Source organism: Emys orbicularis, chromosome 16 (genome assembly GCF_028017835.1).
Source record: "Emys orbicularis isolate rEmyOrb1 chromosome 16, rEmyOrb1.hap1, whole genome shotgun sequence".
In the NCBI taxonomy this organism is placed as follows: Eukaryota; Metazoa; Chordata; order Testudines; family Emydidae; genus Emys; species Emys orbicularis.
This window is the reverse complement of record NC_088698.1, coordinates 24,301,708-24,445,886: the sequence shown is the minus strand read 5'-3', so window position 1 is coordinate 24,445,886 and position 144,179 is coordinate 24,301,708. Positions and strand designations below refer to the sequence as shown.

Below are 144,179 nucleotides of genomic sequence, written 5' to 3'. Positions count from 1 at the left end.
ACCACCCGCCGAATTACCGCCGCAGATCGAGATCGCAGCTTTTTGTTTGTTTGTTTTTCTTGTTTGGCTGCTTGGGGCAGCCAAAAGCCTGGAGCCGGCCCTGCTGAGCACCTTCCAAGATGAAGAACCAGCACTCCCTTTCACCTTACACTAAGGGAAGCATTCTTTCCTCAGTGTGCACATACAATCCCCATTAGCCACACTTAAGGAACTGAGGATAGACCTCTTATTCAGTGGTATTCACAAGGGTTACCATATTTCCACAATCAAAAAAGAGGACCGGGGGGGGGAGGAGCCCTGCTCTAGCCCCGCCCCGCCCCACCCCCATCCACTCCCTCCCACTTCCCACCCCCTGACTGCCCTCCTCAGAACCCCAAACCCCCCCCGCTCCTTGTCCCCTGACCGCCCCTTCCTGAGACCCCTGCCACTAACTGCCCCCTAGGACCCCACCCCCTATCTAAGCCTCCCTGCTTCTTGTCCCCTGACTGCCCCCTCCTGAGAACCCCCCACCCTAACTGCCCCCCAGGACCCTACCTGTTCCCTGACTGCCCCGACCCTTATCCACACCCCCACCCCATATTCACATCCCCGCCCCCAGACAGACCCCCGGGACTCCCATGCCCTATCCAATTGCTCCCCGCCCCCTGACAGGACCCCCAGAACTCCCGACCCATCCAACCCCCCTCCCCCTGTCCCCTGACCAGGGCCGGCTTTAACAAATGCCCAGGAATTGGGCTGCGCTCCGGCCGGAGCTCCTGCCGGGGTCACAGGGCTTGGGGCTGGGCCGGAGCCGCTGGGGCCGGGGCCAGCACGCTTGGCTGGAACCAGGGCCGCCGCCCTGGGGCCCGAGCTGGGGCCGGAGCCACTGGGGCCGGGGCCGGAGCTGCTGGGGCCAGGCCTGGGGTGCTCGGCCGGCGCCGCTCGCCCAGGGCCGGGCCGGTGCTCTCGGCTGGTGCCCCGGGGCCCGAGCTGAGCCGGGCCGGAGCCGCTGGGGCCGGCCGGGGCCGGAGGGAGGCGCGCCGCGCCTCCCCGAAGCCCTCCTCCGCGCGTCCTCGCCCCAGCTTACCTGCTGCTGCCCGCCTGCCCCTGCTTCTTTTCAGGCTTCCCGCGAACATCTGATTCGCGGGAAGCAGGGGAGGGGGAGGAGCAGGGGGGCGGAGCGTTCAGGGGAGGGGAGGAGGGGGAAGACAGCTGCCGGGCCGGATGGCGTGCTAAGGCTGCAGGGGATGGGGGGGAGCCGGGAAGGGGCTTTGGCTGCCGAGCGGCGCTTGGCCGCCGCTTTTCGATCTATAAATAGCCGACCGGGGGAAATCCCGGACATTTTTAGATTTTTAGCAATCCCCCCCGGACGGCTATTTATAGATCGAAAAGCCGGACATGTCCGGGGAAATCCAGACATATGGTAGCCCTATATTCACCCTTGTGCAGAGGCCTCTTGCGGCCTTTGCAGAGACTTGCCAGGCACCTGTGGTAACGGTCATGCTGCCCATAGACCACCATAATGGCCACAAAAGCCTTTTTAAGTTCTGTTTTGGACTGTGAGGAGTTATTTGTTTTCCTTTCTCCCCAGGTGTTTGATCGGTATTCTGCAAGAAAAAGCAAACCTCTGCCCTCATGGATGTAGACTTGCTAGAACTGCATATGCTGGGGACACTTAGCTACCCCAGCACAAAACACAAAAGAGGTACTGTTCTGCAAAGCAGCGAGGGTCACACGAACTGCATTGTCATGTGAATCACGCCAGCGCCAGAGACCTTGGCTGCCGCACTCGAAGAGAAGAGAAGAAGGGTTGGAGAGCTTGTTCCATTCCTTGTTTTTGCAAAACAAAAGCGGCCAACTAGGTCACGTTATCTTGGAGAGCCAGCCAAGACGGACAAGGCTCAGACAGGTTAGCCAAACTCTACATCTACAGCAGCTCCTCCTCCACTGAAGCTTGGCCCTCTTCGCCGTTTCACAATGGGTAACTCCACAGGCCACTTTGTCTTGTTTTAGAGAATGGTGCTTATGAAGACACATTACCGCAGACCTGCCACTTTTTTTAGTTACTTATTTCTAACAATCATTTAAAAAAAAACCCACCTAGTTCTAGGTCACTAAGCAGGGGAGGTGGAAGATAAGAGAGAGACTGAGTTTCCCTGACCCCTCTTGCTGCTTTTTTAGAGAGAAATGCTCTGCTTAACTGTGTTATTTAAAAAGACGGCTGAGGTATAAATGAGGACTCGTTTACAGCCAAGACTGCTGTGCTTTAGCTAGCCAGTTTTATTAGCATCAAGGTCTTATTGGTAATCAAAAGGAAGTAGTGACCTAATACAGTAGCATAAGAGGAAAATTTTTGCTTACTAGAGTAGCCAAACACATGAAGATCAGCAATAATCATCCTAAGAGATTGGTCAGTTGTTAGTAGATTCCCAGAAGAAATAGCTGTAACTAGGGTTGTCAAGCGATTAAAAAAAATAATCATGATTAATTGAATACCATTTATTTAAATATTTTTTGATGTTTTATACATTTTCAAATATATTGATTTCAATTACAAGAGAATACAAAGTGCACAGTGCTCACTTTATATTTATCACACATTTTTGTACTGTAAAATAGCAAAAGAAATTGTATTTTTCAATTAACCTAATACAAGTACTATAGGGCAATCTCTTTATTATGAAAGTTTAACTTACAAATGTAGAATTATGTACAAAAAAATAACTGCACTAAAAAATAAAACAATGTAAAACTGTAGAGTCTACAAGTCCACTCAGTCCTATTTCTTGTTCAGCCACTCTCTCAGATAAACAAGTTTGTTTACATTTTCAGGAGATAATGCTGCCTGCTTCTTGTTTACAATGTCACCAGAAAGTGAGAACAGGAATTTTCATGGCACTGTTGTAGGTGGCATCACAATATATTTACATGCCAGATACGGTAAAGATTCTTCTGCACAGTCATGCTTCGCCCACCATTCCAGAGGACATGCGTCCATGCTGATGACAGTTTCTGCTTGATAACGATCCGACTGACGGATGTTCATTTTCATTATCTGAGTCAGATTTCACCAACAAAAGGTTGATTTTCTTTTTTGGTGGTTCAGGTTCTGTAGTTTTCGCATTGGACTGTTGCTCTTTTAAGACTTCTGAAAGCATGTGCCACATCTTGTCCCTCTCAGATTTTGGAAGGTACCTCATATTCTTAAACCTCAGGTCAAGCGCTGTAGCTATCTTTAGAAATCTCACATTGCTACCTTCTTTGCATTTTGTCAAATCTGCAGTGAAAGTGTTCTTAAATCAAACATGTGCAGGGTCGTCATCCGAGACTGCCATAACACGAAATATAGGAGACATACAATTCTCCCCCAAGGAGTTCAGTCACAAATTTAATTAGTGCATTTTTTTTTTAAACAAGTGTCATCGGCATGGAAGCATGTCCTCTGGAATGGTGGCCGAAGCATGAAGGTACATACAAATGTTTAGAATACCTGGCACGTAAATACCTAGCAATTCTGGCTACCACAGTGCCATGCGAACACCTGTTCTCATTTTCACGTGACATTGTAAATAAGAAGCAGGCAGCATTATCTCCCATAAATGTAAACAAGTTTGTTTGTATTAGCGATTGGCTGAACAAGAAGTAGGACTGAGTGGTCTTGTAGGTGCTAAAGTTTTACGCTGTTTTGTTTTTGAGTGCAGTTATGTAAGAAAAAAAAAGCTACATTTGTAAGTTGCACTTTCACAATAAAGAGATTGCACTACAGTACTTGTATGAAGTGAATTGAAAAATACTATTTCTTTTATCATTTTTACAGTACAAATATTTGTAATATAAAGTGAGCACTGTACACTTTGTATTCAGTGTTGTAAATTGAAATCAAATATTTGAAAACAGAAAAAATATCCAAAATATTTAATAAATTTCAATCGATATTCTATAGTTTAACAGTACAATTAAAACTGTGATTAATTGCAATTAATTTCTTTAATCGTGATTACTTTTTTTGAGTTAATCGCATGAGTTAATTGGGATTAATCGACAGCCCTAGCTGTAACAGAAGGACCCCATCACATCGCTCTTGGAAGAGAGGGTCTCAGCCTACAAAGTATGGAGTCATATGAATATGTAGTTATAAAAAAGAATGCATGACCACACTCAAGATAAAGTCATAGCGCCAGATTTTCAAGTGCTCAGCATCTGCAATTGAGGCCATATTTGCAGAAGGACTCAGCTCCCGCTTAGGCACCTAATAAGGCCTAGATATTATTTTTTTTTAAAACTTCAGCACCCAGCGTGCTGAGCTCTTCTGAAATTATAGTCACTTATTTAGGGGATTAAAGGGAGCTGAAAATATGACCCCGGTTATGGGTGCTGAGCCCTTCCTGAAAATTACAGCAACAGTTCCTATTCTATTTGAAGCAGACATCTGGTTTCCATTACTGCAGGATCTGAGCTTCCCACAATCCTAAATAAAGCTATGCTCACAGCCTTTCTTATGGGGTAGGGAAGTGCTATTATCCCCACTTAGAGATGGGGAAGATGAGACATGGTGACTTGCATAGGTGCTGACTCTGTGGGTGTGCTACAGCTGGAGTACCCCTGGGGAAAAAAAATAGTGAGTGCATAGCACCCACCGGCAGCCCCGCCCCTCGCCCCCAGTGCCTCCCGCCTGCAGCCCCCCGATCAGCTCCTCCCCCTCCCTCCCACCCGCCACGGATCAGCTGTTCAGTGGCATGCAAGAGGTGCTGGGGGAGGGGGCGGAAGGGGTGGAGTGGGGGCTGGGCCAGGGCACCCCTGGGGAAATTAGAAGAAGGCAGCGCCACTGGTGATTTGCCCAAGTTCACACAGGAAGCTCATGGAGGAACAAGGAATCGAACACAGGTCCCCTGGGTCACAAACTAGCACCCTTGACCATCCTTCCTCTCCTGTGGCAGGGATGGAGGTGGCAACAGAACTGACTTTTGGTCCCAAACAAAGCTTCCTTGAAGAGTAAAATTCTAACCCAAGAACACCACAGGTGTGACTGCACGTGGCATCTCACATCATGCACTGGAGGAAACGAAGCTTATTATTTTTTAGTGGAATTGAGCTTGATTAATGATTATTTGTATTGCAGTAGCACCCTACAGTCTATCAGGGGATGCGGATCTGTTGGGCTAGGTGCTAGAGCAACACATAAGAACAGGACGGTACTTGTCCCAAAGAGCTCACAGTCCAAGAATGTAATGGATGTCTTGGGAAATGTCCGTTGACCCTTTACAAATGCTGAAGCCCGAGCTGTTACAATAACAATCAGGTCACTTGAGAAGGAAGAATCTTTGCTAGCAGTTCCCCCTTCTCTCCTCCCATCTTTCGGGCAGAGTTCTCACACAGTCCTAACCATCAGCCATCTGCCTCGGGATCTCTGTGTAAACAAGCTCCTGCAGAGCAGTGCTTCATTTTCCCTTGCCAGGCAGGTTAGGCGTAGGCATAGCAGGGAAGTACTCTCATTTGACATGGCATGGAGAGGAAACTAGGGCACAAAACCCCAAAACTAACACCCCTATCCCACGCATGAGAGCTTGGGTCGGTCTGGTTCCAGGCCTAGATCCTGGTAGGCTAAAGAATTTAGTCATTATCTATTTAGCACCAGTGTTCACAAGCCATATCCAGTCAAGGGAGCTGGCACCATTTCACAGGATGGATCAATGTTCTCCACTGATCTGATTACCCAAGGGTGCCACTTTCAGGGGAGATAGTTTAAGATAGAATCCTGTGCAGGACTCCAGCACTCGCAAATCTGGATACAACATATGCATGCTGAATACTCCACATCTAAACACTGGTGTCCGCATCTGACACCAGTATTGAGATGGGCCTTCTGGTGGGAATCCATCCAGCCCAGTTGTACTGTACTGGAAGACCCCGCCCAGCTCCTTAATCTAGGGAAACGAAATAGGGAGCAGATCCCCCAAAACATCAGCTCTCCCTAGATGAGATTCCCCCTCTGGGTTCCTTTTAATCTTTCCTCAGTCAGTTTCTCTGTCACCTCACTCATTTTTAGTGCTCTTGTCTGAATTTCCTCTAATCTGTCGACATGTTTCTGGTATTAAGAGGCTATAACTGCAGACAGTAATTCATGTGTGGTTTTATGACTGCTACTAGCCAACACAGTCTGTGCAAGTCTAGCCATACAGAGTGAGTGGGAGCTAGTGATATTGTCCCACTTTTTAGATGGGGGAGGGGAAGGGTGGTCCTGTGGTTTAAGTGCTAACTTGAAAGTCAGATGATTGAACCTGGGTCACCTGCTCTGCCAGAGACTTCCTGTGACCTTGGGCAAGTTACTTCGGGTCAGATTCTCAAAGGTATTTAGGCACGTAAAGATGCAGGTAGGATTTTCAGAAACATGTAAGTGGGTCAGCTGCCTAACTCCCAATGACTGAGCTCCTAGGAGTTAGGAGCCTAACATGCTTAGGAGCTTTTATAAATATGACTGGGCTGCATCTTTCATCTCTCTGTGTCTTAGTTCCCCTGTGTCTAACACAGGGAGGATAGCGCTGCCCTACCTCACAGGATAAATACGTTGAAGATTGTGAAGTGCTCAGATAGTACACCAATGGGAGTCATATAAAATATCTTAGAGGCATAGATGGAATGGTCACCATTTCCTTGGGTCGGACTTGCTAGGAAATAGACAAGGGAAAGTTTAAAAACGGTTTATGTCAGTAAAAGGATGGGAAGAAATTAAAAAAAAAAAATCTGGGTTTTCTATTGCCCACCTCATTTGCAGTTCTAGTAAGAGACGCCACACCTGCAAACATCCCTGGGTCATGGAACAGTCCATTTCAGCCCTCCAGTTCTGTTCTAACCAAACATATATCCCTCTGAACGTGACACAGATCGCTTGTACGAGTGTCAGCCGCCGCAGTTCAGTCTTGATTTAAGCCTTCATTAATGGTTAAGTACAGGGATATATTGCAAGAAGTCAGCTTGCTTTGTCACAAATCGCAATGTTATTATGGAAATAAACACCGTATGGGGGGACGGGGGGGAAGGGAGGCAGAAGTGGGATTCCCATGGGGATTTGTCTGGATTAACCAGAATATGAATTTAAACTACTAGACGTGTATATACTCCTACAGCCATATCCTATAAACCTTTATGCATATTGATTTATATAAGGACAATTTGTTTTTTCTTTATTCCACATTATGAACCAATCAGCAAGTCAAACCCAAGTCATTACTTGAGAGCATGCTGTCATGCAGGCCTTACAGAAGGTGGTCTGTCTAGTGGCTTGATAGCCATAACAAAAAATGATTAATAATCTGCTGCAGACACTTATAATTGCCATAGCTTCCTCTGGTGAATTTAAATAGCTTTCTTGAATTACTGCCTTTGACATAATCAATAAAGTTGAGTTATTGCTTTATCAGGCGATTCTATAAAGCCTGCGGGAACTAGAAAACTAGCCTTGGCACGACACAAAAGACCCGTAATCACCTTGTCTGCATTGCGATGCCACACTAAGTGGTCGAAGGCTGCAGAGAACACAAGGTTTAGACTCGCCGATTGATTTCCCGCTCTTGGGAGGAAGAAAAGGCAACTGCTGGGAGCCCCGAGACCGGGATACTATTCAAGAGGAAAGCAAGTTAGCAATAGGAACGGGAGGCTGAGAAACCATTGGAGAAGAAGGTCATTCCAGGGCTGGCTCCAGGCACCAGCGAAGGAAGCAGGCGCCTGGGACGGCCAATAGAAAGGGGCGGCACAGCCGGGTCTTCGGCGGCATTTCGGCGGCAGGTCCTTCACTCTGAGCTGCCGCCGAAGCGGCAGAGACGATCAGTTTTTTTTTATTCTCCCCCCCCCTTTGCTGCTTTGGGTGGCAAAAAAGCTGGAGCCGGCCCTGGGTAATTCACATGGAATTAAGAATGGCCCAAGTAGGCATGGCTTGGAACAAGTACCTTTGAAATTATCACTGATACCAACTCGTTTTTCTGTACAATGCTCAGGTAAAAACTAGATGTTGCCATGTGGTTGATCCTGGCCAGAAAGTCATTCCTAAGAGGATTTCTTTTCTGAAGCATTAAGTTTTCTTAATGCTGGGAAGGGTGAAGAGAATGATTCAATATCTCGGGATATCTGCAGGCAAATTCCTGGGCTTTGGATCATGGGTGCCCTGTGAACTTCCAGTTCATTTCCTCCATATGCATGAAGTTGGCTCTGCAGAGCCTTTATCTACAGACCAGACACCACGTGGGCAGCATCACAGCAAGCTTCTCTGCACTGCCCCTCAAAGTCCCTCAGCTCTGAAGTGGAGGGACCACTCCTAGGGAGGGGAGGGGAGTTCAGTTTGGTTTAGGGGGTGCGTACTTGTTCAGTGTGCTCTGCAGAATCACTGGGTGGTAGATGCCCAGTTCTCACTGAACAGCTGTTGGCCAACACTGAGCAAGCCTAGATTTGCAGAGGCCCTCACCCAGGAAAGAGCTCTTTAGTGCATTCCTGGTCCCTGGAGATACCCAGTCCACATCACCTTTATAGCACATATTACCAGTAACCCCAAGGCATCCAGTCCCCCTGCGATAAATGAGTGGGGGGGAGGGGAGCTCCCTTTTATGGACACCCAGCCAGACACTTAGCTATAAAATCCCTGTTAGTAGCTGTTCTCTACTTGTTCTTTACCTGTAAAGGGTTAAAAGAGTCCATAGGTAAAAGGAAGGGAGTGGGCACCTGACCAAAAGAGCCAATGGGAAGGCTAGAACTTTTTAAAATTGGGAAAAGAACTTGCCCCTTTGTCTGTGTGTTGTTGTTCTCCGGAGAGAGGGGACAAAGCAGACACAGGGCTGGAGCTATGCTGTAAAAAGCTTTGGGCCAGGTATGAAAACCACCAGATCATACCTAGAAACTACTCATTTGAAACCCCAGCTATGTAAATAGATCAGGAAATGTCTAGAAAGATGCAATTAGATTAATCTCTTTTGTTTCCTTATGGCTTGTGGATTCCTCTGTGCTAACCCCAGGTGCTTCTGTTTTGCTTGTAACCTTTAAGCTGGACCTCAAGAAGCTCTCTTGATGCTTAATCCTTGTAATTTTTTTTTTTAAACCTAGCAAAAGCCTAAGTTCCAGATGTATTTTCTTTCTTTTTGTTTTTAATAAAATTTACCTTTTTTTAAAAACAGGATTGGATTTGTGTGTCCCTAAGAGGGTTGTGCATACATTGTTTAAATTAGCTGGTGGCAACAGCTGATTTCCTTTGTTTTCTTTCTCAGCTCTTCCTCGGAGGGGTGTGTGTGAAAGGGTTTGAGGGTACCCCACAGGAAGGAATTCTCAAGTGCGCCTTCCCAGGTTCCAAAAGGGGTTTTTTGCACTTGAGTGGTGGCAGCATCTACACATCCAAGGTCAGAGAAAAGCTGTAACCTTGGGAGTTTAATACAAGCCTGGAGTGGCCAGTATTAATTTTTAGGATCCTTGCGGGCCCCCACCTTCTGCACTCAATGTGCCAGAGTGGGGAATCAGCCTTGACACCCCCTCATCCTGTTTAATTCAAAACAGCAAGGCCACAGAGTAATAAACACCACATTTTCATTTCAGTAAGAGCAGTAGAAAGCTATGCCACTGATGCAAAGTAAAGCCTCTGCTATTATTTATATTGCTTTAAACAAACTTGACAGCAGCACACAGACAGACTGGAAAGCCATCAGATCTTGCAACAAATATTTAATGACTACTTGTAAACTCAGCCAATGCATTTAACTTTTCCCATTCCCTATAAAAGAGCTCTTATTTAGCTTAACAGGACAGAGGAGCTAAATACATGGTATTATGGCAAACCAGGATCTCTGGGGGACAGATATGGAATTTTTCAACCAGGATTTCCACATTTCCAGCATCTGATTCCGGGTAACATTATAATTACCGCAAGGGTAGCCATTTTGGAACCATGGGGCACCAGAGGTTGTACCAACAATGGGCCAGTTTCACTTCAGAGGCCTGGGAGGTTTAGATCTGACCCCCTGCATCTGACCCCATCACTACCATTTTGGGTCAGAGTCAAATTGACAATAGGAAGGGGCCTTTTCTCTAGATCAGACGTGGGCAAAGTATGGCCCACGGGCCACATCCGGCCCGCGGGACCGTCCTGCCTGGCCCCTGAGCTCCTGGCTGGGGAGCCTAGTCCCTGGCCCCGCCCCCACTGTCCTCCCTCCCCCACAGCCATGTGGGCCGTGCTCTGGCCCGCCGCTCCCGCTGGGCAGCACAGCCGGCTCTGGCCGGGTGTCACGGCTGCGAGCTCCTGCTGCTGGTAAGGGGGCGGGGAGTGAGGGGCTTGGGTAAGGGGGCAGGGAGTCCTGGAGGACAGTCAGGGAGGAGGGGGTGGTTGGATGGGTGGAGGTTCTGGGTGGGCGGTCAGGGGATGGGGAACAGGGAGGGTTGGGAGTGGGAGTCCCGTGGGGCCAGTCAGGGGGTGGGGATGTGGATAGGGGTTGGGAGGGCAGTCAGGGGACAGGGAGGGTTGGATAAGGGGGTGGGAGTGGTCAGGGGATGAGGAGCAGAGGGCGGTTGGATAGGGGGTGGGAATCTCGGGGGGGCTGTCAGGGGGCGGAGGTGTGGATAGGGGTCAGGGCAGTCAGGAGACAGGGAGCAGGGGGGTTAGATGGGGGCGGGGGTCCCAGGAGGGGGGCAGTTAGGGGACAAGGAGCGGGGGGGTTGGAGGTTATGAGGGGGGCAGTCAGGGGGCAGGAAGTGGGAGGGGGCGGAGGCCAGGCTGTTTGCGGAGGCACAGCCTTCCTTACCCAGCCCTCCATATTAGTTGCGCAACCCCGATGTGGCCCCCGGGTCAAAAAGTTGGCCCACCCCTGCTCCAGATCCGGTTCAGGTGTGACCCAATATAGCAGAATCACCACACAGACACCTATCATTTCAAGCTAAAAATCTCACGAGAAAGCCTACAAGCATGTAATGTCCTAGAATCTGAACATGAACCCTGGCTTGGCCTCCACCTTGAACTCCCAGACCCTGGTGTCTGTACCTAATCTAGGCTAAAGACATCTTCTTAGTCCATCCACAATTGGCATACAAACCCTATGGATGTTGTGTGTTATAATTTAGAAAGCCTGGATAATTACCAGAAAGATGGATTTAAAAGTCAGCAGGCAGTGCAGCATGGCGGGGCAATCAGCATTTGAGTAACCTTCCTAGTTAGACTCCTACTGGTAAATGACTCTTGCATGAAGACAAGAGTTTGGTCACAAACACTTTCTAGCCGCAGGGTTTTATTGTGAACATTTTCAAATAGATAATGTCTCCACTCTGCTTGCTTCCCGGCCTCCTCCTTGTCAAACCCTGAACTAAGTCTTATCCAGATCCAGACATCACCACCTCCCGCGACCTCCGCGCACAGCCCCCAGGGAGGTAGGCAGGATTGGTAAAGTGACACACGGAAGTTACTTGTGTTTGAGGTACAAGACTCAGAATATCGGAGTTCAATTGCAGGCCCTATCATAAGCCTTATGTGTGACCTTGGGCAAGTAATTTGCTCTCTCTGCCTCAGTTCCTCATCTGTAAAATGGGGCTAATAATTCCTCCCTACCTCACATAGATATTGTGAGGCTAAATCCATAAACACCTGGCAGAAGCCGAGAGTCTCTATGCTACCAGCACTGTGGTAAGAGAAGGAACTTGCCTGCTCACAGTAACGGGACCAGGAATGGAAACCCAGAGTCCTGTCTCCTGTCCCCTTAGTTCTCTCCTCCGAGAAATTAATCAGGATTGCAATCACTTCCCCAAAAGGCCCGCACCATCATACAGCAAAGCACCCCAAAGGAATGGAAGATTATAAATAGAAGAATGAGGATTATGGAGTATGAGGTGACCTAGTCTGAAACCCATGCGGCCGTCAATAAGATTGCCTGGGAAGATGGTGTTTTCTGTGACGGAAGACAGACAGCCATCAGCTAGACCAGTGGTACTCAGACCTCATAGACTCATAGACTTTAAGGTCAGAAGGGACCATTATGATCATCTAGTCTGACCTCCCGCATGATGCAGGCCACAAAAGCTGACCCACCCACTCCTGGAATAATTCTCTCCCTTGACTCAGCTGTTGAAGTCCCCAAATCATGATTTAAAGACTTCAAGTCGCAGAGAATCCTCCAGCAAGCGACCCCTGCCCCATGCTGCGGAGGAAGGCGAAAAACCTCCAGGGCCTCTGCCAATCTACCCTGGAGGAAAATTCCTTCCCGACCCCAAATATGGTGATCAGCAGAACCCCGAGCATGCGGGCAAGATTCTCCAGCCAGACCCACATTGACCATTGATACTAATTACCAGCGATGGCACGTTATTGACCTATTGACTAAAATCACGTTATCCCATCAAACCGTCCCCTCCATAAACTTATCAAGCTTAATCTTAAAGCCAGAGAGGACTTTCGCCCCCACTGTTTCCCTCGGAAGGCTGTTCCAGAACTTCACCCCTCTGACGGTTAAAAACCGTCGTCTAATTTCAAGCCTAAACTTCCCGACGGCCAGTTTATATCCATTTGTTCTCGTGTCCACATTAGTACTGAGCTGAAATAATTCCTCTCCCTCCCTGGTATTTATCCCTCTGATATATTTAAAGAGAGCAATCATATCCCCCCTCAGCCTTCTTTTGGTTAGGGTAAACAAACCAAGCTCCTCGAGTCTCCTTTCATACGACAGGTTTTCCATTCCTCGGATCATCCTAGTGTCCCTTCTCTGTACCCGTTCCAGTTTGAGTTCATCCTTTTTAAACATGGGAGACCAGAACTGCACACAGTACTCCAAATGAGGTCTCACCAGAGCCTTGTATAACGGAAGCAGCACCTCCTTATCCCTACTAGAAATACCTCGCCTAATGCATCCCAAGACCGCATTAGCTTTTTTCACGGCCACGTCACATTGCCGACTCATAGTCATCCTGCGATCAACCAGGACTCCGAGGTCCTTCTCCTCCTCCGTTACTTCCAACCGATGCGTCCCCAGCTTATAACTAAAATTCTTGTTAGTCATCCCTAAATGCATCACCTTACACTTCTCACTATTAAATCTCATCCTATTACTATTACTCCAGTTTACAAGGTCATCCAAGTCTCCCTGCAGGATATCCCGATCCTTCTCCGAATTGGCAATACCTCCCAACTTTGTGTCATCCGCAAACTTTATCAGCCCACTTCTACATTTGGTTCCGAGGTCAGTAATAAATAGATTAAATAAAATCGGACCCAAAACCGAACCTTGAGGAACTCCACTGGTAACCTCCCTCCAACCTGACAGTTCACCTTTCAGTACGACCCGCTGCAGTCTCCCCTTTAACCAGTTCTTTATCCACCTCTGGATTTTCATATCGATCCCCATCTTTTCCAATTTAACCAATAATTCCTCATGCGGTACCGTATCAATGATTCAGGAGCCAAACTAGCGATCAACCTTACCCAAAAGAGCCACAGTAGTGTGAATTCATGGTTTCGTTTACTATACTGTAGTACTATTCATATTTAAACAGTATGATGGGAAATATTTAGTTTATATGTTATTCTCACAGCAAGTAAGTTAATAACTTCGTGCAAGTTGATAACTTAGTTGGTTAATAACATAGTAAAAGCATCCTGGTCAGTGTTTTAACACCATGTGCTGCAAGGAGCCGCAGACGATGAATTAAAGAGCCCCTTGTGGCTCGAGAGCTATAGTCTGAGTATCACTGACAAGCCAACTACTAATTTCACAGCCTGCACAAGTGGCAAATGGTAATGACCAAAGCTGTTACAGATCTGGATTCACATTCATAGATTGTGGCTGTATCCCAGGGGCAGGCAAACTTTTTGGCCTGAGGGCCGCATCGGGTTTCGGAAATTGTATGGAGGGCCGGTTAGGGGAGGCTGTGCCTCCCCAAACAGCCAGGCATGGCCCGGCCCCCTATCTCCCCCGCCCCCCCCCGCTTCTCGCCCCCACCCCGGGACTCCGGCCCCATCCAACCCCCCTTGTTCCCTGATGCCCCCCCCCGGGACCCCTGCCCCATCCAACCACCCCTTCTCCCTGTCCCCTGACCACCCCCGGAACCTCTGCCCCCCGCTGCCCCATCCAACCCCCCCTCCTTCCTGACCGCCCCCCAGGACCCCTGCACCCATTCAACCCCCCTGTTCTCTGCCCCCTGACAGCCCCAACCCCTATCCACACCCCCGCCCCATCCAACCACCCCAAACTCCCCTGCCCTCTATCCAATCCCCCTGCTCCCTGACCGCGCTGCGTGGAGCACCGGTGGTTGGCGGTGCTACAGCCGCGCTGCCCGGCTGGAGCTGGGCCATGCCACTGCTGCCACCATGCAGCACAGAGCACCGGGTCAGGCCGCGGCTCTGCAGCTGCGCTGCCCGGCCACCCAGAGCGTTGTGCCGGCAGCGCGGCGTGCTGAGGATGCGGGGGAGGGAGAACAGCAGGGGAGGGGCCGGGGGCGAGCCTCCCGGGCCAGGAGCTCAGAGGCCGGACAGGAGGGTCCCACGGACCAGATGTGGCCTGCGGGCCATAGTTTGCCCACCTCTGCTGTATCCCCATTAAGGCCTTCAGAATCATCTTGTTTCCCAACAGGTGACCTACCCGGATACATCCCCTCCCTTGCAAATGAGCCTTCATTTAAATTGATACTTCATTTGAAAGGAGTTGGAGGAGAACCTTATTTGACACAGAAGGCAGCGTACAGGGTAAATTAAAATAAATGATCTTGCTGAAAATAAAGAGATTAATGAGATTCTCTGCTTGAAAATAAAATCTTGTTAAATTTAAGACCTGAGAACAGTATGATGTAGGATTTCCATATCCTGGAAAGGAGCTTACTTTTTCTTGACTAAACAAACAGCATAATATTTCCTTACATCTCCAAAGCCTTCATCTCAAGTGTTTGCTAAAACCACACATAGTAGAGGAACATGGTATGGACTCAGAAGCTCACTTATTGTAAAGTGCATTTTCTTTGACAAGGGGTGTGTGTGTGTGTGTGTGTGTGTGTGTGTGTGTGTGATTAACACAAATCAAATCTTAGCTTCAGTGGAAACCACTCTTTAATCAATACAAAAGATATTACACTAGCAACATATTAAGCTAATAGAAAAGGACTCAGTTGCTTAAGAATGAAGGATTTAAGCCTGAAAATGATTTAGAAACAGGAGTACAACTGGATGAACGGGGGATTTACTCAAGATGTTCCACATTAAATCCTTTTGGCCCATTGTTAGATATACATATTAACTCACCCCAGAACCTGCAGAAAACAAAAAGTACCAACTGGTCTATTGCCCTGTTTTTTAACAGCAAAAAAATAATCCAATTGCACAAAGATAACCTAGAGACTTATTGAATGTGTCTGGTTTTGTTTGTTTAATAAAGATCTATGAATGATGGTTTATTTTCAGTGAAAATTTAGAACAGTCCCCGTCTTTTGAAAGTTACCCTGGTCAGCAGATCAGATAATTATAATACAGTACAGAGTAGCAACATGCGTCATGCATCATGCTAACAAGATGCCATGTGCAACAAGCTCTTTGCAAATGGCTGCTTTCAGGAGACTGCTTCTTAGCAATCTTGGGGTGGGGGTGGGGGGAGAAAAAAAATTACCCTGCCTTGTAATTGGTTCAGTCCAGAGGCCTTCCTTGTGCAAAAGCCCCATTGTCAGGTGTTGATGTAACCCACTGGGGTAAGTGTGCATTACAGGGCCACCTCTGTCCGGATCTGGCGAGGAGAGGAGTTGTTACAGCCCCCACCTGCGGAAGTCTGGCTCTTTAGCTCAAGCTGAACCTACTGATGCTTTTAGCTCTGGCGGGCCTGGGTTCAACCCCTGGTGGGCTGGCCACCTGGGTGGCATTGTACTTACTCTGGCAGCTTTGGGTTCGATGTAAATATTAAACATTGACGTTCGCTTTGTTTTCATAGAAGCATAGAAACGTAAGGCTGAACGGGACGTCGAGTGTAAATGAAATTATGAAGTCACATGACTGTGGCTCTTTTGGATAATGTTGATCTCTAATTTGGCTTCTGAACCACTGAGGTCTGAGTATCACTCGTGTAGGGAATAGAATAGACAAACTGTTAGCGTGGAGTAGGGTTGCCAGGCGTCCGATTTTCAACTGGCCATTAAAAGTCCGGTTAGCAGCGCAGCGGTGGCCCGGGGCTAAGGCAGGCTCTCTGCCTGGACTGACTCTGCACGGCTCGCAGAAGCAGCCACCAGGTCCCTGTGGCCCCTAAGCACATGGGCGGCCAGAGAGGCTCCACGCGCTGCCCCCACCCCAAATGCTGGCTCCACAGCTCCCATTGGCTGGGAAGCAAGACCAATGGGAGCTGCAGGGGCGGTGCCTGCAGCGCACAAAGCCTCCCTGGCAACCCATGCACCTAGGGGCCGCAGGGACCTGGCGACCGCTTCCTGGGAGCCGTGGAAAGTGCCGCCGGGACCCTGCACCCATTCCCACGCCCCAACCCCAGCCCAGATTCCCCTCCTGCACCCAAACTCCCTCCCTGATCCTGCACCCACTCCCACACCCCAACCTCCTGCCCCAGCCTGAAACCCTCATTTCTGGCCCCACCTAAGCCCGCACCCCCAGGCCAGAGTCCATTACTCCCACCCCCACCAATCCCCTACCCTAGCCCAGAGCCCTCTCCCACACTCCAAATCCCTCATCCCCGGCGAATCAGACCATACGCGTCTAGTCTAGACTATTCTCGCTTCATGTCCCAAATCAGGATTTATGTTTATCAGCAGCACTTAGTTCTGCATCAGAAAGTCATGTTTAAACCGTTTCATGATTATGTCGACCAAGTACAGTTTTGCTACAACTACAAGTTCTGGCAACAGGAATACAGTGTTCCAAAGTTAATTTTACAAACGATTACATCTTATAGCAGGACAGAGTCCAGATAAAAATGCCTGTCAGTAACAGAAATGATTAAAGATTTAAAGGAAAGGGGGAGTGAAAACTGACACTGCCAATAGCTCACAAGAAAGCCACACTACATTGCTTGAGCCAGCATCTGGAAAGAATTTGGGCAAGGCACTTTTCACCATGTAGAAACAAGTCTATACCTAGCTATCTACCCCGGTATTTCCAATGCACCCAGCCAGGGCGGGTGCAAGGATGTTTCGTGCCCTAGGCGAAACTTCCACCTTGCGCCCCCCCACGAGCCCTGTGGCAGCTCTCCGCCCCCCCCCCCCTCCGCCCTAAGGCGCCCCCCCGCGGCAGCTCCCCCCCCCTGCTCTGAGGCGGCCCCCCCCACGGCCGCTCCCCCCAGCCCAGCTCACCTCTGCTCCGCCTCCTCCCCGAGCACACCGTCGCCGCTCCACTTCTCCCGCCTCCCAGCTGATTGGCGCCGCAAGCCTGTTTGGCGCCGCAAGCCTGGGAGGGAGAGAAGCAGAGCAGGGCGGCGTGCTCAGGGGAGGAGGCGGAGCAGAGGTGAGCTAGGGCGGGAAGTTCCCCTGCGTGCCGCCCCCCCCCCTTACTTGCTGCAGGCAGCCTTCCCAGCGCCCCACTGCCCCAGCTCCCTCTGCCTAAATGCCGATGATGACCGGGGCGGCCGAAGATCCGGCTGCCGCAGTCGCCGCCGAAGGACCCGAAATACCGCCCCCCAAATGCTAGCGCCCTAGGCAACCGCCTAGGTCGCCTAATGGGTTGCACCGGCCCTGCAACCAGCACGGGTGCATCGGTTGAATTGAGTTACGGAGAACTATTTGAGCTCTTAGCTGGTGTTGACCATATTGCTGAAAGTTACATGGAACAGCCCCGATTCTGGAGGCTCCCTAAGATGAGTCTGTAAAGTCCATTCCCGACACAGATGTCACAATCACAGATTTCCACACAAAACATCTTTCCTTCATTATAATTTTGAGCCAGAGGTTGTGTTACTTATCTGCATTACAGATGTGTGGAAAGGCCTTGCTATGGAGCCAGCATCCTGTGGAATTTACAGGACACAGTATATTTTGGGTTCCCACATTACAAAATCATTGTAAGGCAGCATGGGGCATTGGCCTGGGCTATATAGCTCCTCATACAAGAGGGCCCCAATCTTGGTTGGAGCCTTCAGGGACTATCCATTTTTAAGCCACTCTCTTGTCATGAAGACATTGCGCCAAATTCTGTTCTCAGTTACCTGGGGGCAATGTCTATTGAGTTCTATGGTGTGTTTCCCTCCATCCATATACCAGAGCAGAAATTGAAGCTATCTTTACCTTCTAGTGCTTTTAGAATCATAGAATATCAGGGTTAGAAGGGACCTCAGGTGGGTCATCTTGTCCAACCCCCTGCTCAAAGCAGGACCAATCCCCAATTAAATCATCCCAGCCAGGGCTTTGTCAAGCCTGACCTTAAAAACCTCTAAGGAAGGACATTCCATCACCCACATTCCAGCGCTTCACCATTCTCCTAGTGAAAAAGTTTTTCCTAATATCCAACCTAAACCTCCCCCACTGCAACCTGAGGCCATTACTCCTTGTTCTGTCATCTGGTACCACTGAGAACAGTCTAGATCCATCCTCTTTAGAACCCCTTTTCAGGTAGTTGAAAGCAGCTATCAAATCCCCCCTCATTCTTCTCTTCTGCAGACTAAATAATCCCAGTTCCCTCAGCCTCGCCTCATAAGTCATGTGCTCCAGCCCCCTAATCATTTTTGTTGCCCTCCGCTGGATTCTTTCCAATTTTCCACATCCTTCTTGTAGTGTGGGGCCCAAAACTGGACACAGTACTCCAGATGAGGCCTCACCAATGCCAAATAGAGGGGAACGATCACGTCCCTTGATCTGCTGGCAATGCTCCTACTTATACAGCCCAAAACGCTGTTAGCCTTCCTGGCAACAAGGGCACACTGTTGATTCATATCCAGCTTCTCATCCATTGTAACCCCTAGGTTCTTTTCTGCAGAACTGCTGCCTAGCCACTTGGTCCCTAGTCTGTAGCAGTGCATGGGATTCTTCCATCCTAAGTGCAGGACTCTGCACTTGTCCTTGTTGAACCTCATCAGATTTCTTTTGGCCCAATCCTCAAATTTGTCTAGGTCCCTCTGTATCCTATCCCTACCCTCCAGCGTATCTACCACTCCTCCCAGTTTAGTGTGATCTGCAAACTTGCTGAGGGTGCAATACACGCCATCCTCCAGAACATTAATGAAGATATTGAACAAAACTGGCCCCAGGACCAACCCTTGGGGCGCTCTGCTTGATACCAGCTGCCAACTAGACATGGAGCCATTGATTTCTACCCGTTGAGCCGGACGATCTAGCCAGCTTTCTATCCACCTTATAGTCCATTCATCCAGCCCATACTTCTTTAACTTGCCGGCAAGAATACTGTGGGAGACCGTATCAAAAGCTTTGCTAAAGTCAAGGAATAACACGTCCACGGCTTTTCCCTCACCCACAGAGCCAGTTATCTCATCATAGAAGGCAATTAGGTTAGTCAGGCATGACTTGCCCTTGGTGAATCCATGCTGACTGTTCCTAATCACTTTCCTCTCCTCTAAGTGCTTCAGAATTGATTCCTTGAGAACCTGCTCCATGATTTTTCCAGGGACTGAGGTGAGGCTGACTGGCCTGTAGTTCCCCAGATCCGCCTCCTTTCCTTTTTTAAAGATGGACACTACATTAGCCTTTTTCCAGTCATCCGGGACCTCCCCCCAATCGCCATGAGTTTTCAAAGATAATGGCTAATGGCTCTGCAATCACATCCGCCAACTCCTTTAGCACCCTCGGATGCAGTGCTCACCCCCCCCCCCATTTAAAGACTACTTCAACCAGCAGGACCAGGGTATGCTTCATAACCCCCTTTCTTCAGGCTAACCAAAATCTATTAACACTGAAAATAAAACAAGTCTGTTTAAAGACTGCAAATGCTCTCCCATTGCACCTCTATAAACCCTCAGCACACTGAAGGAATAGCAAATAGATCTTTCCTTTGGGAAAGAGTCCTCTGAGTCCTTGAAGATGCTGGTCAGGCCAAGAATCATAATCCTAGTGCTCAACGAGTCCCTGGCTTTCAAGAACGTAGACATGGAAGACAGGCGGGAGCGACTGGAGCCTTAAGCATACATCAGCCCTTGTAGGACCGGCTTTGTCAGGGCTGCTCCAGAACGGCGCTCGCGGTGACGTCAAAGCAAAAATCTATGGCGCATGTTAAAAATATTGGTGGGCAAGTAAACACGTAACAGCAGAGGATATCGAGAGTCCCAAGAGAAGGTGTAAGTGGCATCTGCGACTGACGGGCGGGAGCTAGTTATACAGATCTATGGGGATGGAGGGCTATGGCACAGCACTGTTTTAATTAGGGTTGGGGGCAGGGTATTCAAACTCCGTATTTTGGTTCTTCAAAGAGAGTTTTTTTAAAATCATAAGCTAAGACATTTGGTGTTATGCCCCCATCTCAGAAAGGGCAAATGAAATAACCATGGACTCCCCCTTGCATTGGATTTAGTGGACTGCGGAGCACAGACAGTTCTCAATGCCAGCAGCAACAGCCACGCCAGTCCTGATCCTTGGAAGCTCTTGAACGCCTGTGGGGGAAAGAGCCCCCTGTTCCATAGGATGTCTGCTTAAAATACAGCTACATCGGCAGAGGCTTTCCTATATCAAACCTGCTTTACACAGAGCGTGGGAGTGGAAGGTCAGGCTGGAGCGTTCCAAGATTGACTCTGTGGATTCCTGGTTTGTTATTTTCCCCTGTCTTGTAAGAGATGACAGCTGTCCTTATTGGAAATAATTCAATCTGAAATCTGCTCAAGCAACTTTTCCCTTTCTTGGTTTCTATTCCAGCAGTGATGGCTTTATTTCCTAGCAATGGTTACAGCACCAAAAATGTCTCTTCCCATCCCCACATCTCTTTATTCTAAAAGAGAAGGTTTGAAAACCTTCCACAGACCATCTGCACCAAGTCACCTGGGCATTCCAAGTAACTAGATGAAGGACTGCAAATTCCTTAAGGGAGGATTCTTCAAAAGAGGTTTGTCTCTGATGAGTATCCCAGAAGTTCATATTCTTCTCTTGATGGCTTGGGATGGAACTGCCCTCAAGGAATTTGCAGTACTGTCCTGGTTTTATCCAGAATGGAAATGACCTAAATCTAACTATCCAAAGTACTCCTATAGCCCTTATGACTACAGTATGCACGTGCCTCAATGTAATGTATTTAGCCCTGTGCGGCAAGGCAGTGCTGTTATCCCCAGGGAACAGGGGCACAGAGACAGATGGATTTGTCCAAAGTCTCCCAGGAAATCCATGGCAGAGCTGAACCCAGGTCTCCTGAGTCACTGTCCAGTGTTCTATCCACTATGCCGCATACCGCTCTGTAAGAGAGCCTCTGCCCTGAAGACCTTGCATCCTAAATACACATGACAAGCGGGGGGGGAGGAGGGGGGATCATCCCCATTTTACAGATGCAGAATTGGAGCACGGACAGATTAAGAACCCAATTCAAGAAAACATCTCTGCTTAAGGGACTTTCCTAAATCCAGGCCTAAGCAACTTGCAAGAGTTCAAAACAGGAACCGGTGGCAGAGCCAGGAACCGAATTCAGAACTCCTGCTCTCTTAACGCCATCCTTCCTCTCCCTGAGCGAGGATTGGTTAAGTCCTAAATACACCAACTGCTTAGGATGGAAACAACTATGGAAAAGATAGAAGGGCAAGGTTAGATTGTATAAATTTCCCTTGGTGCTTTATATACATTATGCCCTGATGTGGGGAGGTCAGAATCTTTCAAATACATTTACATTTCTGTAACGTCCATTTGGGCCAAGTATTAAAGCCACCACGAGTACTTTAAGAATTACTGGCCCACAGCCCACTTGTCTATGGGAAGGTGATGGCGGGGAATACGTTGAAATTGTGATATATGAGGAGTTTAACAACCCCGGATGCCAAAAATATTTCAAGCAGTTCTAAGGTGGCCACAGGAATGTAGTTTCCACAGTAAATAGTTATCCACAAAAGGAGTGAAGAATGAACAAAGTTTGATAGATTGGGCATTAGCAAAACAGACCAGGCAGAATTTATCAGGTCAGAGTGTTCCCTGATTGAACAATCAGCTGCAGAATTGACTTGTTGGAAGATTAGCTATGGAAAAGCATGTCTATGTTTATGAAGCCACAAACATTGTGGTGAAGCTTTTATGACTACTTTTATTATTAAAGAATCCAAGCTGGATTTGAAGATAGGCAGGCAGCGTTCTCAAACATCAGACCTGCCTTAAAGTGGTTATAATCTTGTGAGTGGGAGAGAGCCGTTTGGATTATTGTTGTTTATATATAATTTTATCACTGCATCAAAACGTGTCTTTTTTTTTTTTAAGCCATCAAGCTTAGTGCACCCGCCCACCCAGAGCGTTTACTGCTCTTGCAAAAAGAAAGTGAGAAAGACCATTCTTTCCGGAGCGCTGGTGAGTTCACCACGAGCCGTACACTATGGAAGCAAGCAAACCATTATGGACAACTGCACGTGCTCATGCAGAAGAATCCCAAGAAGGGAATTTTACCTGCCATTTTAACGAAGATGTTTGACCCACAGAACTAGCCCATTTGCTCATCCTGCTTTAGCACCCGATCCAAAGCTCAAAGAAGTCAGTGGGAGTTTGTAACAGGGCAGGGCAGACAGTCCCCCTTAGGGGTAGTTATGGCTGGGGACCAGTCAGCCCTGTTCTAAGGCCTGGCCCCTTAAGAACTGGTGTTCTGGATCTTGTCGTTCATCTGGACAGATCGCAAGACCAGAAATGGACCTAGTCTAAGCCAAAGTCATGTGACGGAGGCAGAAAACAAAAGGGCAGGGACTATTCCTCAGTCAAGGGTCAAGTCTTTCAACAGAGGCCTATGGTCCCACAGAGCTCCTGTCCAGAGAGAAGCTGGGGTAGGAGCCCAGGAAGGGGCTGGATGTGGAGCAGAGGAAGCTGGTGTCTGAAGCCATGGGGAAAGAACCCAATGGATTAAAGGACCCCTTACATAAGGTAATTGGGAAGGACTAGGAGACTAGAGGAGAAGTCTTAATGCAAGAAGGAAATGCATTTTTTGTGGTGTTCCAATAAACAGCCAGTAGGCCTAACTGCGCCCTTATGTGAGCTGTATGGATGTGGCAGAGGGGAAGGGAAGGCCAGAGTGATGGCACTGCTATGCCTTGGTATGTGTGTGGGGGGGTCCTGTGCCATACTGCACCCTGCGACCTAGTCGTTCCATTGATTTTAGCTGGTTTTGGATCATGCTCCTTGTGCTTCCAGCAGCTATTGCAGAGCTCGTGGGGGGAGGGGGGAAATGGTTCAGAAGCAAACTAGCAGAATGCACTAGTCCAACACTTCATCCTCTCTTCTGCCCAAGGTTCGTAAATCCCAGTCTTACAGAAAGGGCTCTTACTGAAGCCACAGATCACACACCGTCGGCTACAGACACAGGTCTCGTTGGTGCAGCATGTCTCGACCTTGCCAAGGCATTTGATACGGTTAGTCATGGTTTATTGCTTGAAAGATTTCAGGCAGTGGGAGACTTGTGAAGAGTGAGGGAAGGGGCTTGGTTTAGAGATTAGCTGGCATGTTGAAAGCAGCAGCTTTGGATGGAAGGAGAAAGAACAGGCCTTCATCCAACAGTTCTGGATGCATCCCCGAGTTGCATCTCTCGTCCTCATTCTTTGTAAAATAATCAGTCGTCGATCACGAACCCTTTGCAACTGCTGGAAATTTTGCAGGCTCCTGTTTCTTATGTGATTTCCAGCCCAATTCTGCAGAGTAGAGAGATCTGGTGAAGGCCTGAATTAGAACAACTATCTGAATTTTGGGCTGCTTTTCCAAACAAAAAGCCATTGACATACACCTGCTGCTAGTCAGTCAAACAGCTGGAAGAAAGGATTTAAAAAACAAAGGATGGAAACTTGCAGCGAGGCTAGTCAGTCTGATACTCAATAGCCTGGACTGATCAGGTCTCCAATTCCAGCACTCCAATTTTCACTGGGTAAAATTCCCATCGTTTTACAGAAGTCAGAATTAGTAGAGATCCATCTCCTGGCCAATGCAGAATTGTTCCCTATTTTACAATTTTTAAAGTTCCAAGTGATGGGGTTTCCATCATCTCCTTAGGGAAACTATTTCACAGGCTAGACTATCTCCCGGTCAGGAAGGTTAGATTGTTTTATCCAGTGATTTCCTAGACATGGTTAGCAATTAGAGTAACTCACACCATCTTGCCAGTCAGTTTAAAGGAGAGAGACTGGGGAACATTTTCAGCATGACCTGTCGAGTTTTAAGTGTCAACTTCTTTGATGGCTAATGGCAGTTAGGCACACTTGGAAACAAAACTCACTTCTCATAGATGAACGACAAACGCATCTAAAATCAGTGCGCCGCTGGAAGTAGACAGACAGATAACCAGGGCTAGACATGAACAACAGCTGGAGTTTATTTTTTAAACATCCAGTTGTTCCTAGACAGTGAGCACCTGGGGGCATGCCCTTATTTGCGTGAAGCACAGCTGTAAGGAGTGTCAACACCTCAGCCAGGAATTGCTGTAATAACCCCTTGACTGGGGCTAGTTTCCTTCCTGCACTCCCCTTTGGAGGGATCACAGAATCATAGAACCATAGGGATAGAAGGGATCTCAAGGGTGATCTATAGACAGGGGCGGCTCTATGTATTTTCAAAAATAACAGGAGTACTTGTGGCACCTTAGAGACTAACAAATTTATTAGAGCATAAGCTTTCGTGGGCTACAACCCACTTCTTCGGATGTGGGTTGTAGCCCACGAAAGCTTATGCTCTAATAAATTTGTTAGTCTCTAAGGTGCCACAAGTACTCCTGTTATTTTTGAGGATACAGACTAACACGGCTGCTACTCTGAAACCTGTCTCTATGTATTTTGCCGCCCCAAGCACAGCAGTCAGGCAGCCTTCGGCGGCATGCCTGCGGGAGGTCCGCTGGTAACACGGATTCGGTGGCATGCCTGCGGGAGGTCCGCCGGTCCCGCGCCTTCGGCGTACCCGCCGCCGAATTGCCGAATCCACGGGACCGATGGACCTCCCGCAGGCACGCCGCCTAAGTCAGCCTGACTGCCGCCCTCATGGCGACCGGCATGCTGCCCCCAGCGGCTTGCCGCCCCAGGCACGCGCTTGGAGCGCTGGTGCCTGGAGCCGCACCTGTCTATAGACAGTGTATAAAATGGGGAAAAGTTTGTTCCAAAGGTAGCAGAGACTGGTTTTAACTAGATAACTGCTCCTGTGCTGCTTCTATAGCTTGAAATAGGCTCCCCGAGCAATTATGCTACTGGAAGTAAAGTTACTTTGGTAATCCAAACACCAGTAGCTGGACAGTTGGTAAATTACGTTTGAATATATTTTATTAGCTGGGGGAATGCCCTATGCTAATTATTTCTAGAGTCTCTTGTGTTCCAGTCGATTCTATGTAAGTTTTTACATCTTGTGTGGAATCCAAGCTCCTTCCAGAGTTCAATATTAAAGAGTCTAACAACTGTCCAGTGGGATTTCCTCTCCATTCCTCTGCTTTATTGCAGCATATCAGGACTCCACATAATACACCCCCTTATTGTCTCTGACACAGAGTCCCATACCTGTTCTAACCCCCAAAGACTTTAAACCACCTCCGTATCCTACATACTGGTGCATACTGAGCCTCTAAAGGGATCATTCTGGGGGTGGGGGGAGGAGGACTTTCAGCAAGAGGCCTACAGATTGATTTGTCGTCTTTTGTTGATTTATTCACTAATGCTTCAGTTTCCATTTCACACTCATCTTTCAAGTGGCAACTAAATCCTTTTATTGCAGTTTAACAAAGTTCTGCAAACAAACAAAAAAAGACTAGGAGCCAGCAGTCCCCTCTTTGGGATACGCATGCCGAGAGCAACTAGAGAAACTAGGAAAGCTGACTTACTGAGTGTTCCCCCTGGTTTTTTTTTTTAATTGAATAGGTAGGTTTCTCTTACTTGGCCTTGCATACCAGGGAGGGGGCAGGAGCATAGCAGGGAAGGCAATCAACAAAAAGTATTTAAATTGTATATTTTGCATATGCACCATATGCCAAATTGGTGCGAGTCACCCTACTTTGCCACTAGCATCCCCAAGTAATTGACACCAAGACTTAAGGCAGTGCGGTGCAATATATGGCGTACTCAAAAGAAATACAACAATTAAAAAAAGCAACGTGTCTCATGTCTGACTCATTTCTTAACCAAATTTTTTTTTTTAAAGGGCGTGTGACCGGCCCTTGGACAAGCCCCTGCAAAAAACAAACAATCCCCCTCCCCCCTGCACGTGCGCACACAGAGTGCTGTCACCACATTTAAATTAATACAGTTAAATATAGTAATCTAGTCATAGTAAGTTGGTCTCGACATGAACCAGTTCCTCCGCTGTTTTTGGCTCCGTGCTGGACTTGTGGGCAGGTTTAAGATGTCAGCTGCTATATTAAGCATGATATGTGGCATAATGGCCAAGAGGACTCAGATTTGGCCTTTTGCCATCTCTCCCACCCACAACCCCAGCTCTTAAATAATCTACGCCCTGCTTTTAAGGCACAGAAAAAAATCCACTACCAGCATCAAATAAAAGAATTTATTTAAGTCCACGAAAGCCTCATTTGCGATTCAGAATTAACAGGCACCGTGTAAATGTAAAGCAGTATCAAATCTGTACGCTGCCTAGGACGTCACAGCTGCAATGATGCTGCACACCCTGGCTAGCTGGAAGCTCACAATCATCAGGGATAGTACTGTGACTCTCTTATCCCTAAAGCACAGGTCAAGAAATGTCAAAAGCACAGGTGCTCGGCACTTTCTGAAAATCAGGCTCCTTTGCGGTATCTCTGAAGTTGGGGGCTCCCTTCTCCCCCACCCACCAAAAAAGGCACCCAAACCCACTTGTCTCACTTTTGAAAATCTTGGCCCAAATCCCTAACACGTGACCTAAAGAACAATCTTTAGCTTTTAGCAGTATGGGGCATAGGATGCTTCTAAGCAGTTTCAATTCTATCCAGTAGGAGGCAGTGGCACACACACATTCTTGCCAGTTCATGAAATATTAATAAAATATCACACGTCTATAGGGGAGGTCATTGTGAGAAAATCAGAATTAAAGCTTGTCCAAAAATGGCTTTATTGTTAAGGCTGTTTTTCAACAGCAAAGCAAAACCAAAAACACAATTAGAGGGTCCTGTGGCACCTTTAAGACTAACAGAAGTATTGGGAGCATAAGCTTTCATGGGTAAGAACCTCACTTCTTCAGATGCAAGAAGTGAGGTTCTTACCCACGAAAGCTTATGCTCCCAATACTTCTGTTAGTCTTAAAGGTGCCACAGGACCCTCTGTTGCTTTTTACAGATTCAGACTAACACGGCTACCCCTCTGATACTAAACACAATTAGGTTTATTGAAAACCAAAATCTAATTTAAACAAACAAACAAACAAACAAACAAAAAACCCCAAACTGAATAAAAAAAATTCACTTTTTCCATCAGAAAAAACAACAAACAACAAACAACAACAACAAAAAAGAATCTGGCTATCAAGAGGCAATAGGCCCCACATACCAACAAACAACAATCCACCAAGTTTCTCCAAGAAAATTTCCATTTTACTCAAAAAACCATTTTTTGTTGGAAAAAAAGTGATTCAGCTCTGATTAGGATTCCATTTCTCTTATCAACCTAATGCTAGTGTAAACCAGCCGTCTATGGAAGTTTCCAGTTTATAAGAAGAGTCGTCCAGGAAATTCGGGAAGCCAACGTGCTCGCCAATAGAACTAGGTAGGAGACATAGCAGAGCTACACTTTCGTGGGAGGCGTCAAAAGAAAGTCATTTTATGTCTTTCTAGCATTAGCTAATATTAAGCAAGTTCTTTCAAGGATACATATTAAGCTGGTTCTCTTCCAGAGAGAATCCGACAGTTGCTGAGCTTGTGCTAGCCAATTAATAGGTAGTTTAAATACAAAATGCTTAAACATCAGTCCCAGAAGTGCTGGCTACCTAGGAGACCTCAGTCCACCTCCTCCCGGATACCCCAAGGACATCCTGCTGACAGCAAATATAATTAAGGTTTTTGTTTTCCCTCTTTGGGGAGGGGAGGGGAGAGGAGAGGAATGGGAGAAGCCTCCAGACATTCAATTAAACTCAGTCCCCTAAAGGTACCATCCCCAATGAAAGATTTAAATTATTTATACGGCTCTAGAGTCAATAGAATCCCCACCCCTCTAAAAAGCCTCTTCATTAAGATAATATTTGGAATTCTTTGCGTGAAAGCCTAACGAGCTTCTTGTTCAACACTAGACCTGAGGCGCTCAGCAGAAAGGGGGTCGAAGGGGACATCATGTGATTCAGAGGGTTTGGTTAAGGAAATGAACCATCCTGCATTTCACTCTAGGGGATAGACACATGCAGCGCAGCAAGTCTTGCTACAGGCCATAAATCCACAGGACTCGCCCCACTGAAGATGGTGGATTTCATTGCTCATCACTGTAGTAAAACAATGGATTGTACTGCAGAGGAGCTCATGCATGGTATGCATCTGACTTTCTGGAAATTGTGGCCCGATGATTTCCACTGTGGGACAGGAAGGGAAGGCTGTTGGATCCAGCCACGAAACAAACCCAGTATCCAAATTTATTTTGTAGATGATTGTGCCTGAGGACAAACCTCTGCTCTGAGCAAACAGCAGCCCAGAAGCCCTTGTCGCCTGAGACCTGACTTGACTAAGCCTGCTGAGGAGAGACTGATGACTCTTTGGGAAGGCCAGAAACTGGATTTTCACTTCACTTCTTTCATTTACCCTGGGGAGGGGGTATTTGGGTAAGAATGATCCAGGGAGGCAGCTATTTAGCACCTCAAGGTGCAGAACTTAGCTGCCTTCCATTGGGCCCTGGACAGGATGGGCCTGGGCTCCCCTACCAACACCTGAAGGTGGGACAGCAAGAGGAGTCTACCCCTCAACGGGGAATCCAGCTGGGGAAGACCCTGAATACACAAGTCCCAGAGTGAAGGAGAAAGTCCTGAAGCCCTCACAGGCATCAAAAGACTTCTCCGTTATTGGACTTTTCTTTCTGTCTACCCCAAAAGGAGTGGACTACAATGGGTGACCAAGAACAAGAGGATAGGAAGGACCACTGGTCCCACCCCTACCTGACCACTAGGATGCCCTGCCAATGAGGGTCACATTTCACAAGCTCCATTTGCTATTGACCCAGCCAGGGCTTGATAGCTAGAGGAGACAGGCCCCACCTGTCATTAACAATCCACCAAGCCAAACCCCCAGGAGGCACAGCTTTAAAGCCAATATTACAACCGCCTTTGACTTCATGGCTGCCTCAGAGCCAGGGACTAGGGTGACTGGACAGCAAGTGTGAAAAAGTGGGTTGGGGGAGTGTAAATAGGACCCTATATAAGAAAAAGACTAAAAAATCAGGACTGTCCCTATAAAAATCAGGACATCTGGTCACCCTACCAGGGACAGACACACCATGCTGAAGAAGGCCCTAAAACAGAGCCAGCCGAGGTGTGCAGCTGAATCCTTTACTGTAACAAATGCCATGACATCAGGATAGAATGAATCAACTGCCTAGCAAGTCCCACTCGAACAGATGAGAAACACATTTTCACATAAGGAAACGGCAAAAGCAAATAAATAAAAAGGGAAAGTAACGAATTAGCCTGTGTGAGATACATTAATGATTTAACGGGGGAAGGAGAGTGCTGCAAATAAACCTTAATGATGTAAACACATCCTATAATTAACAGTTACCATGCAGAGAGGATAACCCTCAGCTGGAGTCTTTGCTACCAAGGAGAAATGTGGTCATTTATATTCCATGCGGGTCTGTGTGCAAGTTAGAGGGGCCACCCGTCCAAGCAATTTGGGGTGTTAAAAATAGCTCTTTAAAAAAAAAAAGTGGGGGGGAAATGATCTATAGCAGAACAATTGTGCGCACTCACTCAAGTATTTTATATTTAAATCATGTGAAATAAGTGATGCGTTGCCATTTCGGCACTACTCACTGCCAGAGTCCCAGTGTTCAGTTATGGATATTAATCGATTGAGCGATCAGCTGCCCTACGAAAGGTTTGGGTTTTGTTTTTTTTGTTTTTTTAAATTAAACATAGCGTTATCCCTCCTGTGTGCTTTTACTGGGACATTCAAATGTGGGGACCAATTTTACAACCCCTGTGCCCTTCGCAGGGCTCCTGCTATTAGATACAGTGGTCGCCACTGTTTCGGCAAGGGCTCCTCTGGTTTAATGTCTTAGCATGGTGCCCAATGGGAGAAAAAGCCATGCTGGAAAGAGGTGCACGACATGTGAAGTCACCCAGGCTTTCTTTAAGACACATGGGGGGAGGGGTCATGGTTGAGGGGAGGAGCCTGGTTCTTGCTATCAAAACTCTCCTTTCAGTAAAGTGTTTACCTGCAAAACTCAACTGGTGGGAGAAGCCAATTCTGCGTGCAGCTGCAGTGACCGTGGGAGGGAGCGCAGCTTAGCACGTGCACAAGAGCTTAGAGGTACCCATCTGTCCATTCTGAACAGGTCAATTACGTTTGCCGAAAGTGCTCCATGCCCTGCTTGACAGATCAAGGGAGTGCCAATTCAATCAGATCAAGTAATAAGGCTTGTGCATTTCCTAGTGTAGCAAATAGGACCACTAATCTGCTGTGCATTGTAGATACTGGAATACCAAAAAATTTTAAGTGTGCAACGAGAGCTTCGGGGCCTTTTCAAAAGAGATTAAAAATATTGCCGAAAAAGACTTTTCTTACTGCAGATGGAATATGATGATTGTGGTAGAAATATAGATCGTGCAATGGTTTATGGCATTAGAATATCAAAAAGATTAATCTGCACATACATTTATTACATATAAATACAGATGCTTAGAACTTTAAGTCAAAACTCAACTTTGCCTTCATTGGGGAACCACGACCAGTGCTACTATAATGTATGCACCTCACTCGTCACGTTTGGCAAAGAGCAGGGCTTTATAACTGACTTTGTGTAACTTTAGTAGTTAACTCTATTTTGATACAGGCTACAGTTTTACTGGTCAGAATCTTTTCACCGGCTCTGACTGGGAAGATTTCCCAAATGGCCTAATACAGCATAATGGGTAGGATGACCAGACACCAAGTGTGAAAAATTGGGACAGGGGGTGGGGGGGTAATAGAAGCCTATATAAGAAAAAGACCCAAAAATCGGGACTGTCCCTATAAAATCGGGACATCTGGTCACCCCAATAATGGGCCATGCAATTTATCATCATTTTAGTTCTGGCTTCTGGTATAGACCACAGAGAGACAAGACACCCAAGTACTCAGACAAATGGATTGTCCCAAGATGGCAATTCTTATCTGTTAAGAGAAGATATAGTACTTTTCAGAGAATATAAATTGCAAATATACTTTAAAGAGCTTATTGGGAATATTAATGCACATAATTTGCAGTCATCAAATGCATTTCTTTTATGTTTCCCTGAGGCTAGAACAAACCTTTCTTTCAGTTTATTCACAAAAAAGGTCTCCAAAGACTATAATATACCTGTTGCCATCATCATAAATCTTTAAAATTAGTTGACTATTTGCTAATGACCATAAATGTGTTAGCTTATGGAGATACTTTTTAATTAGCTTGCAATAATAGATTTGCATGTGGAGGAATATTTTGATTTTTTTTAATTGCAAGTCAATATTTGCATAAGATACTTGAGATAGCTCAAATTAAATATCCTAGTTCCCCCTCTTCAACACTTTACCAACAACAAGACTGTCCAGGTTTAACTAATTACACTTCATTGTAGAGGAAAACACATGCAGTGTGTGAACCGTTCTTGTCCTTCTGGGGAGCCATTCCAAATGCAAATACCCCAAAGCAAACCCCAACATTTTCTTGTGATGTATGAACCGATATTTTGAGTGACCAAAGCATGTGCGCGCTCAGGTACCACTCTTATGAGTCTGCACTCAATCTAGTGCTGAGGTCAAGTTGCGAATTCGCAAGAAGTCAGATAAAAAGGGAAAATGTCTACGTTTGCAGTTTAATTAGCAATCAGATAGCTTTGGCAAACTCGTGCAAAAATTCTACTGCTGGAATTAAAGCTTATACATTCTAAGAAGATCCTCTTCCAAGCGTTGGACCACATTCACAACAGCTGGTACTGGAAGATGGAAACTCCAGCTAGGAGGCCCTGTGCGACCCAGCCGGGGACTGAACTAGAGAGCAGGATGCACCCCTACAACCATCCTTCTAGGTTTCCTCCTGGAGCAGCTTTAACAGTCATTGGAGCCATCTAGGTGCTCAGCCGTGAAAGGTGCTACTGGAACAATCCATTCCCCCACCCTTCCCAATCAGTGCTGCTCCCTGTATGGGCTGTGCTAATCCCCCCCCCCCCGACCTACAATTGCAAGGCTGCGTGTGCAGCCATTTCCCACCACCGCCACCTTCTTCCCTGGCAGTCTTCAGACCACAGGAGCTCTCTAAGTTCTAAATGTTGGTGGAAGTTGGCGGAGTTCCTGGGGCAAATCGAGCTCTTCAGCTACTGTGAATCATATGGTTGGCGCCCTATAGGAGGCTTTGAAAATTGGAACTGGAATCGGAAGAGGCTGATCAGTGCTTTGATGGGATAATGAGAGAAGAAATTAAATTGTTCAGTAGCCAAGTGCCCGTTGGACCAAACATGAGCAACTGAGGCGGTGAAAGCCTGCACAGCGCACGGTAACGTACTTCAATACCCACCTATATAAGGAAAGCTTCCCTGGATGCAGCTATACAAGACATCGGTAAGAGGGGGAAAAAACTGTGTGGTCACTGAAATTAAGGGGGTTTGTGCAGATGTATCCCTGTGTCCCAGGGGTTGAAGTCCTTAGTCCGTCTTCTTTGTCTGAGAACAAAGGATTTCTCCCCAGAGTTTATTGTGCACCAGTTACTGTTCCTGGGTGGGAAGAAACCATTGGTGGATCTCAATCCTACAGACAGGTGGGTAGGCTCAGAAATAGGATTAGTTCCTTTAAAAAGAAAAAAAGGCCAGGTACCAACAGGGCCGGCTCTAGGCTTTTTGCCTCCCCAAGCAAAAAACAAAACAAAAAAAACACATACACCACACCTCCGAAAGCCCCAACCACCCGGAATGCCGCCCCTGGAATTCTGCCGCCCCAAGCATGTGCTTGGTTTGCTGGTGCCTAGAGCCAGCCCTGGGTACCAAATCCTCAAGGGCTGGTATAGCTGTTTGCCACTTAAGGTGGGGTATTCTGATGCCCAAGTGCATCACTTTCATATATGTACAAGCTGTGATGGTTTTTGATACACCCAGGACTGTGAGTTACCTTGTTACCCCCTGACTTCAGCATGAGGGAGTCTTGCCTGTGTCAGCTCCATAACACTGTCAGCCTTCTACCCACGCGAGCAGTCTCCTCTGGGCTAGGCCAGCCTTTACTTTGCCTTGCAGGTGAACAATTGGTTCACCCCAGTCCCAAAGCCCCTTTGAAATCCAGCACCCGTCACTAGCTACTCACAGAAATACCAGGTCTGTTGTCCCCAAAAGGACAATATACACTCCAGCTTGTAAGATTCAGCTCTGCTCCAGCATTTAGATATATTACTAGTGAAAACACGAATGTGTGTCTGTGTGTGTTATTCAAGATTCAGGTGAGAGCAAGTAAGGATATTGGAAATCGATGGTTACATATAAAACAAAATCATAACTTGCTTTCTAGAGACTAAACTGAACCATCAGGTGAACCTTCTGCCTACAGCCTGGTTAGCTCACCCAAAGCCTTTTGCAACTTCTCATACAAGGTTGGCAGAGATGAATGGAAACACACTGCCCTTTACTTCCTAAGTTCAGGATGAGGGGGTGTTTTCTTTGCCCTCTACTTATACCCCCAAAGTTTCATTGTCTGTACTCAGAGGTGGTATAACCCACCCAACCCCCGCAACGGCTTGTTTTTCCAATGTGCTGCTTACCTGTTGACTTCATATGTAAATGAGCATCGTCTTAGCTTACGCTGCTTAACTTGACATCCCGACAGACATCTCGTTTGACAAAGAGCAAACTGTTTTTTTCACCCGTGCTGGTGACTAAGACTTTCATACAGACTCTGAGACCATAGTTTCATTATCTATACATAATTCCTTACATAAGATCTCTGCATCCATTTTCCAAGGACATTAATGAGCTGTGTGACCCTGGCTTTCATTAAAGACCTCACATGACATTCTCTGGTGAACCAGAACGTACAGATCAGCATTAGGACCTTCCTGGAACCTCTTTGCCAGTTGGCCTGATGGGGTCCTTGGGTCACACTAGTGCACACGGCAACTGAGTTAGAATACCTGGAATTGTGATCTCCAGGGCGGACATGTGCCTGTGGGGAGAAAGCCAACGCAGGGCCTACGCACCACTTCAGGGCTTGGAGTCGTACTGTTATAGGGGGTCGCACCACAGCAAGCTCCACATGCACAGAAGCAAGTCACAGGCCAGGGTCCCCCTGGGCCTGCAGCAAAGTCCCTCCAGAGCCAATAGAGTCACATTTACTTTTCTCCCCCACAGCAGCAGATCCCTGGACCCCACTAGAGCACTGCAAGGCTACGAACAGAAGTAAAGATTATCTCTCACCCTTCTCTGGGACTGAGCCTCTCGTCTCTCTTGGGCTCCATCTCAGCTCCCGGATCCTTGCGCAACACCGGCTCCAGGACTGACTGGCTTCCTCCCTGGAGGTTGTCCCCTTGCTCCAAGGCCCGCATTCCTGTGGCTCACTCTCCAGCCACAACCCAGCTCTCCTGCATAGCCAGCACTTAACTGCCAGGCCTCTACACCCAGCCAGGTGTGGCAGAGCAGAACTAATTAAGCAGGGTTGGCTATCTCCAGGCCTCCTAGCCCTTAAAGGGGAGGGTGCATAGGCCCTTGTGCCGGTCCTCTGCACCGGGAAAATGTCACCCAAACTGCACCAGGAAAATTCCCTCTCTTCTTATGCCCATGAAAATTTCTTCCTGTTGTACAAGCTGCGGAGTTAAAGGTATAGTGATTTTTTTTTTTTACATCCCTTCTCCTAAGGCATACAGCCATAAGAAGTTGGTGGGAAAGGGCCTATTTTAGCTTCATCTGAGCCAAACACCTCTGCTGTGTCACTTCAATCCCTTCTCTCTGCACAAAAAAAAGTGTCTAGCTTAAAAACTCACTAATGTCATTTGTTTTACCCACCTTCTTCACAACCTATCCCATGAAGTTTACATTTGCTTCCCTTGCAGTAGAATAATTCTGCCTGAATTTCCACCTTTACTCTTAAATACTTAGTGAAGTCCGATATTGACCGGAAGATATTGGATACATAATGAATGTGCCAGGAGAGGCAATTTTCAGAAGTTCACCTTGTTGGATTTTTCCACGAAACAGCTGAATCTAGAACTGAGTTTCTGGGAGCATCAGCAATTGCAAACAGTTAGACTAAATGGATTCTTGCCCTCTGACAAGCCTAAACGGTTAACGGGTCCATATTTTACAGGGGCAGCAGATTTACGATCACCATTGCAAGACGCAAGGCTACAAATATTAGTGCTTAGAGGCATTTTGCAAGGAAGACAGTTTAATTTAAATCAATGAGTTATTGATTCATTTCTCATGCTGGAAAGAGCGCGCAGTGTATTTCTGCCACTCTATCTGTACTTCTGATGACCTCAGGCATACAATATAAACCCGATGTAAAATATTTCCTTTCCTAATAGGGGAGCTTTTATAGCCTTGGACCTGAGCTAGCAGAGGGTCATCTGGGGAGAGTTGCCTGAATAAGAAGCCACTGCAAAGAGGGTAATTCATGTTCAGGGCTTCCTAAGCAAGGATAGGCTATGAATCACTCTTGAACATCTCTCTTATATAGCCTCAGGTTCTGGTGTGCTTCCTGGTGTAAAGGAGCGGATAAAGGAATTTGTTTCTTAATGGTGTGGATTCTTGTGCTACAGTGGAACTGTGGAACAGAACAGAATAGTGCACAGGGGCCAAATTAGTTAGGTTTCAAGAGGTTACATAATGTGGTTTTATTTGCTTGTACAATAAGGTTGATTTGTTCTTTTCAAATAACCTCCTCCACGTGGCTAAGTTTCATCCGGCAGATCCCCAGCTGCTGTAAGTCAGTCTAGCTCCACTGAAATCACCCGAGCTATGCAATTTCCACTAGCTGAAAATCTGGCCCCATGTGTTTACTGGGTAACCTGCCCACGCCCAGCAATGAGGAGCTGCCAATATTTCAACAAGGAACTCCCACACAAAAAATTATTCTCCTTAGTACCGTGCTGGGGAAGTGGTTGCTGAAGGAAGGCGAGTGACAGAGGGCCGTTCGGCTCCTCCCATAGAGCTTTTTTCTTAAAAGCACCCGGCTCTTTTTGCAACCTGGTGCATTAAGAAAGAATTTGCTCTTCAGAGGTACAGTGAGTCAGAAGAATAGTCTGACCCTCTGTCGAGATGCAGGATTTGTTGTGTCTAAACCATCCAAGACACATGGCTATCCGGGCTCTTTTTGAAACCCTCCTGTGAAGGAGCTGCCAGAACCTCCCCAGACAGTCTGTTCCATTGTCCTACTGTTCTTACCATTAGGAAATTTTTCCTGAGATTTAATCAGCCACCTCTATGGCAACACTGTAACATGCCCTATTGCAGAAGGCAAAAAAGAGAATTTATCATGGTATGCTCCCTTCCCATCACTAGTCTTTTCCTTGGAAAGGAACGGCTTTCCCTCATCCCGGGTGCAAAAAAATAACCACAACAAAACCACCCAGGGGCAGACAAGACACTGTACAGTATAGAAGTAGCAGTTTAATATGAAAGAAAAAAATAGACAAACAGAAGCAAAGTACCATTCACCACAGGAAGCTTTTATTGCACAAAGCTTCACTCTCTACGGTGCTTCCCATATAATGCACTGCAACTCTTCAGGACTGCCATGCTCCTTCATGAACTTTCTCTACAGCAGCATTCACCCTCCTTGTTTGTAATTCAGTAGCACTTACAGACCCTGTAACAGGATGGCTTGTCCCATGGGCTGGCAAGTCTGGGTCTAAGACAGCCTTGATTACAAGACAAGCCACATCTGGGCTGATTCGGGTAATCCCAGGACAGTGCAGTGAAAGGGGCTCGGGGGGAGCCTAGAAGAAGGCAGCTCTGTCTGCAGGGAGTAAGAAAGCTCCTGCCGGGCCCTGAGCCAGCAGGGGGAAAGCTGAAGAAGCAGGAGAGAATTGGAGAAGACTCCCCAGGCAGGGAGGCCCAGGAGAGACCTTGTCCTGGCAGGGGAGAGCTTGTAAAGGCCAATGGGATGTAGACTCAGTGTGTGTTTTGTGTTAGCTTGGATTAATCAGGAGAGATGCTGAACTGGGCTGAAGGCTTAGAAGGGCAGTATGTACTTGAGATGTCAATACACTGGCCCCCAAGAGAGGATTTGTCTGAACTGAGTGGGTTCTTAAAAGGGCTCTGAAGAGGGGGAAGCAGAGCAGGGGAGTGCCAAGGCTCCTCTGGCCCTGAGGGGGCACGCGGGAGGCAGCCCCCGCCAAGATTAGGGCCTTATTATGCTGTACACATACGAAGTAAGACTCAGTCCCTGCTCCAAAGAGCTTATACTCTAAGGTGACAAGACAGACACAGGATGTATTATTATCCCCCTTGTACAGCTGGGTACAAAGGCCCACAGAGGTGAAGGGTCAAATGTTCAAGCGTCTAAGTAACTTAGGAGTGTAAGGGCTATTGCAAGAGGATGGCACTTGTGGGTGGGACTTTTAAAATCAATGCTGAGGGTTTTTGACTCGGTTCCTATTGAATTCAACAGGAAAACTCCCACTGACTTCGCTGGGCACAGAGTTAAGCCAGGACAGAGCATTTTGAAATTCCCAGTCTCTGCCCCTAAGTCACTCAGTTTTTAAAATATCCCACCCTGAGTGACTTATCCAAGGTCACGCAGGGGATCTGTGGCAGAGCCAGAGCGGACGTCCATATTTCCTGTGTCCCAGTCCATGCTTGGAGAGCCACAAGACATACACCATAGGGTATGCATACTCCAGCTCAGTCCCCTCGGTGCTGGTCACAGCAGTCTCGTTGACACAACGAACTCCCCCTTTGCCTCATTCACAAGCAGTAGCAGCTCACTTTCTCCATTACACTCCTCAGTCACACTACATTAGACGATTAGGTATTATTTCATATTTCTCAGCAAAGGAAGCCAAGAAAAAGCGCCAGATGTTCGTTCTTCCTCATGACAAGACAAACTCCTAAAGGAGACCCCAAGACATCTGTTTCCCCTTATAATAAACATGCTCATATTTCTAGTAATTACCACACAAAGTGATACCTACAAAAATGGGTAGGTGATACCTACAAACTGATGCTGGAAAAGAAGCTCTATTCCCCATTTCCACCCCACTTCCCTCCCCCTGCCCCAAGTGCCATGACTTTTGACCTTGCAAAGCTAAGAGCAGCAAGAATATACTGGACAAGAAATCTAAAGCCCGTGCCACCTCCTGAGACCTGGGCTCACACTAATTCTGGGTAGTCAGAACACCACAAAGTTTGGGTGGGGATTTTTCAGACGTTTGGGACCGTTCAGATCCAGGTTTTCAGCTCAGCTGGTTTAGGGAATGGGAGAGCTGCCAAGTTTTGATCTGGATTCGGAGCGGAGGGTTCAAATCAGGGACTTTTGCACATTCTCAATCCCAACATGAGCATTCAACTCCCAGAAGTTAGTTCCTAACGGCCGTGGAGAGAGAAGCCAAACAAGCCAAGAGGCCAAGGGAAGAACCAGTCTGAATCCTTGGCCTTGCTTCTAACCTACCTCAAAGGGCCAGCTAACTGCTCTCCTTTCATCCTCTCCTACTTGAAGGGAGAGAGCCAAAATAACAGAGAAGCTGTCACCAGGAGAAATCCAGTGCTCATTTGAAGGTTCAAGGGATTCAGCTGAGCATCCATGTTTTTGGATAGTTTTCCAGACCTGTGACTGTGGAACTCTGTCCATTAGTAGCAGAGACAAAGAGAACCGACATACCTCCAAGTGCAAGAAAGGAATGAGAGCCATGCTGCAAAGGCTGCTCTCTCTCTCTCCAAACCAAAAGACAAAGAGCCCATAATGGCTTCTTGTCCCGCCTCAAGTCTAATGCTATATTGGTATTCTACAGCGAGAGGATAAAAAGGATTATTCAAGCTACAGTTCCCAACAGTGCAATCCCTCTGCAATAAAACCAACAAAAAAATAAAACAAACAAGCACACTGTGAAATCAATTGCTCATATTTTAGATGGAGTAAAAAATTGTGTCTCTGTAGTTTGCGCTCTGCATTGCAAAACTGTTTGAGCAGAAATCGGACGTGAATGACTCAAATTCTTCTGGGCGGGTAGGGGAGGTGGGGAAGGGCGAGGCGTCCCAAAGAAGCCGAGAACTCAGTTTATATGGCTGAGATTTCCAAAGGAGATAGACAACTCCTGTTGACTTTCAGTGGGATTTAGCACCTAATTCTCTTAGGCACCTTTGAAAATCCCAGCATATGTATTGGTGTTCCCTATAGGCCAGCTCCAGACTGAACCCTAGAAGTCATTAAATGAGCCAAGAGAGCATGGCAGAACACGTGTGTGACCACACGGACACGCAAACATGCCCAGGCCATGGAGAGAAGCTGGAGCACCAACATGCAGGATCTGCCTTGCCGCCAGGGTGAGGAGTGAGAAAGCAGAGATGCAGGAGTGGCTGAATTTCTGCCCCGTGGGCGGTTTGGCCTTGTGCTGCCATGACGTGCACACACCTGCCAGCCCCGCCCAGCCATAGAATACACGGATGCCAAGTCCTGCCCAGGCTTTCTGGTACTTGGCCCCTCCAGGCAGCAGACACTTCAGAGGGCTCCAAGGAAGTAGCCACCCAACTCCCATGGACTTGCAATAGCATTTGGGCACATCATTCCCTTAGGCTTTGAAATCCCAAATTAAGCGTTTCTTTTGGATTTGGCCCATAGAGGTACTCAACGCAGGGATGCTCTCTGAAAGCCAGTGCTGGCCCACCTCATAAAGGTGAATTTCCCCCAGAGAGCTCCCAACCTGACTGTTCCTATGGGCCGAATCCAGGAGACGTACCTTGTCCTTTATTTGGATTGCCGTAGCACTTGGAAATCTCAACAGAGGTCAAGGCTCCATTGTGCTGAACACAGACTTAGTAAGAGACAGTCCCTGCTCCAGAGAACTTGAAAGCTAAACAATCAAAAGACAAACAAGGGGTGGAAAGGATGCATTATCCCCATTTTACAGATGAGTCATGGAGAGACAGAGATTAAGTGACTTGTAACACAGGGAGCCTGAGGCAGAGCCAGGAATTGAACCGACATCTCTGGGATTAAGGCATTGATGGAGACTCAAAACTATTCTTCCCATGCAGTTTGCATTTCTGTCTCACTCTCTCAGGAAAAAGAACAGGAGTACTTGTGGCACCTTAGAGACTAACAAATTTATTAGAGCATAAGCTTTCGTGGGCTACAGCCCACTTCTTCGGATGCATATAGAATGGAACATATATTGAGGAGATATATATACACACATACAGAGAGCATGAACAGGTGGGAGTTGTCTTACCAACTCTGAGAGGCCAATTAAGAGAAAAAAAACTTTTGAAGTGATAATCAAGATAGCTCAGTACAGACAGTTTGATAAGAAGTGTGAGAATACTTACAAGGGGAGATAGATTCAATGTTTGTAATGGCTCAGCCATTCCCAGTCCTCATTCAATCCTGAGTTGATTGTATCTAGTTTGCATATCAATTCCAGCTCAGCAGTCTCTCGTTGGAGTCTGTTTTTGAAGTTTTTCAGTTGTAAGATAGCCACCCGCAGGTCTGTCATTGAATGGCCAGACAGGTTAAAGTGTTCTCCCACTGGTTTTTGAGTATTATGATTCCTGATGTCAGATTTGTGTCCATTAATTCTTTTGCGTAGACTGTCCGGTTTGGCCAATGTACATGGCAGAGGGGCATTGCTGGCACATGATGGCATATATCACATTGGTAGATGTGCAGGTGAATGAGCCCCTGATGGTATGGCTGATGTGATTAGGTCCTATGATGATGTCACTTTAATAGATATGTGGACAGAGTTGGCATCGGGCTTTGTTACAAGGATAGGTTCCTGGGTCAGTGTTTTTGTTCAGTGATGAGTGGTTGCTGGTGAGTATTTGCTTTAGGTTGGAGGGTTGTCTGTAAGCGAGGACAGGTCTGTCTCCCAAGATCTGTGAGAGTAAAGGATCATCTTTCAGGATAGGTTGTAGATCTCTGATGATGCGCTGGAGAGGTTTTAGTTGGGGGCTGAAGGTGACAGCTAGTGTGTTCTGTTATTTTCTTTGTTGGGCCTGTCTTGTAGGAGGTGACTTCTGGGTACTCGTCTGGCTCTGTCAATCTGTTTTTTTCACTTCAGCAGGTGGGTATTGTAGTTTTAAGAATGCTTGATAGAGATCTTGTAGGTGCTTGTCTCTATCTGAGGGATTGGAGCAAATGCGGTTATATCTTAGAGCTTGGCTGTAAACAATGGATCGTGTGGTGTGTCCTGGATGGAAGCTGGAGGCATGTAGGTAAGTGTAGCGGTCAGTAGGTTTCCGGTATAGGGTGGTATTTATGTGACCATCGCTTATTAGCACAGTAGTGTCCAGGAAATGGACCGCTTGTGTGGATTGATCTAGGCTGAGGTTGATGGTGGGATGCAAATTATTGAAATCATGGTGGAATTCCTCAAGGGCTTCTTTTCCAGGATGATGAGTGAGGACAAAGTCACAAAGTTGTCCTCACCCACAACTATTTCACATTTGGGGACAATATATACCTTCAAGTCAGCGGCACTGCTATGGGTACCCGCATGGCCCCACAGTATGCCAACATTTTTATGGTTGACTTAGAACAACGCTTCCTTAGCTCTCGTCCCCTAACACCCCTACTCTACTTGCGCTACATTGATGACATCTTCATCATCTGGACCCATGGAAAAGAAGCCCTTGAGGAATTCCACCATGATTTCAATAATTTCCATCCCACCATCAACCTCAGCCTAGATCAATCCCCACAAGCGGTCCATTTCACACACACACACACACACACACACACACACACACACACACACACACACACACCCACCATGTGTAAAGTACCCGGTGCCATGAGGTACAGTGACATCAACACTACACTATTGTTTTTACCACATATATGTATAAGAAATGCAAGGACTCAGCAAAGCTTCTCTGCCCATGGTGCTGGCTGATTTTGGCCACACACGTTCACCCACCAGACACTAGGAGCTGTATGTGACTTGACATTTTGCAGTTCAGCAGCACAGGTACGTTCTGTGTCTGTGTGTGTCTCTTTTCACAATGGGGAGAAACGCTAAACCCTTTCCCTCTTTAAATCTTCTCTGGGCCAGGAGCTTGTCCCTTTCTCTCGATGGCTCCAAGGTCCGAGGCGATGCCTTGCTATTTCCCTGAGAGTGGAGTTTCCATCTTGCAGGCCCACTTTCTCCCTGTCAGGTCTCACCAGATGCACACGTTAACAAGACATCATTTTAAATCCTCCTGTGAGGAGAAGACTTGCTTCTTCCACCAGAGCAAACCAGCTGCTGAATTATCCTTCGACTAGGATTTGCAGAAGGAGCCTAAGGATGTCGGGACGAGGGCTGTCGTTTTGATCTGGGGTTGTACAGCACCTTGCACGATGGGGCCTGGCCTCTGACTGGGGCACGTGGGTGCTGCAGCAAGAAGAAAGTACCCAACTGCCATTGGATTTCAATGGGAATTAGGTACCATTACGCTCTTTTGGAACTACCAGCCCTTATTATTAATACTGCACGAGTACCCAGACGCATCAGCCAGGTGGGAGTCTAGTTGTACTTGGTGCTGTACAGCCATATAGCAAAGTGACCGTCTCTGCCCACAGCTATTATAATCTTGGGCCTGGATCCTGCCAAGGAGCTCTACCCGTGGCTTCACTGCATCCCCCCCCGGGCTCACTGCAGGATAGGGGCCTAAATCAGTTTATTCCCCCACCCCCCAGCTTTCCCAGTGCATCGTGTTGTGATGTCAGCTCTCTGGAGCAAGGACTGCTTACAACCTGTGAGACCACCACCTGTACTGAAAATGGAAACACTGACCCGATCCTAGCAGCAGAAATACTGAACACCGAACGTCTGGCAATCCCATCGAAACACCGAACCCTCGCGCCAACCTCATTTCTCTCCCCCCCCACATGCAAACGGTTCAGACTCTTCGCCAGGGCATGGGATGTCTAGGGTGCATTTACGTTAACGTTGCTGATATCAGAGGTAAGATTTGACATTCCTGTGCAAGGGATTTGCAGTGCGTGTGTGTACGCTTTCTTTTAATACATATAATTGGGGTGCTTGGGTGTGGAGGGAGAGCATTTGTCTACGAGTAATTAGCATAATTAGTGTATTAAGGTGCAGTTCTCAAGGAGCCCTTCGTATTATGTCTCCTTGTTTAAGGGTTTGTGTAGGCGGGTTCTGCAACTGGCTGTTAATGAAAGGATTTGGGGGAGAGGGCAAAGAGGGAGAAAACGCACCATGGTTGGTGTTTCCGTAAAGCAACAGAGATTGTGACTGAAACAAACCAGTAAACAAAACAAAATTAAAAGATTTACAGGTGAAAGGGGGAAAAAACCTTCCAAAATAACGTGGATAATAAAAAAAAGAAACCCTTGTACATGATGTTAAATAGAAAATGACAATATCTTCTCCACCGCCAATCACAAGTCGCTGCAGACACAAGGTTTAGACGGGGACAATCCTGACAGTGACAAATGAGAACTGCCGACAGACAGACTGCCCTTCGCAACTAGACGGCGGGGAAATGCCATGTGTCAGCATTTCCAAATTAAACTTGGAACACGCAGCGTCAGCCTGCGAGACGGAGCCTCTTAGTTAACAAAATTAATTCATCTGAGTCACTTTGGTTCAGAAGGTGGCTCTCTCCTAAATTAGAATGACTATGGGCTCATTTGTAGAGAGTCAAATGCAAGAGCCTCATTTGTCATGTGCCGGGGTCCCAGCTAGCATCGTCCTCGTCAGCTTTTAACCCTTTGCCTGGGTTCTCTCTCCTAGTTCAAATAGGAAACTGCTTGTTACAATAGCAAGGTTCTCCAGTGGGGGGGGAGGGGGGAGGGAAGGCTGTAGTGTGATTATGCATAGGGTTATCAAGCACTTCCTGAAAGGACAACGCATGTGGAGGAGGGAATAAAGCCAGAATATTGCGCTGTCCCGGCTCTCTCTTTATGCTCACACCCTGAACGTGGTGTCAGAAGTGAGTCAGCGCCTTGGAATATTTCAATAAGTAATCATGGCGGCATCCCAGATTCCTGTCCCTGAGCAAATGGACATGAAGGGCCCCCCCATGTTTGGCAACTGGCCATTCTTTAGATCACAACAGGGAAACTACAGAATTGCAAGAAGGCGGGATAAAAAGGAAAGACAAAGTTAGAGCAGCCACACTGTTAGCGGTAATGAGCAAGGGCTAGGCACATGCTCCAACAGCATCTGGATAGGTCAGCAGAAAGCCACGTAAAGCCCTAGCAGCATTTTCAGCCGCAGAGAATGTCCTGTTACAAAAAGGGATCCTTTCAACAAGTGTCATCAAGAATCTGGAGGGGAAACGTATAGGTCAGTATATTGCCAAACTGCCAAACGGTTGATTCATGTGATGATCAATCTTAAAAGATGAACTAATTTGTGATAGGTTAGTAATAGGGGTGAAAGATGCATGAGCTCCAATGAGCATGTTTTGAGCCCCCACTTTAACTCCAGGAAGAGCCAAAGATGCGCAGAGCTAGCGAGCAAGCGCACATCCCAATGCAGAGAGTAAATGGAGCAGACCCCGAGATCATAGCACAGGGAAGCCATGAAAATACAAGGAAAAATGCACCACCATTTGGGCTAAAGCAAATGCACAAATACAAAGCAGACAAAATAAACAGTTTTGCTTAGTGTTTGCAAAGGAAGAGCTGAGGGTGATGTGGAGGAAAATAGCATAATAGAAAGTGCCTTACTTATAGTCACATGCAATAATGTTGGCAAGTGAAATTATGCCAGAGCTTGAAGACAAGAAAAACAAAGACAAAAAAAAAAATGCACCACCACAAGGGAGAAACCAGAGATTTTGCACATCTATGCCAACGTGGTGCAACACTGCAGAAATAAATGATCTTTACAGCTCAGACTAGTACCGGATTCAAAGACAAGGCAACAGCACACAAGCAGGAAAATGAATACCAAAGACAGAGTGGGGCGTCAATGGATGTGCTAGGCTACAAAGATTTCCTCGGCATTATGCAAGAGAACAAAGTGAAATTGCAACCAAGCAAAACCAAATTAAAGTTATGATTCGTACCATCATAATACCTTTAGGACAATGTAATTTAGAAGCAGAATGCCAAGGAAAAACCATACAGGCGGACATTTCAGGTAGTACAGAAGTCACCGTGTTCAGCTAAAACAAGTGAATGCGCTAATCTAACGGCACTAAACTTGGGACAAAGGATTCATAAAATAGACACAAGCAAAACAAAAACCGTATCAGAGCAGACAAGGGCTTGTGGCAGCTCTGCAACAAAGCTTGCTAAAAATTACCAAGACGTTTTTGATGGACCGTGTTGCCTTCAGGCATGTAAGACCCGGACATAGGTAAAATGATTCAACCAGTACAGCATCCGTCTAGCAGAGCACTCGTCCCATTGCATTAACAGAAAATATTATGGGAGCAATAAAGCAAGTGGAAAAAGAAGCCTCCTTGCTAAAGTCACAGAACCCACAAGCTGGATAAGCAGCACAGTCGCCACTGAGAAGCCAGGCAAGCTGCACATAGTCAAGACCGAAGCAATTTAAACAAAGCGCTTATAAAAGATCTCACTATCACATGCCTACAACGGAAGAATTATTACCTGACTGGCAAAACAAACATTTTCAGTACTTGATCCAAAGACGGATATTGCCAAGTGCTACTGGGTAAGGAAAGCAGGCTCACCCTGCCCCCCTCTCATTTTGGGCACCAGCCAGTAGATAGAGATGGTGGGAAAAGCCATTTGGGATCAAACTTGTGCGAGAAGAATATCAATGCTGCCGGCAAGACATACTAACAAGACTTGCCGAGATCAGAATGGACAGCATTCTGGTGTCTGGACATGAAGACAGCCTAGCAAAAGCTGTGGCAGATCATGACCACAACCTCATCTGTCTGCTAGAAAGAGCCAGGGATCCCACTCTAAAATTAAATACAAACAAGATGAAGTGGCAATTGACTGCAGTCCCCTACGTGGGACACTTGCTGACCTCCCAGCGGGACCCTGATTAAGGTAAAAGCAATACAGCAGATGGCCACACCTAAAGATATTAAATCCGTTCAGAGACTCTTAGCATCGGACAATTTTTTTCCAAGCCTCTCCGATGTGCATGAATGCCGGAGGCGACTACGGGACAAAGATGCAGCCTGGATTTGATTATGTCATGATGCAGCCATCACACATATCAAGGAGGTGGTGACCAGTTATTCCATCCTGAAATCCATGGGCGGCAGGTATCAGAGGTCAGGGCAGGCTAAGCTGCCCCTAACCCAGGCCATGACCCCACCCATGTTCCACCCCAAGGCCATGCCCCTCCTCCTCCCCTGGGCAGATGGGCCAGCCCATGTTGAAATCCTATGATGCGAACACAGAGGCAGTCATGCAATGTGATGCCAGTGAGTCAGGGCTGAGGCCTTCATTCCTACAAAAGGGGCAGCTGGTTGCTTTTACAACAAGGTCACTATTACCAACAGAACAAAGATTCACTCACACTGAAAAGGAATGCCTTGCAATGGTGTTCACGGGTGAAAAGTTCAACCAGTCTGTTCAAGGACAGGAAACAATTTGAGTAGAAGTAGCCATAAACCACCAGAGAGCATTTTTTAAAAGCCACTGCCAGCCGCCCCAAAACGCCTTCAGTACATGCTACTGAAACTGCAACGCTACAACTTAGGTGCACGCGACGAGTAAGGAATTGAGATGTGCTTAGTTGACTTCTTATCCAGAGCTACGTTGCAGCATGAAAATACGGCAGTGAAACAAGAATATGAGATCCTCAACCTGCTAGACATATAAAGCATCAGTCAAGCCAGTTACAGGCCAGTTTCAAGGCAGGGGCTGGAAAGAATCCAAGAACACTATACAAGACAAAGATTTACAAGGACATTAGTCTAATCAGAGTGGCTGGACAGGAGGGGAGAAATCCCACTTACCTCTCAAGAGCACTGGACCCATCAAGACAAGCTGAGTGTACAAGATACCATTATATACAAAGGGAGTTGAATCATAATGCTCAGATAATTGATAACTGAGACTTTCATACATTGGAGCCATTCTGGAATAGAAGCCTGTATGCAGAAAGCCAGAGATAAGACAAGTAGTATCTCCTCTGGATGACTGTTACTCATGGTTCACAGATGACTGTTTGCTTCAACCTGCAAAGGTGTAGCTGAAGGCTAAAAGCCTGTTTTGAGAACTGCAGAGAGGAGAAGAGTATATGGGTCATTTAAAAATGCGAGTAGGCGTATAGAACAGATTTAAAAATTTTATTAAAGCCAACGTTTAAAATCAAATTTACATAAGTTAAGAAGGAAGGTACTGTACATCTGGGGTCAGGCTTGTGTTATGAGAGGTTACAAGGTTCACAAGATACATACATAGTACATAACCCGCACAGACCCAGATTGGGGGGCGGGAGTTTTTAAAGTGGTCTCGGGTATGCCACCCATAGAATGTATTTAGAGTCCAAGTCAGTATTGGTGTAGCGAATAGGTACATGGGTGGGGTGCATCCCTTAGTTCATCAGGGGAGGAAGTGGGTTATTTCCCTGACTGGTGGTCTCAATTACTCGTCCTAGTACCAACGGTGTCCCTTGAGGTGCTCCAGGAAGCTGTAGATGTCTCTGGACCACCTGATGGTGTCGGGCACCATGAGCGGTCTCATGAGCTGGGCGTAGCGCTGACCAACTCCGCACCCTCTCAGCACTGGCTCGTTGTGGGGGTCCCACGCGCCCAGGGTTCCCACGACCAGGGCGTGGATCTGGACCTCGTAGCCCTGGGCTCTCAGGGTGTCAGCCTGTATTTCATCACCTTCCGAGCTCGGGCCTCGTGGAAGGCCAGGGACCTGTTTTTGAATGGCAGCGTTACTACAGACTGATGTAACCACAAGCTCTCCGTGAATCTAAGGAAGCTGATCTACAGGCTTCCCATGTCCACTGTGCACACATGAAACTGTATCACACTTGGCATACTTGGAGCAAATCCATTCTGAAGTTGTGTTTCCATTGCCGTTAACTGGTACTGTGCATAGCTTTCACAGACAAACTCAAGTTAAAGGTTCCATCACAAACCCAGAACTCAGTGCAGGTTTGCAAACTTTTGGGGCTGATTCAGGGACTTCTATATGGACACTGAAAAAATAATTCCCCAAACCAGAAAATCACCACAATTTCTATCTTTTAACTTTTAAATTGGGGAAGATGGGGTGGGAGGAGGGGAGGTTGTTCAAATTTGAAAAAACTGAATGAAATTTTCAAGACAAAAAAATCCACAAGCTATTCTTTTGGGCTGCTGTTTCTCACGCCACGTCTTAGCCCCACTTTTTTAACTTCAAAATTTGCCATGTAACTTCATCCCAGGCACTTGTTATCACTGAGTTGTTTAAATGTGGATCAAATTTCTTTAGAGTCAAAAGTAATGGACAAGGACATGCCAATCCGCTGTTTGTTACTGGGGTTTGGTTGTTTTTTTTAAAACAACACTCATCAATAGCCATGGTCCTTGGTAACTCATCTACAATCACCTCTCATTCTGTCCAAAGTCTGACAGGCTGGCTCATCCACCCCTGTACTGAATGAGTTTTCTTGCATGTGTGTCACTCCTCAAACATGTGCTCAAGAAGTGTATCATTTCCCTTTTGGGCGGGGGGGCGGGCAGTGGGGGAAAGAAAGAGAGATCTTCTTTATAAGCGTCTACTGCCTGTTAAAACCATCAAAATCTCTAGCCGGGGGCCATGTGCACAAACAAAAATAAAAGCCATATTCTCCCTGCTGTGCAAGACTTAATACATACTGCACATGAATAATATATAACCTCTGCACATGCCACTGCATTACTCTGCTTTGACCCGAGACGAGCGGTCTCTCTGAACATCTTCCAAATGTCTTTCCCCACTTTATATTTCAGTGCCTGTGGCTAGGGAGAGGAAGGGAGGAAAAAATAGGAGGAGAGTGAGAGATGTTACACCATCAAATTGTGATGTGTGGCCAGGTGTCCAGATGCTGCAACACATGGGGCTGCAAGCATTTCAGTTTTGGAAAATGTAGATGATTGAAGAGGTCTATTGCGTGAGCTTATCCTTTGTGACTGTTTTATCAATTATATATAAAGCTGCAGAGGAGCTTTATCGGAAGGAAGATCTTGGCTTTTATGTGACCTTGCCTAGGCTTAATCTTTCCTGAGGTAACATTAATATATTCAGTATTGCCTCCTACTTAACTCCTCCACAATGCTCAACAATGGATTTGATCATGTGGGTCAGGTCTTATCTTTAAGAGAACCTCATGTTGAACTTCAGATTTCACTAAAGGCTAATGGGTCAAAACATTTGCTTTAGCTCAGTTATGTTCCACTGAACAGTCAAAGGAAACTGTTAGCAAAGCCTCCTGCTTGGCCTTTTATACTGAACAGATGAGGGACTGCAGACTAGTCAGGTAAACCTGACAAGGGCTAGTCTGTTACCGTGCTGGGCCCACTGCCTCTCATATTGACCAATATTGTCTCATTGTTTCCTTGTTCTCCCCCAGTCAGTCTGTGTCCATCTACTCTCTCTTGTCTTAGGCTTAGATTGTAAATAGAGTAGGGCCTATATTTGTGTTGTGTGTTTGTACAGCACCTAGCGCAGTGAGGTTCTGCTCCATGACTAGGGTGCCTAGCCCCACAATAATAATTACTAAGTGATTAACCACTTGCTAGAGATCTATTTCATTTGTTTTTTGCTGATGCAACCATTTGCCAACAGACTGTTTGGAGCTTTTTCTATCATCTTGGTTTCAAGTTCCTCAGGATGCATGGATTTAGAGCATTACTGATGTTCCTCCGTAACTGTAGTAAGGAGTTTGGGTCTTTATCACGTCGCAGAAATTAGGAGTCTGATTCTCCACTGCCTGGCGCCTGGGTGTCACTGTTTGTGCTATCATGGGTACAAAGCAGACACAAAACGCTAACACTCAGACGTTGTGGCATTTTACACCTGTAAGCATGCAGACTCACCCCCTGCAGCGCCTCCTGCTGGTCTCTCAGGGAATCAGCTCGTCCAGCTTCCGGAGCGCCCTCTGCAGACTGGTGATCCGCCTTACCACTGCTCCCCCCCCCCCCCCGTGTCCCTCCGAGGACCCCGGTGCCCCTTTCTCTGGGGTGCTGCCCCCAGCAGTACCCCCACAGTTTTGGGGTCTCCCCACCCAGGGGAACCCCACCCCCTATCCCCACCTTGTAAGGCTACTACCAGTCGGCAACTAGCCCCCATTCCCTGGGGAAGACTGCAGTGTATGCCACTCATCACTGGCAAGGGGGGGGTTGGGCCTGCTGACTGTCTAGCCTTGGGCTGTCCCCTACAACCCCAGTACCTGTTTGGCCTTATACAAGGCCGCAGCCTGGGGGGGGTTTCCAGGCCAGAGCTCCCCAGCTCCCTTGGCCTTCCCCCAGCCCTGCTCCACTCCCAGTACCCTGGTCTCTAGCTCCCTGCAGCCAGGCCCGTCTCCCTCTACAGCTAGAGAGAGACTCCTGAGCTCCTGGCTCCCAGCCTCTTATAGGGGCCAGCTGGGCTCTGTTTGGGGCATGGCCGCAGCTCTGCCTGCTTCCCCCAATCAGCCCAGTGGCTGCTTTCTCCTGCCACAGCCCTTTCCTAGGGCTGTTTTAAGCCCCTCAGGGCAGGAGCGGGTGTCCACCCCGCTACAATACCCATTTGGCAATGACACCACAAGGCGTAACGCAGGGAAGGATCAGGCCTTAGGAGCCTGCCCAGATTGTCAAGGGAGAAAGCACACGAGGTACTGCACAGCTGCCAGAGATCGGGCACACATATCAATCAGTAACACATGGGCAGGGCCGGCTCCAGGCACCAGCGAAGGAAGCAGGTGCCTGGGGCGGCCAATAGAAAGGGGCGGCGGGGCAGCCGTTGTCGGGGCGGCACGTCCCGATCGGCGGCGGCGGCACTTCAGCGGCAGCTCAATAGGCGGCAGTTCGGCGGCGGGTCCTTCACTCGCTGTCTTGCTCCTCGGCGGCACTTCAGCAGCAGTTTGATCGGGTTCTTCTCCCCCCCCCCACCCCCCCGGCCGCTTGGGGCGGCAAAAAAGCTGGAGCCGGCACTGCACGTGCGGGGGCAGGAATCTCTGCCTTTCTATCCATTCCATGGCTGAAGTAAGCAGGGCTAGGATAAAACCTTCAAGGTCTCCCTCCCTTCAGTCCATTCAGAGAAAACAGGTGGTTAACATGAGTGGCCATTTAGGCAGCTAAAGGCCAATTGTCCTAGTGTGAACACAGCTTGGAGCTAAGTCGACAGACGATCTAAGCACGTTGTAATTCAGCAGTACTTTCACTGAACTTTCACTCAAGGCTGTAGCCCTGATGCAGGACTCAGAGCCGTACGCCGGGTTCTACAGACTGCCAGTCCTCTGAGACAACCTTCTCCTGCAAGCACGGACGTAGAATTTGACTGGGATACTTTGGGCTTTTCAATTGGACAGGCTGGAGACGAACCACGATGCCTAGACACAAGCCTCATCCCTTTTGTTGGGCTTCGATCCCCTCACTCTGCCAAGGGTGACCAGATGTCCAGTTTTACCTATTACCCCCCATCCTCTGTCCCGTTTTTTCCACAGTTGCTATCTGGTCACCCTAACTCTGCCCCACCCAGTGTTTAGTAACATTTCCTCCCCTCACTCTCCCCCTTCCCCCCCGAAACACTACCATCAAGTTTGTCGTCTTAGCCACAGAACAAGTTGGGTGCCCCGCCCTCCAATGATGCACCTACAGAATCATTGTTGCAGTCCTGGATAACACCGTAACGTTGGTAGAAATTGGCAGCCGTCAATCCCAATATCCAGCTCCTATTCGTAACAGTTCAGTGCAGAGACAGCAGCTGTTCGAGAAACTGTGGCCTGTCAATAAATCTCCACGAGTGAAATCAAGGAGGACTCCAAGTAGATTCATCTCTCAAAGGGGATTACTTTCCAATGAGTGTCCTTTGAGCCATGTTTGCATTCTGTGTTTCGTGGAACCAACACGAGGTGACCAGCAATGGATCATAAATTCAGATTAAAAAAAAAAAAGAAAAGAAAAAACCTGTGCATTGTTCTCCTCTTACTGCCCTACATTTGTTTTATTAGGTCAGCTCTTGCTGACACGTCATGCTACTGTTAGACGGCATCTCCATTAGACATCCCTTAGGAGGGAGTTATAATTTTGTCGTAAGCGTGCTTTGCACTGGCCCAGCATTTCTGCTTTGCACCAGTTGGGATTACCTGAACTGCCCTCCGAGGCCTGGACTGTACAACATGGACTTCTCGGCCAATATGGCAAAGCTCTTGAACATGTGCTTCGTTTTACGCACACGAGTGGTCCCACTGAAGTCTGAAACATGATTAAGTCTATTAGATCAGGACCTATACGGCTCCATAAAATTCCACGGTCAGTGTTTCAGTAAAAGCAAAGGGGGAAGCGGTCACTGTCACATGTCTGGATTGGCTCATGACTGAATGCCTACCTCAGGGCAGACTGTTAGAAAACAGGGTAGACAACCCAAAGTGGTGGTGGTGTTCTAGAACTAGATTTCACCAAGATATAGACAAGTAAAAATCAGTAACAAACATGGGTCCTGGGTCACTATACCACACTTACCATGGGGCCACAGACAGTCCCCTTGCACTCTCTAGTCTATCTTGCCACCCAGACAAACTGGACTTAGCGCTAAAAGGTCTCTTAAACCAAAAATCACACAATATTCAGGTTGCTCCCAGTCCCAAGAGACCAGTCACTTACCCCAGATCAATTGGTACCCTAGATCAGCGGTGGCCAAACTACGGTCGCAAGCCACATGCAGCTCTTTTACAGTTAAAGCGTGGCTCGTGGAGCCTCCCCAGGCCTCCCCATTCTCCACCTACCTACCCTGCAGCAGGATGATGGGGTTAGGGGCTTCTGGCCACCGGGGGGAGGGGTCTAAGGGCTTCAGCCCTGCGGGAGATGCCTGCTGGGGTTTGGGGCTTCAGCCCCACTCTTGCTGAAGCCCTGAGCCCAACAGGCACCTCCCATGGGGCTGAAGCCCCTACCCCTACCACCCTGCCGCAGGGCAGAAGCCCTGAGTCCTGGCAGGTGCGCCTGGCTCTTGAACGTCTGAAGATTATCCTACGTGGCTTGAAGGGTCAGTTAGTTTGGCCACCCCTATTCTAGATCTTACACCAAAGACAACACTATAGTAAACTAACTCAAGGTATATTAGCTAAGAAAAGGAAGTGACAGTTACTGAGAGGTTAAAACAGGTAAAATATACGTACAGGTAAGTCACAGTCTATCACTCCAAATGGTAGCGGAGATGTAATAATCTGCCAGTTGCCCAAAAGTCTCTCAGGGCTACCCAGAACAACACTGGGGATCTCCATCTTTTTGTTCAGTTATCCCACCCTGTTAGAATCCAAACAGTCCAGGGATGAAGGATCTTTCCTTGAATCCATTCTGATAGCGTCTTCTCACAGAAAACAAGCTGACAATGTCACTGCCCAGGTGGGCTTTTCCTTTGATGACAGAGAGTGAGGAATGCATTTAGAGTCTTTGACCTCCGATCCTCACACACTCACTTTGAAATTAGCACTTTTCTAGTAAAGTTCTTCATTTGCATTCCACGTGGCTTGTTCCTCGTTTGATGGCTTATTTAGTTACAGGGGTGTACACAATGTCAATGTTTGCTACTCCATTATAAAAGGATATAGACGAGTAAAAACAATGCATGTAACATCCCATTAGTTTTCATGAAGTTTAAACACCAAATACACTCTTATACATTTAATAATCGCTTTGATCTATACTAATATACAAGTGAATTGACCCAGGGCTCTGGCATGAACTGGCACCTGGCCTGCCAGCATCACAGTCACAAAATGAAGAAAATTCCTGCTGCTTTCCTAGCCACTTGCTGAGTTCTGGACCATAAACATCCCATTTTGGATCTATGAACATATTGAAACCGGATCCAAAGCCCATCAAAACCTATGGGAACCTTTCCCCTGACTTCAATGTGCTTTGGATCAGGCCCTTAGTGAATGAAAGATTTAACTCTATGACTGACTGACAACTGGCGAGTGTGGGCAATATTTATATTAACTCTGCTTATTGATATACTCCTCAGTTTTAGACCTTCTGGTCCCCTGGAACTAGGTACTTGGTGTGCATTGCATAGGGAGGGGGTTAAGAAGGCAGATAGGCGAGTTTGTTCTCTCAAGTCATTGAGTATCCAAGATCAGAAATCAGGCCGAAGGCTCTAACGAAACAGCTCTGATAAGCTGAATAGGAAAAGTGTTTGTACATTAATGAGCATTTTCCAAAGTCACCAGACACTCACACGTGGCCAAAACTTAGTTCAGCAGCCAGTCACTTAAAATAATGCACAGACACTCATTTTGCAAGAAAACGACATGCTAATTCTTTATAGCGGAGCCAAAGTAATTAGCCGTTACCAGCACAGAGTGCAAAATTATCATCTCGGTCACTGAAATGCGGCCCATCAGGCATAGCACAAAAGGTGCAGCAGAGATTGCACTCAAAGACTCCAGACCTGCTGATGACTAATCCCGAAGAACAGTTAATCAGGAACGCAGGCATTAAGAGACAAAAAGCTATGCCAAGCACATTGATCCCAAGAATATATTTAAGAAGTGACTAGGATATTAGCACCAATATCATTGAAGGTCTCTTTTTTTCTTCAATATGGTTATCAATTTTCTTTTTGCAATGCAGAGTTTACTGGCAGGTTTGTCTTGATTCACTGGAGTGTGCAATAAGAATATTGAATGACCCAAGTGGTTTATGTTTTCCGCAGCAGTGACTGAGGTCAGTATATTTCCCATTAAATTACGTACGAGAGGTGAGGGCCATAAATCTGATGCAAATGCTGCACTCTGGAGCATTTTTAAGTCATCAGTTGCCATAGATCTGACACGTGCCAACCCGTACGCAGTTGTCTGAGAGCAGAGATGCCAATTTTAAGGTTAGTTTTTAGACGTTATTCTAAAAAGTTAGAATAAAAGAATCTAGTTAGAAAGAAAGCTTAGGCAAAGCGCTTAAACACTTGCCTTAAGTCACACTGAAGTCAAAGCCACCTTCCCACCAAACAGACATCAAAGGAGAGCATACGCTTAAGTGTTTTTCTGAATCAGGGGCCGGGCCTTAATGATTTTCTGGATAGGGTGAAAAGGAGAATGAAAAGAAAAGGCAAAGATGAAAGAGAGTAGATAAAATCTTTGAGACCCAAGAAATTTTAAGATCACTGTATTTTTTCCATAGAGCTAATTATGTGCTCATTTATTTTTTTACCTTGAATTTTTATAATCGATCATGTACTGCAATTGTATGTTTCTATACCAGTACCACTATTTATCACAGTGGAGGTGTGGAACCCAGGAGGTTTCGAAGGATACAACTACACTTAAACCACTACAGCTGTGCCCCTGTGGGGTTTCAGCGTAGACACTACTTATGGGTCTCCCATCAGTGTAGGTAATGCACCTCCCTGAGAAGTGATAGCTAGGATGACGGAAGAATTCTTCTGTCAACCTAGCGCTGTCTACGCTGGAGATTAGGTCAGCATTGCTACATCTCTCAGCGGTATAGATTTCTCACACCCTTGAGCAATGTAGGTCTGCCAATGTAAGTTCCCAGTTAGACCAGCCCTAAAAGTCACAGCTCCTGCAATTTATTCCTTCTTGTTAAATACCCACCCCTTGATGACATACATCTAGACCTTGTGTTGTCGAATGAATGCCTTTCACCTGTCCTAGTCAAAACCAACCAACAAAAACCAGCCCTGCCAACCTCCTCAATAATTATATCTAGTACGTGATGATTTTGCATGAAAGTTAGGACCAATCCATAGAAAGATATGTTCTTGACTCATACTGGTAGAAAGCTGGCATTTTCTGTATATATTATTCTCTTATAGCCTCTTAAATACCTTTATTCTGGGGGAGGGGGATCTCTCAGGAAAATCCACTTTACAGAAGTTTGTTTCTGTGGGGCTAGAGCCAATGATAAAGCAGTGGCTAGGCCAATAGCCTAGAAGTTAAGCAGACCTGAGTTCAAGTCCCTCCTCCCAACAATTTCCCATGTGATCTTGGGCAAGTCACTTAGCCTCCCTGTGCCTCAGTTCTGCATCTGTACAATGGGGATAATGCACTGCCATTCTTCACAGGGGTGTTGTAAGGCTATACACACAAAGATACTGGAATAATAGGGACCATATCAGCACCTGAGATAGCAAGGCCATTAGCCTAGCAGTATTTGACCAGAGTAAGGTTGGCCCTGCTTTACCACACAAGTCCGCTTGGTTACAAACCATTTGTTACCTACATTGTGTCATTGATTTGTATCTTATAGCACCTACTTGACCCTAGACTCCTCCCAGAGTTAAAGACAATAATGTTTCCATGCTACGTTTAAACTCATCCACATACTTACAGAATGGCCTTAATGGCAGGTCCCATCTCTAATGAAAGAAGCACATTGGCTATTCAACTCCCACCACTGGCTAATTTTGGAATCTTCAGTATGCAGATAGCATCAAGCAAGGAGAAAAGGTAAGAAGTAGTCTTTTTAAAAAATAAAAAAAATTGGTCCACGGATTGTCTTTAATTTCAGTGCATCTAAACAGACTGTCCCCTATGGGGTGAATTTAAGAGTTTTCAAATTAAAGAGTAATGTTCTTTTGGCACTTTAATTACAAAGCAATGGGTAAGAACTTCTGTAATGTTCAGCAGGAAATTCAACTGCATAAGCAAGTCAGCCATATTCTTACAAGGCTCCCTTAGCAGCTCTGGGACAGTTTCCAAATTGCTGCACCATTAACACTTAAGGAATCGTCTATAAACTCTAGTACTTAAACAGTAAAAAGAAACAGCCTTCCAAGGGGAGCAGTGGGGGCAAAAGACATATCTGGCTTCAAGACTAAGCTTGATAAGTTTATGGAGGGGATGGTATGATAGGGTAGTCTAATTTCTACAAATAATTGGTCTTTGACTCTTAGCAGTAAATATGCCCAATGGCCTGTGATGGGATGTTAGATGGGGTGGGATCTGAGTTACTACAGAGAATTCTTTCCTGGGTGTCTAGCTGGCGAGTCTTGCCCACATGCTCAGGGTTTAGCTGATGGCCATATTTGGGGTCAGGAAGGAATTTTCCTCCAGGGCAGATTGCCCAGGGGTTTTTTCGCCTTCCTCTGCAGCAGGGGTCACTTGCTGGTGGATTCTCTGCACCTTGAAATCTTTAAACCACGATTTCAGGACTTCAATAGCTCAGACATAGGTTAGGGGTTTGATACAGGAGTGGGTGGGTGCGATTCTGTGGCCTGCGTTGTGTAGGACGCCAGACTAGATGATCATAATGGTCCCTTCTGACCTTAAAGTCTATGATTCTATGAAGATACTGCTCCATGTTGCTGCTTCACAACTTACGTGACTCACGTGACGTGAGAGACCTGTCTTAAAAGTCAGTCATCTTAACTTTTCCTCCTATTGTGACCATTGTCTGACTACAGCAATATCTTAACATCAGAACTTCCAGAGTCACGGAGCAGAGGGGATAGCTAACAGGATACAAAGCCTTTCAATCTGAAGTACTAGTTCAAATCCAGATCACAACAGGATTTAGTGGCCTTTGTTAAATAAACTGGTGGTCTTAGTCCCATTTCTTTGTCACCAGTAACTACCAACCCAACAGGATGTCTCAGCAGAAATGTCACAAGAAGATCATGACTGAGGGTAACGCAGAGATGATTTCCCAAGCAAGGCTGGTCTCTACTGATGAGCATGGTAGCTGCTCTCTCTACAGCTAGTAATCAGGCTCCATTCCTGAACACCTACTTCACTTCAGAGGACTGTCTTGGTGACCGATGCAGCAACTCCACTGAAGTTGCTTTTAAGAGGGCTAGAAAAGCACACATATGGCTCAAATGCAAACACACATTTTATTTTCAACTCCAGTAGTAGCTCGTTGCCTTTTTTCCAGACTGTTTCACATAAAGACAAAGGCCAACTGTCTCTGAAAGGACCTGACCCTCAACAAACATGAACCCTGCCAGGGAAACCTCATTTATTTTGATATCAGTAGGTGGTAGGCTGCGAGATCAGAAATGCCTCCGATTCACACTCGGTTGTGTTTGAATAATTTAGTGCCGTATTTCCTGGCCAATTCCCTGTGTACGTACATTGGGCTGAGAGAGGACAGCGTGTGTAACAGCTCATTGAGTAGGCAGCTCGTTATTTCTAAGACCACTGATGCAATAGTTACATACCATTATGGGGTATTTTATATACATCAATGCGTATTACAGATGTGATTCTCCACTCCTTCGTGCTAGTTATGCCCAGGGTTCAACAGGAGCTTCTAGGCTTTCAGCTTTTTTGGAAGCTAGTTCCCTTCTTTCGGTGAAAAAAGGTGAATTTAGGCGTCTAGCTTTAGCACCCAATTAAAAAAACCACAACCTTGAACATAACCTATGACCTAGAGACTCTGGGAGAGATTCTCAGGTCTGCTGCATTTTCACTGGATTCTCTAAGGGTACGTCTACACTGGAGTCGGAAGGTGTCGTTTCCAGCTCAAGGAGACATACCCAGGCTAGCTCGATCAGAGCTAAACACACTAAAGACAGACACGTAGCTGCCATGGTATAAGTAGTAGGAGGGACTGGCTGCACTGAATACACGCCTAGGGTCAGGGAACGGATGGTCAACTAGTCGGTCCCGCCAGTCACGCCACAGCAGTTGCACTTCTGTTTTTAGCATGCTAGCTCTAATCAAGTGAGGGCACGTACGTCTCCTTGGTTTGGACATTACACCTTCCCGCTCTAGTGTAGACATACACCAAGAGGCACAACACAGATTAGAACTCAGAGCCCAGAGGGGTTAGAATGTATTAAAGCCAGCTTTACAACCTCCTGGCTCCTCTGGGGGGCATGTATGGACTGCAGCCCCACCCCAACACCCCTCTCATCCACCTCAGCCCTGCCCCGATCCACCCCCAACACCAGAGCTCAGAGCGGGAGGCTCAGAAGGCAGCCTTGCAGTTGTCTCTGCAGTGCCTACATCTGGGGGTGGAGGGTGGGGGCATGAGAAATCTCCCCCAGCTGGATATGGGGCCTTTTAGGGACCCTTTATGCCACTTCAGCCCTTTTTCCTCACCTGCCATAAAGAAGCTGGAGCAAGGGCAAAAACCTGGCTCTCTGTAAGCCATCAGCAATCCTCTAAGCCAGCCCGGTGCCTCTAGCAAGACTTTTGTTGAAAACCTGACATTGCTTGCTCTAGCTTAGCCCTGGTGCAGCCAGGCAAGTAGCACAGTGCAACAAAAGCCACAGCAAATGCCAAATCTTTATATGAAAGCCCATTTCAGCTATTCAGCAAGCCCCTGCCTTCTACAGCTGCTGCGTCTCTTGGAGCAAATAAATAGGATAAACGCTCACTGTAATTTATTGTTCTGCTGAAAAGCTAGCCCCCGCTCAGAACCTAAGTGGATATACCCAGCCTATAATGCATTCAGTTGAACTGTTCAATAGCCAGTTCTAAGCACCATGTGAAGTATTAACGTAAGTACAGTCCCCCAAAGAAGGTTACAGAAACAATTAAGAGCTCATTGAATCCTGGTGAACCTGCATTTCATTACCCTGTGAATAAAGAGGATCTTAAACCAGTGCCACTTATAAGCATTTTAAAAAGTTGCCTGCCTGCCATTTCCTCTGGCGCAGAGCTGCCACCTGACGCATGGCACCGTAGCAGGTGCTTCATTAATGTGCAATCAAGAACACAGGTATGAATGTTCAAGTGTCAAGAGCATCTATCCCTATTGTCTGGCTGTGGGCTGTCACTCAGACACTTGGCTACACTCCCCACTCAGCCTGCTCTCCTGGTAGCCATGAATGTACACCCACTGCAGGTCTTCACAGCTGAGTTAGCTCAGGTGATTGGCACCTGGGTCAGCCTATCCAGGCACTGCAGTGTCCTACCCAGGTTGCTGTATCCTCACCGGCGCTGCATTCACCTGTACATGTTGCTAGGACTCCTGGGGGCCTAGCCCGTGATTCTTGCTGCAGCGACACTCTGATAATTGGCCAGTGAGATGTGGGAGAACTTGTCTGTTCTTCTGGGCACCCAGGGGGAATTGTGGGAAGGCATTGGAGGACTGCCAGCATTTGGGTGATTTAGCCTGCCTCGTCACTCCAAAACGGGCAGTTCACCAGCCCCAGTGAAATCAGAATCCGCATTCCCAACCAGGCCAATTAGCCCAGGTTGAAAGCACCACCAAACTTGGGTGAGAGATGTGTGTGGGGACTGGAAAGGGGCTAGGGACAACACCCATGTAAACTCTGCAGTGAAGACACACCCTAAGAAGGGTCTATATCCCAGTGCCTGAGGTCTAGCACATCAGGACCACACACATATAGGCCTCATCGAAGCTACACGTTCAAACCCCAGCAGTTCTGAGGCAGAGATGACTGTTTTTAGGGAAGGGCGGGCAGGAGGAGCAGAGCGCATGGGAACTAGGTGATAGCTGTAAGTAGTTTGGCAGCCCATTAGTGACCCTCCCTGTCTTCTGCTGCAGAAGCCGCAGGATCCTAACAGACCAACAGCATCTGTATGTAGTTAGGCCTTTTATGTTTGTATGCAAGTTACTAAACTCAGTTATTTGGAACACAACTGGGTCTATGCGGTTTCCTCATATTCTTCACACTGTGTGGAGAGCAAAGACACAACAGGAGGTATCGTTTGGACAAGACCTTAGAAACAGACCCTCTCTGGTTTGGGGAGACATTAAGTTCTCACAGCCATTGCAAAAAGAGGCTTCTGGGAACAGCATGACTGCATACAGGATGCCATTTTAATGAGCGCACCGGCCCACGCCTGCCAGCATGACCTCGCACGCACCATGTGTGCAAGGTCACACCAGTGGGGGCGGGGCAGGGCATTCTTCAAACTGGGGTTCCCTGTCCGATACCAGACAAAACTGGAAGTGGTTTTGTCTGAATACCGGATGGACACAGACCTTAGGAAAGCAGGACAAATGGCCTGTCTGTGCTGAGTGGAGATATTAAAGTTGTGTTTGTGTAGATGTAACCCACACAAACTGTGGGACTCTGTCCCCCTCTAGTGGCTGGACCACATACAAGTTTGGATCCAGAGTTTGATCTCCCCTACTACTCACCCATTCAGGCTGTTGCGTTACAAGTGATGGCCCATGTATTTTGGGCCTCTTCTGGATGAAGAACTGCGCGTGTGTATATTTTACAGTACTATACATTTGTACAGTGATTTAGAGAGAGAAATGTTATTTTAAATACAAGCAGGCAATGGCATGCTATACCAATGCCTAGCACTACAGGGCCTGGATCTCATTTAGGGCTTCAAGGTGCTACAATAATACAAACTAATTAATTAATTAAATCCTGTGTAACAAAGTCATAAAGCCACCACCAATTCCCTAGTGGTTGTCCTGGACATACAATAAAGCAGATTATGCTACGTTATGGACCATAGTGCCAGAGGCGCTGACTTTCTGGTTTCCCCAGGGGTTCTTGACCCCGCCCCACCCCCACTTCACCCAAGGCCCCACCCCGCCCCTTCCCATCCCTGCTCCGCCCCCTCCCCTCCTCCTGCCCTGCTCCTCCCCTTCCTCCCAGCGCCTCCAGGACACCACTCAACAGCTGAGCCGTGGCAGGCGGGCGGCACTGGAAGGGAGAGGGAGGAGAGGGTTGCTGGGGCTCGCTGGTGGGCAGGAGGTGCTGGAGGGGTGGGGGAAGAGCTGATCGGCAGGGCCACCGGTGGGTGCTAAGCACCCACTATTTTTTCCCCAGGGATGCTCCAGCCCCAGAACACCCACGGAGTCGGCACCTATGCCCAGTGCCATTCTGCCTCTTCCCCTTTCCTCAGTTCAGTGCCTCTCACACGCTGCAGTGCAAGAAACTCCTCCTTCAACACCCAGAACATTTGCAAGAACCAAAAATGTACCCCATCCCCCACTACCAACATTTGTACACGAGATCCCAGAGGCAGCCTAAGAAACTCGGATTCACCAGGGGCGCTGGAACAATTTGCATAGTGGGGGTGCTGAGAGCCATTGAACCAAACTGTAAACCCTGTATATGATGGAAACCACTTCAAGGCAGCACCCCGAGTTCCAGCACCTATGAGAGTCACTGTCTGGAGAAGATACAAAGCACTTGTATTTCTATTCATCCCAGATGTTTAATAAAAAAATGTTGTTTTTCTCATGTTTGCAGTGAAGAGAATGAGGTTTCTGGAAGGGTTCTGAGAACCCCTTGTGGGATTCTGATTCAATAATTGCTGGTTATAGAGACGTTTTTTTCCCCTTACGCATTATTGACCTTGTAACTTTTTCTAAAGCAAACTGAAGATGAAAGCCCCAAGCTGCTCCCTCTCACTGCCCTCTGGGTATGCGGTAATTGCAACATGTATCACTTCAGAGCACCACGTGTCTACCTGCAGGGGCCTGTGGATTTAAAACTACACCCAGCACTTATTGCAATAAAGTGCTTTGTCCCAAAGGGCTTTACAAGCCATGCCCATGCTGAAATGCACTCACCCCTGGGCTGTAATGAATTCTACTGCAGTAGTGTCTAGGAACCCAAGTCTTGGACCTCATTGTGTCAGGTGCTGAACAAACAGAACAGAAGAACACAGCCAGATTCACCATTGCCCTACACCTTGTGCAAGCGTATTGTGCACCAGTGTAAAACGATTGCAGAGGGAGCGTGAAACGGTGCTAGATCCAAAGGGTGACCATTTACATCCACGGTGAACTCACGTAAGTAACCACCCAAAGTGCCAGGCAGTGGAGAACTGGGCTCCAATTCAGCAGGAATTGGAGCCAAACCCTAGCCTGGTGCTAAGCTAACGCTTTGTTTAATGGCAGCAGTGTCACCGGAGCTGTACAAATCTGCGCCCTAACAGCTTGCAAACCTAGAAGATGGATGAAACAGAAAAGACTGGCTATTCTGGGAAATCCAGGAATGAGAGGGGGGAGCTAGGTTTTGGTGCACAGCACACTGGACTATACTGGGAGGTTCCCTATCCAAGTACCAGACTGACCTGCAGCTGCATAGCTTGAGACCCGACAAGATCAAAGCTACTGTAGCAACATGTAGTGTGCAGGGGCACTGGAACAATTAGCATAGGGGGGTGCCGAGAGCATTGAACCAAACTGTGAACCTGGTATAGGATGGAAACCACTTCAAGCCGGGGTTGCAGCAGCTGCAGCACCCCTAGTTCCAGCTAGGGTGACCAGACATCCCGCAAGCGCTGGATGGAGGCCTGGTGGACGCAGGGGAGCGCGGGGTGAGTGAGTCCGGCCTGGCCCCGAGCACAGGCAGGAGGGCGGGGCGATACCTGCAGGGGCAACCCCGGGTCCGGCCTGGGGAACCGGCTTCCTATACGCACCCATGGGTGGGGGTGGGGAGGCAGCAGCTGCCCGCGCGGGGACTCCGACGGGGCTTCACCTCCCGCCACGTGGAGGCAGCTAGGGTGACCAGACAGCCAATGTGAAAAATCAGGACAGGGGGTGGGGGCGTAATAGGAGCCTATATAAGAAAAAGACCCAAAAATCAGGACTGTCCCTATAAAAATCAGGACATCTGGTCACCCTAGAAGCAGCGGCAGCCCTGTTCGTTCTCCTGCGTGACCCGAGCGGGACGGGGGGGGGGGGGGGCTGGGGCCTGCTGCCCCCACTCCGGGGCTGCCTGCAGTGCTCTGCGGGGCAGCTGGGCGCGGGCCGGGCCCGGGCATACTCAGGGTGACGGGATTGCGCCGCCCCACAGGCCGGGCTGTAGGGAAACCCTGCCACTGGGCGGAGGCAGCGGCAGCCCCGTTCGTTCCCCTGTGGGACCCGAGCGGGACTGGGGGTCTGCTGCCCCCACTCCGGGGCCGCCCGCGGGATTGCACCAGCTGGGCACCTTCCCTTATGGGGGGAGGTGGAGACGAGGGGAGGTGGAGATGAGGCGAGCTGGTGGGCGGGGCGCTCCGGCTTTTTTTTTTTTTTTCCCTCCGCCCCCCCCCCCGCGTCCCGATATTTCAGTTTTGTCATCTGGTCACCCTAGTTCCAGCCCCTAGGTTAGTGTTCTGTAGTAATGCCCTTTCCTCATTATCCAGGTGGTGGGCAGGGGCCCCTTGAGTCCCCACCAGACCACGATTTGGGTTGCTTCTCTTTCTAGCAGGACAGAGGCTTTCCCCTGCTTGTGGCATACAAGGGTTTCTCTAAACAAACAAGATTCTTTCCCTCCCCCTCTCCAGGGGCAGGGAGAATCAGAGCAAATAGATAAAGGTGCTCAGCTTACCCACAGGCTCCAGCATCCAAGATCAGGGTTAGGGCCTGTCCTTAAGCCCCCTGCTTTTGGGAGCCCCCGCTCTGTACCTGGTCCCTACAGTCTGAGGGGCAGCAGGGTCTGCAACGGTCTTTTCCTCCTTGCTGCTCTCTCCCAGGCACAGCAGGCTTCCCCTGATTACCACCCCTTCCTGGCGGGGGCTTTCCTTTTCTAAGCTTCCTGTCTCCAGGCCCAGCAAGCCCTCAGGTGTGTCCGGTTAGTGCTGGCTGAGCCCATAAGAGTTCGTTAGCCTCCTCTCTGCCAGGGTGCAGGCGTGCCCCCTCACGTGCCTCTTGTAGGAGGATTTGACTTATTCACATGATAGTTGCGCCTCGAAGCCTCAAGAGACTGGAGCCCCATTGGGCTAGGCATTGTACAAACACATAGCATGGCCTAGTCTTAGCCCTGACCAGCATACAGGCTAAATAGACAAGCTGGGGAAAGAAAGGAAGGGGAAAGAGGCACAAAGAGATGAGCTCAAAACAGGTCACTGCAGACAGCAGATGAGTGGCAGAGTTCAGATCAGAATCCAGGCCTTCTGAGTCCCAGCCCAGTGCGTCATCAAAAAGGGAAAAAATAACCCCGCTCTGTCTTCTCCCCTGCCTTGTGCTGTCTGTGATTTTAAAAAGTAATTTTACTTTTCATTAAGTATCAGCTGCTGGGGGGGGGGGAAGGAGATGACAGCGCCTGGGAGAAAGGCCATAAGTGCCCCCTATTCCTTCCCATAATAAAGATCCTGCTATTTAGACAGGAGACCAACTAAAACCTGGAGCTGAACTTTCCCCAACTTTGGTGAAGTTTGGATCCAGATGTGAACTCTGGAGCGTGAGTAGGCTCTGACATAACGCAATGCCTCCCAGCCAGAATGCTGGAGAGGGGCCCATTCACCTCTCACCCAGCTAGAAACCAGAGCATTCAAAGCACTAGACAGCTTTAAAGCTGAGTTATATACATACACAAAAACACACACCACATTTGTGATCCACTGCTCCTTGATTTATTGTATATTTCAGCCAGTCAAAATGCAGCTGGTCAATAACGGTACAGTCATAAAGCATCGCTCAGCTGCACCAGCAGCCCTCAGATAAAATGATCCATCGGCACCCATCACTTGGGATAGGAGAAATAAAGGCATTGGACTATTGTTGTCCCAGGATTAATGCCTCCTGCTGCTACGACAAACGTCCCAGCGTTGCCTCAACATTTATTTTTGATAAATGATTTGACTTTGCCTTGACACTTCTGTAGCAGCAGGAGACTCTTATCCTGTGACAATGTTTTATTCTGTTGACATTATCTCATAATTATAATGTGAGTAATGTAGAAAAGAGAGAGAGACAGACCACCAATGGCTCAGATGGAAGTCGTCATAGTTTATCCTGTCAGGGTGTCTTGGAAAGATTATACTCTGCTGTTTTATGACCCGGTCAGCTTTGAGACGCAAAGGGCTCATTAACAAAGGGCCGTATCCTCAGCTGGTGTAAACCGGCGTGGCTCCACAGAAGTCAATGGAGCCGTGACAATTTATGCCAACTGAAGATCTGCATGTTGAACGACATCCACTTGCCTAGGATTCAAAAAAGAACAAAACAAGACAGGCAACAGGGAAGTGGGATTTTGGGGGGGGAAAGTCATTTCCATATTTTTTTAGAATGAGAAATTAGCAAGATTCAAAAAGGGATTGGACATTTACATGGCTCTCAAGAATATTCAGAGTTATAATTAATTAGAAAGTTTTTGGATGGGATATTAAACCTCATGCCTGAAGGCTTGAGCCAACTATTAGACATCAGGATGAGACGTAGTGTGGGGACAGATTATCGCACAACTGCCTACGGCAGGGTGACACCTTCCTCCAAAGCATGGGATTCTGGCCACTGTCAGAGACAGAATACTGGACTAGATGCACACGGGGCCAGACCAGAGTTCCGAGTTCCTAGGAGATGCTGCTGCATGGTGGGCAAGTTTATGCTCTGCACTGATTGTTTGCTAGAGTTTACAAAACTGTTTTGCATAATGGCTGGCGTTAATTTAATAAAGGACATCCCACTAAGGGGATTCCAAAAGCAAAATCCAGGTAGTCCCATTTATAGTCTCCTTTTTACACAATCTCGGGTTTTAGAACAGACTGGGAATTCCAATGGAAGCTCAGCATGGGACATGGGTACCGAACTCCCTTAAAATACGTAACTAATACAGAAGCCCTGGTCCCATAGTGAGTCTGCTTTGGTGGATCCCTGATTAGATTGGAGCCCCTGATAACAACCTTACTATGAAGGCATGTCTGTCTTCAACACGGGTGGCACTATACCTATTTTAAAAAATAGTCCGCACAAAGAATACCCAGACAGCAGCATGACAAAGCCCACACCTACAATGAACTAGTAAATTTAAAAACAGCAAACGAATACACCACTCCACCCATTCCAGCAATACCCTCAGCCCTCTCCAAAAGCCCTAGCCCATAGATTACCTTTGCAGCATGCCCCGAAAGTCAGAGGGGAGCTATTTTACACCAAAAGAGTTGGGGGAGGGAACAAGTTCTAGAACCTAGGGGCTCTTGTGGAAAACGGCATGCCAACAACCACCTCTCTTTTCTATCAAGGGAGATCCAATTCAAGTGCTTCTGCTGACCATACCGCCAGGAGAGTAGTGCAATGATTCTGCTAGAAAGGAAACCTGCTAAAAAGGTGATTTGTGTCTCAAGTTAGAGAGGATCTAGTCCATTTTGGAGCCCACAGGTCGGCAGCCATGTTTAGCTGTTGTAGTCAGATACTTCCCCTTTACATTTCTAAGGAGTCCGCTTCTGTAGGGGGGTAGCTGCCACTTTGGGAGGCAAAGTGATGCAGTAGGATAGAAAGGAAACAGACACTCTGCTCTCGCATGGAGACCTGACTGATTCTTCCTTGTTTTACACGGCTGCTTTTTGTGCATGTAAAATGTAACCTGGTGACTTTTTCTTTTATTGAACGCTAGAATTTCCAGAACATATTGATGTTCTTCATATATCTCTTCCCAGGTTGCCTTGATCCTGCCCTGCTTGTTGTTTACAACGGTCATATTTATCAGATTCCCCCACAGAAGCAGTTGCCTTACTAATAGTTTATTCCAAATCAAGAGTATATCCTGCTAAGAAAAGGAACTCACACTTCACATCCTTTACAAATCCCCGAGTCAGGAAATCACATCTGCTCCTTTTAGCAAGAACACTGCAGAACATCAGGTTGGAGCTTTTGAACTGTCTTTGTAGAAAAACAAAATATTCAGAGAACTGCATTTTAATATTTAAACAGAGCCAATTTAATTAACTTCCAAGAGGATGCAGCTTGGTACTTAGCTACCAGGATACACATATATTTAAGACATGCAGACAGCCCTAGTTTTCATCTCGTAGCCACCTACGGCTTACGTTAATGCATACCTATTGTCGATGTTTTAATGCAGAACATCTAGAAGCATCAGCTGTTAAAGCATTTAACAAAACAGGATGAGAAAAACTATATGGACTACCATGACATCTTCATTCTTCTTCTGCAGCCTCTAGATCAGGGGTTCTCAAACTGTGGGTCAGGACCCCAAAGTAGATCGTGACCCCATTTTAATGGGGTCACCAAGGCTGGTGTTGGCCCTGGGCCCCAGCAAGTCTGAAGCCCAAGCCCCACTGCCCAGAGCTAAGGTTACATGCCCCCCACCCCAGGCAGAAGCCCTTGGGCTTCAGCTTTGGCCCTGCTGCCCACGGTGGCGGGGTTCAGGTGGGCTTGGGCTTCAATCCCCCGTCCTGGGGTCATGTAGTAATTTTTATTGTCAGAAGGGGATCACAGCGGAGGCAATGAAGTTTGAGAACCGCTGCTCTAGATTTTGGTTTCCTCAAATATCAATATTATTTATTTGTATTAGTGAGATCAGGTTGCATTATGCCAAGCACTTTACAAACACATACAGATAGGTGCTTTTTGAAAATCCCAAGCAGGTTAAGTGTCTAAGTCTCATTGAGTCCAATGGGAATTAGGCACGTAATCCGCTTAGGTGCTTCTGAAAATTCCACTAAGCACCTCCCTCCCTCCCTCGTTAGGCACTTAAATAGCTTTGGGAATCTGGCCCAAAGTGACTTGAGTAAGGTCTGGCGGCAGCTCAGTGCTGAGCTGGAAATGGAACCAAGTGTCTCGGCTCCCAGCCCGGTGCGCTCATCACCCTATGTCCAGACAGCAAACATGGACGCAGAGGAGAGTGGAAAGCAACTGATAAGACTTAAAAAAAAAAATTAAATGCCCATTTTGGTCAGCAAAGTCCAGCAAGAGAGGAGTGACTCACTGGGGAACCTTGGGTGGGGGAGGAGGGGGTTGGACGTGATTGCTGGAAGAGGAAGTGTATTGTCACCACAACGTGTGGCAATATTCAGATAGTTCCCATTGCTACTGACCTGCCAGAAGCATCCCGCGTTTTCTTCGTTTCATGTCTCCGTCCGAGGGCGTGTTCGCAATGGGCGAAATACACCCCAGCACAAAGAATCACGACAAGGCCCACGTACCACTTTGGTCCCAAGGATTAAGCAGCGAGTGAACTCTGGGCTGGTCGTCTACACTGGGGGAAATGTCACTCTCAGCATTTGACCTGGCACCACACTGAAGCTCTAATATAATTAGAGGCAGTTCGGGAACGGCTTGCACCAAACTGAACTAATGCACGCGATGCACAAAGCTAATTGATCACTAAGCTGTCACAGCGGAAACCAGCCCTCGCCTGGAAAGCCAGTTACCTCTAGGTAGTGCCCATTCGGCTGATCTTATTCCATAATTGAAGTCAGTCTGTGGTTGAGAAACTGTGGCTTTTGGGGGGCGGGGGAAGGGTCAGGGAACGTAGTTCATCTTAAATGAAGGAATACAGATGATGTGGATTGATTGTGTCCCTCTCCAGAAAGCGCACACAATGCCAATAGAACTGTCCCGTTATGACAAGCACTGTACAAATATGAGAGCGACATTCCCTGGCCCAGAACTTACAGATAGAAAAGCAGAGAGAAAAAAAATTAAGATGCAGGTCATGTTAGCAGGGATTTCCTCACACGCCCGTGAACTCCTCCATCCCCCTAGTAGTCAACTGGTTACATCATGTGACTAGTGTTACCAATTTAGTCGTTTTCCACCCCCCTACCCCCGTAAACTCAAACACCCCCTCTAATTTCAGTTCCTGGGGAAGACTCTGCCCGTGAGTTACATTAGACCACGATAGAGCCGGCGTATGTTCAGTACAGCGCGACATAGGCCGACACAGCCTCTCCCTCGGAGATGGTCAAACCACTCTTCTACTGAGGCATGAGCCCTTGGGTCAAGACTTGAACAACCTCTTTCAGAAGTGGTTACCAAAGATAAAACAATAGGAAAGACTTTTTATGTTTAAAAGTAACCCTGGCTCCCAGGACTTCCATCCCATTGATATGCTGCCCTTGAAAAAGTCTGTCTACAGTGAAGTTAAACACCCACGGCTGGACTGCGCCAGCTGACTCGGGTCCAGGCTGTGGGGCTGTTTAACTGCAGTATAAACTTCCGGGCTCAGGCTCGCACCCAGGCTCTAGGACCCTGTGAGGTGGAAGGGTCCCAGAGCTTGGACTGCAGCCCGTCAGCTGATACGGGCCAGCCATGGGTTTTTAATTGCAGTGTAGACACACCCCAAGACTCTAGTCAAACACACCACTTCCCTCCCCTAATCTGATTTAAACATTCACCCTTCTCCAGCAAGAAGCCATCACAAGAGTCCCTGACTCAAGGATAGACCGGGCCTTTTGAACATGCGCATGTATTGTTTAGCTTTAGCCTACAGCCAATGCCATGCCCACATGTCATACAGGGATGCAAAGGACCTACGATCAGCTGTAGCTTTCAAGGGTTACTTGACATATGATGAAATAGATCAAGTGTAAATGGGGATTTACTAAAATTGCTAAATCCTCTGGTTTCTTTCAGAAGTCTTGCAGCTGGGAAGCCAAGCTTCCAATCAATTATTTGCCTTAGGAGGTGGCGGGAGAAGGGTAGGCTTTTCAAGCCAAAGAAGATCTGAAAGGTGTGCCCCTAGTGCTGCCCTCCATCGGAGCTGATGCATGTTGGCTGCACTAAGCCAGGTTAAGCCCAGGAACGAAGGAACATAATCTATACAGACCTTTCCCCGCCCCAGGATGGACAGGATTGGTTATCTCTGTGAGAATCCTACTGCAGGGATCTCAACCTTTCTATCCATTGAAGATTGCAGATGGTAAGAGCGATAATCTATATAACAATCACTCCCCTCCCACTAGCCACCACACAACATCCCTGGAGCAACCACGGCAACTGCTTTCATGGAAAAGTAACATTGTTAACCTACTTCAAGTGCATTAAAAGAAGCTGAAATTGCATTAACAGGCATACACAAGGAGAAGTCAGTGCCATGTGACTAGCCAGATGTCCACTGCTTGAGAACCACTGTGCTAGAGTAGAATGGGGAAGTCTCACTCTTTGCAGTCCAACAGTCTATCCAGTGATGTGGGATGAAACACAATTACCACTCCTGGCATGGCGAAGCAGTGTGAGGCAGAGCGCCAAAGTAACACACAGGAGGGGACTCCTTATTCCTAAGAGGAAGATGGTTTATAAAAGGGCATCACACAATCAGTGCAAAAAAGTCAGAGCAACTCCCTCAGGGCTTTGGGAGTGGGGATGTTCATGGTTTTGAGGGCAGAGGAGAAAGACAGGAGTTGGCTCATCAACTATGATTCACCAGTACAGAGCGTAAAGCTTTAACCATTTGTCTTTTCTTGGCATCGGGGATCGTCTCAGTGCAGCACTAGGTACATCAGCACATAATAAATAAATAAAGCTATACCCACAAGAAGGGTACTTAGGACAAGACACTAGAAGTGCTTATCCCTCCCAAAACAAGTGTGTGTGTGTGTGTGCGCGTGTGTGTTATAAAGAGGGCCAGCCCGAACCTGCAGCTCAAAACACTATTCCAATGGATCCAGCTGGTGGCTCATTCGATTTTCTAGAAACATGGAGCCAAACCAAAGATTGACTTGGAAAAACAGAGAACATCTCGGCAGGGGAGGGGGAGTTTCCTTTAAATGTTCTTAGCTTTGGGGAAGAGATTTGTAATCCCTGGTGTTCCTTCACAGTCAAAGAAATTGAGACGAAGGGTGGCTCTCGCTTCTGGTCCGCATCCAACCTAGAGAATTTAGTCTGCTCATCATCATTTGCAGGGGGGTGGGTGGAGGAAACTCAGACTCCCAACCTCAGCAGGTGGAAGATAACGGAGGGAGCGTGCAGCTATTGTACAAAGGAGCAAGAAATCGAGATGTGCTCCTTGGCACCCCGGAATCAACAGGAGGCTTCTGATGGGAACTGCAGGCCCCAAGGAACAATGGCTCACAGATGAAAGAGACAAAGCAGCAAGGTCCTTACCTAAGGAAGAGGTTGCTGCTTTCCCAGATTTCTGAAAGCACAGAATTAACCCTCAAGTGCAGTCAAGGAAGTTCTTGGCAATATATCAACAACTTCAATAAACCTACAGACACAAGAATACCACATAATCATTATACACACACACACACACACACACACACCCCAAAAGGGTGGCAGTCTTTAGACTATCTAGCTGCAGTCAGAGAGTTTGGTATAAAGCAATTAAGGCTCAGCATCAATCTCAGGAACCAGCAGCTTCGCCGAGCACATCTTCTCCGGTGTAAAATCTGCCTAGAGCTAGAACTGCCAAAGCATCCTGTCCCAGCGTATGCTGAGGTCTCATATAAAACACTCCGGAGTACCAGTAAGAAGCTGCCTCTCAAGGAGCCATCCTAAGCAGAGCAGGTCAGGAATTTTCCAATGAAATTTTCTTTTTCTTTGGAAAAGACCGAGTCGTTGAAACCAAAAACTGTTCGTGGTAATGGATCAGTTTCAACAAATGTTTTGCACAACATATCAAAATCATCAAAAGATTGTTTTGACATTTTCGAAATGAAAAGTTCTCTTTTTCTGGCTCAATATGATTGTTCATTATAGTAAAAATAAATAAATAAATAAATAAAAATGGTCGAAACTGAAATGATAGGACCTCACCCACCTGGTCTCTCTAATATCCTGAGACCAACACAGCTACAACACGACTGCATCCATCTGAAATGAAACAGGATTGACCTGAAACAATTTTTTTTTTTTTTAATTTTTGGATCATAATTTTTGAGGTTGACTTTTTGTCCTAATTAGGTATGGGAATATTTTTCAATATCTCAAGAATTTTCACAGGACAGGACAACTGTTTCCTGCCCAGCTCTACTTCTAAACCCTGGTCTTTCAAGTAGCCATTTTAAAGTATCTCTAGCAATCATTTACCTGCATTTAGCAAAAGTCTAGCTCAGAAACTCTATGCCAGAATTTCAGATCCAAGAGAGCAGAAAGGCCTCGACTTCAATCCACATCTTTTCCTGCACTGCATCCCAGCATGCTGGGCTTTTCAGCCCACAAAGTGGTACTCTGAAGGTTAAGCAGGAAAGTGTGGACCCCACTTGAAAGACATGATCTAAAATGGACACTTTACAATGATTGTCTCTGATGAGTGATGCTATCTCAAAACACTTTTCCTTAAGCCAATGGGTAAACATACTTCCATGTTAGAGACTGGGAAACTGTCAGACAGCCTGGTTAAGAGGCATTTCAGAAACAGGGAATTCCTCTTTTCCTCGCTCAATCTTCTGCTCTCAAATCAATAGATACCATCGCCTTCACAGTCAATAGGAAACATTTGACAGTAACATTCAAGTTGTCAGTGACCCCTAATGGAGGAAGCAAGAACATACTTACACAACCAACTCCTTAAGTTCAGTACTGTACACTCCTTTTTACTGCTGTCGGCTTGCAAACTATTTAAGCTCCTCACCCAAATTCCATAAACTCTGTTTGCTAGCTACTGCTTCAGATGTTCCAGCAACACTTCACGTGTTGTTATAAAAGCAAACTCAGCCTATTTACTTACTCACGACTGAATGGCTGCAAGACTCAATGGCCACTAGGAAGAGGCAGCCCGCGCAGCTGAAGAATTAGCACTGCAGGCAAACTGACCAAGGCACTGGGGATGAAAAGCAGGGCTCGTTCTCTCTGCACTTCGTTTGCAGCCACAGGACTGCGAAGTAAAAGACACTTGGAATAACTTTTACGTGCATACTTGAAGAAGTGCTCCCGGCAAGGGAGAAGCGTCTCCCCTGTAATTCCAGCCACAGCAGAGAAAGAGAGCTGGGAGTAGCACAGTTTTATAGGAAAGCAAATAAAGGGATTTTAGAAGGGAACATTTGAAAAGGCAGGAGGGAATGTAGCCAGCTGGTAAGAGCTTGGGACAGTGGTGAGTCAGGCCTCCGTCCCTGATTTGCAGCACAACCTTGAGCAAGACAGACTGAGGCAGGAGGATGTTAGCTGCAAGCGCAGGTATAGCATTATTCACAGTATGGGTATCTATAGTTTGCCAGGCACCATCAGCATGCTCGGAGCTGCCAGACAAGACTCTTGCTCCCAGGAGTTTACAATCCATGGTCCTCATCCTGCAAAGCAATGGGTTCAGGCCATGCAGGAGCCCAGAGGAGTGCAAGGCTCTACCCGCGTGCATCACGCTGCAGGATCAGAACCCGAGACAACCAAGCAAAGCCCCCATTTTGAGTGGTTTGCAGTGAAGGTGCTATGAAAGCGCAAGGGATAAAACTGAGAGTCACAAAATGTTTCCATTGGCTCTGGATTTCAGTGACACAGCTCAAGGTTATCAAAGGAGAACACAACACCATGCCGTAAGTCCGCTTCAGAGGCTGCACAATACTAACCCCCCCTCTCCCCCATGAAATTTTGTTTGCACTGGAAAACAAACTTTGATTTCCACCCCAGAGATGGCTGCCTTTCAGCTGTTGTTTAGAGAACACGTTGGAGTCACGGTACAGAAAGTAAAATATGACGAACTTTAATCGAGAACCTTTGGTTCTGAGGAGAGTTGTCCCGGCATGTAGTAGCGGCTACGGTACCTCAGAGAGAAGGCAGGTGATGTACTTACCTGGCCCCAGCACCACAGTGTCTGAGCACCTCCGTGTCTTCAATATATTGATCCTCACAGCACCCCTGTGAGGCCAGGCAGTGCTATTATCCCCATTTCGCAGATGGGAAGCTGAGGCCCAGGGAGACTCAATGACTTGCCCAAGGTCACACAGAGCGTCTATGGTGGAGTGGGGACTTGAACCTGGCTCTCCTAAGCCCCAGCCTAGAGGCACTGGACCATCCTTCTGCTCTCCTGCTTTTCAACAACTGAGATACTATGCTTATCACAGGCCCCCATTTACAAGGCGCCAAAGCCTTTGGGATTTGCCCAGCTCTGATTTTGCAGCTGAGCCCATTTTCCGGTGTGCTTTTAAATAAATAAATAAATAAATAAATACTCAGTAGGGTTCACTCATTACAAGACAGAAAGCCTGAGGGGAACACAGTTTTAGAGCATCGTTCGTACAGTCTGCATCCCAGCAGGTTCAATACAGTGAGTCTTTGCCGGATCGGGGCCTTCAATACTGTATATTGATGAGTGAGGCAGAAAACCGAGTGAGTGAGACAGACAGACGAGGGGCATCATTGTAAGCGTGACATTTTCCTTGTGTTCCTTAAAGGCCAATGGCCAAGCCAAGCTGATCACACTTTGACTGAGGGCAGCGGCCAGTGCTAAGGTGGCCAAGGAGCTTACCGGGCCACAGAAGAGCCCTGCAAACTCCCAGGGACAGACGGCATACTGCCCCTCACAAGTACGCTGCCTTTGTGGTATGTGGGTACTGAGCTGGTTGGCCACGAAACCTGGTGTAACTTACAGCAGCCTTCAGCCCGGCTGCCCCACCTCCCAGAATCTCCATGGTGTTCCTCTTCCCACCCCGACACATCCCCTCCCGCACCTGTGATGGGTGCAGCAGCAGGACATGTAGGTGAATCCTCCTCCGTAAGGGTCAGGCCCCTGTCCGGTGCCTGTGCATTGCCAGAGCCGTATATAAGGGCCGGGGTGGGGGCCAGAGCTGGGCCTGGTGGCTCTCCTCACTCAGTGCGTGTCAATATGCAGAACTCATCCTAGAAAGGATACCACAGGCCATTACATCCAAAACAACTGCCTCGTTCATTTCTGGGAAAACCCGTTCATTTCTGGGAAAAACAAACTTAAGGCCAGAAAACGAAAGACACCCCCAAAGCAGCATGTGTATCTCCATCGCCTCCACCCAAGGGGCACAGGTTTAGAAATAAAACCCTATTTCCAGGGGGAGCGATATCCCCATTTGGGATCGTTTGGGGGAATGTTTTCTGCAGGGACAGAAACTGCATTCCCAGCAAGCCTCTGAACAGAGAGAGGGGGAGGTCCTGGACTACGGCCCACGCGGCACTGTGTAGTTTGAGGGCCTGGCGTGCACCGACAACGCGAGCATCGCTTTTCCCCCGGAGGAGCTCCTCCCAGTGCCACGCACTCAGTCTTTAACGGAGCACGGCCAAGTGGGACAGAGACCACCCAGAGAGGATTGCAGCGGCTTGCGCCCACATGCACCACAGAACAGTATGTTGATGGAATCTGAATCCATCCCTTCTCCTGCCAAAAGCCAAGCAAGGTATTCAAAAATAATCCCTTTCTTTGGCTCACCTGGAAGGCCTGGCTTCTAGGGGAACCCTGGCATGGGAAGAGAACAGCATGGAAACAGTGCGTCTCCTCACCCACCCCCAGCAGCAAAGAGAAAGCAACCCAGCCCAGACACACCACCTGTGCCTGTCTGAGTGACACTTTCAGGGATGGTCCCAGCTGGGGCAGAGCCAGGCTCAGATCTCATTACAGGTGACCTCCCAAGGGGAAAGAGGCGGCCTGTACCCTCTCTGTCCATCATAAAGAAACAAGAAAGCCTGAAAGGTTTGGTCAGAGGGGATTCCCTCCCCAAGTACACACATTTGTTTTTCCAAATAAGAACTTCAGCTCTTACCTACCCTGGAGGAACACAATGACTGAAAGCATAAAAGGTAAGCACCTGGCGTGGGGAGGAGAATGGGAATTTAGTCAGACCACTTAAACCCAGTTGGTGTTTTCAATTCCTTATTTAACTCCAGTGGCCAATAAACATTTTGGAGACAGAACATCTTTGTTAAATATTCAGCAGCTCTCCACCCTTCCCTTGAGGCAAGAACTGACAGTGTGCATCTCTGAAACTCTCCAAATGTCTCCAGCAAAACAAAGGCGGGGGGAGGGGGGAAATCAGAAGCACACTTTTTCTGACGGACGGGGAGATGGGATGGACTGTACAATCCAATGTCTTATATCATAAAGATCAGAGGGAGCAAAACCCCATCCCTAACCCCTTTTTTAAAAAAAAATCCTTTTTATCCTAAGGGATGAAGCGTCACACTGCCAAACTAGTGAAGACTGGGCCAATTTCTGCAGTCTCCAAACAGGCTTGTGTCTGGAGTGGCTGCTTTATATACACACACTGCACGCTGGCCATATGTGTGCACAGGGCTAGAGAGATGCCTGTTTAGCTGGGATTTGATGCCTGTATCGGGCCACAAGCCTGTGGAAACGAGCGGCGACCTAGGCTCCATGTCTCACATCTGGGAGGAAGGGCTAACTAGCGAGGCACCCAGAGCAGCTACAGGCAGAATTACCTGTGCCCAGCCAGCCACGGCCCCGGGCCACACAGCAGAGCTTTACATTAGTTCTGCTCTCGGAGAGCTCGAGTGACTGGCACTCAGCTGCCCAACAAGCCCAGCCGACCTTGGCAGTGCTGCAGGGGCAATCGTTATGCAAAGGGCAAACCGTTCCTGAACAATTTCTTCAGCGTATCAGGCCCACATGTGCTTTTCTCCAACATCCAGCAAGTGCCTCATCCTCCGTCCAGCTGTTTTCCTCCTTGGACAGAGGCCAAACCCAAGAGAAACCAGGCTCCACAATGATGTTCAATTTCCCTTAGCACCTCTGAGGCAGGTTCCCCGCCATACTGCAACGCGGCCTCCTCACCGGGTTTGTTTGTGCCCATATGCCCGGCCTTCAGCAACCAGCCCAGCGGCCCTGCAACCATCTGCACCAGCAATGCTGCTTTGACAGCAAGAGGAAAGAAGGAGAGCGTTCCATGGCTAGATCCACAGCATGGTACCTTCCACCCCACCTTGCAAGCGTACATCAGCAATAACTGCAGAAGGTGCCCTGTCTACAGATCGGTGAACTTCAGCATGAAGGTTATGTGCAGGGGAGGTGGGGCTTCTGTAATCTTGACTAAAGCACCCGATTACCACCCTCCCCCCAGCCAGACTTTCATTGCCAAGCACGGTGGTCAGTTACCAACAAGCAGTAACTCTGAGTTTTCTCAATGGCTCCACAAGCAAGGAAAGTGCCCTAGAATTTAGACTAGGGTTTTCAAAGGAGCCTAAGGGAGTTAGGTGGCCCAATCCCAGTGCAAATTGGACATACAACTCCCTTTGGTATTGTCACAGGAGCTTTAGAGTCCAACCGAAAGCCCAGCAACACTGTTAACTACATACACCTCTACCCCGATATAACACGACCCCATATAACACGAATTCGGATATAACGCAGTAAAGCAGTGCTCCGGGGGAGGCGGGGGCTGCGCGCTCCAGCACATCAAAGCAAGTTCGATAGAACGGGGTTTCACCTATGACGCGGTAAGATTTTTTGGCTCCCGAGGACAGCGTTCTAGCGAGGTAGAGGTGTAACTGCTAAGCAACGCAGGGCCTGAGTTTTCTTACATGGGTGTATATCAGGAGCTATTCCCCTGAAAGCTCTGGTGTAATACAGGTGTAAATGAAAGAAGAATCAGCCCAGTCTGAACAAGCCTGAAGGTGGGAATCAATCAGCAGAAGGGAGGAGCTTCAAATCATATTTTAGAAATGACAAGATGTAGGAGGAAAGAAAGTACTTCCAGTAGATTTAGCTTCAGATGGGTTGGAATGAGACAACAGCAATTGTCTGTGTCACACAGGCAAAATCAGCCACTGGACAAAGTGCAGCAGATTTTTTCCAGTGCTCTTAAAAGACAAGAGCCCTCAGGCTTTCACTCACATTCACCATCTTGCACAGCGGTAGCTTTGTGTTACTGCTCGGGTACCGAGGGGTCTTCTGGCACAGAGGAGGTGGAATTGCATCCTGGTTACACTGAGCTTAGCCTGGAGGAAGGAGTTCACTGGCAACGCTTCTGCTCTATAATGCAAAGCAAAGCAACTCCCCCCCCATCTAGAGAACGAAGGGAAAACATGCACCTGGATGAAGCTAGGAAGTTACACTTAGGGCTACTGCTAAACCTTAACAAGCCTGCTAGGTTTTTAACACAATCCAACGAGCTGGGCCAACCCCCTCCACTCCTACACCTGGCAGCGCTTGACAGCCAGCCTGGACAGGTGTATGGGACAACACAAAGTGCAAGGCCATGGGAATCAGGTCCCCAGAGCTCGGCCATTCGGACAGTTCAAACCCACCCCTTTTTCTACCTCACCTGGGCTTGCCTTTGTGCCCATTAACCTGTTACAGGTGACTTTAGCTGACTTCCTTGCATCCAACCCTGGGGCTTATCAGACTGCTGACAGCCCCAAACTGGGCTATAATTAGCACTGAGGAGAAGGGAATATAAAGGGAGAAGAAGGGCTAGAGGGATGTGGCAGTGGGAAGAGAAAGTAACGATCATCTTCTGTTTATAAGGTGCCTTTCCTGGATTCTCTCAGACTGAAAAGCGGCCACCTCTGGGGTGGAACATGGCAGCTGTTTAAAACCATACAACAGTTTAAGGCAGGAAATAAAGAAGGTCACATTCAGCTGACACTGCAGAGGGAACTTAGTAGCAGAAAATAATCACCCAGGCTCAGTTGGGTGGATGCTCTTCCTCTTATGGACAGTGTGATGGGCTCTTCAGTGATCACAACTCCATCCTCGCTGCTGACCACCTCCTCTTTGAAAGTGGACCCTGGAGCCCCAGTGTGAGTGTATTAGAAGTGCTAATTAACGTATGTGCCCTGAGAGCAGTCTCTGGGGAAGCAGGCTAGGCTGGGAGCAGGCCTGTTGTCACAAAAGCAGAGCATCTCTTCGGCTTTCAGGTTCTGGAGACCCCTCCTACCCAAGCCAGAGGACGCTTGTCTGCAGAGTCCACTGTGTTTATCAACAAATAGATCAAATCACCCGGTGATGTCAGAACTCCAGGCAAGAACTGGTCTGAACAAGTGAGAACGTTCACCCACCCCCACAGCTGAGTGACGACAGGCATAGAATAGAAACAGTCTTTCTATGGAGCCTATACACAGTTTGCACAGATGCAGCACTTGCCATCCGCTGGCTCTTAAAGCGTTTTCCCAGCACCGGTCAGTTTCCACAATACCTCGGTGATGTATGTATTATTCTTGTTGGTCCATTTTACAGATGAGTAAACTGAGGCACTGTAAAACCAGCCTCAAACAAAAGGAAAGAACACCGGAGCCCAGGCTGACTCCCAGACCACTGCATAACACTGTAATGCTCGCTCGCTCGCTCGCTCTCAGCATTCCTGGTCACAATAATTCTGAGTCAAATGGGCAAGCTGAGCTTTTCAAAGTGAATTTGCTCCACTTCAATTCATCAGGAGACAAGCCACAAAGATTTCTGTTGGTTAAATGCATTTTGATTAGCAATACTTCATTTATTTATGGGCATTTTTATGGCACTAATCCCCATAGAACATTAATGAATTGTGTCTCCCATCCTTTGCGTGATTTTTCAGGGGCTAAAGCCCTGCTCTTCAATGGGATTTAGGTGCCTAAATACCTTTGTGGCTCTGGGCCTAAGTGACTTGCCCACGGTGACATGAAGTTTGTGGTAGAACTGGGACTAGAACCCATATAAAACATGTTCCAGACTCCGCTCTAAATCACATGCCTCTCTGTAGTATTTGAAGCCTGAATGACCCAGAGGATTGTTGACAGGGGACTGGAGAGAGTCTTTCTTCACTGGGTCCCTCCTAGGAGTGGGTCTGAAGCAAAATCCAGGCCTGAATCCTACTAAAGTTGAGGGCATGTGGATCTGTTTTGTCCTATTTCTAGATGTTTCTGAGTTCAACTAAGGCAGGACGGATAATACCTTTCCAAAGGAGCCTCCCAAGGCTCTGTACGGTAACATGAGATCATTCTAATAATTACCAAGCTGGTTTTGGCCAATTAAAATCCTCAGGAGAACATGAATGTCTTTAACTTAGCCTGGAACAGAGAGTGAGAGAGGCTGCTGACCAGACAGCAGAAAGCAGAGGGGACACATTAACCAAGGCAGGGGTACCTGCTGTGCTTCATCTCTATTTGCGGACATAATAGTCCTGTGGTCAAGGAACAGAATGTACACAGCCGAGTAGAAAGGAAAAGGAAATTGGCCAGGGAGAGCGAGTCAGGGCCATGAAAGGACTTGGAGGTTGCTCGAAGCATTTTAAACAAATCGGAAACTTCAGAGGGAGCCAACGAGGTGGCTGAAGCACGGGGGAAATAGAATCAGAATGCTCCGAGCCGATGAGTAACCGTATTGCAGAGCTGCTGACCAGCTGTGGCTTCCGGATAGCGTGTGCCGAGAGCTGGAGCAACGCAGATCAATCCACAAAGGCACAAACAACCAGGACGGAGGCAGCCGAGGCGAGAAAGTGGCTTAATCGCCTGGTGAGCCTTGTCCATTGATCAAAGATCTCATTAGTGGGCTTAGAGCAGAGAAAAGGGATCCTGGACACTTACATACTATTCCCAGCTCTGCCACGCCCTCACAGCAATGCTTTGTGCCTCAGTTTCCCCTGTTGCAAAACAAACATCATAAGGATGCTCCCCTTCGTCTCCAGGGTGTCGTGAGCCTGGCTTGTGAAGTTCTTTGAGATTTGCTGAACATTTAGGCAACTTATATGTATCTATGGAAATTATTATACAATCATCTGAGATTCACATTTTGACTGGGTGGGTGGGAGTGTGAAAAAGGAGCCTAGATGTCAGGTGGGAGCAGCTCCCACGTTCATTAGAAATGAGCAGTCACCATTTCTGAAGTGCCCAACTGCGTCTGTCATGCTGCTAGGGAGGAAGCCAGGAGATGCTGCCACTTGGAGCTGCGGAGAAAGCCAAATCAAGCCAGGTATTGTTAGCCCAAGAGAGGTGAGCAGGCCGGTGAGACAGCACGTAACCACTGTGCTGAAAGCGGCACGCCCAGCCCACCCCTGAGATAGCACCACCTCATCGCTCCACTGATTCAGAACTTGTGAATATTCTGGTCTTGCAAGTGAACCCCAATGAAACAAAGGACAATAAAATGATCGTGGATGACATCAGTATTGCATCATGGCTGCAGTCCTTAGCTTTCCCTTCAGTCTGCAGGTGTTACTAGCGGAAGAAGTGCTGCACAGTGGTTAGAACAGGGGCTTGGGAACCTGGTTCTGTTCCCTGGCATGCCACTGACTCACTACATTGCATTAAGTGAGTCATTTAACCTCTCTGTCCCTAACCTTATACTTGGCTGTAAAACGAGTATGTTGATGGAAGAGGTGGGGCTGTATGGTCACCATTGCCCTCTACTGAACAGAATCAGAACTGCTCAACTGTGTGTCATGTGCCCTGCACTGCTGACAGCTAATGAAGGTTCTCCAGATGGAAACTGTGTTTTATCCCAGCTGTTGCCATGTTGTTCTAAGTGGCTGTGTTGGATGCAGCAAAGCAACCACCATGAATTCCTAGCCAGCTATAGATCTATTGCACTATAATAGCGCCTGACCCAACCGAGTGTTTGGGAGACTTAATCGATGTTCGTAAAAAACTTGAAGATCTTCAGGCCCTTTAAACATGTGCAAGGTGTTATTGTCTGGGGCACATACTGGGAAGAATCAGAGGTTAAAAATGTATTGCCAAGTGATAGGAAGCATTATCAAAATTGTCCTGTGAGCAGCTGCAAAGGGACCAGCTGGGTCGTCAGACAGATTTGAACAAAACAAAATGAAAAGCTTGTATGTTCCATCCTCTTCCCTGCATTGGGAGATTAAATTAAAACTTTATAAAAAGTTCCCTTGGCTCAGTCAGTTTTATCTGCCTACAGCACTAACAGCAGCCGCTCCACCCTCCTTGTATTACCGGGCTGGGAATGTGGGTTTGCTGACATAAAACATTCATCCTACCTCCCATGTACCAACAGTGCCCCCCAGTGGCCACTCGGATGTACTTCTAGCAGGAGTTTCTTGAAAAACCCTATTTCATGCCCCATGAAACTCAAGCCCTCAGGCTTTTATCAGTGATTAATTATAGGGTAGACTTCTAAATCTTTTTATTACTCTAGATGAGGCTTTACAAACAACTCCACATGATTTACAGAATACTGCTTTCCAGTCTACATCAAATCCACTATCTGCTATTTTAAAGAGACACTAGCTTGTCCATTTCAGATTTGTTTGCAGAAGCGTCATAGTAGCTCCAGCAAGGTCTTGAGTAAGCGAGGGCTTTAAATCATTGCTGCTGGTCTGGACACTGTCCTAAAAGGCTGGGGCAGCCTGGAAAAGTGTCATGTTCCTATTTCACTTGCTTAAAGATCATATGGCTAGAGTGATAGTGATATATGTTTACTTGCAATATGTTATTCGGCCAGTAGATATCTCCATGGTCTAGCGTTCCAGACAGTGGAGAACCAGGTAAACAAGAGAAACAAAGCTGGCCCTCAAACTCCGTGTCTGTAGTTAGAACTGTTTTCTTTAATAAATACCTCCTGATTAATGTAGTTCCACACAGCATGACGGCAAGAGAACAAGCCTGGAGAGCGGTCCCAGAGGTGGGGTCTAATATTTGTACTTTGAAAGACCACTGTGAAACTAAAGTTCCTATTTTTAAAACAATTCCTTACCTCTTAGCGGCTAGGTACTTGGTAATGAGCATGCTAAAATTCAGGTTATTTATAGGAGAAACTAGAATAAAACCAACTTCCTTCCTGTGAACTGGTTGGAAGTTTTTAGATTAGGGTGACCAGATGTCCCGATTTTATAGGGACAGTCCCGATTTTTGGGTCTTTTTCTTATACAGGCTCCTATTACCCCCCACCCCCTGTCCCAATTTTCCACATTTGCTGTCTGGTCACCCTATTTTAGATAGCAATAATTTCTGAGCACACAACGGTGCTTAAAATAATGCAGCAGCACCTCTACCCCTATGCTCCCATCCACAGAACATTTTGCAAAAAAAAAAAGGCATAAGGTGGCCCCATTGCCTGGTTTGTCAATCACCTGCCCCTCCTGCACACACACCGCATGCAGAGACTGGGTGAGCATGGTATTTCTCAGAACTTTGGCACAATAAAGATGGTGACAGACTGTCCCTGTGACTGTTGCTAAGCAGTGTTGGTTTGTTTTTTAAGTGGTCGTGGTGGCTTTATGCATCCCAGAATGACAGACCTCAAACAATCAGAGGAAATTCAGCTGGTTGCAGGAGGGCGGATGCTTTCTGGGGGCAGGGTGAATGAACATCACAGCAAATTTTGCAAGTACCATTTACGATGGGGCCAGAAGAGTGTAAGGAATGGAGGGCTTGCACAGCCGTCTCACTGCATCCGTTTTGGAGAGTTAATATTCCCCATCTCTGATACACATGGCACAGGAACGATGCTAAGCTGGGCATATGGTTCAAGCTACTGGAGCCCTGTAAGCAGATGGGCTTAGCGGCCATTATTTCTACTCCCATAGCACCTATGAAACCGTCTGTGTAAAGACAGTCAGGCTTAGTCTACATTTAAAATGTTTTACTGCTATCACTATGGGGTGTGATCTGTGTATGTGCATGTGCATATATATATATATTATTTATTTGCACCAACATAGCTATGCTGGAAAAAGCCTTCATGCAGACAGTTATACCACTCACTATAAGGGATTTTATAACAGTATAGCTTATTTTGCTTCAGCGAATGCTACATTAGCCTAATGTAGGGGAGGGATAGCTCAGCGGTTTGAGCATTGGCCTGCTAAACCCAGGGTTGTGAGCTCAATCCTTGAGGGGGCCACTTAGGGATCTGGGGCAAAAATCAGTACTGGGTCCTGCTAGTGAAGGCAGGGGGTGGACTCAATGACCTTTCAAGGTCCCTTCCAGCTCTATGAGATAGGTATATCTCCATATATTATAAGAATTTTTATAGACACACATAACCTCATCAAGGGGGGGTTGCCAATTTTACTATGCTACCACAGTAAAAAAAAATTTTTTTTTTTAAAGTATAGACAAGGTGTAGGAGCAGAAAGAGACCAATATGCACAGAAGGGACAGAGTTATTTTAAATGATCAGGTTGCTTTGGGGTAGCAAAGGCATTACAGTGATATGGTTACGCACTGATATTAAAGTGCTTTCAATGCAACGGCTGAGCTAACTTCACTGTTTAAACATCATCTTCAGCGCCCTGCACCCCATCCCCTCTCTGCATTACCTTTATAGCCCTGGATGGGGAAGGACCCACACATCAGGCAGCCAGTATTTTGCCTTTCCCTGGGAGCAGCAAGGATTTTGACTCTGGCCCCACCCACCTACAGCTGATGCCCACCCAAAGAAGAGGGTAGATTGCCACTACTGCTGCTGCACCTCAAATTGCTCTGATCCCATCCCAGGGCTGCAGACAATTTTTACCAGGGGAAGGGTTGGGCTAGAATTAAAAATAAAATATTAGCTGTTGAATGTCACTTGAATGAGGAGTTTTGTACCGTGACTAAAGTTGTCCACTTTTAATAAAGCTTCTGTTCCCAACTCACTGTTTCCTTTGTTAAAGCAACTCCTTCAATTTGGAGAGCCCCAGCTGGAGTCCACCCCCCACCACCACGCGTGAGGGTCACCACTCTCACCGAGGGGACCTGGCCTAAAGCCTGTTAGTGCACAAGACTGGAGCTAACGAACAGTAATTCATAGACCTTGTTCAATTAACGATCAGGCCCTAGCCATAGAGTTCCAATGGAGGAGCAGTGCTGGCGGCGAAGTGCGGCTGTCCCACCTCTGCCACCCAACACCCGCATGCCCCAGGGCCCCAGCTTTGTTATTGCATCAGACTTCAGAATGCCGCTGGGGGACGTGACCGGAGCCTGCCTGCTACTAGTGCATGGCCCCACTGCTGCCAACCTCGAGAGATTAAAACGTCTGAGTCAGAGCCTCCTGCACCCTGCCCAAAGATTTTGTTTAGAGAGGACACAGTCGTTCTTGTTCTGTCTTTTGACCTCCCCCACACCCAGTCTGATCCTCGTGTGTGCATGTCACAACAAGCATTGCTCACTCTCCCCAGTTTGCCAGGTAATGGGATATTCGTGCCTGCTGCCCAGCAATTAATTCTGGCCCCATGAGCACCCATCACCCTCAACTCCTCCATTTATGGGCCTCTCCAGCCCCTTCTCCCAGGCCTCGGTAGGCTCCAGCATGGTCCCCTCTCCCAGGCTAAGGAGCAGCTCCAGAGGCTTTTCCCACCCAGGCCCTTTTCCTTCCCAGCTCTGGGGCTGCAGAGATGAGGCAGGAGCAAAGCACCTGGCCTGTCCCCATGGCTCACAGGTGGGGAGAGGACTGGGACCACTGTGAGCTGCCTCTCCCTTCCTGAGGGTGGGGTGGGAAGGGAGAGGGCTTAGAGATGCAAGAAGCTCTACCCTGAGCATCAGCCATAGACTGGCTCCAGCCCCTGCCAAAATCATGGGCCTTGGGAGTGGTGTGAGTTGGCACAACTGAGGGGAGATGGAGCTAGGAGAGGCAGGATACTTGGAAAGGCTTTTGCCCTAGGGTCCAGGCCCTCACCCCTGGAAGAGTTAGAGTCTTTCTTCCCCTGCTCCAGGGGCCTGTTGGACTTTTAGGGAAGGACACGATCCCACCCTGACTTGCAGAGCGGTTTGGAGGCAGGGGACTGCTCACCCCTGCTTTGACATGGACACACACCTCAGCCTTCAACGAGCTGCTAGGGAAGGAGGCCACTTGCTATAGGATTGGGCCATCCACAGAGGGAAGCGTATTAAACCTGCGCCCTGCCATTAGCCCCTCCCAGCTGCACTGGTGGGACTTTAGCTGCATCTACACTGGCAAAGATGGGGGTAGGGTTTTTCCATTTCCTCCCTCCCCTACTAGAAGCAGCCGGGGAGGCCCCAGGGAAGGGGTGGGAGGTGGAACTAGGCCCCTCAACAGAAGGTTAGGGTAAAGTTAGATGCAGTCTTTGATGTTGGAACCTGTGCACAGATGTCACATCCTAACCACAGGTCACATCCAAAAGTGACAGCTATGTGTGACATTAACACTATTTATACACCTCAAGAAAGAGTCCAGCTTTGAGTTGGGAGCATTTTATTTTGCTCTTAAGCAGTTGGACCTGGGTGATTACACTATAAAACCTTTCAGTTCCTCGCCGTACAATTTGGCCTGAAGACAGAGGAAAGTTATCACAACAGTTTTAGATGTATTCTTGAAAGAAGTTTCATTTTTTCTAAGTGCTAAGAAAGGGAAGAGTCTGCTCAAAAATAGTAAGACATACATCACAATGCAAAGTGCAGGCCTTTCTTGGGAGTTTGCTACTTTAAAAATGTTCGATCTTTCTCCATGCAGATTCAGTAACTTTCCCTGCTACTAGCATTTAAATGTTAGTCTGTTTGTATTAAAGTAGCATTTTTCCCATAGAAAGGAGAGAGTGATCAGCACCAGCACCTCACACCCTTCAGTAGTACAGACAGTTAAGAGATCTATAAAACCCTATAATCCAAATGAGGGTTATTGGATAGTTAAAGTTTTCCAGTTGTCTAATATCCCGTTTGGTAACTGCCATCAGATAAGAAGCTAGGTCTTAACTAATGACTCACATACAAGTGTTTGGCAGATTTTGGAATGCGCTTTATGGACACAGTCTTGACCCATACTAGAGCTGCTTGTATTCAGGCATCGCTAGCTCATGCTCCCGTTGGTTGTGCCCTGTGTTCCACTTAGCCTCAGCGCCTTAGAGGGTGGGGGGTTTAGACACAAGTCCACAGATCATTTTTGACTACTGTGATTTAAACTGATTACCTACAAGTATCTGTGTGTTATCCAGCTAGCACCTGGGTTCCCTTCTCCCCCACCCCAAAACACAGCAGCAGGATGCAGGAGGGACTTTGGGAAGAACCTTCCATTAAGGGAATGAAGCAGCCAGAGAGGATTCACTTAAAAGTTCCACTATTTGATACAGTGCATCAAATGGCACCTATCCCTTAAGAAGGTGGCTTTAGAAGCCCCACAAGCGACAGATGGAACACAGCCATGGATGGGCTCAGGATTCTGAGCAGAGGCCAACAACTATGCTTTGGCCAAGGCTTCTGCGGGTGCCCCTAATGCTTTGATATTCTCAACCTTCAAGCTTTACTGTCCTTGTATTACAGGCAAGGAGAGTTTTCCTAATCCAACGTACTGCCTGCTACGCCATTTCAGGCTACCCCAGGAAGGCTTCTGGCACAGCCATCACTGGTATTAAAGCTTTAGCTACAGAAAGGTGGTGGTGGGGCAAAGAGGGGTAATAGCCCGATAGAGCACCGAAAAGGGAAGCTACCGTACACTTGCTCCACTAGGGAAGTCCAGCTATGGCTTGACAGAATGCAAAGTTGGCTGGAGATCGGAGGTGGGGTGTGCGTGAACCCTATGAGTCATTTGCCAAGCATCTAAGATCTAAGCTAGTGTCTCGATATATGTCCCTCAATATACCATACCTGCTGGGCATGCCCAGCACTAGCACAAGAGCCGTAAGGCCAGCCCACTAAGAGTCTGTTCTCAGAGCCCTGATCCAAGCAGCCTTGGGGCACAGCGGTTAATAGCAATTTGCATGGTAAAAAGAAATCCTCAACTCCTCTGGAAGCCCTACATTGCGTGTGGCCCATGCAGCCCTGTGCTTCACATAGCAAAGTCCTTTGCTGCCATCAGTACTTGCAACGCAAAGCTTAAGCCACAGGAGTGGTTTTCCTACTATTCGGGTGCATTTCAGCTGTTGCTGGTCTGCAGCATTTAAGGCGCCCTCAGAGTTATGGAATCGCCTGACGTGGCAAAGGCTTTACAGGGTGGAGAGCTACAGGGAACATGCTACCTACAGAATGACTATTTTCACTCTGCTGTTACAAAACAGCCACAAGATCTTCTTGGCTGCAGTGGGACCTGCCTCCCATTCTACCAGCTAATTTTCAGTTGCCATCCTTCCGTGGTAGTACAAGTGTCACACTGCAAGGAAGAAATCTCATTGGGATTGGGGAATGGAGCAGCTCTGGAATAGCTCTTACCCATGGTGACATTTTACAGTGTCATGATTAAAGACATTTCTCATTATTCTACTAGAGTCTGATGTCATGTGTGGAACAACGCAACGCAGCTGGTTGGCTCTGTGTAGGTAGAAGAGCTCCGATTAATTTGAAATCCAGGGAAAAACGAAAGACTTGTAAAGAGTAAGTGGTCACCATACAAGTTTAAAAAAAGTCAGTGGCTTCTGCATGAGTGCACCACAGAAGTGCGGGCAGGATAGCCAGGGAGCTAAACAATATTGCTTTGGCAAAAGTCAAATGAGAACCACTGCCCCGTGTCTAAAGAATGGCACTTGGGAACCAACTAGCCAGATAAACCAAGTTGCTCATTTTGGAAAAACCCACTACACTTTAAAGCAGTGATGAATGAGCCTTCAGTCTAGAGCAGCACCCCTCCAAAACTGCAATCACAACCTTGAATCTTACACCTGTACATGGCTGCCTAGCCCAATACTGGTCTATTAAAAAAGTTGGCAGCATACGTCTCTTAAGATGTGTGGCATGTGAGAATGGATTTCCACTCACTCAGTGAACTTGAGCAAGTGAACCCATCCCCCCCAGTTCTCCCAAATCGGGCGTGAACGTCAGCCAGTGTAGATCTATTTAATAAGCACCTCTCCATAAGCCTTGAGCAGCCCAGGTTGTTAAATACAGACATTTCCCTATATTAAACCAGTTGTCATTTCTACACCACATGTAAACCTTGTTTGCTTTACAGGATTAGCTATTAAAGTGCCTATTTCTTTTAGGATTCTCATCTTCTAGGTGGAAAGACACTACGTGGGCAGAGGAAAGGACTCTTCAGGGGATTAGCCAGCAGGTATTCTTCATCCCTGCCAGGCTAGAAGTAGCAGGTGAGAGGTCTCAGCCCATGCCAGCCCCAGGCCAACAAATGTTGAATATTTTGTATTTCAAATGCTAGGACTGAACTGGTTTTATCCTCATCTCGTGTCTTGGTGCAGGAAGTATGAGCTGTGGCAATACAGTTCAATAGCCTCGGAGAGTATTTTGTGCCTCTCTCAAGATTGTTCAGAATCAGTTATTTTACCCAACTCTGCATCTCCTTTCTAGGATCCTGCCAATGGACCCAGAGTGAGTCTGATCCCTAAGCACAGTCACAGGTACCAGTGGGAATCACCCTCCTGTAAGAGATTGGCACTTCAGGCTTCAGCAGCATTGTTCTGGTTTGTTTTACTAGCGTCTTGAAGGAGTGGTGTTGTTTCTGAAGACCAAGATGGTGCAGTCTGTGGGTCTGGCTCTTGTGGGCTCTTCTCTCTGGCGTTTCTCTGAATGAATAAAAGCAAGGACAGGTGACTCAGGGTGCAGCTAGACACCAGCACTGGTCATCACACAACCCAGTGACTAAAGATTTACATAGGCTACCTGACAGTATGTTCAGCACTGGAATTTGTCATCATGTAAAAACTCCAGACTAATCTGCAGTTTAGTGACACCCACAAAGGGGGAGCCAGCTGCTCCCCCACAACATGTCCCATTCAGAGACCAGAAACTGGATGTTCATTAACCCACAGCTACTGTCCATCCCAGTGTTTATTGCTGCCCTTGGGAGAAGTAAATGCTTAAGAGCACCAACATGTGGTCCATTTGATCACAGAACATTCGACAGAGGTTTCAAAACAAAGCCAGGATGAAAAATCTGAAGAACTACAGGTTTCAAGAGGGGTGTAAAATTGGCATTTACTACAGTAGCATCTCAATGAGACAGCAAATACATCAGGCATTCTAATTAATACATTACCCCAGCAACCTACAGCACTTGGTCCATTCCTGGGCTATTCCATCCTGCCAATGAAAGTTTACTGCAAAAGCCTTTTGCATAGACAAACAAGCTGTATGGCAACTTAACCCCAAAAGCTTTCCAAAGTAAGCATCATGCATGAGAACAGAGTGACCTGGTGACTCATTCTTTAGGAAGTGGTTGACTTCATTTATTACAGAAAAGTAAGAGCAATCCTAATGTATGTAAGCAGTATGAAATAGCCAAACTGGTAATACTGGGCCACATCTTGTCAGAGTATTCTTTAAGTCTAAAGCTCAGAAGCAATACAACCCTCTATTCTGCCTAATGAGAGATGTATCCTCCGCTCCATGTGGGTGCTCCATATTTGTACAGAGCTCCCACCGGGACCTCATGGAATCCCAGGAGAGGCCCCTCCTGGGAGATTTTTACCCCAAGTGAGGTTAAGCAATCTCAGGCTGCTCAACCTGGAAAGTACTTAAGCACGTGTGTTAGACTCCCTTTTAGGAACGGCTCTTTTCTTGATTACAGGGCCTTTAACTGGAGTATGCATCTCGATCCACAAAGCGAGCGCACATTTAAAAGGTTGAACAGTTCAACACCTTGATATAGAAGCTAAAAATATTTAGCATGTGCCAAGAAAGTTTTAATCAATCCATTCCTAATTCACCGCTTTTAAAAGTGTTGCTTAGTCTCGACTGGTGTTGGCTGTATCTGTTATAACACTGAAGAGTAACAAGTTTTGGTCTCCAAATTCATTTTCAGATTTGGCTGAAGTGAGGCAGATCCACAGGTGTCACCCAGGCTCTTGTAGGTCATTGCTGATTTTACCCCCTCTATGCCCCAGCAAGCAAAAGTTCTTACAGATGATAGGACCTCACCTCCATGCCAACCGTCACATACATCTAGCCAATCTCCAGGACTGCAGATAGTGCTTCCCATGAATCCACCAAGAAGGGGGTTTTGAAAGAAGAGTTACGTGCACCTTCTATCCCCAACACCTAATGAAGTGCGATCTAAATGCATGCAATATTCCCATTTCCTAGTTTAACCCAAAGCAAGCTTATTGCCACGAAGCATGAATAAAGTTTACCAAGAGGGCATGTAGTTTAAAGTGCTCAATGTTCACATGTAGTTTGATAGATTTAAGCAACATTTCGGCAGATTTATCAAGTTAGCATTGTTTAGAGAAGAGTTTTACCTTTACTGGGTACCCACCTACAGGCTGGCTTCCTGCAGCACCGTCCCCTTAACTGGTGTCAACGGTTTTTCGGACAAGGCCTGGTCGGCCTCTTTAGTCTTTTTATTGCTACTCCAAAATAAAAAGCATTTTTCCTAGAAAATAATCAGGCTAGTTTATGTTGTATTTTAAAAGACATTTGGAAGATGTTTCCACTTGAAAAAGGGTGGCTATGTTTAAGTTGTAATCATGGTTTACTTAGTTACTAAATTCTAGTTCTTTACACGGAGTTTAAATTAGAGCTACAACGTTGTTCTTATTTTAAGAAGATTAATAATCTGTACCAAGCCATCTTTAAAATGGTCTGTTCACATTTCAGACTCTTGAGAGACTTCTAATGAAACATAAAAGGGTTTGTTCAGTGGATTGGGATTGTCGCACAGAGTCACTGCATGCAAACTTTGCTGTGGTTGTGCAAGGGGGGGGATTTCTTGTTGTTTTTAAAGCTTTTGTTTGGATTGGTGGGACAGACAGACACCATTTTAAATTGGCTCAAGTTACAATCCAGAATCTAACTTTGCATTTAAGAGACTATTTAACATTTTCCAGTATCTCATTGAGGTTGAGTAAGCAACAGTGCTCCCTCTAGAAAGCTGCTCTGGGAAATAAAGTACATTTTATGTGCAGTTGCAAGAATTTAAGGAGATTTCATAATGGATCACAGATGGATTTAGAGCCTTTGCCTTAACCACAGGCACTCAGTCAAGAGCATTCTGGCTCTTCAGAGGGAGGACTGTGGTTGATTAAGCAATCTATTAAGAGCTGATTATTAACACTTCACTAGAACAATCAAGACTGTACCTTAAATGCAGCTTTTATTTTGACCTGTGTTGCAGTTTGTATTATGCATCTATTGATCACTATGTAGTTACGTAACCCTAAATGCTCAACATGATTCCCCTACAAATTTATAGGGCCACTTCCAGGTTCTCTGCTGTGATTTTTGTTCACTCATTTTTCAGTGGGTAAGAAGAAAATTTCTTGAAGTCACATTTGGTTGTGTAGCACCAATACAGGCTCAGTTGTGGCTTAGCTGGCAACACTAGTTGCTCACCAATGGATAATTGCAACTGCCTTGTGCCTAGGATTCTCTTTTGCAGATCAGTATTCACCGTTTGCTGCCAGAGGCCTCCATTCATGCAAGTGGCCAATTGGAGTTCATTGACCCTATACTGAATCCCCATTGGTAGAGTGCTCCCTGTAGAGGATACCCATGTTTTAGGGTCTGTTGTGGTGTCCCTGTTAAAACCAACTCCTGTAGAGTGGCCACTGGAAGGAGCTGTGAGACAGTGTATCTGACAGCAATACACTGGTTGCAATTGCCCTGCATAAACACCCCCACAGGAAGTTCTTTGGGCTGGGCTTCCCTACAGAATTAACTGGGTTCCTTGCTCTGTGCTCAAAGCCCCGCCTCCATCTAAGGGTGCAAGAGCTGGATAGAGCAGGGGTGTAAAGTCTCAGACCAGCATAAATGTGGAGTAGCTTCTGGTTTCATAGATTCCAAGGCTAGAGGGGGACCATTGATCTAGTCTAACTGCCTGTATCACACAGGCCATAGAACTTCCCCATAATATTTCCTTTCAAACTACAGCTTTTAAAAAAAAAAAAAAAAAAAAAAAAAAAAAAAAAAACACACACCCTTGATTTAAAGGATGCCAGGAATTGAGACTGCACCCACAACCCTTGTTACATTTTCCTATGGTTAATTATCCTCCTTGTTAAAGTACGATCAAAGTCAATCGTGTGGTTCCCACTTTATGCCAAGGAATAGCAGCACTTTTGCTTTTCACATAATGGCGCTCACTACTAACAGGTCAGTCACTTGTACTATAGTTTTGATCATCACTTATCCCAGCTAATTTACTAATCTAAATCACTTCAGAGAACCATCAAGTGAATCAAACACTATTGAATCAGTTTCACTATACAGTAAATGGTTTAGCTTTAAGATTACAGACCTGGTATTCCTTTGGAATTGTTCATCCACGCTCACTTTGCAACAAAGGGATTTGGAAATAATATGCCCAAGTCAATTATGCTGCCGTGTGGCTTGGTTTAAATCCAATTATTCACCACTTGGAAAACCCTGGCAACTAGTTAACTGCTGATATTCAAACCCATTTTAAGATAAGTGGGATAAGGAAAAGCCTGCCATTTCTTCAGTGCATGCAGAAGTCATGATTGTTTCAAGGATTTAAGGACTGGAGGGCAAAATAGGATCTGCTTGGGCCTCTGTTGCAGATATCGCAATTGCAGGCAAGTTGAGCCAAAGTACCAGGTTGTGGGATTTAAAGCCAGATTCAAATGAGCTAGTTGGGAGGAATATGTACACACACTCAACTTGCTAGTCAATAACCAGGAGGCGGTTTTAAAGCAAACACGGACTATTTGGAGTCTTTCCAGGTGCACATTTTGGGGCCAAAGTTGAAAGATGTCACTATCAAGGGTTTAAAGCATTAACTTTTGGCATCTTTTCTCATGCGTTATCCTCATGTTACACAGCAATCCTCAAGATTACTCCAGCACAGTAAGGGAGTGGGATCACCCCATACTATCTCTAAGTCCCAAGGCCACTCATGTTGAAGTACCCTATATGCTGCACTCTGAGTAAACAGCAGATTTTCAATACCCCTTGATGATCTTCCCCAAGAGAAAGGGCCCCAGGAAGTTTTCCCGTCTTAAGTGTACCTGGGAGGAACTACTGCATATGTACACTGGTTAACAGACTTGTTAGGAACTTGGGAGCTGGCTTGAGTAACTAAGGCCTGGTCTACACTACAGTTAGATCGACGTAAGCGGCCTTGCATCGACCTAACTAAGTCCATGTCTACACTACAGCCTTGTCCCACCCACGTAAGTGCCTTACTACACCAGCATAACTACTCCACCTGCACGAGGCTTATTTTGGTGTAGTTAGGGTGACAGTGTCTGTGTAAACACTGTTACTTACGTGGGTTGTCCCCTGCTCCCAGTAGGGAATGGAGAGGTGGGGAGGGCAGCTTATCAGGAGCTGGTGGGCTCTCAGCTCCCCACACTGCCCCTCTTAGGTTGGTGGAAGTGCTCCTGGTGAGAATGCAGACCACCAACCCAAGGAAGGTAGAGTGGACATGCACCACTGTAGTAATTACTGTGGTGGCTGTAAGTCGACCTAACAAAATTCAGTGTAGAAATATCCTAAAATTGCTAAATGCACAGAATCCATTGCTGGAGTCTGAAGTCTAGAATCTGAACTACTGTCATACTGCTGCCTTTGGTACTGGGGGAGGGGGCGGGAGGGGAACAGGAATCAGGGTTCCAGGAAAGAAGAGGGAGAAAGCAGCTCACCCTCTTCTTTCCTGCTTGCTGCATTGAACATAGTGAGCTCCTGGCCCTATTCCAGTCTATTTTACCCACTGCAAAGGATCACAGCCATTACAGAAAGTGGTTGCAGTCCAGACTTCTAGGAGGTTTAGCAAACCCCACTGCTAAGACACCTAGTGATCTTAAATAGAGAAGTCACTCAGTGCTAAGAAGCAGCTAGGCAAGGGAATATCTTTTACTGGACCAACTTCTGTTATGAACAGAGACAGACAAGCTTTTGAGCTCGAGGTCATCTAAAGCAGTGCTCTGTGTGAGCTTGAAAGCTGGTCTGTGTCTCTCAGCAACAGAAGTTGGTCCAATAAAAGATATTACCTCACCCACCTTGTCTGGCTAATTATCCTGGGACCAACTGCCACAATACTGTATAATAAGCAGCCAGACTTCTGGAGAGTAAGCTTGGGGTTTAGCTCGTGAAAGGAAGTGTTCATATACTTTGAGCCATTCAAGCAATAACTAACGAGCATCAGTGGCTACTTCAACACTTGCTCTGGTCAGACCAAAAAAAGAAGGGAGAGTGACCTTCCCACACCTATCACGTGGTGTAAATGGCTTGTAGGAATGTTGATGAGGAATTTGGAGGCAGGGCTGGAAGATACAAGACAAAGAAGCTTCATTGAGCTTAGTGTCAGCTAAAAAGGCCCACTCATTTGTTGAAGTCTTTCAGGTGTTCAGAGTTAGACGTGAGCAGAGGTGAGCAATGCCCCTAGTGCCTACTTCGCAGCAGGGAGTGTGGCCATCAAGTATGACATCTTAAGACATCAGCAATCTTACGTTAGATTAACTAGCACTACAATTGAAAAAAAAAAAATCAGAAATTTCTGGATTAGGTTGAAAGTTGGCATCAGTTGATTAAGCCATGAGTTTTGCCATTTGCTTGTTCCTACCTGTCTCTTTACCTCCAGTACAATGGCAGCAACAATCAAAGCGACACCCAGACCGATGCAGATATATTGCACATAGTCCAGCACAGATGGGATCAGTACCAGGTTGGTGTAGAACTGCTTTAAGACTGAACCTTCAATGGCCCCGCTCTGCCCAGAAGAGAGTCGTTTTCAGTGGCAGTTTTGCAGATCATAGTTCACAGCACAGCGATTCTGTATTAGTGGTGTCCCTGCTTCCTCTAAGGCATGGCTTGGAAAACTTATTTTGGCATAGAGCAATTCAGTGAAGTGTAAGAAGTTAACAGACCACAAGGAAATAAATGCTAGTCTTTAAAACAGAAGCTGCATTGGAATTTGTACTACCAATAGTAGGTTTAACTTGTAATAAATGCCTAGACAGCCGGGGCTAAAATGTTTGGGCTAGCGACATTAAGTTTTATTCATTTCATTAAGTGACAAATACCCAGCATGCCCTTCCAGCTTGTACAGCTGGTAGGCGTTTGCCCACCTGTGTTAACTTGGGAGACCTAGACCGAGAATTTAAGCAAGAATATCACTGATGCTTTCTAAACACACAAGTGATCAGAAGAGGTTACGCACTCAAATTGCACGACTGAGTCAGGAAGAGATTAAGTGTGCAGCCAAGTGTTTCTAATCCATTTATGCAAAGTTCCAATTAAGAACAGTGCAGCTTAGACCTTTACTCCAGTTGAAGTTTCTCCAGTAAAGACATGTAACGCTGCCCTTCTAGTCCCTTCCCACACTGCTCTCATTACAAACCATCTACTTCTTCCAACTGCCCCTGCATTGCCTCCTTTTCGGTACAGATTTTGCATGGTTAACATTACTTTTCCAACCAAGGGGAGTCAATCCAACTCACCTCTGCAAACCAAAGTATAGGCAAGACAACCGGCTTGATTTGTCCTGTTTGACTAAACAGAAAGAAAGGTTCACACTTATATTTATAATCAGTCAATCGACACATACCAGCGTTATGCTCCAATGGTTTCTAAGGAGCTGGTCAGTTTTTACTAGATGACATTTCAAAATTTGACAGGCCTGAAGACAATGGAAAAAGTTGGTGATTCTCCCCCCCCCTCCCATTTCAGTGAATTCTTTCTATGCAATATTAGGTCTGACTAAACTGCTCAGATGCAAAACTTTAAAGTTGTTAGTTTTTAGGGGAAGAACTTGAATTTTAGTTGATGTTTAATAAGTACAGTCAGCATTTCCCAGATATTACTGTAGTATCTGAAATACCATGGTTCTTCCCTTAGACTTCCAAAAGGGATCACTTTGGAAGCATTGAGTTGAATGGGAACCTCTGTGCTTAATCCAAGAGTTATTATAATGCATTCTGGCAACCTATGTGGTACTGGAAATGTAGGTCATAGTGTTGCTGCCTCAGCTAATTGTTAGAGGCTGGAATAAAACTGGTCTAGAGAGTGCAAGTTTACCTCCTCCTCCAAGAGCAAGTAACCTACTGCTCCAAGTGCTATCGCACCAGATTTCGAGAAGAGCTCAGCACCCAGTTTGGAAGTCTGGCCACTTGTTTTGATACTTGAGTGGCAGGAGCGTGCTTTTGGAAGGCTGACTGCAATTGTGAGCACACATTTCAGAACTCTGACCCAGGGAGTCTACTTTGTATTTCATTTGCAACAGGGCCATCAGAACACGGAGACTATTGCATGACTAGGCACTGCTACATTCCAAGCTCTTAAAGCTGCAGTCTAATGTTAGGCTATGTCTACACTAGAAATGCTTTGCCAATATATCTCCTAGTGTGGATGCAACTGTAAAAGCACTTTGCACCAGTATAGAAGCCACCCTCACTCCCCAAGTAAAAAGCTACACTGGTAAGTGCAGTTTTGCCAGGATCACCGTGTCTGCACTTGGGTGTTCTGATGGCATAGCTGTGTCAGGGGTGTGAAGAGGTGTGAACACCACAGCCATGTTGTCAGGAGTCTAGTGTAGACATAGCCATGAACTGGTTCAGAGGTTTCGTCCACACAAATAGCTAAAGCAAGATAAATAAGAAAGCCAACTGAAGAGGCATATACCTGCATATGGTGCGTTACATGTGGAAAGCCATGTAGGGCTTGTCTGTTCATGAGCTCAGCTGAGTAGAAATGTCTCGGAGAGAAGGCACTAGGCTTTGAGGTATTTTTGTGTCAATATCTTGACAAGTTTAGGTTTGACAACTGACGTGAAACTGAGGAATGGGATTAGACAGTGAATAGATTGTCCTACATAGAGCTGGTTTTTTTGGATCCAGAAGAATTATAACAAAGAAGCTATTCAAACAGCATTACATTTGTGAAGAAGCATGTAAGCCACATGTCTCTTGGACATCCCCAAAGCAAGCTACTTACCTTATGCCAGAGACCTTCTTTATATACAGACTCAGTTGCAGCTTGATGGAGCAGTTCATTGGAATTCCCGTGACCTGCATTAAAACAGGAAACCAAGCACGTCTCAGCAATACTGCCTGGTGTTCATGTAGAAGAAAGCTCTTAAAAAAAAAAAAACCCCAAACCACTAACAGAATTGCAACATGTGAAAGCGCCTAGCACATGCAAAAGAGGCGAGGGAAGGAGAACAGAAAGAGGGTAAACGGCTCTGAGGAAGACCTTGCCTTAAGAGGTATCATTGCTTTTCACTTTAAGCCTGGGCTACGGGGAGTGCTTAAGCAGAGACAAGAAGGTGTGGCAGTCGAGTCAGGATTCAGAAGACAGAACAGTTTTCTAGGAAGATCAAAACAGCCTCTTCTGGGAAATCTGATCGTTAGCAGAAGAACTCTGCTTTCAGAAGGTAATTGAAAGGGTCCTCCAAGGTGGGCGAGCAAACCATTCCTCAAATCACAAGACAAGATTAAAAACCAAAGCTGGCACAAAAGAACTGCTACTACTGATACAGAGTAGTGCTAACGGAGAAACACTGTAGCAGACCAATATTGTCAAGTCAGCACACAGCAAGGCCAAATAACTGACTTACACTCTTAAAAACAACCAGTCCTTGTGGCACCTTAGAGACTAACAAATTTGGGCGTAAGCTTTCGTGGGCTAAAACCCACTTCATCAGATGCACTCAAAGGCCTAAAGGCAAGTTGGCACTATTAAGAAATTGGGTGTTTGTATCCTAGTCTAATTTATGAAAAAGATAGTTTTAGTGCAATGTCAGCTTGTTTTGACGTTTAAGAGCATGAGTTGTCTGCAGGGCAATATCCTAAGTGTCAAGGTGGCAAGATGCACAAAAAGCCCCGTCACTGGGGAATTTGGCAAGCGAACGACCACCCACACAAGGTTTCATTCTTTGATTCAAGCCACTTACTAATTCATTTACTCACATTACTTCCACAGTGGTGCCAACATCCATGAGGATGACTGACAGGTGTTTAGATACAAACTGTTGGACTATCAAAACATCTGCCAAAATGATGTTACCACGGAGAGTTAAAACTAACAAGATTAAGGCTTTAGCAGGATTGCAATATCACTACAGCGTCCTGTTTATGGGTAGCATAATACTCTTACACCTATTTAATATCTTCCCCACCCTCACCAGCCTTTCCCACGCCTCTGCTACTAACCTTCAATAGCTTTGTAGTGCGAAGCAACAGAACATTCTGTGAATTGTGCAACTGAGATTTTATCTCCATGGCTCGTGTTTATTACAGCTATTTTAATTAAGCTTCATTGCCATGGACTTTATTTTATGGTCTACACAGATTAGCAAGTAATTGGGGGGGGGGGGAATTAATCTTTTCCTTTTAAAGAGCCAAAGTACACTTACCTCTGCCCAAATATTGTAAAAACCATGGACTGATGGTGTACAGCTGTAGTTGCAAGATACTACTTAGCTCTAGACCAGGGGTTGGCAACCTTTCAGCAGTGGTGTGCCAAACCTTCCTTTATTCACTCTAATTTAAGGAGTTGCGTGCCAGTAATATATTTTAACGTTTTTAGAATGTCTTTCTATAAATCTAGAATATATAAGTAAATAAGGTTTTTAAAAGGTTTAAGAATCTTCATTTAAAATTAAATTAAAATGCAGAGCCCCCCCCCCCCCGCCCCGGTGGCCAGGACCTGGGCAGCGTGAGCACCACTGAAAATCAGCTCACGTGTGCCATAGGTTACCTACCCCTGCTCTAGAAGATCTTACCCCTCCTTATCCCTGAAGATTGACAAGACACTTCCATGAGAGCTATTGTTTTGGTTAACCAGAGGAGTTTATTTTAAGCCTGTGCATTTGTCTAAAGGCAGGCTTAAAACAGCTCTACAAGTGATACCTAGAAGTCAGAACACAGCCCCTTAATGGGGTCAAGATTGCTTCATTGCCCTGCAACCCAACCTCTGGTAAGAGCACCACTGCACTTTGTAAGTCCCATAGCTGCTGGTCAGGAGGCGATCCTCAAATTGCATTCTCTAGAGCTTTAAAAAAAGCCTTTACTGAGCATGCCTTGGGTGCTTGTTTCCTGGAAAAGCCCTATAAAATACAGGATCCAGGACAGCAACTGGACTTTAGGATTGACCTGGTAGCCTACCAAGCTGGAGGTGTCTATTATACATTGGAAGTGGAAGAGAAACAGGTGAGAAATAGAACGAAGTCACAAGAGGAGCCAGCAAAAGCTAGTAACCAGAGGGGAACAGAATAAGGAAGATTCCCCCAGAAGGTTCAGTTAAGTTTTAGATACAAAGTTTAAGTTTTAGGACAGGCTCATCCAAAAGTGTGTTGAAAGGGGGTCCAATAGCAGTAAGAAGTGCAGGATGCAGAAAAGTATTTATTCCTCCACGTTTGTAGTGACAACAGCCTGTCAGGAGGGCATCTACAGTTATAGCTGTTGCACAATCACTAGGAAGTGTGCCCTGTTTGTACATTTGAGTATGCCACTGGGCTACTTCTCACAGCATCAAATGGCTTTGCTCTGTAACTTCATGGACAGCATTCCTGTTTGCACCATACAGCAGAGTCTTACTGCCCGATACTAAGGAAGACGACGACATTTCACCCACTACAATAGGTCAGCGGTCAACTCCAGGTAAGTATTTCTCCAGGATTAGCTGGTGCTCTTGTCAGACCTGTATGTTGTCTTGACAGACTGTGCAAGAGAACAGCTAAGTTCTGACTAGATACAGCCTAATGCAGGTTCTTGGTGAGGTTTGATGTGCAGTGAGGAACGGGGGGGGGGGGGGGGGGGGGGGAAGAGGGAAGAAAAAAAAAAAAAAAAAAAAAGAGGTTTGAACCTCATTTATTCTCCCTTAGCACATATTAGACTTTTATTTACTAATTTTGAAAAGCCCCTTAGCGGACTGAGAAGTCATTCCCAGCAGGGCAATTAGACCAGAGCCGTCAACACAATTATGCTGGTGATGTGTCTACCTGGCACGCTGTATTTTGCAATTCTCTGAAAGTAGATCAGAGAGTTTGTTTTAATTATGGTTTTACAGCCATTTTATCTAAACGCATCTCAGCAATAACCATTTAAAATCCTTGTACTATGGAATCTGCTCTTGTGCCAGTTTCAGTGCCAGAGTGTGAGGAAGCTGACAGGCAGCTAATGTGCGGCTCTGTCTAGAGCCTACACTGAAAACAACATTCCCAGACACCTCTTTGTGCAGAGCTTAGAAAGAAAAACATCTAGAGTCACTCTCTCCAGAAAGCCTGCATGCGACTTGAAGCCAGCTCACCGGATGAACGTCAAGGAAGAGCCCATGCTGCTCCTTATTGGGATGTAATCCATCGACGGCTTCCACCAAGACAGGGTCAGCATCGTAGAAGTGTGGGTGGGATATGAACACTGGTGCATCTGAACAGAGTTAGGTCACCTTAGAGGGCTTGCATGAACATGCTTATTTAGAGGAGTTAGCCAGCTAAGAAAATGCAGACAAGATCTTTTGGGTTGGAAGCTGGATCCTGGAGGGTCTGCGTCCCTCCCCCGGCCCCCAGCAGCCCACCACCCCATGCTCCAGACTTGGGTAGAAAGAAAATCAGTCCTAAGCCTGCTTTGGCAGATGAGTGTGAAGGAGATTTCCATACCTTCCCTGGCAGTTTATTCCATTGCTTAGTGAAGCTTAAAATTTCTTAATACTTAACCTACTTTTTCCCTGCTGCAGCTTAATCCAATCACTTCTCACGGTCCACGTTGATTTAATGACACATCGGTGTCATCAGGCATCTTCTATGCATTTGGAGATTGTGAAGCCAGAGGTTTCACAAAACTGGACAATTACCTTTCTGGGGCCTGCTGTTCTCCAGAGAAACAGCTGAAAGGTGATTTGGCTTCAGCTTAGCTCCTTGCATGCCCCCAACTGATGCATTTCTCTCTTCAATTGTGCTTAACTATTTCCCCTCCACGTCAGGTTAGAGATGTACAACTTGAACACAGGACAAAAACCTTGCATGAAAATGTATCTGTCCTTATTGCTAATCCCCTGGAAATGCTCAGGATACAATGAAGGGGCTTTTGTATAGCCTATAGACCCATGCCATCTCTGTACACAGCAAAAGTCAAGAGTAAAAGGCTTGGTTCTAGAGGGCAACATTCACTGGGTTTTTGTTAGGATCTGGATATTAACAGTTTTTAAAACCGATTGCATGGGCAACAAGTGCTGCCAGAGGTGGCATGCCAAAAGGTAATCTATACAGCCCATCAAAAGTTGTGCAATCTCAAATTAAGACCTGTTGCCTATTTTTCTTGGGCCATCACTGCCTTACGCAAGGCAACAGCCTAGAATGATCTTAAAAAAAAAAAACCCACCACGCAATAGAATTAGAACCGTGCCCATTTTGTAAGTTATTAGAGGTGTAGCATAACTGCTTGGAGCAAAAACAAGCATCCCAAGTATTGTGTCCCCTATTTTCATTGAGCTTTACAGATAGTAATTCTAGAAAAAGCAACGAAGAGTCCTGTGGCACCTGATAGACTAACGGATGCATTGGAGCATAAGCTTTCGTGGGTGAATACTCACTTCGTCAGACGCATGCAAAAAGCTTATGCTCCAATACATCTGTTAGTCTATCAGGTGCCACAGGACTCTGTTGCTTTTTACAGGTCCAGACTAACACAGCTACCCCTCTGATATTAGTAATTCTAGAGTGACTGCCAATATCCTAAAACCAGTTCTTGATTTTCTTTTTTGTTTGCTTTAAAGCTTCAGGCCCTCCTCCCCACCTCCTTGCACCTTACTTTACTTACACAGGTGAACAGCATGGGCAAAAGTGCTACACAATCAGAAATCCCCAGGCATGCTGCCATTGGTAACTAGTTGTATTGCTTAAGCAGTAGGAAGACCATAAAGAGATTTGCCTCAAGGGAGTGATGGGAAAACTACTGCTTATGGCTTGAGATTAGCCTAGCCAACCCAAGAGTAGCCTAGGGTGCATTCTCTGCAATGAAAAGGGAATGGACTGCATTGCATAATAGCGCTGTCTCCAACTGCTATTGGAGAGAGACTGACATACAACTCACTCATTCTACAGGTGCTGACATTCTGGATTCCAGATTCCCTGCAGGGGCAGAAGCCTTCATTTGGTGGATAATCTGTTCCGTTAGCAAATAAAGTCTTCGGAGCCACAAAGCGATAGGTCGGCACCCCTTTAAATACTCCAGACTGCTCGTACACTAGCTTCATGGATCTAGAGGGATTACAGTGAAATATTAGAGGGAAGGAGAAAGTTCTTCTTACAGATAACTAAGGGATGCAGATGAGCTGCTTTGTGGGGTCAGCAGACTATTCAATGGGCCATATCTGCTCTCCCTTGTTTAGTCTCAAGTTTAAGAGAAGGCTGTCAGGAGAAAGTTCACCCCTATTACATCTGGGGCATTTCTCTCAGGGGTCCTAAGCAGTGGCACAAACAAACAGTCTACGGGGCACTCTGGTAAGAGGGGAATCAGGAAAGAACATGTTGCTGCACTCAAGCAGGGCCGCCCAGAGGATTCTGGGGGCCTGGGGTCTTTGGCGGCGGGGGCTCCCGCCCGGCGGCGAGTCCCGGAGCGGAAGGACCCCCCCCCCCGCCACCGGGGGGGGGGGGGGAGAAACCAGAGCGAGTGAAGGACCCTGCTCCAGGGGCCCTGAAAAACCTCTCGTGGGAGCCCCGGGGCAAATTGCCCCACTTGCCCCCCCCCCGGGCGGCTCTGCACTCAAGGAAAATGAACAGGGATGCAGAGAAGATTCCACACCCCCTTCCTCATGTAGTTTCACCCATGTCTCTAGGAGTCGGAGTCCATCCAGTGGGAGGGCTCTTCCCTTGTCTAGTTCTGGGATAGCAGTACTCAGAGCATGTTACTGACCCGTTGCCTGGAGATTAAGTACTTAACCCTGCATTCTCCTTTCTAGGAAGCCAAGCTTTTCCTCCTGCAGGAAGGGCAGGTGATCCCTATAGACAGCAGCCTGCAAGGTTCACATAAATACCATGCCAGGCACTGGGGAAACATTCTGTATAGGCATAGTGTTAATTTCAGTTTGTAAGAGCATGAGAACAAGGCAAGGGAACTGAATTGGAAGTGACCAATGTCATTTCCTCACTGGGACCCACAGCACCATGACCTGACTGGAGCACGTCTGACTCCACAGGCTTCCATATGCGGAGCGAGCTATTTATTTGGAGGGGAGTGGTGACTGCTGCATGGCATGGAGCTCCAAGAGAAACAGATGGTTACTTTGGCCTGCAGGTTATTGCTCATCCTTGGAAGGGGATCTTTCTGCTTTGTTAGAGAAAGATAAGGCCAACCGATTATCCTTGCTCGATTCTCACAACCCACGTCTTGGGACTCTTAACTGCTAGGGTGCCCAAACTTGTGTCCTTAGCACTAGGTTCTCTTGGTATTACTGAATACCTTCTGCACACACAGATGTTAAGTTTCTATTGTAAGACAGCCTTTGGCTTAGTGAACTAGTTTGCATGGTAACTGGGAAAAGTTAAAAAACCCCAAACGTTTTCAATTCTGTTTGCGGGCATAGCAAGAACTTACTGTTTTGCATTGCAACTGCTACCCAGTAATGCAATTAGTGTTGTCAGTGTTGCAGACTGAATCAGTTTTGAAATAATGAACTTCTCTGCCCCAGCGATGCAGACAATGCATGTTAAACACTTTATACAAATATCAGTAACCTCTACTGCCAGGAAAATAACCTCCTTGCTTTTCAGCACCTATAGAATCTGGAAATGCATCACTGCTTCCAACTGGGCCATTCCAAGTACTGTTAACAATAAAGGTCACCACTTTAATACCAAAAGGGACACACTGCAGACCCTTTAAATTCATGAAACAGCCCAAAGGCAGCAGTTGGAGTAATTAAGCTGGTTAGAAAGTGAAGAGTACTTCTAGCTTCCCTGAAGTTACTTCTGTAATTGACTTTCCTAGAGTTCATAGAAGCTGAAACCAGATGGCACCACTGCAACCATGGTCTGACCTCCTGTCTAACACAGGCTGTAGGACTTCCCTGTATTCATTCTAGCTTGAAATAGAGCATAGAGGAAAAACACCTAGTCCTGATTTTTAAGGAAGTTTCCAGTGATAGAGAAACCACAGCCACCCTTGTGAAGATGTAGTAATGGTTGCTTACCCTGTTAGAAGTTTGCACCTTACTCCTAGTCTGAGTTTATCTAGCTTCAACTTCCAGCAATTGGATCTGCTACACCTTTGTCTGCTAGGTTGTTCGAGTCTTTGAACACAGGTGTTCTAGAACATTTGATAGTGTGGTCTACAGGCTAAAGAAGGGATTGGACTAAGGAAGCCTTGATTCTATTCCTCTGTCTTGCATGATTTCCAGCCTCCATTTTCCCCTTTTGGGGATGCTAATATCTGCTCACCTTTGATGAAAAGGTAGTAGACCAGTGCAAACTCATTTTTTGAGAGCAGCAGATCTTTTGATGGTAAGATGTGCCCAATCAGACAAACAACTGTACTCTGAGTATCTGAGATCACTTCAGAACTCTACCTTGAACACTGGGTGGTAGTTGAAGTTTAGTTCTACAAATCAGTGTTATTTTAGAGGACAGGCGAGTTATAATGAAGATAGCTATTTAACTAAGCAAGACCACACGTCTTCCAGCAACATCGCATTCTGAAGCTGAAGACTTTGCACTTCCAGTCATGTGGTTAAACATGCAGATACAGCGAACAAGACAAAATTTAAACTAATCTTACCGACAGGCATCAGGACTATAAAACTCTAGAGAAGAGGAAGGGGTCATGAAAGGAGGCCACATCTCTCCAGAAGTCCCATTGATCATGTTACACTCATTGGAGCGCCAGTAATTCACCTGCAAGAAAAGTTGCAAGAGAATTTAAAAGCCAGACTGACAGCTATGTTAGCCAAACAACCGCACTAACAGTTTCCTCTATATTTTAGCCCTGAGTGGTTTGCTTGTTCCTCATCCTCCACTTCAAAATAACGAGTCTTCCAGCAGTTCTACTTGGTGAGCAGCAAAGCAAGAGTTCAAAGAAGTCTAGAAAGCTCAAACTAGACCCTTCAAAAGAGTGTCAGGTAAACCTTGTCTCCCATCCAACAAGAGGAATCCAGTCCCTCAATATTGAAGATGGACAATTCATGCAGTGGTGCCTCCTGAGATGTCATTTCTTGCCAGAATAAGCAAGAGGTGGCAGGACCTCTCTAGAGCTCCACAGGTGCTTGGAAGGTTTTTTTTTTTTTTTAAATAAAGGGAACGAAAAAAGGGAAGTAACATTAAGAGGGTCTTCAAGTTTCCCATGCATGGAGTGCCATCTTTATGTTTGAAAGTCCCACTCCCCTCCAAACTGACTTGGATGCCCTCTTATATTTGAGGAGAGTCCAAATAAATACCAGTGCTTCATGACAAAAATAGATTTAGGGAATCAGAGGCTAGCATTGCTGACTTATCTGGGAACAGCAGGCTTTGAATTGTGGCTACCAAAAAAAACCACCACACACCACTTTGTAGGGCTGCTAAAATTGGCCATTAGACAGGCACTAGTATGATCCAGAGGCCTCTGGACAGTTTTTCCACTTTAAGTTGCATCACTACCAAGTTAGTCTTACTAAGATATCCAGAGTTTGAAAAAAAGCCTGAGAACTTGTTAGTCATTATCTTGATTGTCAGTGTGTTATTCACAGGAAGCCAATAGTTATTTAGCTTGCCTTCTCCAAGCACCAACCTTCCAGCTAGGTTACAAGTCTTAAATCTTAGAAGGGGGTCATGGTGCAATGTTTGAGACCCCCTGATCTGACAACAAAAATCACTGAACAACCCCAGAAGGGGGCTGGAAGCCTGAGCCTGCCCGAGCACCGCCGCCCTGGGGGGGTGGGGAGGAGAGGGCAAAGCAAAATCCCAAAACCCCACTGTCCCTGGTGGGGGGGAGGGGGGAGAGGAACACAAAGCCAAAGTCCAAGGACTTCAGCCCCAGGCAGGTAAGCCTGTAACCTGAGCCCTGCCACTCAGGGCTGAAGCCCTCAGGCTTTGGCTTCGGCCCTGGGCGGTGAGGCTCGGACTTTGGTTTTGGCCCTGTGCCCCAGCAAGTCTAAGCCAGCCTTGGCAAACCCATTAAAACAGGGTCGCAACCCACTTTGGGGTCCCGACCCACAATTTGAGAACCCATCTTAGAACTTTGTCTAGCATCAGGCACCATTTTAACTTCAGGTGAGAGAAAAAAAAAAAAAAAAAACACGGTCAGCCATAAAGAGCTCTTGACTTTGATTAGCAGAATGTTGTTAGGCGAAGAGGTGTCATTATAGAAAGCTAGAGTCGCTTTCTAGAAAACAAGGGTACATTTACCTTTTTTAATCCATTCCATGTATCCACTATGTGGATTTGATTGATGTCTGTGGCCCCAGTATACACAGTGAACAGTCCTGTATTCGAGTTGTTAAACTGTACAAAAGAAAGAAGAATAACTTCCCCAGACCCATCCTATGCAGCAAGATGACAGCATGTGGCAGCATCGCTACCTACGTAAGCTTAGTTCTGTGGACACTATCTGAAGACTAACCAGGTTAACAATGACTTTGCTGACTAACTCCTTCCTAGGTATGCCTAGGGACATTTTAAGTGCCTCCCCTGCTGGGGCAGTACGGCCTAGCATTTAGAGAAGGGGAATGGAGTCAGGACTCCCAGGTTCCATCCCAGTCTTGGCACAGACTTACTATGGGACCTCAAGCAAGACTGTGCATCAGGTCCCCTATATGCAAGACACAGATAATACGGAACAGGAATATAGGAGGCTAAATGAACTACTGTTTCAATGCAAGGTTGCAAGCAGTGCAGAAGTGAACACAGTGATACTTAGCTTCTTGAAAGAGATGGGTTATGAGACATGTCCTTGTGGGCGACATTCACCTGCATGAACAATCCTATGTTGGCAAAGGGGTAGCCTAAGAGTTGGTTTTAATGTTACCAAGTGCGAGTTTACTTACATCCATAAATAAGCCAAACTTCCCCTTGAAAGGGATCAAACCAGGCACAAAATTGTTCAGCACATCTATAAGCGGGTCGTCATAGCCCCACATGATCTCTCCCACGGTTCGGTTCATAAAAGCGTCCTGTCCCAAGCCAGCCAGTGCGCCACTTATTAACACCTTCAAAAAGTGAGGTAGCTTCTCCATCATAATGGCTGCACCCTAGGGTAGAGAGAGATTCAGACAGCAGATACCAGGATGCCATTTGGTACAGGAAGTGAATGGTAACAAGTAACAAGGGAAAGTTAGTGTCAGCTCCATTGTTCAGCCAGTGGGTCTGAAGCTCCAGGATGGATTCCTCAAGCCAGAGAGTTCTCCCCCAACTCGAGCCTTTTGCAGTTACAGTGTGCTTGCAGTGGGAGGTAATATTTTCTGCTCCGAGTTCTGCTAAATTCTCATTCAAATCCCACGTGACCCCCCGGTTTTACACTGTCACAAACTACACTCACCCCAGCTTAGCTAAGACTAATGAACCAGAGTCAGCATTTCTCCCCCCCCCCCTCAATTCCCTGGAAACACTCGTTTGGTTTTAGAAAAAACCAAACCCCAGTGACACTCAATCACATTGTAACAAGGTCACCAATTATCACAATCCAAGGTACTTTCAGTAGTCCTCTGTGGAGAAGGCCCAACTCTACCAGGGACAGTTTGAAGTGCTAAGGTGATGCTTTCTGTACATGCTCCAGTACCACGTGGTGTGAGCAGAGGCTCTTGTATTGTCCAAGAGCTTTGTTGGAGAGATTTGATGCTGGCTTCCCCCAGCCACTTTACCTCAGCGCTGGCTGCAACACCCCATTGGTTTAATAGGATACTCCTCATCTACTTGAGAACTGAGCCTGCCCCCCAAAAACATACCCCCATTCTGGACAATTTCATAGTTGCCTATACCTCCCCCCTTTCGCAGGAGTGAACTATTAACACCCCACCCCTCACTTCCAAGTTTTGGAAGTAGGGATGAACAGAGCAGTATTGTCTGAGGTGGATTGCTCGACTTTGGGTTTTGTGGCTGCCCCCCTCTGTCATCTGTATCTTGACCCAATGCCTTTATTCTTGTCGGAGACACATTTTGCTCAATCACCCCTCCTGCTTACCCAAGAGCAGGTGATTACAACTGTGCAAAGCTATCAAAATACCCACAAAGAGAGAAACAAGTTCCTCGCGTCCTGTAGGCCACAGCAGCCATACGGAGCCTGTCCTGGATTAAGTCCAGTGTCTATAGTCTAAGCAGGGGAATGCACAGCCTTTGCAAGGCAGGCTGGTAGATTGTCATTTTAGGGTGCTGCAGCAGGGTAACTCTCCCAACCCCTGCAGACACAAGAGTAAGGAATACCCGTCTGGAGTTTAAAGTAGTCTTACCATCACAAGGATGTTTGGCACAACAATGTAATCCTCTTCCACCCCATCAGACAGGTCTGGCCGGAAGAAAAACGTCCGGTATTCCAGGAAGGAAACTGTACCATTGTCATGGAAAGTTATATTGGTTTTATACCTGTATTCTCTAGTTAAAAAAAAATTAAAAGACCAGGCATAAGTAATCATAGGGGCACTTCCCCCCCCACCCCCCCAACAGCTCCAGATTACATGTCTCCAACTCCCATGTTGCAGGAGTCAGAGCAAAGCTCACACAACCTGCTAAGGTTTTGCTGGCATGTCACTAGTGCCCTTTCAGCTCTGGCTTCATTAACTCCATGGCTGAAGTTGCTATTAGGTTCTCTTCTGCAAGAGGAGTAGGTGCTTATCTGGCACTTCATGAGGTATTCTGTAGGAACCATTTCAAGAGATTTGGCTTTGAGATGGGGGCGGGAGGAGACTTGTGGTGGGAATATAGCCATTATAACTGGCCACCTCTCTGCTGTTTTCAGTCTGATCTAAAAGAGAGCAGTACTGAAGCACTTCTTGAACTGCAGAAGGCCAGCTCTAGTACAATTCTGTGCAGAAGAGTGAAAAGCAGAGGGCAGGAGGCAGCGGATGTAGCAGAGAAGACAAACAGGAAGCCAGAGTGAAATGAAACTTGAAGGAAGGGAGTCAATTGGGGAACAAAGTAAAATCAGGCCAAGAGAGATAAGATGAATAGCAGAGTGCCTGGCTACTTAATTTAACACCCTTTGCTAATGGAGAGAGTCTATAGCTAGCAGACAGCGATCTGAAGGACCAATGCATTCTGGGAAACACTGTGGCTGTTTGAAGATAGCTACTGGAACCCATCTAGGACAGCAACTATTTGCTATTAGTACCTAGCTACCCTCCAAACCAGTTGGCAATCAGTGAAATGCAAACCGCTTCTGTGAATATTGCCCCCTCCCCCAATTTGAGGGGAAAAAAAGTTTTGTCTGCTACTGGCTCGCACAAGTTCAGCGAATCAGTGCTATTATCAAGGGGCAGGAATGCATGACCCTACTCACTGGGGAGCCCAACAAAAATGAGGCCACATGGTAAGAATTCATCTTCCCCTCCCCAAGGCAGATACCAGCACAACATCTAGCACATCCAACTGGCAGAATTCCCATGCGGATTTAAGTAAAGATCAGGGATTCAATTCAAGATTCATGTGGCAAGTCCAGTACAACAGACCTGCTCCACTGGGCTGGGAGTTTTTAGTTTGTAACGCAAAGTGGGCACGTTGTGGGATTCTGGAGAACTAGCTAATTATGCAGCTTTGAATCAGTGGCAGCCCAACAGAAAGCCTTGTATTGTATGGGCCAGGTAAGACTGGAGGCCCAATAATTACAGCAGAGAAAGGACAAGAGTCTCGATTTGCTTTAAGTAATCCTAATCAGCTGGAAAACAGACATTTATATTAAGCAGCTTTGCCTTTATTCAGTTTGTAGACTCATAATAAACCCATTCAAAACTGAAAGCATGTTAAGGTCTCTCAACCTACAGGCGATCAACATGGGTTTAGCAGAGTGCTGACTTGCCAGTTCTGATGGCAACGCCAACGTGTCTATGCAATCAGGCTCCCAAATCCTACCCAACCAAAAAAACGCTTTGGGATTAAAGAGCTAATCTTCCCACACAAGCTTTCTTGGTCTACTGAATTGACTTTGGGTACGAGTTTGTGCCAGGGATGTCTGATAAGATTGCTGTTAACAAAAGAGAGGCCATCTGGTCTAATGCCTCCCCCTCCAAATGCACCAAAGCCAAGATTTTCAACAAGTTATTGGTTTTTGGATGTACTCCTCAACACTTCTGCTCCCTTTAAAAGGGCCAGATTTCAGAAGGTAGGAGCCTGGTACTTCTGGAAAAAGTCAGGCTTGTTAAGTGTGTGGGTGGGTGGAAGGAGTGCACCTCAATTTGGCTGGAGTTTAAAAAAAAAAAAAAAAAAAAAAAAAAACCACAAAAAGTAGTGCTTTCAGCCTAAGTTTTTACGATGCATTTTTCTCCTGTGCCTCCTAGCTGCTCCCTTGTTTGCTCAGCCCTGCTTATAACCTTAATCATCTTAGCTAGCTCTGTTTTAACTGACATAGCCATGAGCTGGAGGATTAAATGAAGACTTAAAACAAACTGTTCCCAGTCTTGCCTTGTCTGGGTTCAGTGATGTACGAGACAGAAGCCCTAGCATGGATTTCAACTATTCCTCCCCCTGGATCTGCATCACTCAGCCCCACGTAAACCTTCACCAAGCTAGAGCAGAACTCCAGGAATAAGAGTAACAGTGAACGCTTCATTTCTGCTCAGCATGCATGCAGGTGATTATGCCAATAGCAATACTAGACCTGTAAACATAAGGCCCACGCTGATTCACCACAGGCTTGGCTCCCAGACGAATCTCTTTTGGATTCAGCACCTCAAAGAAGTAGGCTGACAGGTAAAAAGGAACAGGAACGTCTTTCCACATACCGAAGGCGATGCTATTGGGATCGATCCTCACGTTCTGGAAGAGAAAGCAGACATTTGGGCTAGGCTTTATCACACCTGTATTATTGCCTCTCACAGAAGACCGCGATTTTACTGTCATTGATGCAATGTGCTCATTATGAAGCAGCTTTTAAAGTGTACAAGACAGAAAACAGACAAGCTATCCTTACATTGGTCATACTAAGAGCTAAGCTGGAAGAGGGTCTTCATATGCCAAACTTTTTTTTGCACAGTTAAAGCCCCTTGTGACCGTGGGGGATCGGCCTTTCATTGAATTAGTGAGAACTAGCCTGGATTAACAAGTACAACTTGATCAAATAGAGCAGGTTAAGAAGATGCAGACAGCCTGGCCTTCTAGGGCACTGGGGCTGCTCCCCTCTGCGGTCCTTGTTTTGGATTTAAATTAGTCATCCCTGTACTACCACCTTCAACACATGCACGTACAGTGGGCTCTTGATATACGGAGCTTTGAGCTATGGAGCTGGCTTCTTGAGTCACTTTAACATGAGCATGCTAACTCACACCCAGTGTTCACACCACACTAAATGCTTACACTGTCTTTGAACAAGCCAGCACTGGAGGGTAGAATCATGTTCAGACTAATTTTCTTCACACCAGGCACTCTGCCCTGAAGTGCTTACAGTCTAACGGCACCATGGATGAATAAACACAGATGAGTGCGTGGGATAGGCGAGCTCTGGGAAACCTTTGCACATAGGGCTGTTCCAGACATAGGGGAAGGCGAGACAGCATGAACTAAAGCATATGCGGAGAGCGGTGGAAGTAAACAGAGGGAATGGCCAGGACAGGAGCACAGGTGGTGCGAATAGTGCAGGAGACTGTTTTGCCATAAACTGCTTTATTTAAGGCAGTAATTTGAGCGGCTACAACATGCTTCCCTTTCATCTCCCTTTAATTGTATTCAAGCTGTAACAAGCCATGGTAGGAGGTACACATGTCAGCAGCACTGGCAAGAGCAATCTGGGTTTGGAGGAAGGAGATAATAAAGCCCTTGATCATGCAGGCTGATCTACATGAGGCCCACTGACTCCCAAGGAACCCTACCTGCATGGATCAGACAACTTCGCTGCTAATGGGATCCCCCCCAGGGATGCAAGACTGCTGTGCCTCTTTAACTCTCTCCAGCCTGGGCTGTCTCTCACAATGCCTTGCTAGTGACCAGCAGCAAGCCCCTCCAGGTGCTGTGATCACTCAGCACAAAAGCATGTGGAGCCCCACACCTGGCTAGATTGCAGGAATGCTCCCAGAGCCACTCATGAATCATACAGAGAAAGGCACCAGAGCCACATCCTCCCAGCACTGTACCTCAGGAATATACAGTCTTGCACTGCTCAAGATGGGCAGTGCAGATTTATTAATTGGTTCACCACTTCAAGAATGGAAAGTGGACATACACCAGCCCTGAGCAGATTTGCCCACACTTCATACAAACTTACTGGTAAAGACGAACAGTAAAACCAAGTGTATTGACCACAAGAGTTAGATTTTAAGTGATAGGCAAAAAAAGTCAGAGTTAGTTACCAAAAGAAATAAAACAACCATGCAGTCTAAACTCTCAACCCTATTAGACTGGGCAGCAACTAGACGAAGCAGTTTTTCCTCACCCCACTGGATATTGCAATCCTTAATATACAGGCTTGTTCCTTAAACTTGGGCCAATCTCCTCTGCTGGGGTCTTCAGTCTTCTTCTCAGTGTCTTGGTTGCTTGCAGTGTCGGTGGGGGCAGGAGAAGGGCCTAGTATGTTTCCACTCTGTTTTATACCCTCAGTCCATGTGCTTGGAAAACAAGTTCAGGCATGTCTGGGCATTGCTGAGTCTCCAGGCAAGGTTGAGCAATCCCCTAGTGTGGCCTCATGCAGGGAGTCACTGAATTGTAGCTCCCTTGATGGACAATGGTTGATGGGTTGTTTGAAACCCTGCCTGGGTGTTGGTTACTTTCCTTGCTGTTATCTCTGGGGAGCTAATATCTGGCTGATTCCCCAACTTGCAGCATGTTTTAGTGACAACCAAACAATTCTCATAACTTCATATGCATTAATGATATACATATGTGGATAGAGAAATGACTTTCAGCAGGTCATAACCTTTCCCCAGATACCTTACAAGGCATGCTTTATATGCAAGATCACAATTATATTAAAAAATTAGGAATATGGGGGTTACAGGATGCTCCCCCAAGGTAAAGCATGTCACAGGTATATCTGGGAAAGGGCACTGCATTCTCTACTAAGGGGGGCAGAGGGAACCTTACAGCTTGTTAAGTTATTGATGGTCAGGGACTCAACTGATATTGAAAGGACATGGCTTGTGGTTTCCTCTGTTTGAAAAGTGTCAAGTCCTATTTGGCACAAGATCATCAGCTTTGGTGTTTCCCCTCCAGTGGAGAGTTAAGACACTATTCAGTCAGGCATAAGGGAGGAAGAGAAAGGATACTGCATAAGCTACACAACTCCACTTGTTTGTCCTCAGACAAGCAAAAACTTCCTTCAAAATAAGGAAGAGGAGGAGGGTCTATTAAGTAACATGGCTCAGACAGCAGGAGTGCTGCAGAAAGCAACAAGATTTTAGCTATTCTAATTGGAGAAGTACTTCCACCAGATCCAGATTACACAGAGCCTTGCTTCCTCTGACTGTAACCCATGTCCCAACCTACCATCCAAGGTGACATGTTATATGTCTAGTTACCAGGTGGACTCCAACAAGAACGTTCAAGGTCTGGTATTTCTTTAGAAGCATGCATCAAATGAAGAAAGGATCATAGAGAAGGGGACAAAGGAAAGATGGCTCGGCTGAATATGCCTCTGCTGTATTACGGAGACCAGATTTTGGTGTTATAAGAAGCATTTCCAGGGCTTTTAATGAGAGATTTTACAAAGCCTTAACTCTCAATAGTCCTGAGACAGGCAAATTGTCTGGAGAGATTTGCTGTAGGCCAGCATCTATGTATTAAAATACATATAAAGATAAAGTCCTTGCCCCAGAGATTTTACAAGCCCCAGGCACACAATGCTCAAACTGAAGTGGGATTGGGGATGGAATTTTGCTCTGCTGGGTCAGTTAAAACGAACCCCATCTTATGGGGAGATCAGGATCAACAAGCAGCCTTTCAACAAGTAAAGTTGGATTTATGTTAAGAGTATCACTTTTGATATTTGATTTGGTGCATGTTCAATGGTTAGTTTCACGGGGGGAGGGATAGCTCAGTGGTTTGAGCATTGGCCTGCTAAACCCAGCATTGTGAGCCCAATCCTTGGGGGGGGGGGGGGGGCATTTTGGGATCTGGGGCAAAAATCTGTCTGGGGATTGGTCCTTCTTTGAGCAGGGGGTTGGACTAGATGACCTCCTGAGGTCCCTTCCAACCCTGATATTCTATTTGTTTCCTTCCTTTGTAAATGGGTTTAAATTCCATTCAAATGATTAAGTAACTCAAGACACTTATGGAACCAGATTAAAGTTGTTAATAATCAGTTAAGGAATTTCAGCATCTATCCTGCTTTGTGCAGTTTTGTTCCATGACTAGTCTGGTCTTGAAAAAGGAAAGCCACATGAAAGGCTCAGAACTCTGCATCCCATTGATAATTTTACATGTCCATTACTAAACCGGACTTAAGATGCTCTGATTATCTGCAACAGAGTCATTTAAGAACACCAGCAGCATTTTGCAGTCAATATGTGAACAGCTTTAAAGGTACCCCACTTTTGCCCCACCAATGCCCATTCACTGTTGTCCCCATCAGGCACAGGGTTGGCCACAGCATCTTGGGAAGGCTCATGCTAACTCAGTGGGCTCATTTTATAGGGGGTGGGACAGAGGAGGTCTTTGGACCACCATCAGCCTCTGAAGGGGCACAGAAGCAAAGCACAGCTGTTCGGAAGGTTCTTCCTTCAGATCAACAGGGATATGCCCTCCACCAGGTCCCCAGCCAATAGAAGGCTGTGCATTTGACAAATGGCATTATTCAGATTCTTCCAGTCCCTCCACTATAGAATCCAGAGTCACCTGCAATATTAAGGCAAGTGCTAGGGACAGCCACCCTATCCTTGTCACTGAGCTTGGAGAGATCGGACATCTAGTAGGAAATGGTGAGCAGAAAGTATTCACTCGAGTGAATCCTCTCTTGTTTACCCCCCACTACACCCGTTATCACTTTATTCCTGCCTTGTCTTCCATTTATAGGGCTGCTATCCCATGCTTTTATAGCCAATACTTTTCAGTTTCTGAAGAGCAACATCTCCTCTCTTCCTTCCTGGAATCTTATTCATCCCCTATTCCGTTGTCCACCCTCCTCACCTGCTTGTATGCTCCTCTTCTGCCTCCCTTGATCCCCCTGTCCTTATCCCACCTGTATACAATACATAGCACTTAATGCTTCAGAGACTCATGACACCCCAGAGGCAGTAAGTAGATATCTGATTTTACCTACAGGGATGCCAGAGTCAAGTGACTTGAAGGCCAGAAGTGACAGAGCAGATATTAGATGGCAGGAGCCCTCAGCTCTCAGTTCCCTGTGGAGCTGCAAAAGGCAGCTTGAGGTTAATTGGCAGATACAGCAGAAAGGTTGTAGTTTGCATTAACCTGGCATTCTATAAAAATACTAGAATCTACTGTTGCGTGTGTACAGCAAAATCATCCAGGAAGCTGGTATTAAAGCCAGCAGTGAGCACTGCATGAACCGTTCACATACCAGATTTTTAGCAAAATAGAGCCACTGAGTCAGGTAGGCCTTGAGACCTTTCGCAATGAATTGCCCCTGCAATGTGTACACTGTCTGCCACTGATTAGGTGTATTATGGATCCTCGGATACTGGCTACTAGATTAAGTGACCCAAGGCCTGACCATGAACAGCAAATCTCATTTGTCGTCCCAAACTGGTATGCGCTATTCACAAACAATGCTCAAAGCTTGTTTTGTAACTACCAGTTTAAGCCTCCCAGATCCACAGCTTCCTTTCATGCAGTTCTGCTTGTACAACAGCAATTTAATAGGACTTACAATGTTGTCATATGGACTAGCCTTACTCCAAGTTAGACTTCCCCTCAAATTAAGACAAGTTTTCAAATATCTTATGCAACAGATAAAATATTTGAGATTAAGTGTTTGACATTTTGGACTCCGGAAGTTACAAGAGATTTTAGACCTCATGAATGTATGCCATAGTTGAGACAGCATTAAAGCTCAGAGGCATGAGAAAACATTTAGCTGATATTGCAAAGTGTTTCTGCTAATGAGTCATTAACACTGGGGTTAAGCTTTGCCAGAACCCTGGAGACTGTGATAAAGATGGTACAAGAGAGACTAGTAAACTAGTGACAAAACATGAGTGCTGGAATAAGCAAGGCCAACCATCTTTCAGTAAGTGGTCTGCAAAACTCTGGCTGACAGACTGCATGTGTCCAGTACTGAAGAAATTAGTTTAAATGAACTTAGGTGAGCAGGGAAGTATTTAAGTGGATTCTTCCAGCTAGAGCATCTCCCAAACACAACCTGCACCATAGCCAATAGACTAGGGTTACCATATTTAACAAATAAAAAAAGAGGACCCTCCACAGGGCCCTGGCCCTGCCCCTTTCCCACCCCCAGCCCCGCCCCAACTCCGCCCCTTCCCCGCCCCCTCCTCCCTCCCACTCCCAGCCACGCAAAAAGGGCTGCCCGAGCGCTACCGGCTTCACGGTTTGCCGGGCAGCCCCCAGACCCTGCGCCCCTGGCCGGCGCTTGCCCAGCGCAGCGGAGCCCGGGAGGGGAAGCGCCCGGCCGGGGGTGCAGGGTCTGGAGGCTGCCCGGCAAACCGTGAAGCCAGTAGCGCTTGGGCTTCGGGCAGCCCCCATGCCTCCGGACCCTGCACCCCCGGCCGGGCACTTCCCCTCCTGGGCTCCGGCGGCGCAGGGTCCGGAGGCATGGGGGCTGCCCGAAGCCCGTAGCGCTCGGCTCTTAAACAGAGCCGAAGAGTCAGGGGAGGAGCAGAGCAGCCGCGGGAGGGGAAGTGCCCGGCCGGCATTTTTCCCGGACATGTTCGGCTTTTTGGCAATTCCCCCCGGACGGGGGTTTGATTGCCGAAAAGCCGGACATGTCCGGGAAAAAACGGACGTATGGTAACCCTACAATAGACCCTTAATCTAGTGCAAGTTCTATTTGTATTTGTTGCATTTGCAGCAAGCCAGTGCTATGGAGCCAGCAAGCTCATCCCTGGGGAAGGGAGTGAAATAAGAATGTGGTGCTCTACCAGCCCATTAAAGAACAGTTTTAAAAGTTATCCTGTACAGTCCTCAGCCAGAAGGATGGAAGCAGAGATGCCCATTCACTGGAAGGGTTGGAGATGGGGAAGGATTCTTGGGGTCACTGCAAGAATGCAGCAGAGGATAGGAAAGGAGAAAATAAAAGAACCACCACTACCCAGTGATTCTTACAGCAGCAGTTTTACTGAGCACACACCAAGATTTGTTTTACTTTGGATCAAGTGGCTCTTCATGTGATGCGAGTGCAAAGATTGGATTTATGAACCAAAACAAATGCCTTTCTACCTAAAACCCTGAGCATGGTCTTGCTTAGTTCAACTGTTATATCATTTGAGGATTAAAGAAGTTTCATGAAGCACATGCATACCAGAAAATAGGATGACCTTCCACTTTGTGCGACTGCTTTTTCATGCTTAATGGTGAAACCTAGTATCATATGACATTGTAGATGTTGGGCCACATGACTCATCTGGTGGCATGATGTCCTTTGCAGGGGGAGGTGTTAATTTTTGCTGATGATTTAGAGCTACTACAAAAATAGCTAACAAGCACCTAGAAGTATTTCTGAATTATTTGTGGCTCTCTCGGACCATAGCTGGGCAGACATCCATATTTCCAAGCAAGACAATCATGCTGGTCTGTTTTCCCACTCTGCTTAGGAATAGTGGGATTTGAATGCGAAGCAGATGCTCACCTGTCTTCCAGGACATGTGACTGGTTCTCCTACCACCCCAAGGCAGTGATTCAAGTCACCGAGTCAGTCAAGGTTCTCCCACTCCTTCCCACACCTTACACAAGCTATTTACTCACTCTACTGCCAGAAGGCAAGTGTTATAAAACAAGAGCCTACGGTCTGTCAATGTTCTCTATTGCTGCAGCACTCGGTCTGCTGAATTTCTGCAGTATGCCACCCAAAGAACAGCTCTGCCTTGCAGGATCAATTACACCACTGGCCCATTTTGCTAGCATCAGGCCTTGGCAATGTGAACTCAAGTGCAGCAAGCAAACCCAAGTGTGACTCTGACTCTTCCCAACCTAGTGCTCTGATCTCTCTTCTCCACATCTCTCCTTACACCAGGAGTTCCATTTGACTTCCAGCTACCAGACGGATCATGGAGGAGTGGGGGTGGATTTTATTGATTCTCTGTTAAAAATCCTAGCTTTCACAATGTAACTGTAGACACACTTAAGCCCAGACCCTCCAAAGTATTTAGGCTCTTGAAATCAATGGAAGTTAGGAGCCGAACTACCTTTGATTGCCATAGTGCCTTTCCTCACTTTGGAAATAGTTTGTGCCACATCTGAAATTTGAGCCAGTGGGGTTGCATGGACATAACAGAAGGGAGAATTTAGGTTATGCTTAATGCCTTATTCAAGTAAGTGTCGGGATCTTTGAATTGCTCTACTGGAGCTCTGAGTGTTTCACACACTGAAGAGTCAGGACTCTAGCAATCATCCTTGCTGCAAACTACTCCAGGGTATCTGCATGGCTGCAGATAACTGCACATGTGCCAGACCCCTTGGCCAGCATGCCCCCATTGCAGAAGGGAAGGAACAGTAGAAGGACATTAGCTACACAGCATTAATTGAACTGTCAGCTTTTAATCCATCTTAATGCTTCTTATGAAGACACATGGCATTTTCAGAACTTCCTGGGGAGCTAGCCAGAGACAGATTCCACTACTGCAATAAGGCATTAATCATATCAATCAAAAGCTCAGATTCATTTACCATAGGGTTGGGACACTTGACTGGTCCAAAAATAATTGGTCAAATATTGGTCAAGAATGGTCACATGTCAAAAATGGTCAAATATTTTAAAGCACTAATTTACTAGAACAGTAACAAAAAAAGAGTATGACTTGATGGTCTCCAACTGGCTTAGCCTTAGATAGATATTTATGTCTAATTAGCAAAAACCCAGATTTAACTGAGTTATTTTAGCTCAGAAAAAATGTTAGACAATGAAATGAAGTCCCTCCTGGTTAGTTTCTATAGGTTTGTCTAGTCAGTTTAGACTATAAACACTTCAGGGCAGGGACTGTGTCTTAACTTGTTGAATGTGCTTTATAAGCCACCACATAGGTTTATGGCCTGCTGTACAAAGAAAGACAGTGTAGAAGATTCCAGCCAATCAAGAGGCTTTAGAGTCAATTATTTTGTCTTTCTTCCCCTCCCCCTGCCCCACATCCACCAGATGGCATAACAGGTAGTAAAGTGACATTTAACCAGCCTTACAGGGTATCACGATGCAATCAAATATTTAGGTGTCTGCCTACATCAAGGCCTTCTTGCCAGATTTGACAATATTTAACAGTGATCAACTGACATCATTTGACCATGCTATATGATGTGTTGTTGTAGGTGTGTCAGTCCCAGGATATTACAGGGACGAGGTGGGTGAGGTCAGATCTTTTATTGCACCAACTTCCATTGGTGAGAATTTTTGAGTTACACAGAGCTCTTCTTCACATCTGTGTAGCTTAAAAATGGTCTCCCATCAACAGAAGTTGGACCAATAAAAGATAAGACCTCACCCACCTTGCCTCTATTATTTGAGCAGTCAAGTGACCCATTTGCCAAGCCTAGCTCACACAGCCAAATCTGCTTTCAGTTACCACCATGCAACTTCACTGAAAACATAATGCGACCCAATTCAGGAGCATTCTGGGGTGACTGGGTCAAAAACTATTTTAAATGTCTAGAGCCCAGAAGTCTTCAGGCAAAAGAGACTCCATGAACCTAAATAAGAAAGTCATGTTTTCACCGGTACTGTTAACATTCTGCTAGAAGATAGCCTTCTTCCCCCCAGTAGACCTTGAATTAAGCAGTGATTGGCTAGAAAGACTGCTCTGCTACATCTAGATCAGATGACTATAAATGCTAGGGATGGGCAAATCAAGCTGAGATTTTACCTATCTTTAGCCTTCTTTCAGATATGGCTAAGGACACACCTCAGCTACAAATGAGATCCCTTTCACTCAACCCTCCAGGAGACACTGGACATATTTGCAGACACAATCCAATGCTGGAGGAGACCAGTTCATCTGAAGCAGCCTTCAGCCTGCTCTAATCAGAGCACGTCATCAGATGATGACATCACCACCAGGGTCTCTGGACTAGGAGACAGCATCAACCAACTGCAGGCACAGATTGGGGGAGTTCTGTTTGGTAAGTCATAGGCAAGCAACTGCTTGTAAGTAGTTTCAATTCACTGATCATAATGGAGGAGCTTTTAATAGTACAAGTCCTGTTAAGTGTATATTAGACTTTATTTGGACACAAGGGAGCTACTTAACATCTTAGCATCCCCTGCTCTTCCTTTGAACCCCCAAGATCTGCAGCACATGCTAGAATTGCTCAAGACCATTTTTAACCTGGCGTTACAAATCCCGGAATCAGAGTTTGGGGGGAGGGGGAAGAGAATTTACAAAGATGCAAGTGGCAGTTGGGGGTCTAACAGCCATTTATATCTTTGAAAGTCTTCCCCTAAAACTGTAACGTCCAACAGACCGTTTACTCTAGCACTGCTAGACTGGAGATCTAGAGAAGTCTCCCTACAGGGACGAGATTAATTCAGCCCTTGGCAGGAACATCATGAACAGCTTTCTAGTCTCCATAAAACCTGTGGAAAGGGATATGGTTAGTTCAGATCCATTAGATGGAAGCCTGCTACTTAACTACCAAGGATCTGTAGTAAATGTCCGTCCTGTTCCTCCCATGCAGTCATGGCTGCTGTGTTCCATGCTGTAGGTGGGGCTTGAAGCAGTTCATATAGGCATGGTTAGCAGAGGAATACAGGAACGCAAGCTAGAAGAGTATACACAACGTGATTGGGAGGGGGCACAATTTCTCACAAAAACCACAAGCTCAGAAGACAATACTGCACAGGTTTTCTTGAAGCAACAGAGCTAGAATAAGTGAAGATTTAAATCCTGTTGGAAAGGAAGGGTCATCAATAGGCCACAAGCTGCAACCCTGCTGAACTCAGCATATTCCTTTACATGCACCCACATGCTTCCCCTCCCACTCCACATATTCCCTGAGCAGAGGTTAAGTGCTTACCACCATCACCCACCCAAAAGCAGCAAAGTTCCCTTTCCTTCTAAGCCACAGACCTTGTTGCTTGCCTTTGGCCTTCCTGGGAGGAAGACACATGCACTGCACACTTCAAACTGAGGGTTTGATTAACACTTCCCACCCTCCACCCCCACCTAGATGGGACCCTACAAGATACTCCACTATTCCCATGCAATCACCAGTTTCATGTTAAAACCACCACCAATGAAAGATGTGGGCATTATTATTTGTTGGGTGCTGAAGAAGTAGGAGCAAGGGCAGAGAGCTAGCAGCCCCTCCCACCCCAGATCTCGGACATACTGAGATCAGCTGGTCTCCTGGGAGTGAAGGGATTGATGCAATCAAAGAAAGCCGTTGTAATGGGCTTTACTCAAGCAATTAAAAGCTAGGAGATGCACGAATAAATAACTCCTCAGCCCCCCTCAGAGTCATCAGAAAGGGGCCCTGATTAACTCCCTGGAAACGGTTAGTGCCGGTTATATGAAGCTCTCCTTTGACATTAAGCCTCTGCTCAGCTGCACATCTCTCTAGTTCCAGCACATTATTTCAGATGAGAAGCAGCATTTTCAGCTAGCAGCTACTGAACCGTTTGTGGTAAACGCTGACTGCTACAGTCAGGAGCACAGTGCCATATGACCTGACATTTCCTATTGCAACGGGAAGCAAGGCTGTCAGCCTTCATTAAGCTTCCTTAGCCAGCATGAACAGCCCCCACCCTGCCCCCCAAAAAAATGCATTTAGAGCAGGGGTGCTCAACCTTTTTCCTTTCTGAGTCCCTCCCCCATGCTATAAAAACTCCACGGCCAACCTGTGCCGCAATAACTGGTTTTCTGCATATAAAAGCCAGGGTGGCATTAGGAGGTAGCAAACAGGGCAATTGCCTGTCACAGCCCCCCCCCCCCCCCCCCATGAAGCTACATTGCTCAGGCTTCAGCTTCAACCCTGGGTGGTGGGGCTCAGGACCCTGGGCTTCAGCCCCATGCAGTGGGACTTCAGCTTTCTGCCCTGGGCCCCAGCAAGTCTAATGCTGACCCCCCTTGGAGGCCCCCCAAAACCTGCTTGAGGCCCCCTAGGAGGCTCCAGACCCCTGGTTGAGAACTACTGCTTTAGAACATTTTACTGCTTTTACCTCCACTTGCAACAGAAATATTTTGTAAGAAGTTGTACCAGTAGCATCTCAGACTCACTGCTACAGTTAGAAGGACGGGGTGAGTAGCTGGTAGAAATCTATCACTAGCAGTGACCTCAAAAGCCTATATAGCCTGGCAGCTGTAGCCCAGAAAACACATTCAACTTAACAGTTTTGCTGCAGGACATTTGTTCATTAGACAGTTGTCCAGCAACATTGCCTGCAGAAGCAGTACAAGCTTGCTAAGTAAGCCAGTGTTTAATTCAAGTCCAGGGAGGGACCTGCAGTCATGTAGGTACTTGTAATCAGAGTAGCAGAGTGAAGTACCCCGATATAACACGGCCCAATGTTACACGAATTCGGATATAACGCGGTAAAGCAGCACTCCGGGGGGCGGGGCTGCGCACTCCAGCAGATCAAACCACGTTCAATATAACGCGGTTTCACCTATAACGCAGTAAGATTTTTTTGGCCCCCCGAGGACAGCATTATAGCGAGATAGAGGTGTAGTAGGACTGATATTGTGGAAATTAGGGATTAATCAGGAACCAGCCACTAAATTAAAATATCTGCTAAGAATTAACATTTCTCTCATTAATATATAGGTGGTTATTTGACCCCCAAGCCACTCCTTTACAATGGTTATAACAGCTATGTTATATCGGTGCTCTCTGCATAGGCTCTACCCAGCTTACACTAGAATCACTGGATGAAAGTATCACCATATCAAGTATTTGTATCACCAACATTCACTAGATCAAGCCTCTTAACCCCCCTGTGAGCTAAGCAAGTATTTACAGATGGACAACAAGTCAAACATGCATGGTGTGTGGAGGACCATTGAGACAGAATAACTAGTTGATGGCATCACACAAAAACGTTCCCAGATCTGGAAAATCTCTGGGGCAACCCAGCAGGCAACACCTGATGGGGTCAGGGCGCACATCCCTTCATGCATCAGAGTCTGACAGCTGGAAGCGCTGGGGTGTCTTAGTCCATCCTGCCAACATGGCCGAAGAGCATCCAACACAGCTTTGGAATATAATGAAGGAAGGAAGGCTGGATCTCTGAGAGGCTGACATTTCGTACAAAGTAAATCACTAAGGTCATGCAGCAAGTCTGAGACAACTGGCACTCATGACTGTCCCAATCCCCCTGGTCACCCCACAACCCTGCTGGTGCTCCATGTTTTTAGTCAACGTAGAACACTTCCACAGTAAAACACATACAGGGGCAAGTATAATTGACCTATTTAAACTAATGCTCACTCATGCCGGTAAGAGGCCAAGCTACCTGGAAGCAGTTATAATCAGTAGCCCTAGTTATTGACTGCTGGTCTAAAAACATTTTAAAAGATTAAGACTTGCATATTTTGCATCCATTACTGTGTTATCATGACGAACCTCACATCAGTTACACAAGTATAAATTTTGCAAATGGGATAAGAGGAAGGAGAAAGAAGATTAAAATTAGATCATGCTAGTAAGAGGCTGAGGAAAAAGGGGGGGGGGGGAAGGTCTCCTCAGTATCCCATTTCTTGCTATCCTTGCCACACATCTTGAAGCGTCAGCCAGTTCATCTCACTATCTCTTCCCTGGACCTTAGATACTCTTGATTCTCAAGTCAATATCACGTGTTCAGGTATCCCATTTAACGTAAGATAACCTCTTGCTGCCAGGCACCTGGTATTATAATCTTTGACCGGCTACATAACAAGCCTATTAACTGCACTGGCATCCTAGGCAATGCACTGAATATGCTGTTAAAACGATCTTTGACCTCAGAAGCAAGCAGCAGCAGCCACCACTGCCACTGCCTAAGAAGTGGACTCTACCATTGCCAGTTCAGGAAGTTCAACAAACAGCTTTCCAAGGCTGAGCACTTCCTACTATTGAGAGCAGTCACCCAGGACCTTGGAGCCTAGTAGGGGAAAGCCCAGGATGAGACTTCAAATTTTTCGCCAAACACCCCGTAAGGACAGCACCACATTACACAGATACTGTAACCAGGAGTCTGCTATCTAGGTACTTATATTCAAGGCCTGTGAGGGCCATACAAGCACCTACTCCAAACACATATGGCCTGAATGCTGAACTGCACCTCAAGGTTTGATTCGGCCAAACCTAAAGAAAGTGACTTCTCACCATTTTACAGGAATAAAAGTGCCCCGAAGTATAGCATGTCCTAAGGCTGGGATTTTAAAGGAGACTAAGGGATCCCGACAGCCATATTCTATTGACTTTAAAGGGGATTTGGGTGCCCAACTCCTTGGCTCCTCTGAAATCCCAGGCTAAAAGGTGCTAGAGTGTAACAAATATTTGTTTTATGACACTAGTGTAAGTCTCTAGCTTGAACAGCTTCCGGAGGACTCTAAATACTGAAACAATCTATGGCCACTTACAGCTTTATGCCTATCACAAAGCCACATGCCATGGACACCACTGGAACTGACAGCAACAGATCTCAGATCCTCCTGCTCCAAGAGGACAGGCCTCCTATCACTTGAGCTAAAGAAAATCTCCTTTAGCTCTTAGCAATATAGGGCCTATGTCTCAAGTGAGCAGCTCTGACTATCCAGATGAATGTAATCAATAATGTTGATCTTTCACCACAACAATTATGAGTCACCCAGGATGTTAGTTACTTGACGCTGAGGGCAAAACCTGCTAAAAGATGCCAATATTATATTAGTTAACCTCACAAGTTTAAACAAGTCCTATGCAGTCAGGAGGACATGTTCCCATGTCAAAATGAAATTTTAAAAAACCTAATGCAAAGTTGAGAGGAAACTTAAAATCACACTGCTTTGTTAGGGAAAAGTCACCCTCCAGTGATCTATTCTCAATGGCAGCATACCACTTACTTTTATATAGCATCTTTCGTCTCTGAAGGATCCCAGACTAAGAAGGGATAGAACAGATTTCAAGTACATAAAAGGTTATTACAAGGAAGAGGGAGAACAATTGTTCTCGTTAACCTCTGAGGATAGGACAAGAAGCAATGGGCTTAAACGGCAGTGAGAGCTGTTTAAGTTGGACATTAGGAAAAACTTCTTAACTGTCAGGGTAGCTAAACACAGAAATAAATTGCCTAGGGAGGTTGTGAAATCTCCGTCATTGAAGGTTTTTAAGAGCAGGTTAGACAAACACCTGTCAGGGATGGTCTAGATAATATTCAGTCCTGCTTTAGTTCTGCCTTGAGTGGACTGGACGACTTCGAGGCCCCTTCGAGTCCTACGATTCTATGACCTTATCTATACTAGGCAAGTTTGAACCATTGCAGCTTCATCAGTGGTAGCACTAGAGTAGAGCAGGCACAAGGTGTTTTTTTTAAATCACAACATCGTCTTTCCCTGCTTAAAGAGGGTCTACACAGCACAGGGGGAAGATTCCAGCAGCCACCAGTTAGAGCTAGCAGAACATAGGTAAAGTATTGGCAGGAGAGCGAGTCAGATGAAACAACTGGCCTGGGAGTCTGGAAGCTCTGGAGTCTCTAGCTCCAGGGCAGACTCATGGTTTGTCTGCTGTCCTCAAGCCACAGGCCTGGGAGCCCCCAGCAGCTTTGGAGTGAAACTGGCATTCTTCTGACAGTCACTGTTGCAATAAACAATGTCCTTCACTCCACAGTGGTAGGTTGGTCTGGTGGAGCAATTTTTCGTTTGGAAACACCATTTCAGAACATCTGGTTTTGTTGTAGTTCAAAACTGAACCATATTTTGAAATGCCAACATTGCTCATGTTTCAGAGTAGCAGCCGTGTTAGTCTGTATCCGCAAAAATAACAGGAGTACTTGTGGCACCTTAGAGACTAACAAATTTATTAGAGCATAAGCTTTCGTGGGCTACAACCCACTTCGCTCTTGGGACTGAGAGGGACCAGACATCAATCCAGGTTCTCCCCATCTTTCTAAACAAGTCTCTCTTATTTCAAAATTTTAAGTAAAAGCCAGGCAAGGCGTCTTAGATTTACTTTGTTTTCTCAACTTGTAAATGTACCTTTTACCAGAGTGTTTATTTTTGTTTGCTGTACTTTGAACCTAAGACAGAAGAGGGGGGTCCTCTGAGCTCTTTCAGTTTGATTACCCTGTAAAGTTATTTTCCATACTGATTTTACAGAGATGATTTTTACCTTTTTCTTTAATTAAAAGCCTTCTTTTTAAGAACCTGATTGATTTCTCCTTGTTTTAAGATCCAAAGGGGGTTTGGATCTGTATTCACCAGGAGTTGGTGAAAGGAAGGAGGGGGGAAGGGTCAATTTCTCCTTGTTTAAGATCCAAGGAGTTTGGATCTGTATTCACCAGGGAATTGGTGAAAGGTTTCTCAAGGCTTCCCAGGGAGGGAATTCTTGAGATGGTGGCAGCGGACCAGAGCTAAGCTAGTAAATAAGCTTAGAAGTTTTCATGCAGGCCCCTACATTTGTACCCTAAAGTTCAAAGTGGGGATACAGCCTTGACATGGGCTGCAAGTTTACCTGAAAACCAGCTCACAGGAGTGTGCTTGTCTATAGCACTCAGATGCCCAAATCCCAATGGGGTCTAAACCCAGATAAATCCGTTTTACCCTGCATAAAGTTTATGCAGGGCAAACTCATAAATTGTTCGCCCTCACTGATAGAGATATGCACAGTTGTTTGCTCCCCCAGGTATTAATACATACTCTGAGTAAATTACTAAATAAAAAGTGATTTTATTAAATACAGAAGTGGGTTGTAGCCCACGAAAGCTTATGCTCTAATAAATTTGTTAGTCTCTAAGGTGCCACAAGTACTCCTGTTAACATTGCTCATGAACGTGACACCCTGATCACTGTTGCCAACACCAGTAGCGGCAATAGCACGAAAAGGAACATAGCAGCTTTGCTCATAGCCCTAATTGATTCAGGTTTGTGAGGTCTACTTATATTCCTTTTGTGCTAACCCTTCTGGTCTTCTATTGCTACCTAGCCCATGGACCAAATACTTCATTTTCGTAACAAATGCTGCCGTTATGTCACTTAGCAATTAGAATTAGTGTTGCTTGGGAAGGGAATGGAAACCTTAAAATATACACAGATACCTAGTGTGTTAGCACTAACCCGGAGCTTTCTACAGCATCCTTCACTTTAGTAACTGTTAGCATTCTGTAAAAAGCAACAGAGGGTCCTGTGGCACCTTTAAGACTAACAGAAGTATTGGGAGCATAAGCTTTCGTGGGTAAGAACCTCACTTCTTCAGATGCCCATCTGAAGAAGTGAGGTTCTTACCCACGAAAGCTTATGCTCCCAATACTTCTGTTAGTCTTAAAGGTGCCACAGGACCCTCTGTTGCTTTTTACAGATTCAGACTAACACGGCTACCCCTCTGATACTTGTTAGCATTCTGAACACATAAGGAGCAATCCATGATGCATTGTAGTACTCAGTACAGCAATAGTTTACTGAAGTGCCCAGGACTTGGGGGTCATTAGCATTGCTCAATATAGTTACCAATGCATTTTAGGGGGTCAGGAGGAAGCATGGAAGCAGAGAGCTCCATGCTCCAAGCTCCACTCCTTGTGCAAATGGCTAAAACTTACCCTCCTTCCCATCCAGCATCCAGACATCACTCCTGTAATGCTGGATGGGAAGGAGGGTAAGTTTTAGCCATTTGCACAAGGAGTGGAGAAGAAGAAAAAAATACACTGTGGGAAGTGTAAGATCCTCACACCCCAGCCCTGCTCATTGCCACCCTCCCACCCCCTTCCCAGCCATCCCCAGATGAGGGGGAAGAGGAGTGCTTCAGGTAACAAGCCATGGCTGACCAGACCTCCCCAGTCTGTCATTTGTGCATCTGAGCCCAACTCCTCACATTACCATACATAAATACTTCATGTCAATAGTATTTGCCCCTCATCTCATTTACTCCTTACTAGAACTGACTCATTTCTACCTTAGTATCCTCTATGGACCTACTTTACCACTTATTGATTTCAGGGGGAGTTAGAGGGGGCCAGCAGCTGGCAGGATCAATGAAGAAGAATTCACTCATTAGAACAGAATTCGTGTTCCTGTTGCACGAGACACGACGGATGGGGAGTAGTCAATCAACCCTGGGCTAGCTGGGGTTAGTCTGCACTTCAAGCCACAGGTGTACATTTCAATACCCAGACAGCTACAGCGCACTTTTCCTGTCCTGTATGGGCCCCCCATCTCGGTCGGGTAAGGAAGTTATTATCGACCTAGCCCTGTCAGGGGATCAGACTAGGTGACCTAGGGAGGTCCCTTCCAGCCCTAGACTGCTGTGAGCCTCCGTGTGGGGGGGGATTTGAAACATTAGCCAGGTCAGCACCTCCGCACGCAGGGAGCTGCAGCTCGAGAGAGCTCAGCAAGGCGGATCTGGAGGCGAGGGGGCACGATACAGCTATCGGGGGGCTAGGGAGGAACCTGGGCACTTGGTGCCACCCCAGCCTTTGATGGGGGGCGGCCAAGGGGACGCCAGCCCGGGTCGGCCCAGCGCAGGATGCAAACCCCCCCACTGCTCCCCCCGGGCGCGGGTCTCACCTTGATGACCTGGTCCCGGACCATGCTGGGCAGGACGAAGAGCAGGACAAGGCCGCACAGGGCGAAGACCAGCCCGGTCAGCCCCAGCGCCAGGGGGGCTCTGCGCCCCGCGGGAGCGGCCATGGCGAGCAGAGAAACGTCCCCCGCAGCGCAGCCACCAGCCGGGCCTCGCTGCCGGCTCCGCCCGCGGCTTAACTGCAGCCAGCGCGGGGAAAGCGCGGCCGGCCGCGATTTTATTCCCTCCGGCCGCGCCGGGACCGCCCCCTCGGCCGGCTCTGCCCAGCTGTCGGCGGGGAAGGGCCGCCCCCCGCCGCGGGAGACCCGGCTACAGCGCCCCGCCTCCCTCCCCGCCCCGAGGATCAGGCGCCTGGGGAGCTTCTCTATTCCCCCCCCCCGATCCTGGGGAACTTTTTTCCAACACCCCCCCCCCAGATCCTGGGGAGCTTCTCTTCAACCCCCCCTCCCCCAGATCCTAGGGAGCTTCTCTTCAACCCCCCCTCCCCCAGATCCTAGGGAGCTTATCCAACCCCCCCGCCAAGATCCTGGGGAGCTTCTCTCCAACTCCCCCACTAGGGTTGCCAATTTTGGTTGGACTATTCCTGGACGTTTCATCAGGACAGTCTTTAATTAAAGATTAATCTTTAATTCCTGGACACTCCAGGGTAGTCATGGAGGGTTGGCAACCCTATCCCCCACCGTCCCCCCAGGATCCTGGGGAGTTTTTCTCCAGTCTCTCCCCGCCTCCTCCCTCAAGATCCTGAGGTGCTTTTCTCTAATCCTGCCCCTCCCAACCCCCAGGACAAATACGATTCTGGGTTGTTTTTTTCCCAGCCATCCACTCCAACAGACCCATGAGAATCTGTGAAGTCTTGTATAAGGCACTGGGAATTCTTGTAATTTTTCTCCCTTTGAGCAAGTCCTGCTTCGTTACAGGCAGGTGTCCAGGTCACACAACTTCCTTGTCATTTGGCACTAACTGGCACTCCGTCTCAGTAGAGAGGCCAGGAAGCAAATAGACCCTGGAGGCAAACTAAGTTCCTATGCCAGAAGTGGTGCTGTCAGCACCATAGCTGAGGCCCGCTGGCAAGGCAGAATTGATGGGCTTGCACTAACGCTGTCCTTTCAGCATCCTAGGTTGTGTCGGTGAACAAAGAAAGGCTTTTGGTCTCACAGCTGTCAAGCCCACGCTTGCTGCAGCACTGACATTCATGTAATTGTTTTTTTTTAAATCATAACATCACTAGTACCAGGCCTTATATTTAAAATCAGGGGTCTTAATAAGGTGACAAAAAGCAAGCAAAGGTAAGGACAGCATGAAGGCCCTCAATCGTGCAAACACACATGCTTAACAGTAAGCATGCAACTTTTTCCATTATGTACTGCAAACTTCTGAACTACTTAACTAGGCACATTCATAAGCGTTGGCAGGATGGAGGTCTACCACAGCTGCTAGTCCCACACTCAGCATGAGGCAAAGATGCAAAATTAGCCAAGGGGACAGGTCCTTATCCAAAAACCCACATCAGGGGTTCCAAGTGAAGCTTTTTGGTATTATGTTGTATTTCTCAATGTGTAAGGTGCACGGTATCTGCAGGATTGCATGTACAATATTTAAAAATACATTAACACACTGCAGCAACTGGTTTGACACAATAAGGAACTCAATGAGCCTTCAAATCCAGGAAAATACAGTACCCACTTTAACATACACTCAGCAAATAACCTATGTAAATAGGCCTTGGAGCCTGGCCTGAAGTCAGCAAACACAGTTGCTGAGTGTATTTCCCATGCTGTTCTAGTCCTTTTGAGCGCCGGGACGTGGACAGGCACTAGCTCACCCACTGCTAAAAGCCCCTTCCCCAGCCTAGAGAGGAGCTACTGAACCCAGAACCCAACCAAGTTTGGGGGACAACAAAGGCAATAACGGGAACAGGTGTGGGGGTCAAAGGGCCAAAACCAGGGAACCAGAAGGGGAAACCAAGCAGAGAACCCCAGGCAGCGCCCATTGCTCCTCAAAGGCATCGAGAGAGCCAGCGGACGCTGCCCAGAGGAACTCTGCCCGGATACGTGAGCAGATAAAAGAGTGAAAGACAGCCCCACAGTCGCAGGGCCTCCCCTCTGCCAACCTCCTCTCCCTGGTGTTACAAATGGCCAGGAGGAGGTTGACGAGGTGGTCCCGCAACTTCATGGGGCCTGGGATCAGGTGTGTGTAAATAAACAAGTGCAGGGAAAAGGGGCTGCAGCCTGGTGCACTGAAGGTACACATGTGCCAGGGTCTCCCTCACACCACAGAAGGGACAGGCTTCTGGGACAGAGATGAACCGTGCCAAGTACACGCCCGTACTCTCGGCTCCATGTTAGAGCCGCCATCCGATATCCCCGGCAGGCCGTGGGACAGAGATGGAATATAAGCTGGCCCACTGGGGTTCCCTACACTCTGCTGCTGGTAAAAGGTCCCACCATTTGGTATCTAGGCGGGACACAAGGGTGGGGAAATGATGCGTGTGCAGCATGAGCACATATTGTTCTAGTAGGCGAGAGGTAGTCCCATATGTCAAAATGCCACAGCTGGCCCTGAGTATCTGCCTATAAAGGACCAAACTGCACATTGGAAGTTCTGACCCAAATGTTCCTACTTAGGCCCATCTCTACTTTAATATATTTATTCTCTGTTAACATTGGGGAGAACAAGGTTTAAACTGTTCTTGGATAAATTTTAAATCCAGCAGATAGCACTCCCTGTTGTTAAGGTTGCCTGACACTTCCCATTAGAGAGGCCCTGTTTTCAGTTGCTTATAAGTTTGCCCAACTTTGAGCATTTAGGTTGAAATTTTCCACACTAGGTGTCTGCGTCAGGATTTTATATATAATTACAGTCAAAACAGTTTAGCCATTTCCAAGAACAAAGTCAGGAAAAAATATATTGTTTTGGAATATATTTTTTACAAAAAAAATGTTAGTGACTCTTTCTTTGAGAAGCTCTAGCACGCCTATGGTTTGGAGCAGGAAGCTGATATATGACGGGGATGGCCTTTGTGTCAGAGATGTGCCTTTTGCTGTCCTTGGGAAATCCACCCAAATTTTGCCAAGTAATAAGCATTTGAAAAATGTGTTTGCACATGCTCAGTAGAGTCTTCTGGGACAAGGAACCAGGGAGTGGGGAGACTGAATTTAGATGAGAAGCCCAGGGAAAGAGACCAGGATCGGGAATCAGTGGAGTGAGGGAAGATAGAGAAGGGAGACACAGATGGGATGAGGATGACCAAAAATCAACTGTGTAATTATTACAGGCTCAATTTTGAGGTCTATACTGAGGCAAAACAACTATTGGTTGGTTCCAGCTGGAGTTTTACCTAATAAGGACCATGGAATTGGGTCCATTTATGCAGAGCCCTGTATTCTAAATTGGCCAACCTAACAAAAGTCCAGTTCAGACTGTTCTATAAAATTGTTTATGAAAGTCAGCAAAGGGTGAAGGCAAACAGACTGGTTCAAACTAGATTAAGTTAAACAACCATAAGTGATCTTTTTCAAGGCTCCTAGTGAAACCACATGTTGAGATGACAATGAGGTGAAAGATTCTAGAAATGGGAGGAAATGTTTACTGCTGAAATCACTGAAAAGTGTTTCGATAGATTAATGTTCATGGGATGAAGCTGCAGCCTCTTTGTGGCCATTCAAAGGAGCCAGGGGGCCAAAAGCTGCAAGCTTTACTGGGATAGCTGCCACTCCAGTCACCTGGAACCCACCATGACACTCCAGGGCCTTCATCATCCTGATCTTTAACAATGGCCTAACCCTATGAGGCCAGAAAGGGGGGCTCAGACGACATCACCATCACCTTCAGCTAAATCCAGGATGTGAGACTTGGGGCTTGTGGACACTACAAAATTAAGTCGACATACAGTCACCACAGTAATTAAAGCAGGGGTTCATGTCCACACTTGCTTCTTCTGTCAGTGGTGCACATCTTCATCAGGAGCACTTCCAGACTGAAGTGGGGCATTGTAGGACACTGACAGCTGGAGGCTGGCAGTCCTGGGGCTGATAGCCTCAGCTGTAGGTGCAGGGCTCACAGCTTCCCCCCGCCCCCCCCCCCCCCAAACTGTCAGCCCCATGCCTGGCTGACAACTTGGGCTGTCAACACCCGGGCAGGTCTCACAGCTGTGAACCCAGCACCTGGCTGTCAGCTCTGGGGTGGAGGGAGGGCTCCAGCTGTCAGCCCCATTCGAAGCGGACAGCCAACAGGTGATGTAAGTAGCACAGTCTACACACATACTGCATCATCCTAACTACATTGACATTCGTGCTATGCCTCTCATGGAAGTGGAGTTATGTTGGTGCAGCTGGCCACTTACTTCAGTCATGTACTGTATTAAGGGCTTTTGTTCAATAATAATAAATGTTATGCTGTTTTGTGTTTAATTAAATTGCAGTTGTAACAAATCATGAGGAAAAAGTGATTAGTAAACAAGCAATGTTTTCTAATGCACTGAAAACAATTAATGCAAAAATATTAAGCTATGTAGTTGCTTAAATTAATTTATATATAGTGTTGCCTCCCAGGAAGCAAAAATAGGTACCAAAATCTAGTGTAAAGGCTCTATTTAGTTTCAAATCAGCATATTCTAATGTTTATATTAAGCAATGAGAATGCACTTCTCTTTAGAAAATAATTGAAATACAAATAGAAAAGTTTATTAAAATGGATTTAAATTAATCTATCCTGATTCTTAGTCGTTAAATAGTGCTTATATTCAAAGCACTGCAATACATTAATTTATCATACAATTGGAAGTACATCACAGGCACTCTCAATTAGAAATCACTGCTTTGAAGTAGAATGGCACCCACACCATATGCTCCCCTAGGACAGGAGTTGGGAAAAAATATTTGAAATTGTATTGTGACTTTACGTAGGCTGAACTCAGCCAGAGGACCTGGCCTATCATTTTTCTAAATGCTTTTACTTTTGCGGGTTCTCTTCACCCCAATCATTTAGTGGGGGATCAAGCATCCTCATCTTTCATTACTGTAAGGTTATTGCTAAATGTAGCAGCAAGGTATGTTTACACTAGAATTGAGGCCTTAGCTACAGTGTACTCTATACCAGTGGTTTTCAAATTTTTTTCTGGGGACCCTGTTGAAAATTGTTTATGCCTGCGACACAACAGAGCTGGGGATGAGGAAGTTGGGAGGGGCTCAGGGCTGGGGCCAGGAATTAAGGGATTCAGGGTGTGGGAGGGGGCTCTGGGGTAGGGCAGGGATACAGGAGGCAGGGCCAGGGATGAGGGGTTCCAGGTTTGGTGGGGTACAGGGCTAGGTCAGGGTGGAGGAGGGGGTCAGGGCTCTAGGCCGAGTGGTCTGGGGCAGAGGAAGGGCTCTGGGCTGGGGATTGTGGCATGAACTTGCCTCTGGTGGCTCAGTGGCATGGCTGGGGTGCACACCATGCTGCGCCCCAGAAGCAGCCAGCAGCAACTCTGGCTCCTAGGCAAAGACACACAAGTGCCTCCACATAACTCTCGCCCGAAGGCACCGCTCTCACCCACCCCCCCATTGGCTGAAGTGCAGAGCCAGTGCTTGGGGCGGGGGCAGTGCACGGAGCCCCATGGCCCCCTAGCCTAAAAGCCAGACCGCTGCTGGCCGCTTTCAGGGCACAGCAGTGTCAGAAAAGGTAGGCACTAGCCTGCCTTAGCTGGGCAGCACTGCCGACGGAACTTTTAATGTCCCGGTCGTTGATGGTGACCAGAACACGGCGACCCAGTGCCTTACATGTCATAACCCACAGATCGAAAAACACTGCTCTAATACACTAACCTTAATGCTTACTTGACATATGGTCAACTCATTGCAGCTATTAAAATGGATTCCTTCCCAGCATGCTGTAGGGGTCTGGTGAGACCACCTTGCCCAATTTTAACTGGGTTGTAATTTTTTTTTTTTTTTTTTTTAAATGGACAAGCTGTTTTTATTTATTCTTCACAGGGCAGATTTGTTTAATCTGATTTACACATTGGAATACTGGAAATGACTATCAAACATGAGAACCACCACATAAACTTTACATCCCCATGCATCCTTGCTTGTTTCAAATTAAGGTTCTTCAAAGCAGGTACTGTGCCTATATATCTGTGCACATTATCTAGCACAAAAGGGGCCACAAGCACAATAGCAACCTTTAAAGGTTAGTCTGACTCTACACTAGATTCCAGACATCTCAGAAGTACCTTATGATTTAATGGCCAATTTTACCACCTTTACCAACAGCGTACAAGTTTTACAGTTGGATTAATGTCTATTTACCAGCTGTGTCATTTATTATACAATTCTAGTGCACTGAATCAAGTCTGACTAAATTAGTGCACCTTTACATTTGAAAGGGACAGACAAAAAAGTTGTGAATGCAACAGCTTTATTGGAACAAGGTGCAGTGAAATTTTTATTCAGATGCTAGCAGGAGCAAGTTCAGTTACCGCCCCTTAAACGCAGGACCAAATGCAGAGTGGATTCTTTCTGAATGTTGTAGTCGGACAAGGTGCGCCCATCTTCCAGCTGCTTTCCGGCAAAGATCAGCCTCTGCTGGTCTGGAGGAATGCCTTCTTTGTCCTGGATTTTGGCCTTGACATTCTCAATGGTATCGCTGGGCTCTACCTCTAGGGTGATGGTTTTGCCCGTCAAGGTTTTCACAAAGATCTGCATACCACCTCGGAGGCGCAGGACCAAGTGCAGAGTGGATTCTTTCTGGATGTTGTAGTCGGACAAGGTGCGCCCATCTTCCAGCTGCTTTCCGGCAAAGATCAACCTCTGCTGGTCTGGAGGAATGCCTTCTTTGTCTTGGATTTTGGCCTTGACATTCTCAATGGTATCGCTGGGCTCTACCTCTAGGGTGATGGTTTTGCCCGTCAAGGTTTTCACAAAGATCTGCATACCACCTCGGAGGCGCAGGACCAAGTGCAGAGTGGATTCTTTCTGGATGTTGTAGTCGGACAAGGTGCGTCCATCTTCCAGCTGCTTTCCGGCAAAGATCAGCCTCTGCTGGTCTGGAGGAATGCCTTCTTTGTCCTGGATTTTGGCCTTGACATTCTCAATGGTGTCGCTGGGCTCTACCTCTAGGGTGATGGTTTTGCCCGTCAAGGTTTTCACAAAGATCTGCATACCACCTCGGAGGCGCAGGACCAAGTGCAGAGTGGATTCTTTCTGGATGTTGTAGTCGGACAAGGTGCGTCCATCTTCCAGCTGCTTTCCGGCAAAGATCAACCTCTGCTGGTCTGGAGGAATGCCTTCTTTGTCTTGGATTTTGGCCTTGACATTCTCAATGGTATCGCTGGGCTCTACCTCTAGGGTGATGGTTTTGCCCGTCAAGGTTTTCACAAAGATCTGCATACCACCTCGGAGGCGCAGGACCAAGTGCAGAGTGGATTCTTTCTGGATGTTGTAGTCGGACAAGGTGCGTCCATCTTCCAGCTGCTTTCCGGCAAAGATCAACCTCTGCTGGTCTGGAGGAATGCCTTCTTTGTCTTGGATTTTGGCCTTGACATTCTCAATGGTATCGCTGGGCTCTACCTCTAGGGTGATGGTTTTGCCCGTCAAGGTTTTCACAAAGATCTGCATACCACCTCGGAGGCGCAGGACCAAGTGCAGAGTGGATTCTTTCTGGATGTTGTAGTCGGACAAGGTGCGCCCATCTTCCAGCTGCTTTCCGGCAAAGATCAGCCTCTGCTGGTCTGGAGGAATGCCTTCTTTGTCCTGGATTTTGGCCTTGACATTCTCAATGGTGTCGCTGGGCTCTACCTCTAGGGTGATGGTTTTGCCCGTCAAGGTTTTCACAAAGATCTGCATACCACCTCGGAGGCGCAGGACCAAGTGCAGAGTGGATTCTTTCTGGATGTTGTAGTCGGACAAGGTGCGTCCATCTTCCAGCTGCTTTCCGGCAAAGATCAACCTCTGCTGGTCTGGAGGAATGCCTTCTTTGTCCTGGATTTTGGCCTTGACATTCTCAATGGTATCGCTGGGCTCTACCTCTAGGGTGATGGTTTTGCCCGTCAAGGTTTTCACAAAGATCTGCATTTTCTGTACAAAAATAAAAGTTATTGAAGTATATAAGCATTTTTGGACTCCAAAATACTACAGTTACATCACAAGAAATCACAAAGGCATGACTTTACCCTGTCACTTAATTATCAAGCAGTGGAGAGAGACCTTTTGACACCAGTACACACATTGAATTGCAGCTCCACCTCCCCCACCCACGTAGGCGACTTCCTCCTCCCAAAGCTCACTCCAGGGCCCTGCTCCAGTCAGTTGTGTCACACTGAAAACGCCACTGCGTCAGCACGGCCGGTCAGCCGCGCCCAATGCAATGGGACAGTCCGTGCCAAACAATCCCGCTTACCTCAGCGGCCAGCAGGCCTGGTCAGGGCGGCCTAGGCTCTCGCGGGCGGCGGTCCCTAACCCCGCCCCCAGACAGGCAGGCGTCAGAGGCAGGGGGGCAGCCCGTGGCCATGAAGGGGTGGGGCCTTCCGCGCGCCCAGACCGCCATTTTAGCGCAGGTCCGACTCTAACTCCCCCGCCCCCCACCAACCAGGGAGCTGCCTTTCGTCGCTCCGAACGCAGCGAACCTTTTCCCTCAGGCCGCGCTCCATGCCTACCCCTCCCCCCGCGCTGGGGCACAGCCACCCCCTATATCTCAGTCACCGCAGAGGGCTGGCTCCTCTCCCCCTCCCGCCAGGCTCCTCAAGTCTGACGCCCAACCCCCCCACACACACAATATACGGGACGGCCCGGGCCCCATACCGCCCCCAACCCGCTGCCCGCCCCCCCCCTCGGCAGACGCAGCCCCCGGGCTGGGCTCTCCGCCCAGCTTCGGACCCTCGTCGCCCTCAGGCCGGACTCGCCCCCTCTCGCTCTCCACGGAAGCCCAGCAGCGAGCCAGGCCCGTTCCCCAGCCCCCCCACTCACCCCAAGGACGGCGCTCCAGACAAACGAACGGTCACGTAGAGTCAAGCGGATCTAACTGCGTCACGACGCTGGCGCGACCTTTATATAGGCTCTTCCGCCCCTAGCTGAGATCCCTCCGCCGGGGACTATCTCGTCTCACTGCATATATGGCGCGCGCACCCAGCATGGGGGCGGGGCGAGTTGTGGGTGGCAATGCGGAGGAATCAGCCGGCCGCTCAGTGTGTGACATGAACTGATGACGGGGACGGCCAAGGAACGGAAGATAGAGCGTGGAGTAAAACCAGGACTGGGATTTCCGCCTGCCTGGAACGGGATCTCAGCTCAGCCTGGTTCCCTGAGCAGGGAATAGGCCTGGGGAACACGTGTGTGATTGTGTGTTGGGGCTCCGTGTCTCATTGTGTGTCTGGGTCGTTGCGAATCTCTACATGAAAATGAATGTGGGGGGGAAAAAAGAGCAGAAAAAATAAAATAAACATGCAGCATGGTGCATTCTAGTTTCATCTGACAATACTTCTATCCTCTGGGATCCAGACCCTGAGGTCAAAGGGGGCCTGAAACACAAAGCAGCACGGGAGAGGCAGAATGGCGGACGGTGACTGCCAGGTTGGGAGGAAGATCAAAGACTTGGAAATGTGAGAAAGACAAGGTGGAAGAAGAGTTTGTCTGGAGTTCCCCAAAGTGAGCCTTGTGAGCCATTCCGTCAAAGCATACAGAGCTTCAACAAGACCATAACAAAATCTGGCTTTGTTTGCATGATTCATTGAGATGGTATTTAGTTCACTCCACCTCCAAAACCCTTCCTTTGCATGTACCCAAAAGATACAGCTGCCTCACAGTTGACACTCAGAACAAGGAGTGCTGAAAACCAATTGAAAAAGAGCTGAAACCCAGCAACAGCTACCTGATTGGTTTCAGGCATACATTCACATGACACACATAGAAAGAGTTTACAGAAGGAGGGGTTTCTCTTTGGGGAGTTATTTCAGCCTGTAAGTGGGTTGTGAGCTACTTCTGTATTAAAATTTACTCAATAATATAATAGGTTAAAAAAAAAACAGTCTAAACATCTAGTTGGCTTAGTTGAAGCAAAGGTCCCTTAGTTTCTGATCAAAGTAGGGTTGGAATTGTAGGGAAGAGGTTGCATTGTGTGCGTTCTTACTTATAGAAACATGAAAGACTTGAATAGAAGCTCAAATTTAGAAGGTCAATTACCTAGTCTGAAAATAGGCAGGGATGTTAGGCTTATTCTGTTAGTTATCCCGTGTGCATTTAGGCAGGACTGATTTTAAAATGATCAACTCTAAAAACTGAAGAACAACCTATTTTGCTACAAGATGGCGTTTCACAGCATGATTAGATAGATAATGGGTACCTGCCTAATTTTCATGCCCTATGTCAAGTAGGGTGACCAGATGTCCTGATTTTATAGGGACAGTCCCGATTTTTTGGGTCTTTTTCTTATATAGGCTCCTATTACCCCCCACCCCCATCCCGATTTTTCACACTTGCTGTCTGGTCACCATACCTATGTGCCATTTATCTACCTTAGTGGTGTAGGGCCTAGTTCAGGGGTAGGCAAACTTTTTGGCCTGAGGGCCACATCAGGGAATAGAAATTGTATGGCAGGTCATGAATGCTCACAAATTTGGGGTTGGGATGCGTGGGGTGGGGTGAGGGCTCTGGTTGGTGGTGCAGGCTCTGGGGTGGGGCTGGGGATGAGGAGTTAGTAGGGTTGGAGGGTGCTCTGGGCTGGGACCGAGGGGTTTGGAGGGGGATCAGGGCTGGGGCAGGGGTGAGGGAAGGGATGCAGGTTCAGGTTGGGGGTGTGGGCTCTGTGGATGAGAGGTTTGGGTTGCAGGAGGGTGCTCCGTGCTGGGATTGTGGGGTTTAGAGAGTGGGAGAAGGATGAGGGCTGGGGCAGGGGGTTGCGGCGTGGAGAGAGGCTCAGGGGTGCAGGCTCTGACCAGCACTTACCTCAAGCGGCTCCTGGAAGCAGTGGCATGTCCCTTCTCCGGCTTCTACGTGTGGAGTGGCCCCTGATTCTGCTAGCGCCGGAGCAGGGCCATGCAGCTGCTTCCGGGAGCCACGTGGTGCGGCCCCCAGCCCTGCGCCCCAGAGCGGGGCCATGCCACGGCTTCCGGGAGCTGCATGGTTGGTCCCTGACCCAGCACCCTGGCTGGAGTGCCGGAGTGGTCCCTGCCCCAGCTGGAGCACCAGAGCAGGGTCGAGCCGCATGGTGCAGCCCCTGACCCGACGCCCCGGTGGAGTGCCGGAGCAGGGCAAATCCCAGACCCTGCTCCCCAGTGGGAACTTGGGGGCCAGCTTAAAATGGCTCCAGACCGCAGTTTGGCCACCCCTGGCCTAGTGCCTGGCACTATGGGTGAATTTCCCCTTAAAGCCTGACTCCTGCACTTAGATCTTAGTGCCCCACTAGTGCAGAGGCTTGTGCTATCGGCTCAGATTGCAGGCCTGAGACCTTAAACCCTGATTCAGAAAAGCACTTAAATGTGTACTTTGTGATGCTTTCCTGAATTGGTACTAAGATTGTAAACCATTTACTGCAGGAAACTTGTTTTCAGGCTTGTCTGTATAGCACTTTTGGTTCAATACAATTACGAATAATAACAATAAATAGTACATAAGACCTATTCTTACCATGTTGCCAGAAACATCATTTTATCGCTTTGTAAATATATGCAATTTATATATTCATGCTGGTCTGGAGCACCAAAAACAGTGGGTTATGCCGCTGGCTGTTGTTAAAAAATTAAGGTACGTGGGGGGAAAAAAACAATGGAGATGCCGGGGATTGAACCCGGGGCCTCATACATGCAAAGCATGCGCTCTACCACTGAGCTACATCCCCTTCCTGGTTGCTGGTGGCTCAGAGAAATAGATAGATTCTCGCCTCGAAAGAGCGTTTCGCTATATTACATTAAAATCCTTTCTGCGGCGCAACAAAAGTCCACCTCTAGCCGCGCCGCTTTGCCCCACCGCTTGCAGCTCACGCCTTTCACATGCAGGACAAAGGCCTAATTGCTCTATTCAGTAAACGGCCCCTCTCTCCACGCAACGGAAAGGGGAGGTGGGCTGCCATGCATGGCGTAGACTCAGCCTGGCCGAAATGCACTCGCCTCAGGGGGCGGCGGCGGGCAATGGGGTTGAGCTCCCCGTTTATGGGGAGCATTTAAACAAATCTACCGAGGGCGGGGGGAGAGATGCCGAGTAATGGGCACGCACGCAGGCGACGTAAGGGGAGAAGCGTGGGGGGCTCGCAGCAGACACTGGCGGGGGAATGCAAGAAGAAAGACACGCGGACCTGCCAGACGAAGCGTGCTACAGCCCGTGGAGGCACAGGCAGACCCCTCACCCCACCCGACCCACGGACAGGGCCCTGGGCCTGCTGTGTCCCCGTGCAATGCAACGAGCGATGCACAGAGGTTTCTGTGTCACGCACTGCGCCGTTCGCCATGCACACCCCACTAACGCACATCTAAACTGTGTGCAGCACCACAGCAATCGTTTTCAGGCACGTGTTGTCCCGCCTGGTTTTGTAGCTGCAGAATAAGGCTGCAATGCGGAGAGATAAGCTATAAACCCCAATAGCGCGACATCAGCGGGTGGAGGGGCCCTGTAGATTGTCTTTGTCTAGGAAAAAGAGCAAAAGGCTCTAAAAGCAGGAGGGGGGAATCAAAAATAACTCAGCCTCCCCGTCGGGGAATCGAACCCCGGTCTCCCGCGTGACAGGCGGGGATACTTACCACTATACTAACGAGGATTAGCTGAGAGGCCCCGCCCCAAAGCGGCTATTCGAAGCCCCCACTCAGCACGGAGCTGCGGGTTCCGCTGCAGTCTGCGGCGCGTGCTGCTCAGCCGTGCAAGATGGGCGGACGCGCGCTCCAGGCCGCTCTGTGCAATGAGCCTAGGAAATACTCTGTGCAATGAGCATTGCAAACGTGCCCACCGCCGGGAAGACCCGCATCCCGAAGGAGAACGTGGTGTGAGAAACGGGAGCAGGTTTTATTCTCTCCCCCCTCCCCAAACACACCCCAACTGCACGTCCTGACAGCCTCCAGAAACCCTGAGGTCTGGCTTGGCCAGCCCCTCTTGCTGCCCATAGCAAACGCCAGAGTTTGGTTAGGCAGCACGCTTGCAAAGCTACAGCACACCCAGCATAAACAAATCACATCCCCACAAAAATGCCGTCAGAGGGCTACGAGGTTTGGTTAGTTCTTCCGCAGTTCCAGTCTCACCACACCGCTTGGCATCCTGCATGGACGGCCCTTACCTCCCCCCCTCCCCTTAAAAGGAGAAAAATAATCTGCCGAAACCCGGGATCGAACCAGGGACCTTTAGATCTTCAGTCTAACGCTCTCCCAACTGAGCTATTTCGGCAGGTAATGAAATCTGTGGCTGAGTATGAACACCACCCTGCTGTCCAGAAGCACTTAATCATGTCTAGCAGATTTTGGGGGTTTTTTCCCCCTCATTTTTGCAGGCTCAGCTAACCATCTCACCCCAATCTTGTTCTTGAAACCCATTTTTAAATGCTCTTTCCTTTATACAATAAAAGAGCAAGTAAGATGCCAGCTGTGAAGGATATTGCTATTATTAATTCAATAATAATACTTATTAATTATTATTAATAATTAATTCAATACTAATTAGTTGCTTTAGCATGTTGATTTGTCACATTAACCGTGTTATGTTCTGTTGCACTGTGCAAATTTTGTTCTTTTGTTACGGGTTGTTTCATTGTGTTCCATCAAATGTTCCATGCTTGTTCTAATAATTCCCACTAATGAGAC

At 47.1% G+C, this 144,179-nt stretch overlaps 2 protein-coding genes and 3 non-coding genes across 5 annotated transcripts; all 5 read right to left on the bottom strand.

The window, feature by feature from the left end:
- Positions 1-90,062: 90,062 nt before the first annotated feature.
- On the bottom strand, positions 90,063-130,536 carry SCARB1 (scavenger receptor class B member 1). Its single transcript, XM_065417985.1, has 13 exons — positions 130,414-130,536; positions 129,450-129,489; positions 112,293-112,491; positions 109,933-110,074; positions 108,535-108,738; positions 107,897-107,992; positions 106,293-106,408; positions 103,611-103,777; positions 101,830-101,948; positions 98,515-98,588; positions 97,023-97,074; positions 96,146-96,292; positions 90,063-90,188 (listed from the first exon to the last, which is right to left on the bottom strand). The coding sequence occupies exons 1-13, from the start codon at positions 130,534-130,536 to the stop codon at positions 90,063-90,065; spliced, it is 1,605 nt and encodes a 534-aa protein (XP_065274057.1).
- Positions 130,537-136,810: 6,274 nt separating this feature from the next.
- UBC (ubiquitin C) lies at positions 136,811-139,477 on the bottom strand. Its single transcript, XM_065418056.1, has 2 exons — positions 139,372-139,477; positions 136,811-138,483 (listed from the first exon to the last, which is right to left on the bottom strand). The coding sequence occupies exon 2, from the start codon at positions 138,478-138,480 to the stop codon at positions 136,879-136,881; it is 1,602 nt and encodes a 533-aa protein (XP_065274128.1). The 5' UTR covers positions 138,481-138,483; positions 139,372-139,477; the 3' UTR covers positions 136,811-136,878.
- A 2,688-nt stretch (positions 139,478-142,165) lies between these two features.
- Positions 142,166-142,237, bottom strand: TRNAA-UGC (transfer RNA alanine (anticodon UGC)). The gene has a single exon. It is a non-coding gene; the product is annotated as a tRNA-Ala (tRNA).
- Positions 142,238-143,077: 840 nt separating this feature from the next.
- Positions 143,078-143,149, bottom strand: TRNAD-GUC (transfer RNA aspartic acid (anticodon GUC)). The gene has a single exon. It is a non-coding gene; the product is annotated as a tRNA-Asp (tRNA).
- Positions 143,150-143,693: 544 nt separating this feature from the next.
- On the bottom strand, positions 143,694-143,766 carry TRNAF-GAA (transfer RNA phenylalanine (anticodon GAA)). The gene has a single exon. It is a non-coding gene; the product is annotated as a tRNA-Phe (tRNA).
- Positions 143,767-144,179: the final 413 nt, after the last annotated feature.

What these genes read in the sequence shown, in the direction of transcription:
- SCARB1 (XM_065417985.1), bottom strand. Translation starts at nt 130,536, where the DNA reads ATGGCCGCTCCCGCGGGGCGCAGAGCCCCCCTGGCGCTGGGGCTGACC. An exon ending in TATAGTCCTGATGCCTGTCG is followed by an intron (nt 103,778 to 106,292) that starts GTAAGATTAGTT and finishes TAATCCCTCTAG; the next exon opens with ATCCATGAAGCTAGTGTACG. An exon ending in TACTGGAGGTAAAGAGACAG is followed by an intron (nt 90,189 to 96,145) that starts GTAGGAACAAGC and finishes TTATTCATTCAG; the next exon opens with AGAAACGCCAGAGAGAAGAG.
- UBC (XM_065418056.1), bottom strand. Translation starts at nt 138,480, where the DNA reads ATGCAGATCTTTGTGAAAACCTTGACGGGCAAAACCATCACCCTAGAG.